Raw genomic sequence first — 144,179 nt, forward strand, 5'->3', positions numbered from 1 at the left:
ATTTTGAGTTTTGCAAACAGCCTGAAATTTTGTGACATACAATAAGAAGGAACACTTTGACTGGGTACAAACACGGATAAGTGAAAGCGTCATGCGTCACGCGTCAGCACAGATACGGTCAGTGTGAGCTGTATCTGCCCTTGTCCCATGTCCTTTACCTCCGATCCTGTTCATTCTCTCCTGATAAATGATAATGCAGAAAAGCATATGTTCTCAATTTGCTATCAGAGGCTATCAGGGCCTGACAACAGTATCTTCTAGGGCCTCGTCAAGGTCAGTCCACAGTTCATCCAAAAACCCTTCAGGCTCACAACTGCTTTTCAGATGGGACTCTGGCGTCTTGGAGTCAGCACGGGACGCAGTCATAACATTTGGGTCGGAGTCTTCCAACAGACGTAATTCAGCACAGCTTTAAAAGCAAAAGCTGATAATATTCAAAACGATCGCTGTCATCATACTGGGAGAGCGAGTGCCGCTGGCTGAGCGCCAGTCAACTCAGTGCTATATTTGGTCATTTCTCCTGGCTTTTAATGACTTCACTGATGCAATTTTGGTTGGGGCCTGTGTGTTGTTTCAGTCTCATTTTCAGTAAACTCTGTGATCACCTTGCCATTGCGTTCCACAGGCCTTTCACTGGCAGCACAAAGAGAGAGAGGAGCATTAGTCCACAAGAAAAGCCCAGCTTTGGCTCCTTAAAGAAAGCAGAGGTTTAGCTCTTTCACTTCCACTGCATTGTTATGCTAAGGCACAGCTTGGGAATAAGAGTGAACCATTAGCATCTGAAGAAGAGCCAACATCTGAGGGAAACATGTCTTTAGGCCCCACAGAAAAGAATCCATGCTGTCTCTCCCTCTCATTTTCTCATTCTCTCACTCACTCACTTGTTCCTCAACTCAACTCTCATCCCTCTCCATTCGAAGGCCCATTCTCTTTTCTTTCAGATTCTCCTGCTGGCTCTTTTGGCGCGAAGAGGGATAGGAGGTGTGTGTGTGTGTGTGTGTGTGTGTGTGTGTGTGTATGGGTGTGTGGGAGGGGGATTAGGAATTCAACTGCTTGATGAAACAATGAATATAACTTTTAAGAGAAACTATATATCTATATCCCACCAGTGATAAATCCATTAAAGGCTGGTACCCATTATTAAAAATACCACCCACCTAACAGTGTCAAGAGAATGTGGGAGTAGATTTGTCATTTGTCATTGTCAGACACAACTCATGGGGTCTATATCATGCATTACACTGACATTACATTCATCTGAACATAGTGGTCACATTCACAGAAGATGTAACACTGATCAGATGTTGCATACATGGTATGTATCCTTCAGATATTATACCCATGCCTATCTGTATAGCAGTGTGTGGCACTTTAACAAGATAAGATGAAACTTGAATAATTCCCATGGGGAATATGGGTTGTTGCAGCAGAAAAAGTAAGAGCATCAAATATAAACAAATTGGGGTTATGTAAATATATGCAACTGACAATTTCAATGCATTAAAATAGACTATAAGTGTGTGGGAAGTACAGGAACAAGTATGGATTATTTACATGTATGGATTTACTTATAGTTATTACTTAGTTACATTTTTCTGAAAAACATAATATATTACTCATTAATCATTTCAAAAGTAATGTCATTACTTTATATATTAATCCCAGGGTGCAATAAGTATTGGTTACACTGCTCGTTGTATTACTTATTTTACTTTCTGTTCTGAAAAATTGACAGTTGTGCAACAACCTCTCTTAACTTCAAAAATAGGGATTACTCAATTGCCCCTGTGCATGATGAGTGAAACCAAATTGTGTTGATGTCTAATGCATTTGTCATCCATTGGCCTGATGAAATCAAAGTATTGGGAATATTCCACCAAGAGAAAGACAACGTCTCTACCATTACTCATCTGAGTTAGCTTGGACATAAAAAGGAGGATCATGGGGGTAGGGGAGATAACAAAAGTATTTTTTTGTAATACTCTTAATGAAATAGTAGTTGTAATTTGCTATACTACTCCTTACTGGGAAGATTACTGAGTAACACATTGTCACCCAACTGTAGTGTAGGACAGTAGTTCTTAAAGTGGGGTGCAGGAACTCCCAGGGGTCCTTGAAAGTCCCCCAGCATAATGAGGAATAGCTTCATTTCCCTAAAATTGTATTCACTTAAACCATTAGATAATGTATAAGGATGGTTAGTCTAATCATAGGTTTCACTCTCACCACTACTATTTTCGCACATACAGTGTCACCACTTAAATACTAAATCAATAACAACTATAATCTCCTGGGGACAAATCTTGTCAAATGGGTTAGATAAATGGGGGTCTGTGGCCCTAATGTATGTCGATCTGGGGTACCTTGACATGAAAATGTTTGAGAAGCCCTGGTCTAGAGTGTATTTCCTCCCTGTCACTGGTATGAGAGTGGCTCTGTTGTAAACAGAGCGGTCTGAACGTTGCTCCTCCAGGGCCGGAGTCAGGGGGGCAGCTGTGGGATGAATCACAGCCTCGACACACACACGTCATCCTGGGTGGGAGCCCACAGACGCTCCCCGGGCCAGAACTGGACGTGGAGCTGCTGGAGCCTTAGAAAGAGAGCGATACTGGAAAGACGCGCACACACACACACACACACTGACACAAACGTGCAGACACACAAGTAAAGACACAGATAAAGACACACTCAGAAATACGGCACATATATAGAAAAACACACACTCATCCCACCTGTACAAAAACCAGTAACAGAAACCTAGAAATGCTGAGTCACTGGTTTCTTCGGTAACTGGGCTGAGATGGCAGGTCATCGCCGTCCCGCTCCCAGCTGTCTGGTGACACCAATGGGAGAGGCGATGGGCCGACTGATAACAACAACACCACCACCACTACCACCACCACCCGACGGCATGTATGTGTGTCTGACAGCGCTCTGTGGTGAAGCCCTATTAGCTGACTAAAGCCTCACGAAAGCACAGAGCCGTTCGGGGAAGAGAGGAATGACTAAGTCCTGCACCTGCCTCTCTGTCAGGATAATACAGCCAGCACACTGAGAGGAGGGAAGGGGGTGAGAGGGCTGCATGAAAAAAAGGAATTTCCAAGGACGGGGAAGATGTTGTGAAATAATATTGCGCATGTGGCCCGCACAGCTGCAGAGGGAGTGAATCGCTCCATGTGTAACAGCATGAGTCACCAGTAGAGTTCCTCAGAACTAGGATCACACTTTAAGCGCGCTCTCTCTCTCTCTCTCTCTCTCTCTCTCCCCCTCCCTCTCTCCCTCCCTGTTTCGCTCTCTTCTGTTTTCCATGCCTCGCCTCCTTTATCACAGGTGCGAGTGGTGAAGTAAGCTGACTAGATTATCCACACATGTAAGTCCCCCCCCCACACCCTCACACACGTGCACACACACACACACACACGCACACACATACAAACACACATTCTGCTGCTATCACAATGAACAATGCCGGATCCATCCAAAGTCTCTTCATCAGCATGAGATCATGTGGCACATATAATACACATCGCTCACACACTTCCTCCTCTCCTCGCCGTCGGCACACACACACACACACACACACACACACACTCTCACAGGTGGCTGACTGCGGCAGCCGGAGCAGCATTCCTGCTCTCTTGTTAAGTGACATCTCCTCTGTAGAAGTGTCCTCATCCTCATCCAGGAAAATGAGATGAGTCACAAGGTTTTTTACCTCAGATCAGTGGAGAAAATATGGCTCTCATTGGGACTTTTATGTCGCTGCCAATGTAACTGGAATCCTTTGGGGGCTGCTCGGAGCCGGTATACCTATGTTGCTATGAATGCATCACGCATAGTAATGAAGGGAAATTGTACTGTGAGTGTCTTGGCTGCTACGGCTCACTAATCGTGACCTTTTATAAAGAACACTCCCTCGAACAGAGTAATGGAATGAGGGCAATGTGCAGCTGATTAGGAACACCCTCGTGAAGCAGAGGGGCTGGCAACGTCTTCATCTGTCATCGGCTTGGGTTCTAATGCTAAATTGACAGCATTAGAATGTGTCTTTAATGCTAATTCGATGGCTAAATCCATCCAGAGGTGGGCCAGCCCAGAGCGCCCCGTAGGGCAGCGGTGTTATCCGGGGTCCCTAAGGACTGTCCAGTGTTGCTCTGTGTGGTCCAGCCCCCCCAGGAGAGGGCCGGGGTGGGGGGTGGGGGGTGGGGGGTTTCTGGGCCAGGGCCCCTCTCTCTGCCTCCCTCTCCTCCTTGTCCTCCTTTGATATCAGGAGTGCTGGAATGGAGGAGTAGCACAGGGAGGGGGTGCAGCGGGAGGGAAGGGAGGGGGGGGGGGCCCGGGTCTCCCTAGTTGCCAAGCGAACGCCATATGGGCAGCTCACTGGTGTTACTGGGGGCCCGGGGCAGTTCCCAGAATTCACATGATAATGAAGCCCGGGGCCATTCAGAGTGCTGGCCTAAAGCTGGGCCTAAGAGCTTTTGATAGCCCCCAGCAGCCTGTAGGCCTGCCCACCCCGGGCCCAGCCAGCTTTCCTGCCAGGCCCAAACCACCTGTTTGATTTTCCCAGGGCCCAGCTATAGTGGAGGGAGAAGAGAGAGGGAGGAGGAGGGAGGGAGGGGAGGAGGGGAGGGGCAGCAAAGGAATGTCTCCCTCTTATTTTGTCACCGAGTGTGTACTTCCCATTCACTTCCTCTTTATAATCCTCCAGCCCTCCCTTCACGTGCACACACACACACACACACACACACACACACACTCTGTTGCATAAACGCAAGCATGCACGCAAAAACACATGCACGCGAGTATAACCTAGATGCACACACACACACACACACACCCCTGCTGACCCACACACAGCCTCTTTCCCCTTTTGTTAACTCCCTGAAACAATCCCAGGGAGAAGAATGAAGTTTAAAAGTAGGGCACCTTCTGCTGCGTCGAAGTTTCACACAGGCAGATTCCTGGAAGTGGGCCCTGGGTGAAAAGCAGGCCGCCGTCTTCGCCGGGCGTCACTCCACTCAACGTGGGAACCAGAGGAGCATCGTCCCCGGGCAGCCGACGGGACCGCGAAGACCGCCGGTACACGGGCCAAGGAGGGGGGGTTGGGGGGGGAGAGATATGGAGAGGGTGAGGAAGATGGGAGGGGGGTGGGGGGAGGTGGATGGATGGAGGGACACCGGGACATGAGAGGAGGGATGGGAGGGAACGGGGAAAGGGAATGAGGCTTGTGGGGCTTGCGGGGGGTCTGTGTTTACAAGAAGGGCACATTCCTCTATCGTGAGAATGGCTGGCCGATGCACAGCCATAACACAGGGACAGACAGGGCAGATGGCCCCTGGCCTCCCGTACTGTAACCACAGCACACAAAACAAACGCTCATTCATTGATTGTCCCTTTACCACGCGGTCAAAGATTTTGTGAAATACAAAATACAAATTCATAATTCCCACCGCGCGTGAATTCCACGAGTTTTAGGCTAGTTGCACAACTTATATTGACATTCATATTCAAAATATTCCACAGATGTCGGTTTTCTTCCCTGACGGAGTAGCGCAGCACCCTGGCTGGGAACACAGGTGTGCAGGTGACGCTGTGTGTTCAGCGGCCACTTCTAGTTCCCGGTGCGAAGGCGGGGCAGCGTTCCTACAGTTTTACCTGAAGTGCTGCGTTGCTGGGGGCTAAACACCTGCACTCCACTCCCAGGGCTAGGGTTAGGGAGAGAGAGAGAGAGAGAGAGAGAGGGAGAGGGAGGAGGGAGGAGGGACGGGTGGAGGTGAAGTGGGGGCTAAAACACAGGAGCTGCCTGCATTTACCCACCACCCTCACCTCACAGTGTCTCTGGTTACTGTAGTCCCCTGGCTGGGGCTGCCCCTTTTAACACATTATTCAGGTCAGGTGTATGCAGGAAGCTCGCATAGAAAACAATACAATAACACTGTACTCGAGGCCTATTGACTGCGACCAGAATACACAACACGCCTACACCTGTTGCACCTGCGCTGCCTTCTGAAGGGCACATGAATAGATACGCAGATTCCCACACCCAAGTAAATTAACTTCCCCCTCGCAGTCGTTCCTCCCATGCAGCTTTGATAAATAGAAACAACAAACAACAGAGGAAACTTGAGCAGGCTCAGATCACAGCACAGCCAGCGGAGAGAGCGTTAAGGTGGAACTTAGTGTCAAGAGCGTCAGGAGGGAGAAACAAAAACTCCCCGAGGCCCAAATAACCTGATTATACCCGCTCCACAATCAAAACAAAAGTGGCGGGCCCAATCTGTTCACTGTCAATGGCGGCTCTCATTTGTCAAGCCCATCCAAGAGGTTGGTTCTCAGGCGACTTGCACAATGCCCAGTGACAAACAGGAGGGCTCTCCTTTTAGCCCTGCCTGCCACCGGGAAGCCCATCTGAAGTATTAATCTTTGGGTGGAAGAGCGGAGGAGAGGGCTCAGCCTGGCCCAGCCATTGTCCCCAGGCCCAGGCCCTCTGAATGGGGCTTTGTCAGTTCCCCAGCTGCCACTGTCCATGCTCCATCTTTAGGCTTTGGCTCCCATGTCCCCTGGCCGTGCTGACTGGACGCCTCTGTGCAGCTGTGGGGATGTGTGTGTGTGTGTGTGTGTGTGTGTGGGATGGAGAGAGAGGTCAGGTGACAGACCATTCGTCTCACACACACACACACACACACACACACACACAAATACGTGGCTTTACACAGGGTCTTACCAGTCATTTCAAAGCAGTGCATTCAGTTGCCATGGAATCTTAATAACACCAGAATAAGTCTTGGATGTTATTCTCCCTTTGCTCATCCGGTGTCATATTAGCATTCCATCAATGGATTATATTCTGATATGGTACAATCACTGTAGTAAAAAAATAAAAAATAGAAATATATTAAAAAACAAAAACACTTTACCTTTCTCCTTAGCTCTTCTTAGCACTCTTCACTCCTCTCTCTCTCTCTCTCTCTCTCTGTCTCTCTCTAGGATCACAGGAATATTTTAGGGCACTTTGCCTCTGACCCTTGACCTCTCTTCTATTGGTTGTTTGTAATGATAGTGACCTAGGAATTTAAGCTTCTTCCACTGTTGCGGTAATTGTAAGTCACTCTAGCTAAGTCAGCTAAATGCCTAAAATATAAAATGTACATCTTTATGCAAATATGTGTGCATAACCCAACATTCTACTGGACGCTCTTCCCCCTGTCCTGTCCAGTAGTTCTGTCCGAGGTGTAAATGAGCGAGCGGCGGACAGGCAGAGTGACGAGTGTACTGGAGCTGACCTGATGGTTTTCCAGGAGCAGCAGCAGTAATTTGTTTGTCCTTTATCTCCCTCCCTGCTGCAGGGGGCAGCTGGCCAGCAGCAGTGAGCCCTGTCCCCCATAGGCATCTTCTGGCCACCAGCTGGGAACAGCTGGTCCCCCCCTACTGCAGCCAGTGGACCTGGGCCCTGCTGGAGGTCCCGGAAAAGGAGAGGGCCATATAGGTCTGGCACACAAGCACCATTCACAGATAGACAGGGCCTGCTAATGAAGAGGCCTCATTAGGCTACATTTACAGTTTCTATAGAGGTGGACCTATTGTTGAGGCCATGAGGGGAGCTATAGCCATAGGGCTCTTCAGGACAATGGAGCACCTCATCAGGTTGTGTTGCCCCAACGGAGCCTCAGAACAGTTTCGGCACGGCCTCAACGCCGGAGTCAGTGTTCACTCGCCTGACCGTCCGCTGCGTGACGTCAGCGCCAATCAGTTGCTGAAGTGAAAGAGGAAGAGAAGGAGGAGAAGAATGAGAGATAGAGGGAGGGAGGGAGGGAGGGGTGAGGTGGGATTGGGAAGGGAGGTGTGTGTTGTGGGGGGGGGTGATGACCAGCGGACGGAAAAGGGACTCGGGCGTTATTAGATTTGCAACAAGCCGTAACACTGTCTCCCATTGTGCGTCCCTCCACCCCTGCCCTCCCCCAAGCCCCTGACCGCAGAGAACACTACCCTGCATCCCCTCCTCTTTCTCACCCCCTCCTCACCCGGCCCCACCCCAACCCCCCAGCTCCCCCAACCCCCCAACTAAAGCTCTCTCTCCAGGCAATTGCCACTGGAGTGGAAAGTATTCCAGAGCACAATGCCTATGCTCTCAATGGGTGCTTTAGCATGCCACCAGTGCGCTGTCACCAGCAGATGGGGAGCTAATTAGAAGCCATTAAAGGGCTTTGATAGTGTGTGTGGGAACCAGGCGGAGGGAGATGGCCATAGGGGTGCAAAGGAGGGGTAGGGTTTGGGTCCGGTGAATGCACACACACACACACACACACATACGCGAGAGAAAGAGATAGAGAGAGACCAAGCTGTCCCTGTGGGTGTGAGGGCCAAGGACACAGAGCAGAGGACACCTGTGGGGCTTCAAGGATCCCAGTGAGGCTCCGGAGCGCACCGGCTATCAGATGGAGATAGTCTTCCTGTAACCTGCCCCTGGCTCTCAGGGGAGGGTGTCCACCCACCAGGGGAAAAACAGCCTCCAGGCGGCGAGGCTCCAGCAGGTCTGAGCCGCTGATGACACATCTCTGAGCCGTCATCCCACAGGATGTGACTCCCCGCGGGACCTCAGTCATTAGAGAGGCCGGGCTGCCCAGGGAGGTGCCAGGCCACGCCGGGGCACACCAGCGACTACAGGAATCCAGGAGGAACCGCTCATAACAACACCCACAGAAGAAGTGACACACGCTTATTACCAACCCTCGCACAGCCACAATCTGGCTCCATTTGTACCTGAGTGTGATCAGTCAGTCATTACAGTGCATGAGACCCAAGTGGGGAAAGACTTCACATTGTCTGCCACAGCTAGCGGGGGTTAAAGTGTTTGTACCTGACACCACACCCCTCCCAGTCCCATATGAGCCTCTCCACACACCTGCACACAGGTGTGATCATTATCAAGCAAACAGGAAGAGCCTGACTGGGAACTGGAAACTAATCCCACAGCTGCGGGGAGATGGCCTGTGTGTGTGTGTGTGTGTGTGTGTGTGTGTGCACGTGCGCGCATGAGTAAAAATTGTTGAAAACCTTCATGTGGTGCACTCCGCTCATAATCAAATTCCTTACTATTGCCTTTCAACAGTGCATCTCAATAATCAAAGTGAAATCCTCTGTCTAAGAATCCATTTATTCTCATCCGTCGTTATTGTGGTTTTAGCTGCTTTCATGTTTCAGGAAGTAGTATGAGTACTACTTATTGTCCCCCCAGTAATAATAACAGCAGCAAAAGTGTGAAGGCATTGTTGGAATGTCCCTTTTCCTCTGAATGAATTCCTGCACCAACTTTTCCCCTTGTGGCTTCCTGTAGTGTGCTTTTGTAGATCTAGTTGCTGTAGCGATAAAGAGGGTGTATTAGCTAATACATTTCCCCTCCAGCAAATGGAACAATTTATACTGAAAAAAGAAAAAAAAACACTAATGGGAAAAAGTTTGTGTGCTGGTACATGTATAGCCAAGATACACAGTATTCTGAAAAAAAGGCAAACATCCTGCATCCATCAAACAGCATTTCTGCTGTTTGATGGATGCAGGATGTTGCTATATCACTGACACAAACAGTAGCCGGCCGTAGGAGTGAAACACCAAGTGGTCTCTACAGCTTCTCACAATTGTAATCAATCTCACATATAGGCTCCACTGGGAAATGAATTCTGTGTCAGCAACATCTACAAATGTCTGGAGAAGAAGAAGGGCTGTTTTGGAGGGGGGTGGGGGGGGCTGGGAGAGGGCACTGCCATTCTGTCAGTTAAAATCAGGAGCTAATATGTTTCACTTTTCTTTCCCCTCCTCTGCCTCTTCCCTCTCTCTTCTCTCTCTCCCCTCGCCTTGATGTGCTGTAAACAGGCTAAAAAGGGCCCAGCTGTGTGGAGTTATTGTTGGTGTCAGTAGGAAGTGCTGATAGCTTTTGCAGCTGAACAAAAGCTGGATGAGGGGAGTGGAGGGGCGCTCCAGACACTGTGGCTCCAGCCTAGATTCTCTCCCACAATCCCTGCACCGCACTCCCATTGTTCTGCCCACCCGGCCCTCCCTCCGCCCTGTCAGCTGCGACCTAGGACAGAGGGCAAAAAAAGAAAAGAAAAAAAGAAAGTTTGAAAGAAAAAAAAAAAGTTTTTACAGGCTACTGCAAAGAGCTAGAAGAAACAGTCCCTGTGGTAGTTAACTTTGTTACAAGAGAGCAATACTGATGTTGTTATTGTATAACATTGTCTGCACCATCTGAAAATAGAGGATGCATAGTCAGTGGCTCTTTAAATAGCAGATTGTATCAAAATCTGAGGGGAACAAGCTATTTTTGAAATTCCTTGAAGACTTTTGAAAAGTTTTTTAAACTTTATAAAACAACATGGACTAATGTGTATTGCATCAGCCTTTGTGCATTATAATTAGAAAAGATTTTATTATGTTATACTACTTTTGGAGAGTAAGAATATTTTAGATAAAATGCATTTTGCATAAAAATACATTTATGAAACAATTAAATAATCAAGCAGTTAAATAAAATAGCCTCATCCTAGCAACATGGTGATAGTGATACTTTCCTGCAATGCTGGAAATGCAAATGTCAGTAATCATCACCAGGCAAACAACAACAAACAAAAACTTATTTGATTTTCAAAATTTGTTTCTTTTGTGTGCTTGTTCTAAATGACTTTTTATTTTTATTTTTATTAAAATAAAGTACCCTTTCTCCACATGAACTAATGAGTTTGATCCTGTACATAGAATTTACATCATAAATTGTCACCTCTAAAAAGTTGGGTAAACTATTCCTGCAGATAAAATGCTGCATAAACTGAGTCTATCTTGCAAAAAAAAAAAAAAAGAAAAGAAATCGATTTCATACTCTACACCAAAGATTTGGTGCTGTTCTGAAATAGCCTCATGGTCACCACAGAGAAAAAGCAGTGAAAGTAGGCTTTGCAAAGGAATGCAACAGTTATTCTGTACGTTTGTGTAAAACGCGGTGGGAACAGGCTCTCCTCCCTCCCTCCCTCCCTTCCTCCCTCTGGTCTTTTGGGTTTAAGGACGCTGTTGAAGTTAGCTGGGTGACAATGGTGGTTGCAGGTGCGCTGGGCGGTAATCTCATCCCAGTGCTTTAAGGTGATAAATGAACGACGAAGCTCCGGAGCCGGTTTGTTCTCAGGGGTTCGCGCGCCACGCAGGTGAATGAGGAGTGCGGAGTGCGAGCTCTCTTGTTTGACGTCTCCATGGAGACCGCCCGCGCGGCGCCAGGCTGACAGGCGTCAAGGCTCGGATGAATGGGTGACGTCACCGCGCTGGCGCCTGCCAGTCTGCTCGGGCTTGTTTGGACAATCTGGGGGGAAGATTCAGAACAGAGCGATGCGATTTCAGTGTGCACACAAGGCTGAGCACACACTGCAGGAACATGTGAAGGAATCCGTGAAGCTGCTCACACTGGGCTTCCTTCACCAGAGCGAGAGAGAGGGGAAAAAGAAACTCTGTGCTCTTAAAAAAGTGCACTTTGGGAGCATAAAGAAAGCTTTGAGTTTAAAAAGCCGAGACCAGAGCAGGGAGCAGCAGTATGGGAATGAGCAGCATATTTTATAAAACAATCTACACATTGCCCCCCATGATTAATGTTATAAACATACTGTATGCTTAAATAAACGGCATTTGGTTCTCCTTTTAAGTGAAGGTATTTTAGTCACAGCATTCCTCACAAAACTGAGTCAATGATGAGGCAAGTTTATTGTAAACAAACTTTCTGTAGCTCCTTCATTTAAAACAAACTGCGTGAGATCCTTTCCCAGAATTGTTTGGCCACTCTAGTAAGTAATCACTTATCTTAGTTTATTGTACCATTGTCATCCACATCTGTAGTGCCATCCATAATGGTGAGAGGCAAATCTAGGGCGCGATGGTAATTATCATTAACCATTCACCCTATTCATCCTGTCCCATCCCACACACATTCTCACAGTACATACCCAGGCATTCACCACCCCTCCACTGTCCCCAGGCAATCTACACCTGCAGAGTCCCCAAGCCATGGACAGCTGGATTCCCACATATTACCCGTAAAAGACACACATTTGTTTCCATTTGTAACGCCATCCCTCAAACAGATTGTAAATCCCGATAACCAGGCAAGCGCAGTCATTGGCTGAGAGAACAGTTGTGGACCGACCCACCAATACAAATGCGGCCATCCCATTGGCTTTTCTGCTCCAAACAGGACGCGCTCGGGAACGCCCTCCAGCTCCGGTCTGCTATAAATCCGAGGAAGTTGGCCCATGTGGATGTTGCAAACTGTCAACATTGCCGTGCCACCATCTCCAAGAGTACGAGAAGCTTCATCACTGTCACCAAAGCTACTCGGCTTTTACGCACGATCTTTTTTTCCCTCGTCATTCTTGGAAACTACATCTCCTGTACCAATCAAGATGAAGGTTGTCGGATCTACCTGCGCCCTGAAGAGCAAGGTCGGCGGCGAGGACGTGGTGCGCTGCCTGTCCGACCAGAGCCTCGCCATCTCCAAGTGCAAGATCCCGCTGCTGGACGAGCAGATGAGCGTCTTCCTGCAGGACATGAACAGCTGCTACAGCAAGCTGAAGGAGCTCGTACCCACCCTGCCCACCAACAAGAAGGCCAGCAAAGTGGAGATCCTGCAGCATGTTATCGATTACATCTGGGACCTGCAGGTCGAGCTGGACGAGCCGGAGAAGAGCCGCCAGCACGCCGCCGGCAGCGTCCCCCGCACGCCGCTGACCACCCTAAACGCAGAGCTCGCCAGCATCGCAGTAGAGGTAAATATCTCTTCACATACGATGCTAAAGCCTCTGTTTATGGCTCACTGACCTACATAACTTCATATACAATTCTGAAAGTCACTTTTGATTGTGAGTAAGCGTGCGTAAAGTTGCCAGTGCCGTGCGTAAAAGGTGGTGTCTCCATTTACGCATCGATATGCTTGTGACTGCCTTGTATCCATGTAATGCCGATGTACTAATCAACTTCTTATTCTCTCCTCCCGCAGAAAGGATGCTCGGATGACAGGATTATGTGCCGTTAGAAGTCATGGAGCATCGGCCCATCATCCCACAGCAAGCACCGTGAAGAACGAACAAGGCTACCTGATGTGACTTTTCGACCACGTCTAAAACCTTGAACTGAGTAGGGACGTTTCAAACTCCCATGCTAGAAAATACATTGTGCGGACATCTGGCGGAGAGAATCTGCCTCTCGAGACTCTCGATTCATCAGAGGGCCTCTGGAGAAGACCGGTGTCCAGATAGACTGGGTTAGCCGGGGGACCACGGCAGTTAGGCTACCAGTGCACCAGCATCGCTGGTTGCCCGTAGAGTTTCTAAAGAAAGCTAATGTTACGTTGTTGTATCTTGTGTAAACCATGTAGAAAATTCAAAATTTTGTAAAAGAAAATTTACATTTCTCAGATTCCTGAGCGACAAACTGTATTGTATATTACAATGTCACATTATGTGAAAGATATTGTTTTCTTACAATGTACCTTATTGGTGTTTTTATTAAAACAAGACAATTATTTTTGAACAAGAATACTTGTGCTGTTCCATTTCTCCCTCTCTCTCTCTCTCTCTCTCTCTCTCTCTCTCTCTCTGTGTCTAAGACAGAGACGGAAATAAAATGCAATACTATCACATAACATCACATCACATACCTGGGAGTTTCCAGCATTGTTTTCTTTGCACGGACTAGACAAGGTCGGGCTTATCAACACACGGGTGGCTAGATCTCTAACATTATAGACCTATTGACGTTGTGATCAATCGGTACACCTATATCTTAATCCATAGTACTGGGTAGTGTAAAGTGGCTGTCACTAAGAGCTATAACCGTAGAATAAGCTGTTAAACCCATTCACTGTTACCTCAGGTAACATAAAACCAAAGCTGGTGGTCTACATAATGACTCATACCCAGTTAAATTGGTAATTTGCCTTTCTATGGCCCATTAACGTATCAAATTACAAGAGGAAGTCTCACTTTAAATCGTCAAGTCTAAAACTCTTGACAAATAGGGCCAATAATTAAAAACAAAATATAACCATTTCAGTCATGACACAAATGTGTTTTAACACGTGAATGTTTACGAGACTTTAAGTCGGTCTAAATTAATTTACTAACAATTCACCACCAATAAACCCATGATGTAAAATAGATTAAAAAAAAAAGTGTGTTGCTGTTAATAAAACACCGATTTAGATTTGGTGTTTGACTGTCGGATGATCTGAATCAGACTTGGCTCTTTCGGCATGTCAGGGGTTAAAATGGCTTCGGAGAGGCGATTCGTTATAAGATTTATTCTGTCTCCCTGGTGCAATGTTTTTCCCATTTCCCTGCGGTGCGATGCGCACAGCTGCAGCCCCGGCGTGGCCAGTGTGTGATTGTGTTTGTGTGATAGCTTTGTGCCAAGGGCAGGGGAGGGCGGCGGGGCCCAGACTGAGCGGCGCCTCGGCACACCTGGGGAAGTTCAGGTTAAATAGCTCCACATTCCTCAACACACAGCTGATTGAAACATTAACAAACAGTAATCCACGGGCCAGGCCGCAGATGGGCCGGGAACCACGCCAGCACACAGAGAGAGAGAGACTCTTGCTCTCTGTTAGAGATTCCCACAGTACAGTAGTTATAAGCCTGCTATTAATATATACACTTTTTATTTTTTATTTTTTTTTAAAAGAAACCTATACACTGCTTGGGTTGTAAGTAAGTGAAGCTATCTCTAAATAGTTTCTTGTTTAACAGAATAGTTTAATATACATAACAGCTTCGTGTTTTCCTTTATACTGCGAAATTATTTATGCATTTTCGTCTTTAAATTCTTAATCATGATTTTTGTTTTCTACAACAAATCTCTCTTACATAATCTGGTTGAGATATGGAGTTTATCACGTGAAGGCCAGGCTGTTGTGGTCTGCATAGCAAAACTAGACTATTATATATTTAATGACTATTACATTCAATTACCACTGGAAATATATTTGTTTCAGTTCTCAACTATCAATATTTAATCCCTCAGTCAGTAAACAGATCTTGATGTGCTTTCCTTTAGCTCGCTCTTGTACTTAGCGCCCCCTTGCGACCATTTAATGAATTGCAGTTTTACTACTGTGGCGCAACGGATACCGTGTCAGTGACATGAGCGGACAAGAGCGCCTCCCTGTGGTCATAGTGCCATTTGAAAAATTTTTTAGACGTTTGTTCAGTAGTTACGGCACTTAACCTCTCTTCGTGACATAATGTTTATTGGTTAATAAATGAAAATCGGCGGGTAAAAGCAGCACCATGGGGCATAAGCCAACTACCCTGTGTCATGATACATGGCTTTTCAAATCAATGCAGTCAAAGACAGGAAAAGGTGTAGAGAAAACTGTTCCTCCAGAACACATCTAGAAAAAAAAAATCCATGTCACAAAAAAATAGCATATTTTATGTAAGGTCTTCTATCAGAGTGGTGATTATTTAAATCAGAATACCAAATAAAGACTAGATTCTTTTAACATGTTGGGCCATCTTTTTTCTGTGTGTACATATGTATGAGTTATAGATGCTTTGATACAATGCTGATACCAGATAAATGCCCGATGATTAGCTAAAATAGGTTATCATATTGGAGAATTTTTTTCTATTAGCCTACAATTTAGAGCACTGTGTAATGTGTCAGAAATCAAAGCCAAGCGGCTTGATTTTATGCTTTTGACACAGACTTTACATCTCGAATTGCTAATGAATTATATCTCAATCATTTATATCCAATGACCTCACACTAGTGGTTTTATGTCTTTTATGTTCAGTGAAATTGATAAATTGTGTGATATTTAATGTTAGATTCAGAGGTGAAGCAGTGACATTGGTGCACCGTGAGTGATAATGAGAAGAAAAGCAGAGTCAAGACTGTTTAAATAGAAATTTGTATTTACATCAATATCAACATCAAGAGAAAAAAAATCTGTAATATACATCCTGTAAAATGACAGCTTATCTTGCCTCCGAATAAAGAAAACAAACTAACCGAGTGATCTCCAGCCTTTCTTTTTGCACTTTACTGAAACTCTACAAAGGTCGTTTTCCTGAAGTAACAAAATCTGGACACAAATGAAGTTATTCCTGAAAAATAGAAGAGATAGTTTGATATGTCTTAAAGTGTATTCCATTCCATTGGTGTTTCTCTTTCACAGCAAAATATGCTTCGTTTTTCTGGTGTAAAGACGGAGGACCTCCTGCTGAAGGGTAAAGAGTTTCCAGTCGTCTTAGCACTGCACTGATAGCTTCCCACTGGCCTCCCCGCAGAACCAATGTGCCCCGTTTCCTTTATTCATACAGTACATAACCATCATATGCTTTTAAAGATTCTTGATATGTACACATTTACCATCGGCATAATATAACACATAAAAAAAAACATACACCAGCGACCTCAGAAACTATACAAAGATGTGGAAAAATATCTTTGGATTGCGCATGTTGAAAAGGTAGATTCAGCGAGTTGAGAATAACAGTCAAAGGAAGAAGGGGGGAGGGGGGTTAAAATACACTCCACAGACAGGTGGTGGGGGAGGGAGAACACTGTGAGGAGCAGGCCTGTTGGTGAAGTGGGGAGGACGTGTTCCCATCTTCACTGTACTGTAGACAGACACAAACACACACACAGCCCACCTTTTACACTCCAGCTCGACACAACACAAACCGACAAAAACAAGACTCGATGTGGAGCAGCTGTCCTGACACAGTTCACTTCCACCACCTCCCAATAAAACGTCTGATAATGTGAAAGCACAAACCTTCAACTCATCAGATACTCGTTACAAGTAAAAGTGCCTCGCTAAAACATGAAATACATGGCTGTTATCTTTTGGAGGGGGGGAAAAAATAGCACTCAGAAAATGACGAACAAGGCAAGGAAAACCCAAACACGCCTGCAATATTTGCAAAGGTTGGAAAAAAAAGAAAAAAAAAGAAAAACTGCAAATCAACCAAAACAGTATTGACCTACAAGACATAAAAATACGACCAAGTCTTATACTCTGTGCAATAAAATGGCCCTATAAAAAGCATGTATATTTTATAGAATATTTACAATTCATATTCACAGAGAGGACATTGTGACATCTAATACTGCAGTACCATTTGCTTGCTTATGACAGGGGATATGATGCTCAGTTACAGTCTAAAGCATAGAGGCAAGAGTTATTGCTCCAATCTACATAAAATAGTAACAAACTGTGCTTATAGCTTCCAAGGACTTCTGTAAGAATGAGGCGCATCCAAAGGATAAGAAAGAAAAAGAAACCCATTGTTGTGAAGGCATTGAATCTCTAGTAAGGCTGTAATGATGAAGAAATATTGCAACAATCCTTTTCCATATAGAAGCCTCCAGGTAAAGTGCAGCCACAGCCAGTTGTACCGTAGTCCCGTTCCGCTTCCCAGCCATGACGCCGAATACTGCGCCACAGCTCCAGGTCGTTCACGCGAACACGCAAACGTGCTCACACACACACACCGAGATTTTGTGTTCATGAAGACAGAGGCGTGAGGCCCCAGTGGGGACGCACCCCAGCCTGCACCACCGTCTCCAAGATGAACGGAGGTGTTGTGTTGTCGCTGTGGTGTGTTCTGAGTCTCCTGGGGGAGGTTTGGGATGGAGGACTGTGTGTGTGTGTGTGTGTGTGTGTATGTGGAGAGGTCTGCTGTGGCCAGCTCATCTCCTGCCCCACACTGCTCTGCCACAGCTGGGAAGGCTCCAGACTCCGCTGCCCTCTTGTTAAGGATTCTTACGGCTGTTGGCCGTGTGTCCTCAGCAATACTTCTGCAAAGGACATAAGAACAGCGGGATGTGTCAGAATAAACCCAACGCACACGCACACGCACACGCACACGCACACGCACACGCCTCACTACATTGGGTTAAAGATCTAATGAGCTGCCTCAATTTTGAAAAGACAAGGCATGCAAGAGGGGAGGGGGGGTGGATAGAGTGGATATATTTCTCTCCAGCTGGGAAGCATTTATTTCTCTCTTCTTCTTCCTGAACCCTGGAGATTTTAATATTAGACTTGTTTTTTTTTTTATATTTCAGAGATGCACCCTTTTGTTCTTTCCCTTCATTTTTCCCTCCTCTTTATCTTTTCATTTGACATCCATTTTTTCCATTTATTTTTATTGTTATTATTATTATAAGCTATCTATAAAGGAAATGTACCGTTTTCCTTGTTATTATGATTGCTGTAGTGAACAGTGGGTGGGAATTGTGAATTTTCTGCAGTGGACTGTCGTCATTTTCTCATTTAAAATAAAAATAAAGTGTACAACACAAAAATAAATAAATAAATGAGCCTAAAAATGTGCATCAATGATGTATCTTCTTGATGGTCCAGGGGCAAAGATGGTTGCTTCATAGTTTTGTGTCAGCAATTTCCCATCCCTAAGTCTCAAACATATGATGCTGCCATCATTATACACCTGGTCCATTTACTTGAATGTCTGTGATATCTCTCAGTAGTGTTTTATAGTGTCAAATCAACCTCAGCTGAGGTCACTACACTCTTTTGTGTCAAAGTGTCATTTACCTGATCGGGTCCCATTGGCATTCGACCCATTCCCATGGAGTTCATGCCCATTTGGCCCTGCATCTGGCCCTGTATCTGCCCCGGCATTTGGCCCATCTGTCCTGCTCCGGCCCCGCTGACCGGCCCAGGGCCGCCCATGGAGCTATTCATCATCATGGGTCCAAACTGGCCCTGGTTGCCCTGTTGGGGGAACTGCTGCTGCGGGTATGAGCTGGGAGACCAGAAAAGAGAAAAAACAGCGAATGTCATTTACCTGCTCCACCTAAAGAAGTATTACACAAGAATAAGCCTCTTGAGTACAGTGCTTTATGATTTTATGATGATGCCAGCACAAAACTGCAAATAATTAACTATTAAACCGGAAACCTATGGGTTGATTTGAGTAATTGCCACATCTATATAAATTTGAGACAGTCATTGCACTGATACCGTCACAGAAGCGCATGCTACATACTTGTTGCGTGGCATGCCGCCCTGTGGCCAGCCCTTCATGTCCCCTGACTGGTACATGGGCCCTGCCTGCGGGTTGCCCTGCATCCCTGGCATCATGGCGTTCTGAGGAGGGCCTCCCATTCGCCCTGGCATCATGTTGCCTGGTGGGCTGCTACCTGGACCCATGAACGATGGGTCCCCCTGCTGGCTCATCGCTGTAAGAACAAGCACAGTGAGAGGACAGTTATGAGCATGAAACTTGAAACAACCAAGTGGAAATTTTCCATACAATGTAGTCATTGTCTGCAGCTGGAATATATTCTAGGAAAAAGGAAAAAGAGTTATATAACTTATATATATATAAGTTATATAGTCTGTTACGTTTCCAGCTGACGACCACCTCTGTCTTAACAACTGCCTCAGTCACACTTTCTTGGCTACACTGATGAGAGGTGTAGAGGGCAAGTCACCATAGTTGCCTCCGTAGTTGAAGGCTTGCTGTCCAGGCTGGTTCATGGGGGGTCCTCCCATGGGGCTGTCCATGCCTCCTGGTGCTGTGACATTAGGAGGGGGGCTGAAGCCTCCTGCTGCCCCCTGCCCCTGCTGCTGCTGCTGCTGCTGCTGCTGCATCAACATAATCATCCGCTGCCTCCTCATCTGCATGGTCATCATCTCCCTGCTGCGCTGAGCCATCATCTGGGCATTCAGGAAACTAGGCTGAGGAGGACCATGAACAGCTTATCAATGACACTAGATATGGTGATCTGCTGGTGAGTTAATCTACACCTGGCTTTATTTAAAGCAGTTTATAAGCTTATGACCCCTTAAAACGAAGTGCCTACTTGTGACCCCCACTGCAGGCTGTATATACAGAGTGGTGGACAATTCACCCATAAAATTATTTTCCCTTTTCAGGTTGTTTCATTTGATTATCAGAAGAGGCCTATAGAGGCTGAAAACTATTCAGTATTTCACAAGAAAAAAGTCATCTTGCGACTCCCAAAAATGATCTTGTGACCCCCAGGTTGAGAACCACTGATTTAAGGTGCCAAGTGAATGCACATTGCATTAGATATGAGGGAGTGGTGACAACATACCTGACCACCCATGCCAGGAGGTTGCATGCCAGGCTGGATGCCAGGTTGCATGCCTGGGCGCATGGCAGGGTTTCCTCCAGGGGCATTCTCCATTTTAATGCCTTGTCGAGTCTGGTTCATAAACTGCAAGATGAGACAAGATACAGACATCACCAATTATGTTTATTGGTTTATTTGGATCCCCATTAGTTGGTTGACCGTATATATGATATTGTATATGTGCAGGTCACTGCTGTAAAGTTGAATATGATCTGTGTGTGTGTTTGTATGGTCACCTGTTGTCCTTGTAGTCTTTGCTGTAGTTGCAGTCGAAGGGGCTTGGTAGCATTCATCATGCGAGGTCTCATCATGTTAGCGCGAGGGTTGCCCATTCCCCCCATGCCCGCCATGCCAGGGAAGCCCCCTGGCTGGCCCATCTGATTCATCATGGGGTTGAAACCTGCAGGAGACTGGCCTTGCATGGGATTGCCACCATAGCCGGCCTGCATGCCCATAGAGGGGGGCCCTGGGGGCCCTGGGGGCCCAGGAGGCCCGGGGTAGCCTTGGCTATACATGGGCTTCTGGTCCATGCCCATGGAGGAGTCTGGCCCTGGGAAGGGCTCTGACGGCGGGCACTGACCCTGGCCTTGACCCTGGCCCTGCGGCTGCCCCTCAGGTCCCTGAGTCTGGGGTAGGGAGAAGTTGCATGTCATGCTATTTTGCCTCATCAACGGACTTTAGTATTGAAAATGGCAATTAAGAGTGAACAAAACTAGTTTTTGATAGTGGTGGTTATGCACTAGCATTTCCTAAATGAACATGCTTCAGTGAAATGTGCCATTATGCTTAATGTGCACAATCATGTAATTGTGAGCAATTGTGTAACACATAATGTACACTGTAGCAGGGGCCGTGTCTTTTACCTGGCCTACGAGGTCGGGGATGCCTAAGGCTCGGTCTATCTCCTCTAGAGCGATAACATCAGTGTTGTTGAGCAGTGAGTCCAGCTGGTCCAGCAGCGCCCGTTCATCACTCTGGCCCTCGCTGGTGGACGGTGGCACCAGCAGCTCATCCAGGGGGTTCCCAAACTGGCCCCTAACACAACCAAAGACACAGGAGATGTTCAGTCTTTTCAATCAGTTCTCTACTTATGAAACAATACCAATGTGATAGTGGAAATCGATGGTCAGGTGAAACCAAAAAACTTGCAAAAACATCTCACTGCAAAAGAAACTAATATAACTAATAACCAATATAAAATAATATAGCCACAAGAGGCCATTAGTGGGTCCAAGAGTTCTATATCTCAAAGATAGAACATTAAAGTCCTGCAACTGCAGGTGAAATGATGGCTGACATATTGCCATTTGAAAAATTGTTAATTTTTGGTAAAGCTATGAAGCTGCAGAACGCAACCCAATGTGGTCTGACACTTTTACACCATCACAAACATTTATATGAAGTTTGGTGGCTCGAACATTTAGGTGTTGAGGAATAATGCATCCCTTCTGGTTAGTGTGTCTTCTTTTGTGTGTCACGGGCAAACGGTTACAAGAATCAGAATTCTGTGATACAAAGATGATGTAGGCAGTTGAAATATGCTGTGTGTAAAACTTTGAAGGAGAAATTAAAAGAATAGGTGCTATTGCAAGGGTGGCCTGATGGTGGCATTTCATTTGTGAACCACAGGCAAATGGTTTGGATTTTGTGGTAGTTTATGAGTGTGAAGGAGAGCAAAAGAGGATGATTCAGACAGAGAGTGTGAATCTGTATGTTATGTTACTGAGGGAAAACAGCTTGGTCCATCAGTTAGTTTAGGTTCTAAGTCTATCTATGAAATTGTTGAAAGATATGAATGTAACTATTCCACAGTCAAGACCCACTATATCTAATGGATAACTGTGAGAAGTCAAAATAAATCTGGAAAAGTGCAGGTCATTACATTGTCTGGTGTGGTTAAGTATGAACTTGTGAATGCAATTTAAAGTCAACTTTCTCTGAATCACTGAAGAAGCAAAGAAGGTTGGCACCAGTGCAAAGTGCTTACCTGTTTGTGTTATTCTGTGGTCTGTCCAAGCCCATGGCAGAGTCTGGCCAGGAGGGGGACTGAGGTGGGGGGCCTTGTCCACCAAAGGGGCTCATACGCATATTGGCTTCATTGGACCCTACAGAGACAGTAATGGATAGCGTATGATTAAAATAAAGAAAACAGAAGCATGAAGACTTTTGCTCCAGTCAAGAAAGTGCATGATGGGATGAAGGTAATCTCTCACTCATTGCAAGTTAAGCATTTGCCTAGGATTTGACTTCAAGGGATGTTTAGATTGATTTACACATCAGGAAATCACACTAAAACACTAAAGGTGGCTTCACTGTGTCGGGCCATTACATAGGTGCTTTTATTCTGTTCTTTTCCTATTCCCTGCATATTATGATTGCACACATAGAACCATCAGCAGGCTACAAATACAGTATTCACCATTTGGGTGTACATGCAACCTTGTAATAATACATCACGCAACGGACACATGTCACATACCCATATCCATGAGTTGCTGCTGCAGCATAGACCTGGTGTTACCAGGCACACTGTTGGAGCGATTCATCATGGGCCCTCCCATCATGCCAGCACGGCCCATACCAGGGTGCCCTGGTCCACCTGCAGGGTTGGCACTGGACCTCGGCATCCCCCAGTCCCCTGGCCCTGCCATGGGAGGGCGCTGTGGCAGTCCCATGCCTCGGCCCATACCTCCTAAACAAACACAGAGAGTTTGCAATTGATAAGCTTAGCTACGTAGTGCACATTAGATCATGAGCCTATGCACTCTACACACCAAGGCTGGGATAATCCTTCAGTTGAATCATCAGAGAATCATTTTGTGCATGTAAAGGTGAAGTAAGATGGTAATTTACTTGTGGCACCGCCCCGTGGTGGACACACACCCATGCCTCCAGGAAAGCCATTTGCCACGGCTCCAGTTCGGATGGGAGCCTCCATGGTCTCCTGTTTGACGAGGGTGGGACAGGGGACGTTCCTCCTCCCAGCTAGCCCCCCTCCCACTCCTCCCTCTCCACTCATGGGCTTGGCATCCAGAGACAGGGCTCTCTGGTAAGGGCCGCGCTGGCCTGGGGCCATGGGGCCTCTCTCCCCATCTGAAACACACATAACCACAGGGTTAGGTTACTTACTACCACCCAGCCAGGCTGTAAGATACACTATTAAACTGGGAACAGTTACTGCCTACAGGGATGCTGAGAAAGAACAACAAAAATCAGTCAAAACCTATTCAAAGTCATTTACATAGATTCTTCCTCATCATGCCTGGTTCATACTTTCTATGTGGCTAGACGCGCATAAGCTCTGTATGATGTGCGTCCATGTACCTTGGCATTCATGCTTCTCATGCTTATGTTACAACCATGCACCTGAAAACACTAGTACTTTAGAGGTGCTGTAGGAAAATTCAGCTCTCCAAATCCCTCAAACAAAAACAAAGCAAAAAAAAAAATGGGCCAGTGGTTCTGGTTCCTCCTCATTCAACCAATCCTGGACAGAGGTGTGTCTGCGTAACTGTGGTGCTGTCCGCGGCAAACTGCGGCCAACAAGCCCAGTCGCTTTGGTGGCAAATGCGTCATCTTGGCCATGCACACTCCGCTGCGTTTGTTTCCATGTGAAGCATGAACCAGGCTTAAGTCTAGTAATGTTTTGTCCATATGATATACTGAAGTAGACAACTTTACCGTGTAAACTGTCGGGCATATTTCCCTGCTTGTTTCCCACTTCTTTCCCTGCTCTGGAGTCTGGTTCAGGGTAAAAGCTAGAGCCGTTCCTGGGGCCTCCCAGAATGGTTTCTAGGGTCTCCAACTGCAAGAACAAGACACATGGATGATTAGGAAACAATGTCCTATGGAGGATTTGAAACTATAATTCTACATATATATACAAGAATAGTTGTCTCTTTATTTTAGGTAAGTGCTCTTACCTCATCAGGGGGCTCCATCTTGACCTTGCCATCCATGGAGTGGGGGTCAGAGCTGGTAACCCCTGCCCCCTGGGCCCCCCTCCCCTCCAGCTCCTCCAGTTTTGGCTTGATATCGCCGCTTTCTCTGTCATCCTTATTGAGGAGGTAGTGGAGGAGGGCGTGCGTCTTCTCCTTCTTAGGGCTGTGCTGCTCCTGCTTCGACTCTGATCCCCTAACCCCTCCAGCGGCTGTAGGCCCAGCCTCCGGCCCACCAGGATCCAGGGTGCTCTTCCCAGTGGCCTCAGCCGTGATGCGGGCCACCTCGTCGGGAGTGTTCCCATTTTGCAGGAGTTTGTGGAGGATCTTGTGCTTCTCCTGCAGGGACTGATTGGTAAAATGTCCTGTCCCACCGGTAGAAGACACTGCTCCCAGACCCTGCTGACCGATCCCGCCTGTGGACGAGGACACACCCGTAGAGGAGGGGCTGGTGACACCGGCTGTTCCCTCCTTGGCCTCAGGGGTGGAGCTGCGGCCGGAGCTAGGTGTGGGATTAGGTGGCACCAGCTCATCTGTAGGGGAGGTGAGGAGCTGGAGGAGCTTCTTGTGGCACTTGGTGTCGGGGACCCGTCGGTTGGGCTCTCCCCCAGCCGGACCCCCCTCTCTGCTGGCCTGGCTATCTGGCTTGTCAGGAGGGCCGTCGGTCGTAGGGGTGTGTGGGTGCTGCTGGGATTGCTGCTCCCCTCCAGCCCCCAGTGAGCTGCCAGGGCTCTTGGAGTCAGAGTGGGCTGGGAGGCCTGGTTTACAGGGCCCTCCCTGAGCCTGGCTCTGGTTGGTGCTGTTGACGTTGGGGGAGCTGTCAGGCTTGTGTGGAGGAGGAGAGGTGAGGGAGGAGGGCATGGGGTTGCCCACTCCCTCACTTATGGCTTGGAGGGCATTCAAGGAGCTGCTAGAGAAGGTGGTCCCTCCTCCTCCACCCCCAGAGTTACCTGGGTGACTGGAGCTCATGGGAGAGTTCATACCTGCAAAAGACACACAACCAGAGGCATATGAGCAATCCATAATTGCATTATAGTGAGATAGGTGTGAAAGAATGTCTGGTTTAAGAAGATTTTCTGCATCAAATCACCCCCCACGATTAATAACTGTTGATACCAGTTCTTGCCACTCTTGAGAAGGTTAGCACTAAGACACATACCTCCAGGTGAGAAGGGGCTGGCACCCATCTTGGGGCTCCCTCGGACTCTAGGTGAGCCCATGACGTTGTGTGGGGGGCCGTTCATCCCTGGACTGGCCTGGGGGGGACTGGTCATTCCCAGCCCGTACCCTCCTCCTCCACCACCGCCTCCATGAAACTGACCCATCTGCTGATGTTGGTGCGGCTGCTGCTGATGCATGCCGTGGTGACCCATCTGATTCATTTGATTCATCTGGTTCATGGGCCCCATTTGGTTTACAGAGTTCATGGCAGAGTTCATTGGATGCATGGAATTCATTTGATTCATCTGATTCATTTGACCCATGTTGTTCATCTGGTGCATGGAATTCATCTGATTCATCTGATGCATGGGATTCATCTGATTCATCTGGTTCATAGGATTCATGCGGTTGCCCCCAGCATACTGGGGCGCTCCTCTTTGTGGCATGTTGCCCTGTTCAGCCAAGCCGTAGCCCCTGTTTATGCCCATGCCCATGCCCCCTGCTGGACCCATGTTCATCTGCGGGTTGGGGTTGTTCACGCCCATGCCTTGAGGCCTCATGCCTCCTCCCTGGTTGCCACGGTAGCCATTCTGCTCCCTAGGTAAGAATATGGGAAATGATAAAGTTTGAATACAATTCCACATGCAACACAGTGAGACGTAAATCATTAAATGTGAGAATCATGATTTGGGGAAATCACACTATGACTAGTCCCAGAGAAGTTAGTGATGGTATAATCACAACTTGAGTGTTGAGGGCATTTTCACCTTTGTAGCAGGTGTGTGGAGAGGAAAGTGGGCGGCTCATTAGAGTTGGGATTCCTGCAGAGTTCGCTCCTGGTCTGGGCTGTGACCGGGGTGCCGTCAGAGAGAGAGAAGCGGTAGAGCGGGGTCTCCGCATGGCCATGAAGGAAAGCTGGGGCAGAGACAGAGAGAAGAAAAACACAATGAAAATGAGCTGACATGGGAGATGCACAGTATCAACAAACAAAAGATGAGAAGAAGATTGTTTCAGAAGATGGTGTTCAGCCATGGTGAAAAGGTAGATTACATGGTAGGGAGGCAAATAACTACATACCGTCGTGGTAGTGGCGTTTGTAGGACCAGGGTTGTCCCTCGCTGCGATGGAGGAACATCTGCATGCAGCGCCTCACCAGGTCCTCCCAGCCTGGACGCATAGTGGTGTGGAGTGAGCTCTGCTGTTCAATCTCAATCAGCTTACCTGGGGATGCACAATTAAGGTTACACAATGGTTAACAGCTGGTGGTTGTAAAATACAAATGGCTGTAATTTAAGTGAGCAGAAAACAGAACTGAGTTATACACCTATTAATTTTAGGTATGATGCATATTTCAACTAGGAGAGACTGATTGGTTAGGCGTCTATTTTGTGTTATCTCTAAATGTCTGGTGAAGAACCATGGCTCTAAAGGTCACTTTGTTGTGTCAATACAGTTAGATCCCCTATGGCAGTATGTAACTGCCATAGGGGATCTAACTGTGTGTGGGGACTTTTTATTGCAATTTGAGTAATGCGAGTATATTTCAAAAAGTCTGTATCACAGAAATCAGGCCATTCATTTCACTAGTTTGGTGTACACAAAATAAATGAACCTAAGGAAAGCACTTATGTGCATAATTATAATATGACAGATGTAGCAAAGTGGAAGCTTACCAGACAGTTCATGTCGAGTGCTGAACCTCTCCGTCCTCTCCACCGCAGTGATGCGTCGCGCCACACAGATCATACATGACTGCAAATCTGAATAAAGACACAGATACAAACATCAGTAGAATGCAAACTCCTCATTTGACTACATTAGAGATGGGAGGTTAGGACATTTGTTTATAAGTATAGTATAATCTGGGGGACTAGAGTAAAAATTGACTAAAATAGAAATAAGCCATTGGCTGCACACTAGGTGTAAGCCTAAGTGCAGATACAGGGTAATGTAGATGAGTTTAATTCTGATCAGTGTTGAGAGTGGATGTCAGGACATGAACCTTCTGGAGGTGTTGTGGCCCTAATTTAACAAAACTTCTGTGATGGGAGGTGCCCACTTGATAACTCAGAAGACAAACCCGCTCTCACCCACCCCCGTTTCCATCCAAACTAGGTTTCAACACCCACATAGCGCAAGGGGTAGTTACATTAGAGCCTTTGAATTGGTAAATGAAAAATGTTAATTATTTATAATTGTTTAACTTCATGTTTGTGCTGTCATTGTGGAGTCAATTTCCTTTCCGAGGCAATGAGAAGAACAATCAAGGTTTTTAAATCTGAAATTGAAAATGTCAAAACTCATAATTATGCCTCCTACCTTCTCCCTCCTCCATCATGGCACGGGGCTGAGTGAGGGCGAAACACTGCATGGTTTCGTAGCGCTGGCCCCCATGCCCCTCCTCTGACGGCCCATGACTCTGGCCATGGATGAACTTCACCAGCATACGACAGTTGAAAGTGTGGCTCTTCTGCCGGGGCGCCTCTCCACCCCACGATGCCCCATTTGGTGCTAGTAAGATATAACCATGAGGGTACAGTGAATTGAGAGAAAAGCTCCTAAAAAGTTGAGTGGATTACAGGTTAACAATTGACCATGACTGGGCCTGTGTGTGTTTATTAGTGTAGTGCCTGTGTGTGTCTGTGTGTGCATGAGCATTCAGGTGTTCAATTATTCATGCACAGGTGAGTGTGTGATCATGTTTGTGAGTGTATTTAGGTGTGCATGCTCTTGAATGTGTTTGCACACACAAGTGTATGAGCCCATGTCTCACCATTGGACTTGGGTAAGTTCTTGTGGAATTCCTCCCTGTCCTCCTCATGGAGGATGTTGTACACACTGGTGTTGATCAGCTCCTCCTGCTTGTACTGCAGGTATTGGGTCACGTTATCTGACACAAATACAATGCTGCCCTCTCGGTTCACCACAAACAGAAAACCATCCAGGGCCTAAGAACAGCAGAAGGAGGGAAATGGAGAGTTGAATGGAGAAGGACTTATCGATGCACATAATTAAATTATATACACCTTACTTGATCACTATATGCCCCCCTCTAGGAGCCATCTGAGACTTCTCTTAACTAGAAGTGAGCAATGTCAGCAAAGCACTAATCCAGCATATGGAAGGGTAGCTAATTGGTCTAGGTCTTTTGCCCCCCAGTGAATGCCCCCCGCCTGACCTGTAGGAGCAGCGGTCCCAGATGGTCCTTGTCAATGACCCCTTGACCAGTAGAGGACACGTCCGCCTTCTGGACATCGTCATCGCTACATGAGCTTTTTCCTGAGGACAGATTACAATCACATTACTTACGATGGGAATTATCATTTAACATCAGCATCTACACATTTGTATTTTGCTCTGGTACTTTACGTATTTCAAAACATTTCCATGGTGTGACCCAGCACAAGAAGTGATATTTCACTCAGAAATCAACAAACACTTTCTGCAGTGACTTTTAATTTAGAGGAGAGGAGCACTGAGCAACTGACAGATGGTAGAGGACAAGTAGGGAAAAGAGAGAGTTTATGTGAAATAAGCCTGACAGGCTCATCTGGTTCAAAACCCTACCTAGCGATGCCTATTTTTAGCAACAAACCACATCCCACTTTGAAGTCAAATTGAATTATTACTTTGAAGGATAATTTGGCAGGGATGCATTTAACAGTCTGGTAACACTAGAAGACCGATTAACAACAACTAATCACAAATCCTCATAGTATCCCTACAATTGTTGCTGAAATATAATTAATTTATCATTCTGAGGAATTATGGTTGATTTGGAGGATTAAAGCTTGCTGAGACTGAGGACTGAAATCCACTCATGTCCTCTGCTAGGCCCCCAGCCCATAGTTTGAAAGGCACTGTTTTACAGTACAGTGTACAGTGCACACAAACAATATTAACAGGTAACACTACGAAGCTTTAAAGTCAACTCAGCAATGTGGTGTATTTTCAATCATCCAGGTTTCTTCTTTGGTGGTCATAATTCACCACATTGCCACTGTGCTATAATTTTCATCTGGCTGTGGGAGCTAGTACCAATGTTGGCCACCAGGTGGCAGCACAATTCATGGGTACATGGTTAGCATGCCTTTCTATTTTTAAAATCACCATGTGTCTGAGGCTTTGTTAGATACCACTCTATATAGCAGGAGGTGGGAATTCTGGGTAATTTGGGGAGAGAGACAAATAATTTGGCATTTCATTTATTGCCATTTCAAACAGCCAAGCTGAACTACCAGACAGAACTGAGCTGGGAAAAAGGGGTAAACATAAAAAAGGAAGAAAGAGAGACACCTGAGAAAAGGATTGGAAAGGTAGAAAGAGGTGTAAATGGTGGTGGTGGTGGGGGTACAACGCACAACAGACGGAAGAGAGGAGAAAGACGAGAGAGGCCCTCCATCATTCCCGTCCTGTAACTATGGCAACCTGGCTGCACAACGCTGGGAGCAGCAGTAGCCAGCTGTGACCCTCTGGGTAGATTCCAATATGATAGCTCTCTTTCTTCCTTCCCCACTTAACCTCACAGATCTCATCTGAGCCTTGCTAAAACAGGTGGAAGCAAATAGCCTCCTTTGCTTATCCAATTGTGTCAGATCTTCAAAATAATAGCAAAAGGGTCTAGGGATAGGAGTGATTTTTTTTTTACAAGGTCTAGAATGGATTCTGAGTCGCCAGTGTCATTAGTCTCCCAGAGAGAGGCAGCGTTTGGCACTAACAGATACACACTGTCACTGACAGCCTTGAGCCATCACCACCACGGATAGGGCTCAATTACTGGTGTTCATTTACCCCCAGTGATACAAACAGCCAAACTGGCTGGCTGTCTGAAGCAGCCTGACCATGAACCAAACACAACACTTCATCACTGGTAATATTCTGTCCTACTGCAGGAGCAGTTTGACAAGATTTAAAAGTATTAATTCTTTACTCCCCAAACACAAATAGAGAAAAAAGAATGACAATATTCCATTCATTTACAAAAACCTATGCCTGTTGATATGTGGTTTTGTTTGTGACTAGGAATACTAGGAATGGGTGTGATTTGCACTGAGGTGGTACCTTGCTCTTTGATTTGTCTGATCTGTCTCACGGTCTCCTTGAGGATGGCACATTTGTCAGGCTTGACGTTGAAGCTGTCGATGTTGGAGAGATTGGCAGAGATGAGCTCGGCCAGCTCCTCGATGTACTTGCTCTCCTGTTCCCTCCGACGCTTGTCACACCTGCCGGGGAACCAGAGAGGTTAGACGTGTTGCCATGACAATCCCACCCCCCCACAGCTATTATGGTCTGCATACGGCCGGGGCTCAGATGCTTCAGATGGTTGCTAGCAGCAGACAGACGTTTGAACTGGGGGTAGGGATGGCGACGTGAGGCCGGGATGAAGGGAACGACCTCACGCACTGGCTGACATGCAGATCAAAAACAGAAGCAGACAAACAGGATAGATAGATGAACGACACACACTGAAGTTCCAGCACTCACCCTAAGCCTGGTGTGTCACAGGTGGACAGTTTGCGTTTGCGGTCGGAGCACAGCGGCTCCAACGAGTTCTCTCCTACCCCGCTCATCTTCAGCGCATATCAGCACCTAGAAGCAAACACACACATCATATATACACACTCATACAAGCAGTGCAACACACACAGTGAGAACGGACTGAGACTGAGTGTGGTTTTATACGCTCACATGTGTGTGGCACAATCTAATGAAAGGATAAGTGTGGATAGGAGACTGCCTTGAATTGTTTATTTTTTGCCAAGTTCACTCAGAAATTATGTCAAATTCAGGTTGACCTTCAAAGCTTAGTGTCAGTGCCTGCAAATTGTGCGAAATCAACAAAATCCCTAAGCTATTGAGGGTATAGTGGAACAGATTTCCAGGGGTAGAGTAGATTGTAGATTTCTACAGATTTATGAGGGCAGACTATCCAGTTAGTAAAGCGGCCTTGGTTCCTGCCTAGTGCTTGATGGGAGTGAAATCTCATCTGTTCCACTGCGAGGAGCGACTGATGATGATGTAGTGATTTGGAGCCTCAGGGGAGATGGGTCATCCTGCGTTCAGCCAGCCTGCCCGCTAGAGTTGCTACTGCATGCCGAATGATACCGCTCCGGCAGCAGCAGAAACACACACACAACGTGCAAACACCGTTCCCAGAGCACTCGCATGCTCAGGCATGTAGTGGCACAGTCAGAGGCTATGAGAGAGACGAGTGCTAGCTACTGTCCCAGCAAGGCAGATATTCACCAGCCTGCTCCTTTGTCTGGCTGCCAGGGACTGTACAAGCAAGAAAAAAAACATACTGCTTGGGTTTTGGAGCCTAGAAACAATTCAGGTGAGACTCGACTATATTCCAGGGGCTAGTAGGAATTCTCTCTTCCGCACTCTTTTTACCCGGCATTCTCCATAGTTGGCTATATCCGATCTTTCTTCCAATAGGTTTTGACTGCCGTTCCCTCATACCATTCTCCAACCACCCCTCCGTTCTCTCCCTCCCTGGGTGTAGTGGTGCTGGGCTGGGGACCCTGCCCTTGTTTTCCTGCTCTGGCCTTGCCCTGTGACTGACCCCCTCAGAGTTCACGTTAGAGGAAACCTCTGTAGCCGGCTTCTAAGGTCACTGCTTTTTCCCATTCCCACCCAGAAACACACACACACACACACAAAGCCGTAGCGTGTGGTTGTATTGTTCTAATACAAGGCTATCCATGAATCCAAGCGTGCTTGCATACACACACATACACATACACACACACACACACACACACACACACATACACACACACATACACACACACACACGCACACACAGACACACTCTCTCTCAAACGAATATGGAATGAGCTCATTCCAGAGTGGAAAAGTGCAGAGCGGATGGGAGTCATTATGCAACTCCAGCTCCGCAGCTCCAGCTCCACAACTGCAGGCCAGGACATGCAGCCCAGTCCCCCACTACTACTACTACTACTACTACTACTACTACTCGACGGGCACCAAGTCTCAGACACGCTCCGCACCATAAATCTGCACTACATGCTCCATGTCTGTCTACCTTTCACCACCCCCTCTCTAAATCTGGCTGCCCTGCTCCGTCTTCGTCTCTCCCCCTCTACCTCTCCCTCTCTCTGCCCTCCCTCCTCTCGTGCCTCCTTCCTGGTTTCTGTCCTAAGGCTCACCTCTGCAGCAGTGGAGAAAGATGACATCAGCCCTCAGTCAGCCTCACATCCTGAAACAGACAAACAGCAGAGCTTGGGGCTGCTTGGAGGCTTTCTGAGAAGAGGGAAATCATAGAAGGGTAGTATGGTTTCTACTCTGGCTATGGGGAAGGAATGCAAAAGACCCAAGTAACTGTAAATAGGTTTCAACACATAAACATATTATTTTCTTGCAAAAAGGCTCGCCTCACGCAAGGTCTGCGGATCTCTGTTACAAACAACCTGGGCAGGGCAACTGTGTTCTCATGGGATTTAGACAATCACTGTGTTATGTATGTTCATATTTGTGAGTGTGTCACTTGTTCACTCCTGTTGAGATCCTGCACTTTTTGAAAAGTTTGACGTCTTTGAAATCTTTCACTGACAACCTGACTTGACAAAACCTCTTGAAGAGGAGAGTGAGAGATTGTGAACAGCGTCCCACTACACCACAGATGAGTCACAACAGGCCTGGCATTATGCCACTGACCCTGAATCAGCTCCTTTTGACAGTGTGAAACTTGCGCAGGGATAAGACAAAATGTGTTGCACAAACCATCAGGTACACACACAGCAACTGCCAAAAATGCATGTAGTATTAAATGTCATAGCTAGCTAAAAATAAGATGGTCTGAACCTATAATGGATTGTCTACCTGGGGTGTGTGTGTGAGTGTGTGTGAGTGTGTGTGTGAGAGAGGGAGTGTGCGTTTTCCACACAAATGCTTACCTTGGCCAGTCCAAGCCCCAGTCAAGCTCCATTCAGGGTCTAGTGCAGCTTCAATGTCTCAACATATCCTGAAAGCAGAGAGTAAATAAAAAGGTCATGAACTGTGCCACCTTTAGCCACCATCAACTGTACATAGCCCTACCAACAGAAAACACTTGGTTTCTTCTGCAAATGATTACAATGCAAAACCTTATCAATTTTGAACAATATGTTTTAACCATCTTGCTAATAGCTGCATAAAAGTCAAATATCATCCAGCAAGATTCCACAACAGTCTCTTTACTAGGCTTTAGTGTATTTTAACATTTTGATACAAGTCAGTACACAGCCACAGTAAGGAGCTCTCTAAATGGTTGGATAACTCAAAGTGGGTCTATAATGACACTCCTCTACTTCCTGTGAAAACAGCATGACTTTTTTATATTTTTGTTGTCACAAAAATTCATGGGAAAAAGTGATTTCTAAAATTGCACAGGAAGCCACAGCAGATAGCATCCTGTTTGCGTCCACCCTCAGCCTGTTCCACTGCGTCATCACTTCCCCTTCCTGGAAATGTGGCCACCCATCCACCATATTTACATATTCTGTTTATCAGGCCTGTTCCCTGTCCTCCTGGCTCCCGCTCACACCTTCTATGGCTTCCGCTGGCCATCAGAAGCTTTCAAATACTTAGGTGTCTTACTCAACCACAAAGAGAATAAGAACACATCTGCAGCTTCAGTCCTCTACAGCAGGTAGAGACCCCATGCCCAGGTCAGAAAATTCAAGTGAATCTAGTGTTCAAACAGTAAAATGGTTGGCCCGGCTATGGCCAAGCTGAAACTATGATTGGTCAAAGACGCGTGGTCTTTCTTTTTTCTCCTATTTCTATTCTAACATATGTATACTACTTTGAGGAACACTTCTCAGACAGTACACATGCGTTGGTAACCGTTGTGCAAAAGCTTTAATACTCTTGAGGACAATCTTTACTGTGATTACGAGTACTTTACCATCGTACCCATAATAACAGTAAAGGAGGCCTCTGGAGAATTATTGCTATATGAAAATTGTGTTTTCTCATTGTACCAAATGGACAAACATTCATCAAAGTGACAAATGAATCCGCTCTTGTGAGCTGGTCATTGACTTCTGCGTACAGGCAGGCTTGACTGTGGCTCCTTTGCCCTCCAAAAGCCGTTGGCAATAGTTTTTCCATTTCAAAATAATTATTACATTCAGATATTATTACTTTTTCATTTGCTTAGGATTTTTCAGCTGACCACATTTTCATATCAAGGGACCACTCGTGGGGTCATGAGCCTACGGTTAGGATGGCCTGGTCAAAAGTCTCTGGGTACAAACTGCTTCCCAAACCCCTGACCAGCACAATCATCCTACCACCACAGATAAGGCTGGGAGATTTTATTTCACTTTTGAATGGTTAATATTTGACAGCATTTATTGCTATTTTTCTGGATGCAAATTAGACACGAGTACACAAGTTCAATGACACCAAATCATTCAGTTCATACTGGGTTCTGGTCCATCCATACTGTTTATTCTTTATACTGCACTTAGCATAAATTCTTCATGATAGATACATAGATAGAAGAAAACAGAATACCATTGATGACGATATTATAAAATGGCATATCTTGGCGTGGAACCACTAATGAGGGTTGTCTTATGAACCACTGACACACACACACACACACACACACACACACACACACACACACACACAGCTGTGTGCCTTCAACATGTCATGCATGTGTGTGATCCTCCTCCACACAGATCACTGATCGCATCAGAGGCCTCATACACTGGGCTGCTACTGAGCTAAAGCTGCAGTTAAATAATTAAACACAGAGAGACAGAGAGGAAAGTGTGTCTTGCCATCAACTGCAGAACCAAGGTTTTCCACTTTGTGACAAATTTGAGGACCACCAAAAACAACAAGACACATGGGAGTGGGGTGAGAGACAGGGATGTGGTCTTTCTGTGTGGTTTTTTGGACCCCAACCTCTCATTCACTTTCAACTTGAGATTACTGTTAAACTGCTGTGTTTTGTGTTTCTGATTACAGACACACACACATACACACACTGAAGTACAGGACAAGAAACTAAAGGAAGTTGAATTCAATGCAGACCAGGAGAAGAACAGGCAATCAAATGGATACGGACTGGGGGAGGTGGAGGAGGAGTCAAGGCAGATCTAGTGGAATAAAAAGAGGAGGAGGAGGAGGAATAGGGAGGGGGAGGGGAAGAGAGAGGAGAGGCGGTGTGCTGGGCTCAAGCCCAGAGCTGCAGCAGTGTCACTCAGTCAGTCAGGACCAGAATAGTGAGGAGGACATTCCAGCATTCAGCCTGAAATAAAGCCTGCAATCTGAGCTCCCTGAGACAACGACCGGCAGTCCCGACAACAAACACTGGCCCACCCAAAACAAAGATCACACATACACAGACGATTATAGCCCCCGAAAAGTCACACAACACACATGTGCCAGACTGTCTTTATTATAACAGTGAGAGGGGTTAGATGACTCAGGGTTGGGGGGGTGTAAAAAAAATATTTTAATATAAAGGGGTATGAGTTTTATTTTTTTTATATTTTTATTTTTTTTTTAAATGGTAGATATAGGCTAATGAAGGCATCTAGGGTCATTATCCCACTCCTAACCCACCCTTGAATTCACACACACACACACACACACACAGGGTAATAAAGCAACAAAAGGTGTCTACTAGAGTTTAGGACATCAAGTGCAAAAAGGAAACAAGAGGACAGAATGACTTCCTGTTTTTCTTCAAAGAGCTGGCCCGCCTCCTCCTGCGCCTACTTCCAACTATACGCCGGGTTTGGTACAATGGGAGCTCACACCAGTCTCAACATTGTCTTCATTTAAGAACCATCACATCCTGTCTCATACTGAAGCCAAGTTCGAGAGGGCAGCTATTGTTGGTGGACGTAGTGCCTAATGGCTGTTTTCTATCCAACATTACATGTGATTTTAATGAAACTCGGGCTAGTGGAACTGAACTGGAGCTGGGAAGGATGATGGCAAGACGGAGAGTGCAGGCGCACAATGGGACTCAGGGAGCGGGGAGGAGGACATATGCCAAGCATGTGTGTATATGTGTGGACTTCTAAAAAGTGAAGCTGTAAAAAGTTTAAGAAAGCCTCCATTACCCTTGCTGAAGTGCACAAATTCCAGAAAGGCCGCAACTCAAGAAGCATAAAGAGACAAGCAAACAAGCAAGCACATGCAAACTCAAGTCTCTTCGTTTCTCTGTAGTGTCTGAAGTGGTGATGGAGCAAGATGTCCCCATTTCTTCATTGCTCTGAATTCGTCTATGTATAGGTCCATCAGTACCACTGGTCCCTGATATGCTGCGATATGATCTAAATTATACTGGGCTAAATTCTAACCTGGTCTAGTTGGTTCAAACCATAGAGTTCCCTGATCTGTGTTGTAGATGAACAATGCAAAAAAAAAGACACATTTTCTTTATTCTATTTTACCCAATTCATTCACATTTCACTTCTCCAAAACTCAAGACATGCCTTTCATGAGAAATGCCTGAGCCTCCGTGAAGAAACCAAACCGTTTACAGTTGCTATTAAATTCACACAGGGGACGGCTCACACTGGAATAAAGCACACCTTTCACAACCATGATGGTGACGCAAAGTGTGAGAGAACAGAGCAGAGAGGAGGAGATGGGAGAGCAGACAGAAAAAACACAACCTCACAGGGTCTTATTGGTGTTAGTGAAGCATTACAGAAATGCATCTGTAAGAAATCGAAGCCTACATCTTTAAGGAATCCAACTTGAAGGTTCAATGCTGGCCTAAGGCCAATTCTATTGCTTCACCAGTCCAACTAGGCCTAAATGCGGCAACAAATGCTGTCATTGTGAAAATGCTTCAAGGGACACAGCTGATATATTTTATACATTTACACATATGACCACACATCACAAAACTGTTAAGTCATGTTTAACTTTTGCAGATGGAAAATAAGCATAGGCCATATTTTCAAAAAACTAAAGACAACTGTTTTATCTCTACCCAGCATTCTCCATAGTAGGCTATATCAGGGAGTCAATTACACTGAGCGTAACAATGACATAGTATTGAGATGAATTATCAGAGAAATGTCCCATAAAAACTCACAAGGGCTCCTAAAAAACATTGGCTATTTAAAAACAGCTTTTTGTTTCCGGTAGCTTTCTCCTTACACACATGTAGCCTACAATGAAGGTGGTAGAGAGAGAGAAGGTAGTTCAAAGCAGAGGAAAACTGCTTTCAGAGCATTGCTTTTTCCCTTGAAAAAACACCCCCACCCTTACCCAATCTACACAACACACACAGAGCTGTGTGCATCTCCCCGTTTTCTCACACAAACTGCAGCATGAAGAAAAACCAGGGAAAATAAATGAAGGTGGAGACAAAGAGATGACAGATTCCACTGTGTGTGTGTGTGTCCTGCATGCATCTTCTACCACTATCCATCATTAATACAGACAAAGAGCAGAGAGGAACAGGACAGGACCCACACGGGCACACACACACAATCACCAACCAGCTACACACATCGCATAGCACCACCGTAATGCCATATCCCCCCAAACAACCCCTTACTTTTCTATAAGATTGCCATCTTGGTTTATGTAGGAGGGTAATAAGAGCGAACACGCAGCATCATCCAGGGAAGACCGAGGCAGTGACCAAACAAATGCAAGCGTCTGTGATCACACAAGGCTAATATTATGGAAATTAGTTCATTAATCAATGGCCAAACAGCCTTTTATCTGGCAAGCCAGAGCGCCAGGCCTGATCGGCCTCCATGCTGCCCAGTCAGATAACTCACAAACACACATCTTTACTTGCAACTGATGCAGCTGCAGGAAAACAAATCTCATCTAGCCTCAGATAATTTGGTGTGAAGAGATGTCAACCATTGTAATTACTTTTGGAGGTATTTTGTGAACAACCTCATCTCAATGCAAAAAAAGAATTGTGCTTAGGTTCAACTCAGCTATCCAGAAGGAGTGTGTGTGTTTGTATGCATGCTTTAACTGTGCCACTCGGTTAAAAAGCAGACATTCATTTTCAGACCACAGCGCAGCTCTGGCGATTTTCCCCTCTCTCTTCCCTCCCTCCCTCCCTCTCGCTCTTGTGTCTTTCTCTCCTCCCTCTCAGTGCCCCCTCCCCCTCCTCCTCTCCCTCCGTCCCTGCTGGATTGGTGGAGTAAACACAGGAAGAGAGCGGGCTCTGTTCCACCACGCCAGAGCTGGGGCTGGGCGTTCCTGCAGAGCTCCTGCGCCGGGGTCAAAAGTTTACTGTGGTTTTCATTTCACCTTTCCTCAGCCAATCACAGCGCCACACTGCAGCGCCTGAACTCTGACCCCTGCAAAGAATTCCACTCAAAAGAGGGTCTGACGCCAGTTTCACAACTACACCCCCTCCCATCTCCCATTTTTCCCCACTACTCCTTTTCCTTTCTTTCAACTGGCTAGTTTCATTTGTTGACAGAGCCTAGGTGAAAAAGATTCCAGAAATGAGGTATGGAGAGCAATGGAGTGTATAAGTACAACTAGAGTTTTTAAAATACAGAGAGCTATGCATTATTAGAATCCAAACATTAACTGCTTTCTTTTTTCCACAGGTCAATGAACATATAACCAAACCAGTGACCTTGATAGAAAAAAGCAGAAAAGAAGGAATAACATTTTTCTCAGAATCTCAGAACAACATGAGGGTCATTATACAGTCAAGACTTGACACATTTGTAGAATCCATATTTGGTTTGTTTGGTTTCAATCCAAGAGCAAGCTAATAAAAACCTACAAATTTATGGATTATAAAGGTCCAACATTATAAAAGTCCAACATAAATCCTAATCCTCCTCCAGTGGATGAGGTCTCCCATTCTCCTTGGTTTTCCTTCTCTCCCTCTCTCCATCCACACTGCTTTGCAGGGCCGGCCATGTATCCTGCCCACCACATGCCGCCAAGATCCAGGTTAACACTATTAAAAGCGTGTTTAAATGACTTATGAGGACAGGCTGGATACAGGGGTCACAAGGACCAAGTGTTGAAAGACAGAGGGAGAAAGCGAATGTGGGTGGAAGGGAGGGAGGTGCTCCGCTAGTCAGGCAGCACAACACTCAGGAATCAGTTTAGGAATCAGAGTCACTCAGTCTGACTGGACACAGACACACATGCACACACACCCTGAGCCATAATCCAACTGTGGGTTTGTTTTTGTCTTGGTGGCGCTGCACTCTGTTCCATCTGCTGGGTGATTAAGCCTGCACAGCTAATCAAGTCCCACTGTAAAGCAGCAGGCAAAGGATGACAGACGCTGGTTTAGGCACCCGGCTTCAAGCTGCCTTCGTAGTTCTCATCCACAAAAAAGTTGCAGGCCAATGTTCCAGCATTCAGACTCACTAAGTATTCATATTGCTGCACAGTGAAGGCCAAGGTCTTAAAAGAAGAAGTTCCAATAATCAACAGAGACTGAACCTTCTCCTCATTTAGCTACATTCAGCTTAATTATTTAACATGTTCATGGGAACAAATGGATGTTCCACAAAAGGCCACTCATCCATAAAACACACTATTGGTGATAAAAGCCATTTGCTTTTGTTTACATGAAAAAATAAATAGGCTACGTTTAAAAAAAAAGGTGCCTTACCTTTGGCCCCAGGTAAAAAGTGACCGCAGATATGGTTTGTGTGTGGTTGGATTATAATCAGTGGGACAGAGTGCTGAAATTTTCATTTGCTTGTGATGCAGGCTGTATGTACAGCTCCAACCTTTAAATCCAGGTGCCAAATCTTGCCTTCATGCTTATTATGCATCGGTGCCTAAACTGATTCTTCAAATTTTTATGGAATTTCTACATTGTATAGCAATACAATGGATTAGACAAGAAGGATGGGAGCAAGAGGATCATATGCAACATCCGTGAGCCAGATCTGAACCCACAATGTTTCAGGTACATGCTAGGTTTGTGAGCTCATTGAGCCTCAACCTGGTAGGTCGTCACTGATGGACATGAGAGGACTCTTGCCGTACAAAATGATCTTACACTTGCCATGAAACCAGGAAACTCTAAGGAAAGTGTCAGCCAATGACTATGTTACTGCTACTACTTGTTGGGTAGCTCATAGTATGTTACATAATAACTGGTATTGTTGGAGAATAAAAACTTAGCTTACTTACCTCTTAGTCAGAGGAACACAGGTCGCTTTAGGATACCTCCACTGCCAAGTTTAAAAGCATGCAAGTACCATGTTACCACTTGTGTGTGGGGCGGTTTGAGGCTTTGAGGCCTATGAACATGATTTCCTTCGCATTAGTAAAATACAGTCAGTTGCACCACATAATTTGGTTACAGTGTATCTGTATGAACAAAATATTTACGCAATCCCATCTACAGGACAAGGCAAGTGCTAATGATAGAAAGTAACAGAATGCACATGCCATTTCACAACTCAATATTCATGCAAATCCTTCATTTACCAAGGAAAAATTCTTATGACAGTCTGAGTTACAATGTGGATCATGCCTGTAAGCAAACTAATGCGCAACTAATGGTAACCATATCTTCGTAATAGCTTTATATGGAAGCTGGTTGGGATATGCCCTTATTATTTGTGAAGCAAACAAATTATGTAGTCAAAGCTACTAGCCTAACTAGTAACAACTAGACCTCTAGTCAAGACTTTACACCATAATTTAAGAATGAGCTTACACATTTCTGGTGAAAACCTAGTCCATGTCTCTTGACATTTAGCACCCTCCAAACTGAATCCTCTTTTACAAGACTGATAGGGATGCCGAAATAACCAATTGTTCCAAGTTTTAAAGCTTTATATCATGACTTTGTTGTGGTAAAACATTGTGCCAACTTATCACATTTAGCTTTAAAAAAAAATGTTAAATACACTATTGACACAATGTGTCACAAAAAGAAACAGAACTAAATGGAACTAGTTTGCTGTAAATGAACACGAGGACCTTTGTGGCATAGTTTTGTGGTCATGGTTAGTGGCTATACTAATAGTTAATGCATTGTGAAGTGAAGACAGCTGATTGCAGTTGAAAAAGTTCAAAAATACAGTTCAAAAATACTGAATATTCAAAACATTGTTTTGAATATTCAGTATATAACCAAAATAAATAACTAACTGAATCATATATGAGTTGAGCTAATACACTCTGGCCTTCTACAGTGACTGTGTTTTTTGGCCCCCACAACAGACAAAGCTCTCCCATCTCTGCTTTAAATTTCATACATAAATAACTTTGAACAATGTTTAGCTTTCATCCAATTACAAGGGTGGACACATGGAAAAGGGCAGTACTTGGCTGTTATGATATTGCTAATTGAACAGGGACATTTACTACTCCCAGGTCATTCAGCCTGCAGTCGTATAGAATAATTTGTTCCAGTGTGACAATACTAATCAGACCATGAGAAACTAGCCAAGTGGAAAAGTGGCAATCACTTGCAAATAGTAGCACCAACCCTGTAACATATTGGATTGGACTGACAGCCAAGTTCTCAATATTTGCTGTGTGTTGTTTGGTAATTAAACTCAGGCATCATCATCAAGCTTGAAATGATATGGCAGCAACTGTCAGCTCAGCTATTATGGGGACAACGGCAAGCTTCAGAGCAGCAACCCTTTGATTGGAGTGTTGCCTTAACAACAAGCCACATAAACAGGAGTGACGTCACTGGGCACAGTGAACAGCAGTAATGGTGAAAAGAACATTTTCCACTTTATCCAGAAGGGGAAAAAAAATCACCCCAATTAAGAAATAAGAGTGTTGGGGAAAAAGAGACATTAGAATAAATTATCTGAAGGGTGCACTGCCAGTGTTGACATGCTGTAGTAAATCTGGAGTCTACTTCTTGGTCAACCCAGAATAGCAGGGTCCTTTTACTTTGGAGTGGAATTCTGTGTCATTCAAGACTCGACTTTCCATCGGACCGAGGCAGGGGTAAACGTAGGGCAGGAAACGGGTGGGCAAAGGGTAGGAAGAAGGGGAGGGTAGAATGAAAGAAAGGTGTCCATGTAGCAGTGGAGTTGATCCAGAAATGACACGCTCTCTCTTTTTCTCTTGCCCTCTTCACCAGCTTCTCTCTGTCTCCCTCTCTTTGGGCTGCCTAACTGACAGAGAGAGCATCTGGTAGCATTTATCTCACAAACCAAACTTTTTTTCACCCTTGCCGTCTCTCCCCCAAAACTTTATAAAAGGGGGCCCTAAACAAAACACAAACAAGGTCTTGCTAACATTTTACAATGGTAACAAAACTAAGACAGGGAGCTACCCTCCCATTGGCTTGTTCAGGTGAACCCGTTTTACGAGCATTCTTCAGCTGAGGGAGAGAAAGTTAAAGGGGGAGTTGAAGTTAAAGAGGAAGGGCAGGGAAGGGAGGGGGGACAAAGCTCTTGGCACCCCCTTCCCTAATAAACTCTTCCCTTCGTCCAATCAACGACGACTACAGAGAGTGAACTGTTCCAAAGCCTTGCTGGTTATAAACTGGAATTGGGTGCAATGATTGCTTCAGGCTGCCCGTTTGGCTTTTAGAAGTGTGTATGGCTCACATATGGCTCAACTAGCCTAGCATTTGGGTATTACCTCAGAGTTGAAGAAGAGGGGAGTGAGGGAATGAATGAGATGTGACTTCAAACAGAGCCAGAGTGCAGACTGCACTGGTTGACTTGGGACCCAGTGAGGTGGCGGGCTGGCTGGCTTCCTCTTAATAGTGAATAACAATCTGGTTTCAGCAGCTCTCATCTCATACTCTCACTCTCACTTGTTTGGGCGATGTAGCCGTAAATATTTTAGCAGTGGAAACACAACTGTCTTGTTGAGCAGAGTTTTCTATATTTAGCTCTTCAGGGTAGGCAGAAAAAGTAAACCTACCTGTTGTGTACTACCAAACACTCTGCTCTATGGAATGTGCATTTTAACAAGCATACATAAAGTTCACTGTGACGGCATGAATGACCTTGAGATTTGATTTGACGTCACGAGAAGTTTCACACGGCTTGAAACGACCATATGAAACTTTTGCATTCTCAAACCTCATGTATGTTGTAAGAGTACAGGACAAAGAGTGTTATGGGGTCCGAAAATTCTGAATAGCTGTTGAATAGGCCAACCTGATTTGGAAAGAGGCTGAGGTGGATACCAGTAACATTAATAAGAGAATGAGAATGAAACTTAAAAAAAAAGCATTTTCCCTAAATGAGAAGTAGTTGGTGAAAGTTACCAATTAGTTTATTAGTTAGTTAACTGAAATAGGCCTCTGGGAATTTCATGTGGCACACAACAGTTAGAGCTCACAACTCTAGTTTTTTCCCTCTACTTCAACCAACCCTGCACCCCCTGTCGTGTCGCCTAACAGAAAGGTACTAAGACCAAGGAGTCACATTACAATTAGGGAAACAATCAGGCTTTCCTTTCAGCTCTGTGTGTCAGCAAGAGTCCTCCCAGAGCCACTGCTCCTCTACACAGCTATTAATCTTAGATTGAACACACATACCACATGACCGATTGGCAGCTAACTCGAAACGAAACTTATTATCTCTCTTTCGCTCTCTCAACACACAGACTCTGACGACACACTAAAAGAATGCCATCTATTCAGACATCAATGGGGCAAAAATGCAGCTTGACAAAGACAGAGTGGAGACAGTTATCAAAAAGTGCCTCCGTCACATGAAGGTGGTGAGCTCTCCACTTATTTTTCCTGTCTACTCAGTGATACCAGCCAGTACTTAGGAGGTAAAACTATACAGGAGCACGTCATTTATCTGAACCCCCTGAGAAGGAAGTCATTTAGCAAAATGAAATGCTTGAAAACGCCTTTTGAAATTCTTTAGCAATGTTTTTAAATTCAAAATATGAAATATGAGCACACATGCATTTTGAAGTGTTCAGTACAGTCCAAGCTTAGGCTATATGATTTTGGTATACGTGCCAAAGAATAAATTCAAACAATTATGTAAAATTCAATAACCCAAGGCATTTTACATTGCCGTATTTTATGTCTGTCATGCCTGCAGTTCAGAGGTATGAAGTCTGGAAAAATAAGGTGTTCTTGTTTGGTAACTTTCCCATGAAATATCCATCCTCAATATTTCTATTTCCTTGTTTATAGAAAGCTAAAATATTCAGCATTAAACTATGGTCTGCAAACAACAGCCCTAATAAGGCCCCTCAAGCTGGGCCTTATTTTCCTAGTTGTTGCCATCCTGACGATTGTGTTTAAAATTTTGTCACTTACTTCACTGTAGAGCTTTTAATTGACCTGCCTACATCCAATTTTCCAATTATCTATTGCCTGAAACTTGCGTATATTGCAGTATTAAATATGTTACTTTAACTAGTGTGAGCTAATTGGCAATTAGAAAGTTCAAGTATGCTGCACTATATTGGATGCTCTGTATACAAACTACTGACCAGGAAAAGCTGGGAAAAGTTAAACCCACCTGCTAGTGGTAATTATGTAGGATATGTGGCATTTTTTTGAAGGCTCCTTTATCTCCCACCTGGCATCACAAATTGCATCCACCAATGTCGGCAGTCCAAGGTATTAAAAATTATCAGTAATATTCACACAAATACAATCAACCATACCACAAGACACGTAAAGAATACTTTCAAGCTGAAGCAACAAAAGCCCATTCTCCCGCTTCTTCCAATATGACTGGAACGCAGCAGAAACCAGCAGCCAGCAAGTAAACAAGGAAGTGTATCAGCAATGCTACAAAAGTATCAAATTAACTATTATAACTGAAATGTTGTGATAATTGTTCGATCACAGTTATTTAAAGACGTGTAACTGTAGTGCAAGCGCTATTATGTTTAACAGATGTTTTAATTGCTTTGGTTTCAAATGTGGGGCTTGCTTTGGCCCTTTCAGTGAGTTTTGGAGAGCAGTGCTCCTAATGAAGGTAGAGGTATGAAAAGTTCTACAGTGAAGAAATTGACTCAATTTTGAACACAATCAATCATCATAATGGCAAAAAAATAGAAAATAAGGCCAGGGTTGAAAATAACCAGAATTATCCTTTAAATCAATGCACAGATACGTATCAATCAGGTCATCTGATCTGGCCCCAGAATCTGCCACCGCAGAGAGACTTCTCCCAGTCCCATGAGAAAAAGTGATAAGTTAATGAATTATTGAGAGCATAGGGGCCAGCAGACAAAGAGCGAAAGCCATGCATCCAAGTCACTTCTTCACCCCATCTGCAGTCAAAGAATCCCCCCAAAGATTGATTCATTGTTAACGCAGCCTGACACCCTGTGTGAGGGAGAAAGAAAGGGGTAGATAAAGGGACAGAGAATGGGGGACAGGGGGCTCCATTTGCCAAGAATATGAGCAGAAGCAGTTCATTGGATAGGTTCCCACAGTGGTCATTCTACCACTTACAAAAATACCACATACACAGGCTTGAGTAATGGCATTCCATCAGACTCAAAATAAAGAAAAATTAGCTCATCTGAGGAACGAGGGCTGCCAGTAGCATCATTCTCACTCATTAGTTTCCCAACTACACAGCAGACAAATGTCCATGTTATTGAGATATCACAGGCTATTTTATGACAGGCCTTCATGAACTTAAATTACCAATATGGCCACATTCATCAGTAAGTGACAACAACCTACCAGCTTGACCATAGAAATAGCACAGCTCTAGATAATACCATGTCAGAGACTGTCACGTAGAAAGAAGTACTGTGCTGTAAATGCCTGCAAGTATTGGCAAGATTGGCCCCAGGCGAAGAGAGCGACAGCACACCTAGACCTCAACCGTTTCACTGCTATGACTAACCTACCTCTTTATTGTCTGCCTATACATGAGCAAGCTCTCAAAGAATGTTCTCTTACTGCCTCAGAAAGTGGTGCTCAGCATACGTGTTGTCTACTAGCCAGGGGAAAGCAAGTGTGGATTGTACCTGAACCCCTTCCTGCACCGCTGCTGTGTTCATTCTCACATGCACTTCAATACATCCATCTCTCTCTGCCCGTCTGTCTCTCTCTGACACACAGACACACACCTAAATATGATTTATCAGCAGTCAAAACATGAACATTTATCATAGTGTGATGGGCCATTATGCCCACCATTACAATCACAGATACATAATCTTAGTACAGCCAAGCAAATAAATAACAGATGTCGATTCTCCAGAGCAACCATGCTCAGCTAGTCGGTTCAAGTTTGGTTGTCAACGGCGGGGATCAGTGATGCACTGGTAACTACAAAGGTGGGTTAAATAACTACGACCTGCAGTCGATGATCATTATGAATCAGACGACCAGCAATATACACAAATATCAATTATTATTATGTTATGTTTTTTTTCCCCTTAGGGACCCTATTTTTTACATAACTTACATTAGTTTGATAGTATTTGGCATTAGGTAGCCTATACTATGATAGGCTATGTGTCAGAGAAAAGAGTAAGAAAACTACAACAACAACAAAAAAACCCCTGGGTAAACTGAGTTTAGGTGGCTTTACCCTCCACTACATCCCTGGTGGAGACTAGTCAACCATAACATACGAGCAATAAACAATGTATTTTGTTTTACTCAGGAAACTTGACTAACACAGCTGTTACGGTGTAGCTCTGAACACATCGACAATTCTTGCAACCCTGGTTGTGGCGACACTGTAAGACAAGTCTGACTGGCTGGTCAAAAATATCTGTAGGAACAGTAGCCAAAGCAATACTTGGGGAAATTTAACACAAGCGAGTAGCTCTAAAAGTTACAATATCATTATTTGCATACAAACGACTTCACTCATTAGCGGTGTGAGTATTCGCCCATAGCAGCCCAAGGAATCATAAACCCTAGCTATATATCTCGTAAACTTTGTTGTGAATATTGAAAACACCAACAACCAACACCATCACCGATAAGAATGGCACTTTATCAAATCAGAAGTGACCGAAATAATCATCTTATTTATGGTTAACAAGCCAATAATATTATGACAAACATTCCATAACAAATAGGCACTGGTTAGGTGGCTCGTTGTATCACGGTAGAAACCACAGCCTGCTCGGCAACGGAGCAACACCAACTGTTTCTTTGACAAATTTGCTCGTTAAAACAAATGCTAGCACCAGTGTTCAAAACTTGGGTATAACCGAATCATAATTCAATCTCAGAAAACTCACCGGCTTCGACGCTTTCATTGAGTGGAGCAGTTTCTTTTTCGCCTCTATAAACTCTCCGCCATCTTCGGCAGGACCGTGTTTGTTTAAATGGGAAACACTCCCAGAGCGCAGGGAGCCAGCTTGTAGCGGAGCGGTAGGCCTTCTGGGTAATGTAGTTGTTTCCCCCTGCGATCCGCATGAAACGGAATGACACGTTCCGCAAATGGACTACACGTACACCAATAGGCCTACCCATAGGTGATATGAGTAGCAGTCAAAGATATTATTAGGGGAGAGAAATGACAAAAAAAACAAAAAAAACATGGATTTATTTATAGTATAGTAGGAGTCTATGCAAATGCCTTATCATAGTGCTAGAGTGCAGTGTTATTAGGCTATTGAGTGAAAATGCATGCATAAAATAGGCTAGCATGTAGGCCAATCACAGAAAGTATCATATCTTGCAAGGAATTAAACAAGGTTGGGCCTTCACACCAGGAAAGGATTTTGGAATCAATTTAGGCTAAATATGTTGCTTGAGAGCTGATTCTTTCTTGCTGCAACTTTTAATGAAGTATGTTATTAGTCTGGAAGTTTTCCTCCTATTGTTTCACTATGAAATTCCAAACGTCCATTCCATTTTACAGTATCCATGTATGAATTCACAATCATGATTTACTCCCTATCGTTTCACAGAGTATAACACACATAACACATCCATTTCTTTTTTATTATTATGTCAGCTATAAAACATGCATGCCACCGATTCACACATGCATGTAGGCTGACATGTAGCCTTACGCTACCTCCCAGGTATAAATCTGGGTCTTTGGGTCTAAGTTCCATTATCTATAACTAAGAAGATCTAGGATGGAAGGAGGATGGAAGAAACTGTCTCCATGGTGACCTCTCCGGCACACTAGTGTTGAATTTCAACTGCTGGGGAGGGAGTGAGGTCCAAAGATGGAGGGAGAACAGGAGGATAGGGGGGGGATGGGAGAGTGATTGGGGGGGTCGGTGTAAAATACTAGGTAATTAGCTCCTTACTTGCTCTTTCCTGTTTGGACATTATTCTATCACAATCAGCATAGAATCTCTGAGGCTGAAAAATAAATTAAAAGTGGGATGGAAAAAATGGCACTACTGAGGTGGAAACATTTTTTTTTTTTACTTAAAATCTCTCAAGTGTTGTCTTCAAAGGAGTGCTGTTGAGAAAGACTGTGAAGTTCATTACCCCTGTCATGCCATTTTCTTGTAGGCTCCACAGTCACAAAATCTGCTCAAACTTCTGTGGATTGGCAAGGCAGAGGTTATTCCCTTAACTGTTAAGTTATGGTAAATGTGGATCAGGCATTCATCCAGTTATTCACAATTAAGACTTATGGGTCACTTGAGGCACACAGGGCTTAGTACAGATCAATACAGTTGTTTGTAGATCCTTTCTTAGTATTTGGGGATTTTTAAAGGTCGCATGGAATCTTCAACAGATATCACAATAACCATAAATGCTTGTGCATTTTTGTTGTGTGTGATTTTGTGTGTGTGCATGGGTGAGAGAGCCTCAATTACATTCCACAGAGACCTAAGGGGGGCCCATGGCCCTCTGTTTGTGCCCCTTCCCCCACCAAACATGGAAAACTGACCTCCCCCTCTGTCCATGAGTGAGACACTTCATCCCCTCCCCCCTCCCCACTCAGCCTCTCTACTTTGAAAGGACAGGAGATAACAGTTTGAAAGGACAGGAGATAGCCCCATAATCATTAATGTATTCAGATTGCTTTACCTGCAAACAACTAACGGCATGCCTTTCTTTGCTGCAACCCCCCCCCCCCTCCCACACACACACACTCGATGCCACATCGATCCAAGAAGAGATATAACACAACCACGTTCAACTTCAACATTCAAGTTATAACAAAACATAATGAACAACAAAAAGGGAAGGAGGAACAATTTTTGAGAGCTAACTTCTGAGGAGCTTGTACGAAAATCACACAGGTATCACTTGTAGGTCAACAAACTGTGTGTCTTAGTATTCAGATTTACAGGGTGAGAGTTTATCATGGGCTTTTCTTTAAGAAGAGTTTAAAGATGGGGAAATCAATGATTTACACACCAAGTCACACCAACAAAAGACATTTGTTTATTTATTGTTGAGAAGATGACTTGAGTTCACTGTTTTGTTATTGAGCATAGGGTTGCCACTTTCAGCACTGAGAAATAAGCTCTCCTTTCCCTCTTGAGTTTGTGCTTTGATCCAGTTCATTTTGTTGTTGCTGGTAACCTGATATGCCCGTCTACAGATTTCAACATGAATATTTAGGCTTACACCAAGGACTCTTTTCCATATAACAGGCCTGCCTGCTGCATTTTCTAGCACTGACATTTTTCAAAGTCAAATCAAGTGAGTAAACTACCTTAAAACACAATAAGATAGAACTATACATATTCTATGATGCTCACTTTTGAGACTAATATTTGATATACATTTGTATCGTTAGTGACATGGTCTGATTCTGGTGCATTACACACTGATAGTTAGTTTGACCGTGGAAATGAAAAACAAGCTGTTCTGAAAAGAAACATAACATAACATAACATAACATAACATTTCTCTTCAACAATTCCTTATTATAAAAGAACTAGCTGAGAGATATTAATCAGTCTGAAATTGTTTATCATTCAGATGACAGGGTTACCTCGAAAACCACAAGTGTAGTAAAGCATGCTTCTGAAACCACAAAGTAAAGCAGGTCTAAATAATTAATTATGTAAAAGAGATCAGTGGTCTCATGTGATTGATCACAAAAAGCACACTTATCAGGAAAAGCCACACAAGACGGACTTCACTGAAAAAATAAGATCGGAAAAAAAAATAGCAGTAGGCCTATCAAACTATAGGAGCCTGTCTGTGTACTCTGATAATCTGCCTGTAGGGGAGATTTACCTCTAGAAATGTAGTGCACTGAGAAAAAAACTAAACCCCTAAGCCCTCTGAAAATGTATGTAACATTCAAACGCAACATTTGACCGTAACCAAGATCTTTCAATGCCTTGAATTTAGATAACTTACTTTAAAACATTTTCAAGACTTTTCAACGACCTGCAGACATCCAGTCTGCTGCCCGGAACAGACGGACAGAGAAAGCCTGGCTAGGGCGCCATCTTGGGGACTGCTGCCCCCGGTACCGGCCGGCCTCCTGTGAAGCTGGAGAGGCTGTCTGAAACTTGGGACACAAAACAGTATAGAACATTGGTAAGCGGCATAATATATGTGTTACACCGTTTTTGCAAAAATAGGCTTATCACAACAATACAATGTAACGTTAATATAGCTATCTGGCAAAACGGACCGCTTAAGTATTTCCACCTGTCCAAGCGCACGGTAGCTAGCTAAGTGTCACCTAGCTACTTTATGTGAAAATGGACCTGTGTTGGAGAGCTTCCCAAACCTGTTGAGGTCAAGCCCCCTCAAACTCAGATATAAATTAGGCCACGTACCCCTAGTTGATAAGATTTTGTCTGAGGGATCCCGATCTGAGAAGATCTTTACTGTTAGATACGACTCGGTAACGTACAGAAATACACACTCAGTTATAGCTGTAGCGATAATCTGCGGTAGATGGGGTGATAACAGAGGGGGGTGGGGTGTGTGAAACCTGTGATGAATACAGTCATCCGTGTACACATCTGTCATTCTGCTAACGTCTTGTAGTGTGTGAAATGATTCAATCATTTTGCTGAGGACCCACCATGCAAAAGTCAGAATTGTAGCTTAACATTTCTGAGAGCTTGACAGTGTACGCTAGCGCCAATACACCATCTTTCTTTATGTTTAATACAACGTGTCAGCATCTGTGACCATCTAATATGTAGGAAAACGGTGCATTGGTGTCCAAACTCTGGTTCATTGACCTCCAGGGGTCCCCAGCCAAATGAAGAACTGTTTGTTTCAGTATTATTATACTCCTAGAAGCTAGCCCAGTGATAAAATACATTTTACCACAAGAGGTCGCTGCTGTCCTTCTTCGAGTAGCACGAGAGGCTGCAGTCACCTGGACAGTGCAGGCAGCTGCTTTCCAGGTAGCCCAGCCCAGGCCAGATAACAAATTAGAGCTAAATCTAATACAGTAGAAGCACATTTATCACCTACAACCAGAGATATAGTGGTAAATGAAAAGGTTGGCTCCAGTTGGTGATCATCATGACCAGTTTAATGCTACCTACTACAGTGTATGCTATGAATATACTGTACATCATAAAGATTTAGGCTACGTCACCCTAAAACGGTGGCTAGACTCTATTCTGCAAATAAAAGGTAAGCTGACTTTAAATGGGTTTACCCTCCACTACATCCCTGATTACAACTTACTGGTGATCAGTACTGAGCTTATCAATGCATAAACATTCACTGTAGAGGTGAGGGTACAATCCTCCCAACAGAAATACGGTAACACTTTATTTGGATAGTCCAATGTTGCTAATCAGGTGACAAAAAGTAGCCTAGATGTTCAATAAAGTGTCACTTGTTGATTGGATACATTTCCACAAACTATGTAACCCTAACCCTGACTTTAGCCTAACCTTAACCCTAATACTAACATTAACCCCAACCCTAAGATTAACCCTAGCCCAGACATTGAATATCTATGGACTACTTTTCAAATAATTCTGAGTATCACTTGAAACTCAGTTGACTTTTTAGTGAAACATTGGACTATCCAAATAAAGTATGACCAAAAATACATGTCATGACTAATGCTATAAGTTGTGTGAAATATGAAAGGGACCTGTGGCTAATATGCCCACAGCTGAATATTATATGTGTTGCCAACCAGATTTCATTGTTAACCAACTTTAATTTATTATTCCAACTAGTTTCCAACTGTTTTGATATTTTTTCACAAATATATGAATTAGCAATTGTAAATTAAACATTTGATACTTTATGAATTCTAAAGTTATGGTATGTTCACTTTGGCGGTGGTTCAATTCCTGAGACATCCAGAATTCATTTCTGTCAAAGGGTCCCTTAAGCAAGACACTAGTCTGCTGCTAGCTGCCTCTGTGCTCTTACCTCTCTGATGACATACAAATGTGTGTGAGAGCTACATGTGTGTCTGAGTGGATTTCCAAAGCGACAAATTCCTTATGATGCTGTGAAATATGGAAATACATAGAAATGAGGTGCCGTCAGCCAAAAATAAGACAACAACACTGATGTTTAAAATAGCTCAACAAAAAATGCTTAGTTGCAACAAGTGAAAACAAAAAAAGATAAGGGTAGAAACACAAGAAAAAACCTAAAAGCTGTATTGATATTGCACAGTTACAATGTTGTAGCACATTGCCTATTGGGGTGGGATTCTGTTTTGGTCTGACACACGACACTTGTCACATAGCAATGATAAAAGTTGGCCGAGACTGAGACATAAATGAATGAATCAAGATGGGTTTTTTTTGGTCAGCTGAAGAGTCCATATAAAAACCTTTCCACACAATAAGACAAACGCATAGGCTGGATTCCCAACACCTTGTTAAGGAAAAAAAAAATCAGTGTAGGATCGATTTTATGTATAACTTTTGCCTAAAACCTAAAACGCTTTATATTCTTCAGAAAAGTTTTTACTTTCTCAGATAAGTTTTCAAGGAGCAGGCAAGGTAAAACAGTCATTTACTGAATCGAAGTCGTTGTGTTGCGACCCACACAGGCCTTCTTCAACCTCAGCCCTAACCCTGAGTTTGTACTTGTTTTTGCCGGGCCCATGGGACTGGCCTAGAACTCTGAAAGTAGCTAGTAGTAGTGACTGACTGACTACCCATTGTTGAAAGCGAGAAGTGGCGTCAATACCTACACAGTTATGGTGGTATACATGATATTGCGTTGTTTGCACTTAAAATTGCCACAAAGTGCCACTTATATAGTATATCACTACAATGCAGAGGGCAGAGACATCAATGGCCCGGCTTCCACTAGGTCAACCTAGTCTTGTTCACATATACCCATGCTCCTTTCTAAGTCATTCTTTGAAGCAAAGTTTTAAGTTTTGTTTGTATGGTTAAATAGATATAAATTAGGCCACGTACCCCCAGTTGATAAGATTTTGTCTGAGGGACCCCCATCTGAGAAGAGCTTTACAGTTGTTCACATTTATACCCATGCTCCTTCCTAAGTCATTCTTTGAAGCAAAGTTTTAAGTTTTGTTTGTATGGTTTCATAACTTTAAGATAACCTCACACTTGTCTTAAGATCTAAGTTAAAAATGCAAGGCGAATAAGTCATTCATTAAAATATTTCTTTTATTGCAGTATTATTTGTGATGGAATATTAATTCAAAGTTATTCAGTAATTGACCAAAGAATTTTAATAATGGAAAATAAAGCTGAAGACTAATAGGTAATGATAGCTACTAGTCCATTAATCCTTCAATAAAAAACAGAAACAAAAGTAGTTTTTGCACTCATAATGTCTTGAGAACTGCCATACTTTTTTGCGTGCAAATCATTGTCAATCTTATGAAAATATTGTTTAATCTGGTCCAAATCTTCATGTTTCTTTAACAGAATAGTCTTGGCCTATCTGTGACCGTATTATAACACCCCATCACAACAGTTCAAAGGGCAATATTGGGCATATCACATGACAGTATCTTAGCCTACATTTTTAGCATTGTCTATAAACGTATATATGTGACAGAAACCTAGCAGATAAATCTCACTTAGTGTCTGCTTGCCGTTAGCTTGTATTTGTATAACAGGTTTTTTTCCTTCCCCACGATGGATAGTTTAACTTGAGGGTGGGAGCTAGTGAGACAAAGGCCTCCTTAGGAATACAGGCCTCAGGCCTGTCCTTTATGCAACCATCTGCTGACTTTCCTTGAAAATTCAAACACATGCTGTAGAGCAAGTTTAGGAATCCACAACAGCTCTGTGCAATGTTCTTGGCAGCTTCTAGGTGCGCAATGGCTGATTATTTTGATGTAGGCCTATCTCCGCTCCCTCTCTAAGCACAGCGCTTCAGCCTGCCTGTGCTAAACAAAAGACAAGCAGCCAGGAAATGCACCGGCCAATCAGCAGCTGCCTTACATCTCGGCAGCACGCGTGGCCACTCTCAGTGTGCCTTGTATCAGAGCAGTGAATCGGACAGCTTGGAGAGCCGTGGCTGTGCTCTGAGCAGGGTGAGGGCTGACAGGGCTGTCCTCCATGTTTTAATAAGCATTGACATATCACACTGAGTTTTTAGCCATGCATCCACAGAGGTAAGCTTGATTTTCATTCTTTCACATATACTACTCTATTTATAAGGCACCAGCCACTGTGTGAGATCTGTGCCTGAGTAATACAGGTTTGTCTGACAGACTGGGGGGAGGGAGAGTCTGTTTGTCACCCCACAGCATAGGAGTGGAGCCTGGAAGGAGAGCAGAGCATAGTACAGCACAGCAGACAACAGACTGCCTCTCCTAACTGGGTGACTCTCTGGACACATGGTGGGTTGAGGGAGCTCAGAAGGGGTGTAATGGTCATATTATATTGACTGAGGAGAGCTGCTTTCTTTTGTCAGGACCTAGAGAGGATTGAGTTTTTATGGGAAGCAGGAGTTCGAAGCTGGCTGCCACTGGCCTGTGCTGTCAAGATGGCAGGCCTGCTGAGGGAACAAGGCAGGATGGGAGAGAGAGAGGGAGCACTGAACAGGGGAGCCCCCACATGAATTAACAGATGGTGAACTGACAGCACAGCAAGAATAATTTAGGCCTCAGACTGGCACCAGGGCAGGGGAGGAGGGCACTGCTGTTAGGCTAATCGTATGCCAGACCAAAGTGACAATGAAGAAAGGACTAATAGTTGTCTTGTCTTGTTTTTCTGCACCCCACCCAAAACCCAGTTCACCTCACCTTAATGCCCTTTTTATATGGTGAATAATAAAACATGTTTTGATCAGACTTTAATCCTGTAAGCTGCTCTCCAGTTTTCTAAAATACCAGTTCTCTAAGGACTATATATGTCACAGAAGCTTATTTATCACAGAGTTGGAGGGGTTGCCTGGGCCCAATGGTGTGCTCTGCTTCACAGTGTTGTTCTCTGCTCCGTGTGGCAGCCATTTTAGAGAGCTTCCCCTTTCTGTCCCTCTGCTCCAAGCACTCTGGGTATTTGTATGTGACAGAGAAGGAAGGAAGAAGGAAAGGACATCTCTTAAAAGGCACTGCATAGAAAACTCATCTCCTCAAACAGGCTAGAATACCTGTTTGAACTCGACCAGGTTTGAATGCATGCTATTCATACATAATGCTGTTTGCTGGTTTCCTGTATGTATGAGTCACTTCACCCTATCATGGTCCTTAGGTTCAGGTAAACATTCTAACTCTGATTAATGATTTTATCCATTTCTTCCAGTTTATCAGGAATGTCATTTTATTCTTGGACATGTGATATGTTCCAGATGGAATGTGTGGTAGTTTTTTAATTCTTCATTATTAGTGGATTGCCTATTGACAAAGAAGCTGTCTTAAAAATGACCAGGGGAACTATGGCCCAGATATAATGGCACACATGTAGTGTTGCTCGACCAGGGTTCAGCTGCACTCTGCATTGATTGAAAGAGCAAATCTTTTCACCCCCTGGCTTTTTGTGAATGGTGTTTGGTAATGCCTCTAATCCCTTCATTCCACTCTGGTGTGAGGGTGGATGTTGGTGGACTTAAATCTGCATTGCAACGACACAGCCTATTTTGTGGGGCAATACTAAAAAAATCCTTTTCACGGCTGGTCCTCGTCTTTAAATTATTCACCAAACCCTTGCTGTCTGACCTCTCCAAATGACCTCCTTGGCCCCCACATTTGTTTTCCTTTAGTGTGGTTTATGGTTATTGTATGTGTACCAGTTGGTTTGGTTGTGTTGCATTGTTCCTGTTCATGCTTTCATGCTCTATGCCAATGAAATAAGAAATCCAAATAATGAGAAGGTCTATCTGAAATTGATTCCATAGAAAGAATGACACTGATGGCTTTGCTTTCACAGTTGGATCTGTATATATTATTTCAGCTTACTGTAGCCCAGGCTCAAAAAGCCCAAGCAGATATTGATTTTGAGAAGGTATACTAATGGCAGCTGAAAAGGCATCGGAGAAGGAGAAAGATTGTTGGCAGTAGCCGGTGTATTTTATAAACCACAGCCGTCCATTTTGACTGGGAGGCCTGTGACATTTTCAATCCTGTCTTTGTGTTCAGTGTTAAGGCCCTTGCTGCATTCCAGCATACTGGTTCACTGGTAAGCTGTATGCTCCTTATAGCAGAGTCGACTGGAGCCGTGTGTATGTGCTGTGTGTGCAGTGCGCACAGCAGTCAGGGAGAGAGTGTCTTCAAAATGGACGCCATACGCACACACTGGCTGAGAGCACAGCGAGGGAGGGAATCTGATCTGCAGCCCGTCAAGCCTGTGGAACTATATCTTCCATGTTTGATAAAAGGCACACTGCCAGTGTGGTCTGTATGGTTTTTAGGGGAGTGAGGGACTTGGTTTTCAGGAGGTTTTTAGCAATAGTGAGGAGCAATCCTCTCTGCATTGCAGCACTGTGGCTGAGGAGAGTGGGGAGAAGAGAGCCTGTGTGGCACACTGAGCTCGGCACCCAATCAGGCACCTCCGTGTGGCACTCGAACCAATCGGCAGCCCGCAGCCGAGGTTAAAGATTGACAATTGCTGGAGAGAGCAGCAGGGAGAGAAGGCCCTTCTGGGAAACCTGGACCCATCTTTTCCCTCATCCCCCAACGCCCTCAATAATTGAAAAAGATTAAAGAATAGGCTGAAGAATCTGTGTGTGAGTAAAGAAAAAAGGTATGCTGTTGATTTCCTACATTGAGGCATGGGTGTTATGTCATTGGTGGGTGTGGAAAGGGATGTATCAGTAGGCTACAATAGGCTACATTGTATGCTCTGTGGTCTTTAATTTAAGATGTGTATTTTGTCAGAATGGGCAGCAATGATTTTCCTCCTTGTCTCTGTCTCTCTCTTTTTGTGTGTTGCTGTATTCCTGGCCTGGACAGGAGAGGACGTTGCTGAGGTAGATTGTCTGAGGCTATTCAGACAGGTTAGATGAGGAGGCCAGTAAAGCCATTTCTCTGCACTCCTGTCCGTCTCTGCAGATGTGCTCTGCTCCTGCCTGTCATTTTCTTTCCCTTGTGATGGAGGAGGAGGGGGGTGAGAATGAACGAGATATTGAAATGGAAAAGGCAGTCCTTTTGTGTTGAGTGAGCAGCTATCTTTGTTTTTCATACACACCACTCTTATGGTGCTCTCCTCTGGAGTGAAATGTGGCAAAACTGAAGCCATCTGAGCGGTGAGGTGGGTGCATCTGCTGTGGCGTCAGAGAAAATGGCAACAATAATAGGACCGACACCAGAGCGCCTGAAAGCCAAGACGTTTCATGTTGAGCTGATACTGGGCAAAACCTGTTGGACAGTTTTCTGTAAACGAAGTGGCTCTCTCACAAGAATGTGGTTTTCATTTGAAGGAAATGTTGCTGTTTGCAAACAGGACTGGGGTTGTGGTTGTGCAATACAGAATGCTGTCTGTTGGGCCAGTTGATCAGTGAATCTCACTACGAGGTGTTTTAAAACTGAAGGAAAATCCATTTGAATGCTTTTCCCATATATTTATGTCAGAATGTTCAGACATTGCGGACTCTGTTGTTCTCAGTTATCCAGTGTTTTCATGTTAACTATTTAAACACCTGTGGCCAGTGGAAGAAGACGGATGCTTTAGTAGAATAGAGTAAAGAATGGCACCACATTTTGGGCCATTGTTGTATTGGTTTATTTATGTTTTTATTGAACAGAAGACATTTTCTTCACCAAGCTATCAGTACATGGCCTGTCAGTATATAATGGTTAAACATTAGTTTTAAATGAGTCCTGAAGCTGTAAATGGTTTGTCTGCATGATATACTGCATAATATAACACCTACCCTTCACAAATCAGTCTGCATACCCACATCCTAGATAATAGGCCTTCCTTTTAAAAATCCAGATAAGAGCTTTTGCACACTAGGCAGATTTCAAATACCCCATTTGCTTCGTTGAAATGTAGCTCTAGGTAAATTAATTTATTTCTGGACCATTTTGATGTGCTGATGGAAACCAGTTGAGCTTTGACAGGGTAGAAAACTCTTCTTTCCATCAGTCAGATATAATGGCTGGTGCACCTCAGAATTTGCAAGCCATTTTCAGTATTTCCCTAGCCAAAACAATAGAAATGGTCCTAAAAATAATGAGTAGTTACCTGCCAGAGTGGAGAAACTTAACACTCAAAAACAAACACACAACATTTAGCAGCCTTTGGCTGCTGGCTGGTGACAGTTTCCCTCCCTGACCTTTGACCTTATCATTCATATCCCACTGATCCTCTGGGACTAGTGTTTTTAGCACACTGCTTTTCTAGACATAATGGTTTGGAGGATTAAGCCTGTCCTAAACTTTGCACAGTATGAGCTGGACACTTGCTTGCCACAGCAAGATTTATGATACTCTTGTTCTTAAGTGAACAGCTCAAGTCTCATCAGAATTCTCTTGGTGTCAACAGTTTGCCTGTTGGCCTAATGGACTTTCATGGCTAGAATAACCCCATTCCAGTAGGATGAGGGGAATGTCTAAGAAGTAGGTGAGACCGTTTTAAAATAAACATCGGAGGCACATATTACAGTCTTATGTTTGAAAATGCCACCACTGGTATACAGACTAATATAGCTAACAACTGAGTCAGTAATAAGTAGGCTGTTTTGATCTGATTGAAGCACTCCCTTTCTGAATCAAGCAGTAGTGTTTGTTAGTGTTGTTAAGCTATGATATTGCCTCAGATGGGGAAACTTGAAACTATTTGTGACTGTTTTCATCTCAATTGTTCACTGACCATGTAGTCATGAAGCTCAAGCTTTGAGCAGGATATGACTGGGCAACATGATGGATCAAATTCTTACCTCCTTCACTTTGCTTTAAAGGACAGTTTACCTTGCTAGGCTACTTAGATAGAACTGTGATGGTATTGGATACAGTAAGAGCTCACTCTTATTTGTAATAGCTGTTTTCAACTTAAATGATGAAGGCAACAAATAACAAAGAGGTTATATCCCAGAGGTTGCCAAAGCTTTGACGATGCCTCTCTCTTTTCTGCGTCAGTGTGGCTGAGGAGGAGGGGAAGACTGAGACAGATGCAATAGAAGGAATGGAGATCTCAACACGATCCAAAGGTAAGAAGATACTGCGCACGGCTGTTTATAGAAAGCTCAGAAAAGCTATTTTTATACCTATGAGATTACACGGTAATGTTGAAAGTGTTTTGGTTTTGCTTCACGGATGTGTGTACATGTCTGACTGTGGTTTGTGTGTGTGTGTGTGTGTTGCAGAAGAAACAAGATGGAGGATTAGCTTCCATACTGCTTTTTACATTGCATGTCACCATGGTTACTGGCTGCAGCCTACTGTATGAGCACAGTCAACCTCCTGTGCTTCACATCCGATGTTTGCACGTCCTTTTAGGAGGCCATCAATCTGCACTCCCTGGTTTGTATGACCTTTGACTTCTGTCTGCAGTTTCAGACCCGGGGTCAGCAGAGCGGGTGACCCAGAAACGTAAGATGCCGAGCCCCTCTCACTCATCCAATGGTCACTCATCTGCTGAAACTTCCCCCAGCCCAATGAAAAAGAAGAAGAAACCAGGTGCTGTCAGCAGTAGCAAAGACCAGGTACAGCCTCTATCCTTGACTCATCTCCTCTTGTTGTGAATGAGCTTGTGTGTCATTAAAAAAACTTAAATTGAATTACTTAAATTCAAATTTTCAAATATTTTGTTGAATTGTTCACATTTTTTCTGAGGCTTTAAAATGTTCTTTTCAGTGATTAAATTTTTAAAAAAATAATTGACCATTGTTGGTTGTTTCATTTGAATTACGTTTAGCTTGACTTTTTAAAAATCTTGACCCCAGACGAATGTTGCACCAAGTGAACATTCAGTATCATGAGCTACAAACATATATTCAGAATGAACACTGGTTTTAAGTTTTCCTGTATATTTTTGTTTTTTTTTTGTTTGTGAAATTGCCCTTGAATGTTATGCCAACCTATATATAAAAAAATATACACGGTATTTTCACTTTTTAGCATATAACAAACATATCTTCATGTCAGTTCATGAACAGTCAACATCCAACATTATCTGCCCCGGGATCCATCTTCAGTACAAGCTTTCAGGGTGTTTTTCCCAGGCTCTCATTAATGATAATACAAACAGGCAAAACGAAAAGTGTAATGATGACCATGGTAAAAAAAAAAAACAGTAGAAAACAGATCACAGAAAAAAAAAGCCTGTTGTAGTGCTTTTGTTATTGTTAGAGGTATCATTTTTAAATAGGTCTTCAAAATGAAGGTAGTGATGGTAAATACCCAGGAGAACCAATATTTATGGTTGACTGTGATGACTGCTGATGATGTCAGTAGCTGATTTATGTAAAAATGTTAGTGTACAATCAGAGTGGATTACAATATCCCACAATAAATTTTATGTTGCTCGAATGTGGAGACACAAGATGGTGCTCAACTGAACTGTGTTGCATGTTCTTTATGACATTTTACATACACACACACACCTGAATATTTTTTAAGTGCTGAAAAAGAAAAGTCCAGTTGTATTGTAATCCATATCACTGCAATATTCAGCAGTAAAATCACAGTATGATAAGTTGCCACATGGAGTCCTACTTAAAGTCAAGAAATCTTAATGAATGCTTTTTTAGCTGTTGCTATTTAATGCAGTGCTTTGCAATCTAAGACAATCATGTGATTACTTTTAGCTCAACCTTTAACTCACATTTTTTTATTCACATGCTTTGCTTGCTTCTGCTTAAAGCAGTTGATTAATGTGTCATAGGTAGACAATTGCCAGTGGGCTCACACAGAGCACTTTAGATTGAGTTTGTAAAAGATTAGCAGTCAGTGTAACTACCTGAGCTTTTATGGGTTTAATCAAGGCTTTTCACACGGTTTGATTGGTGATAGGTGTGTACCAAAACACAGACTGAGATCAGAGAACTGAGTGAGTCACAGGACTCTGGATAATTTGTCAGACCTATTATCTTTTTTAGGTCATTTTCATCACAGTAAATTTTGACAAATTTTCATGGTGATGTTTCAACCAACAGTCAATATGTAACACTTGTACTTATCAGGGCTCACAGCAGTCTGTGTTTTGCCTGTGATTTCAGTATGTGTACCTTATGTTGATTCTGTGCATGCTCTGCTTCTGTAATCTCTGGCCTGATTTTGACCCTCCCCAACTCTGTGTTTCTTTTGCCTACATTCCAGTCAGAACTAAGACATGGTCCCTTTTACTATGTGAAGCAGCCAGCACTCACCACAGACCCTGTTGATGTTGTACCGCAGGACGGCAGGAATGACTTCTACTGCTGGCTGTGCCACCGCGAGGGCCAGGTGCTCTGCTGTGAGCTCTGCCCCAGGGTGTACCACGCCAAGTGCCTCAAACTACCAGCCGAGCCCGAGGGCGACTGGTTCTGTCCAGAGTGTGAGGTACTCACCCAGGAATGTGTATATGGGTGATGGAAACCAAATTTTAAAGCCTATAGTTTCAACCCACTGTAATGTGTCTTTGATTCTGGAAGACCTTTCAGGAGGGTTGGACTAAGGCCATAAGCGACAAAAACATTTTAATCCTACATACAGTGCATGCTATAATGGGGAATTGCACAAATTGTTAACTGCAAAGTTTACAACTCTTTTCCTCTTGATGTCTTTTAGAAAATAACGGTTGCTGAGTGTATAGAGACTCAGAGCAAAGCCATGATGATGCTAACTATAGACCAGCTGTCTTACCTGCTAAAGTTTGCCCTTCAGAAGATGAAACAGCCAGGTGTAAGTACTACGATCCATCTTGACAGGGGAGTCACACTACCAAAGTGATTAGTTACGTTTGGGGCAGCCAGGCTTATTACAGACAGGGTACTCTCTGTTTATTCTCATTTTCATTTCTGCTTTTTCTAATTGTACATTGAGATGTATCACTATTGGATATTCGCATGTGTTTTTGTTGGCCAGTCTTGTGATTATAAGAATGCTTATGCAGCCAAACACCATGCCCGTTTTCCAGTCATGCTTCTCCTATTCCCATCAGTAGTGCCTGATGTCAGTATCTGCACCCTGAAATATTAACTGTCCACATATCTGTCCAGCGTGATGTAATATTGATTTGCATGTGTAAATGATCTCTAATAACACCACTAACAATCACAGTCAGTGTACTATAATTGGCCTGTCATGGCTGGAAACCATGAAACTAAAGAGTGCTAGCTGGTGGTGAGGATACAGCTGCCCCTCTCGCTCTCTTTCAGGACCATCCCCGCTCGTCATCTCACTCCCCCCATGCAGCTTCCACGCAGAGAAAGACTTTTAATTGGGTAATCAATCACACCACTAACAAGACCCCATCATGATTTCTTCCTCCACTGGTTTTCCTCTTTTTGTTTGAAGTGGCTTTTAGAGCTTTTAAGTAGTAGCATGGTGATAGCATGTTCATGTGCAGTGATGGTGGAGGTTCTGCAGTGAGTTTGGCCTGAGATTACAAAAACGAGGGTTTGTTTACCTTCTCCCTCTTTTCTATCTACTGGTTTGTACAGACTGAACCCTTCCAGAAACCTGTTTCTCTGGAACAGCATCCAGATTATGCGGAATATATTTTTCACCCTATGGATCTTTGCACACTCGAGAAGGTAAAATACAGGGTGTCACACATTTCTTAGAATTAAATGTACAAATGTGGACCAATTTGTCAGTTTGGCACTGACATTTTCTTTTTGTGCTGCAGAATATCAAAAAGAAAATGTATGGCTGCACAGAGGCCTTCTTGGCAGATGCAAAATGGATTTTACACAACTGTATAATATACAATGGAGGTATGTTTCATAGCTTTGACACCACCTGTGAGAATAACCCAGTCTGTTAATAAATTGTGTAACGCAGATGTATGTCCTTGTTTTAGGCAATCACAAACTCACGGCTACAGCTAGAGTGATAGTAAAAATCTGTGAACATGAGGTGAGTATATGGGTTGGGGGCAGAAAAGATTTTTAGTTTGGAGCTGAAACTCGAGTGCATATGTCTTTGATTCTTGTTTTACAGATGAACGAGATTGAAGTTTGTCCAGAGTGTTACCTGTCAGCCTGCCAAAAGAGAGACAACTGGTTCTGTGAGCCATGTGTAAGCTCAGTAACCTCAAGTTTATGATGATGATTCTACCAGATTATTAACCCATTCCAACACACATCACTGGATTACAACCATTTAGTCAGTGTTTTGTGTCTGCAGAGTAACCCCCACCCTCTAGTCTGGGCCAAACTGAAAGGATTCCCATTCTGGCCGGCTAAAGCTCTGCGGGACAAAGATGGACAGGTGGATGCTCGCTTCTTTGGCCAGCATGACAGGTATCAGCCCTTTGCGCTTCAGTCACTTGGGCTTGGAGGTACATTTCAAGCTTTGCTGTAACAGGGCACATGATGATGTGAATCTTTATCCTCCAGGGCATGGGTCCCTTTAAACAATTGCTACCTCATGTCCAAAGAGATTCCTTTCTCTGTGAAGAAGACCAAGAGCATCTTCAACAGTGCCATGCAAGAGATGGAAGTCTACGTGGAAAACATGAGGAAGAGGTTTGGAGTGTTTAACTACGCCCCCTTCAGGACACCCTACACCCCTGACAACAACTTCCAGATGCTGCTGGACCCCTCCAATCCCCTATCCACCTCCATAAAACCTGAGAAGCAGGAGAAGATCAAGCTGAGCTTTGATATGACCGCATCGCCCAAGATGCCTCTGGCCAGGAGCATGGTGTCTGGGGCTGGGCTGGGAGGGAGCACGGCAGGCCGGCGGATCCCCCTCAGTGACATGCCTCGTTCCCCCATGAGCACCAACTCCTCTGCCCATACAGGTTCAGACGGGGAACAGGAGACACCAGACAAGTCCCAGACAAAAGCCCCAAACAGCCAGTACAGCACAGGGGAGGAGTCCATGGATTGTACAGGTATGCAACAAGATGCATTGTACTCTCGCAGCACTCTGTTAGAATATATACTTTTGTCAAAGCATGTGTCTATTGGGGCGAGACTGTCCCTCCTCCTCTGGTATTGTTTAACACTAAATCTCTCTGTACAGCATCACCTGCTTATACCCGACCTGGTACTGCAGGCAGTTCCTTGGACAGCCCCAAACCATTCCACTCTCAAGCTCCAGGCCTACCCCTCATTCCTAAGCAGGAGAAGACACCGCCAACAGGAAGCATTCTGAACCTCAACCTAGGTGAATCCCTCATGCTGACTATCTAATATTCATGGAAGTCCTTAAATTATGTCCATTCTCTATGAGTAAATACAGATCACTTGTGGACCAAATTATGCCAGAAATGTGATCTACATGTTCTAGTGTTGATGTTGATGTTGCTGTTGTGCGTTTGTTGTGTCCTGCCAGATCGGAGTAAAGCAGAGATGGACCTGAAGGAACTTAGTGAGACAGTTCAACAGAAACAAGGAGCGACACCAGTCCTCACCTCTACCAAGAGACAGATCAAGAGCCGTTTCCAGCTCAACTTGGACAAAACCATTGAGAGTTGCAAGGCACAACTGGGTTTGTGCAGCATACTTGGAAAAAAATGCAATTTCTGAAGCATTTCTACTCTGAGTTGTTCAGTTGATAGTTGGTAATATCCATGGCTAGATGGTAAAGTAACTGAATGAAACATATTTTGGGGATGTGACTTTGAATACCATGCGCAATTGAACCTTTTTAATTCAATTGGAGTACTTGCACAGTACTAGCTGAATCCTCTAACTTATTGGATGGAGGTTGGATATTCACCTCCTTCTTTCTCCTTGCGTTGCAGGTATAGATGAGATCTCTGAGGATGTGTATAAGGGTGTGGAACACAGCGACTCGGAGGACTCGGACAAATCTGACTCCAGTGACAGTGAGTACGCCAGCGATGAGGAGCAAAAGCCCAAGGATGGCCAGGATGCAGCACCCAATGTCAAAGGCCAGAAGGAGCCTTCCAAAACTGGAGTCAAAGACCAACCTTCCCCCAGTCAAGATAAGGAGGGCAAACCAGACGTGCCTGTGGCATCAAAATCTGCTGCCAGTGACACTGTTGCAACAGTATCAGATCCCCTCTCTAAAGAGAGAGTGAGCACAGATTCGGACAAAGAGAGCCCAGATAAGACCAAAGCAGCTCCAGCATTGCCTGTTCCCAGAGAGAAGGCTCAGGTGAAAGAGGAGGTGAGTCAGCCCATGCCAGTGGAGGACTCTGATTCAGAGAGGGAGCTGGTTATTGACCTTGGAGAGGAACAGGGAGGCAAGGAGAGGAAGAGGAGCAGAAGAGACACCACCACTGTTAAGGAGCCAGCTGCTGGTAAGCCTGAAGGTGAACGTTCTACTTCTCTCTACTTATCCCACTAGAAATACTTGAAAACGCAAAAATTGAAAAATGGTTTGTCCATTTTGTTGCATTTGTATCATCTTAACTTTGCTCTATCTGGAAACATCAGCAAATTTGTGCTGCTGAAACTAGTAATTAATGCGTGCGTCACTTCTTGTAGGTAAAGCCCCGACCCTGTCGACTGCCCCGTCTCAAAACAGCACGACCCCTTCCTCAGCCTCCAGTGTCTCCTCCCAGTCCCCCGTGGCCATTCCTGTTACCATGGTCTCCTTCACTACTGCCTCTCCTGCAGCCATAAGCCCTGCCACCTTATCTAGTGCCACTCCAACACCAACCCCGACCCCTGCCTCCTCCTCAGCCTCCACCACACCGGCTTTGAAGAAACAGCGCCCTCTGCTGCCCAGAGAGACGGTGCCAGTGGTGCAGAGAGCTGTGGTGTGGAATCCCACCGCCAAGTTTCAGACCTCCTCTCAGAAGTGGCACATGCAGAAGGTGCAGCGTCAGCAACAGAACCAGCAACCTGTGGCGACCACACAACTGCAGGCTCCATCGCCAGGGCAAGGCCAGGCCCAGACAGTGGCCCAGACACAGGCCACTGGAACCAGCTCAACATCAGTGTCCTCGTCTCTGGCACAGCAGCCTTCACAAAGCACGCGCTATCAGACCAGGCAGGCTGTCAAAGGTAGATGCCAAGGTTTAGTTCACAAGTTTGATCATTTGTAAGTATGGGTGTACGCCATGGTGTAGGCCGGTATACCCTGAAATGTACATATTATTCCATAATGGATTGTCAATGAGTGGAACTTTTGTTTATTACCTTGATTTTGCAAGTTACTATATCCAAATGGAAGTGAAAATGTCTGATTTAATGGGTTTCATTTCAGGCCTCAAGGTAATAATAATTAGAAAATTTGAAAGGTGTGTAGACTTTTGATATCCACTGTTTATGTGTGCTGAATAAATTGGCGGTTTGAGAAATCTAGCAATTTACATTCCAAGTAAATATTTGACCCTCAGTTTTGTCCGTGTTTATAGTGCTGATCAGGAGTATTTTTTTTATCCTAGCTGTTCAACAAAAAGACACTCCACTCAGCACGTCCACGTCGGCTGTCACCCTGGTATCCAGTAGCCCCGCTTCTGTGGCAATGATGGCAGCATCAAGTTTAGGCACAGCTTCTTCATCTTCCCCAATGGCAGTAGACTTGCAGATCCCCACTGGCTCAGCAGACGTTGCTGCAGACATTGCCAAGTACACTAATAAAGTGAGTATCTTTCAAATGTGTAGCTATAGTACTTAGTTTAGTTCATAAGTGTTTAGGATAGTGTTGCCTCTGCTGGACACTTGTTTGGACGTGTTGTCCTTAACTTTGTTGTTACTACAGTACCGACTGATCATTTACTGGCTAAATGACTTAATTGCACACAAGTTCTGTGACTGATTAGCTGTATTTCTCTGAAAGATTTAAAAACACATTCTGAAAGTGCTCTAGTGTGGTAAAGGCACATTCTGTCATGATGGGATTTTCACAGTGGAGTATTATTCATCCCTCTCGATTAATGTTAACATTTTAGAGATATCAGTGCTTGAAATATTACAAACTACATCTTTGGTGATTTTGTGTCCACAATGGATGGGACTTATAAATGATAAGGCAAAAAACAAAATTTGCATTGCTATTTCAAATATTAATCTCATCCTTCCATAAAATCATTTTTTCTTGACTGAGACATCTGAATATTATGGTCTACTGTTCTTTCAGATAATGGATGCAATCAAAGGAACAATGACTGAAATCTACAATGACCTTTCTAAAACTACTTCAGGGAATACAATAGCAGAGGTAGGTGTTTGATCTCAGCCCTCAGAGACTGAATACTATTCTGATCATAAAACTGTCATGGAATATTAAATGAGTGTTGTCTTTCCCACAGATAAGACGACTGAGAATTGAAATAGAAAAATTACAGTGGTTACATCAACAGGAGTTGTCGGAAATGAAGCACAATCTCGGTGAGAACTTTTGTCTTGAATCAGCAAAGTACTGCACATTGATATTTTTTTTGTGAAACAATGTACTGAAATATAGCACGTGTGTAGAGTTGACGATGGCAGAGATGAGGCAGAGTCTGGAGCAGGAGAGGGAGAGGTTGGTGGCTGAGATGAAGAAGCAGATGGAGCTGGAGAAGCAGCAGGCAGTGGATGAGACGAAGAAGAAACAGTGGTGCGCCAACTGCAGGAAAGAGGCCATCTTCTACTGCTGCTGGAACACCAGCTACTGTGATTACCCCTGCCAGCAAGCCCACTGGCCAGAACACATGAAGTCCTGCACCCAGTCAGGTAACAGCACATGCCAGCATGCACGTTACAAATAACATTCAAGCAAGCAAGAACCATCGTTCTCTCTTAAGGCAACTCTTAACCCAGTCTCAAACTCTCAGTCCTATGCTCGATCAGTCCTATGCTCGATCATTGCCAGCATGATCAACAGCCAGACTACCAATCAGGCTAATTTGAAAGCACACCAGTCTATTCTCCAAATGATAGTAATTCCCCATGCAAGTAAATTATACATGGAAGGGTACATTTTCATACATGTAATGATGTGTATTGTCACTTTTGTCCTATTTCTAGCAACAGCCCCACAGCAAGAACCTGAGGCTGAGTCCACAGCAGAGCCTCCAAACAAAGGTTTAGGACAGTCCGGCAGTGGCCCAGTCCCTCTCAGAGACACTGCAGTCTCTGCACCATCAGACAAAGACTGTGACATGGAGAAGAGCACTGACAATGTTGCTGTCAGTCTGTCATAACCCGTCTTACCATACTTGAAAATGTAAATCTATATAGATTTTTTTTTCACTACAAGAATATGTCTATGTAACATTTTCTCTGTCAAGCTGCTGCTAAAGGAGCAATCCAAATGTGTTTTATTTATATATCTCCTCTTTCCCTTTCTGGCCCGACATACTACATCCAGAGCACTGTTGTCTTTCCCCATTTCAATGTGGCAACAAGGAGATTGACAGCAAAAAGCTTTTAACCACTAGAGGGGGGCAGTTTCAAGTAAATGCCTCTAAAGCACTTAAATACTGCTTATCTGTGCACTCTTTTGCAGTCTCTTTAGAACTGCCAATATAAGGTGTTCATGAACATATACCAGTGCTTCATTGGAAAACATAATAACTTCAGAGTGTGAAGGGAAACAATTGGCCGATTTGATTTTAGAGGATTTGATTGCTAAAACTTAACCCCTTTTAATGGACCACCTCACTTTTAGATTAGGGGACTGTTGACAGAAATGTCTGTAAGTTACTTCTTTTGTATTGTATGTTAATTTATTTCAGTTATTCTGATGTTGCCTGCTGTATAGTGCAAAGAAAATAACAAATACAAACATTTTAAATAGGCTGTTTCTATTTGATAGATACTGCTCAATGAACAGCAGTGAATTAAGGAACACATGGAAGTCAATAACATGTTTTTTTTTTTTTTTTTTTTTTAATTATAATGTTTCATCTTTCTACTCTTCACGTATTATTCAGCGCTGTATCCAACATCCGCTTCATCCCGCACCAGTCTTACTGCAAAATAAATGACAAATCATTTTGTGAATTACACATAGACCTGCCTGCACCAAAGGGACAAGCAAATCTGAAAGTCAAGTGAAATGTAGACCGTGATATCAATGCCTGTCAGAATAACATCACACTGGTATCTTATTAGTTAATCAGCAGTCAAATCAGCAGCTTTTCTGTTATTGTCACAAGTAGGTTTTGAACACAGAGAACATAATTTACCATGTTTCAGATGACACTGTACATTCTTGTCGGTCACAAAAAAATTATTTTATATTTGTCTTGGAGGAACTCATTTCATTTGTTGTATGGATGCATAGGTAGGGTTCATAAAACTATATTTTGTCAGCGGGACACTGTCACTGCTGTTGTTTACATTCTGTACAGTAAAATTGACGTTTCAAAAATATGAGATATTTGACCCTGATTTTATTATTTTTTTGACAGCTACGCATGGTTTTAACATTTAACCTCTCAGTAGTCACACATGTTAACTAATCAAAAATATATTTTACCTTCTCAAAATGTAATTGACTAGTCAGAATGATAAAATATCTACGAAACAGGTTTGAATAATCAGAATAGATTTACAGATCTCTGTACCAAGGAGGTTCTCTGTACAAGCAAAGCACTCGGCATTTCCTGCTTTGTCAGCCGCCTCAAAACTAAAAGAAGCAGCATTCCCTGCTGCACTTCTCCGCCTGGCCAATGGGAGCGCTGTGTGTATTCAGTCTGTCCAGTGAACAGTCAGCCATCTGCCGCAGTCAGTTAGCTCCAGTAGCCAGCGGGAATGGAAAATGGAGGATTGACTGACCAAATAGCGAGGACATATCATCGGTAGTTCTGGCTTGTAGGTGGGTGAAATACAGCAATCGAAAAATTCAGTAGTGTAATGTTGAATTTACTAGTTCCTCAGTTTTCCCCTCGCAGGGGCAGAACAAAATAATAGTCTAACTGCCCGAGACAAGGTTGAACGTGATGCTAACGTTAGCTACAAGCTAGCGTAACCTTGTTTACAGCTTAACTGCGCTAGCTAATTCACTTGACTCTAGCCAGCCACACTGCCTAGAGTCGTGCTACAACATAAAGGTGTGGTATTAACTCCTTTCTGGGTCGGCTTTCGGCAGAGTTTATTTATTTTTAATTTTAGTACGTAATGGCTAGTAACTCTAGCTAGGGTTTGCTGTCAGGCTGAGTTGCATTCTCTTGCTCACGGCGGCTAATAGCGTTAGCCAGGTTTGGCCGACGTGCACGTTCTGTAACCCTCGGTGCTTCGTTGTTAGAAGACGATTAGAGAAATGTGGAAAGGCTTACTTAACGATACACACAGATTCGTCAAACATGCACCGCTCATTGCTAATACTAATCTCAAACAATCTGTTTCAGCATAATTTTTGGTTTAGCTAGTTGTCAGGTGAGAGCTAGCCGTTAGTGGCATAGCGTTAGCTATGCGGCCATCATTGGCTGTGTCGGATGTGCGGGAGCTGAGGTTACAGAAGTCTCTGGTCATAGTATTGTTGTGCCATCTTCTCAATAGAGTCCAGCTGTATGATATAAATCTTTGCAGATAACTTCAGTTAACATAGCTGTGTTAGCTATGCATGGCGGTAATACGGAATACTGAGTTTTTAGACCATGCGCAGCAAGGCCGCTGGCCGCGTGCAGCCTCCTTCGCAGAGTAACGGCTGCCAGTAGGCTAACTGATTGCGCCTCAGTTCGTCTGTGCTAATAACCGCACCATCAATATACAAAAGTCTCCCACAGTCTTCATGCCGTTAAGCTTTGATTTCATCGTTTGGTTAAATATACCAACATGCTTCACCGGTCTTATATTTGAGCCTCATCCATCGGGCCCCTCCCACACTTCCTTGGCAACAATTTATTCACGTGGCAGGGTGTCGTGACCACAGGCACGTCATTGGAGAAATACCTTTTAGTCACTGTTTCTTTGTTTTTGTCTCTGGTTGGATGCTTTTTCTTTTTTTTTTTTTTTACATGTCGTTGACGCTGCAGTGTGCAAGACTTGTGCATGCCTCCATTCAAAAACATATTTGAATGATTGATGATGCAGTGAAATGTTAGGGACATCGATGGTATACAAACGCACTGACATGGTTTAAATTATTCAGCAAGCCAAATTATGTTTGTGTGTCTTATTTTGATCCGTGTGAAAATTATTTGGGTCACAGACAATTCCCTCATGGTCTGTCTGGTCAAAGCGATCAATGTCACTGCTCATGTCTGGATTGGATTTTGCTGCTTTACATAATAATAATGCAGCCATTGCTGCAGTTGATGACAGTCACCAAGGTTGATTTTTTTTAGTGATTGAAGTTTACTTTATTTCACCTCTAAATCCTTAATGTATGGTGTTTTGGTGGTTTGTGTGTTTTTTCATCATGTTAAGTTCAAACTTTCGTACTATGGATGGGGAATTGATAAAGTTTCCAGTCAATACATATACCTATATCTTTAATATGCATGAGTAAAATAAATTTGTACATAATCTGATTTGCTTCAAAATTTAGACTAAGTCAATATTTTTTGTCTTGCTGTGAATTATTGAATACATGCTGTAGTTGCATCTTGTCCTGTCTGCAGATTACATGCTTTGGTCCTAACCTTTATTTTCTTCCATCCAGCAGATCCAGTGACCTTGTACTAAGACTGATGATTACTGCCGCGAAGCCTTTGTTTTGTTTGAAGAAGCACTCGGTTATCCATCACTACTGAACTGCAGGTACGGACACAGGCGATTTTGATTGTTTGATATTAAAGAACAGCTTTTGGCCCTGGAAAATCCCAACCAATTGCAGGACATCTGCCAATACTTTTGCATAATAGACTGTTGAGCTGCAATTAAAAAATACTGACATGTGAATGAGTTAGACTTGATGAGATTTTAATCTGTAGCCTTAGTGTTGCATGTGTTAAGGGTGTTCTGTTTACCCAGATTTCTTTCTCCCAAGTAACGGCTTCAGCTTCTGAGGTGACTGTAAAGAAAAAATATTTATGGTCGAGTGAGAATGAAGGAGAAACGACACAATGTTTGAAATGTGAAGACATGCAGCAATGTCTTCCTAGCACTGCTCCATCTGTAGAAGCCTGGGAACCACCATAGTTGTAATTAAATGATATGGACTGAAAAGAATGACTCATAGCTGGTCTCTTGTGCTCTTCTCTTAACTGTAGACATTCATTTTGAAAGTAGTGATTGACTCCATCATCTATGGAGGAGAATGTGAGCCCTGAGCTCTCTCTAGCTCCTGAGCCAGAGCAGAGCCAGGACCCTATGGATAGCTGCTCTCAAGGTACCTTGAACGAGCTTCTTTTCCCTTATCGGTAAGGGGTGGGATGTTGTAGTGATACTGGGCACAGCTACGGTGTCAGGTCCTATGCTTTTCAATGATTTTGAAATTGGGTGAAGGGTCAGGGTAAGTGAGATGTCATGATTGCATGTTTGATTGCAGAATTATTTGCCCTTGACCATCTGTGATTCTGTCAACAGCTGTTGCAGAAGAGGATAAAGAGGGGAAGGAACCGTTTCAACCACAAGATGAGAATGCTGCTGAAGAGAAGCTAGAGGTGTCAGATAAATCTCCCAAAGCCAGAAGTGAAGTGAAGAAGACTTGGGGATTCCGTCAGACCACCATCGCAAAGAGAGAGATGCCAGGAGAAACAACCACTGACAGCCAAGAAAACCGCTGTCCTGTACGCCGTAGCGGCAGGCAGTCCAAGCGCACTGACAAACTGGAGGAGTTCCTCTCCACCACAAAGAGAGGGTCAAGAAAGAGCGCCCCTCCCAGCTTGGAGAGTGGAGACCCCCCTTCCCAAACCCCGACTGACGCAGAGACTGCCTCAGAGGCCAGCTTCGATGGTAACACGGACACAAAGGCTGTAGACGACAAGGCAGAGTCCCCCGAGAGGAGGACAAGGAGCGGTACCAGGAAGCAGACCTTTGGGAAGACGCGAGGTGGCAGACAGACCCGAGGAGGTGGAGGGATGCTCAAAGATGATGGAAGTTCCGAGAACGAGGAGGATGGCAGTGAAGATGCTGCCAAGAAGCCGCTGTCACAGGACAACGATGAGGAGAAAAAAGATGACGAGAAGGACACCAGTCCAGAAGAAGTAGGGTGCGGGAATTCAGCGCAGCCCCAGCCAGAGCAGGACTTTGAGAACAAAGAGGTTTTGGAGGAGGAGAAGAAAGAGCAAGAAGATGAAAAGGACAAAGTGGAGCCAAAAAAAGAGACTGATGACGAGAACGAGGAGGAGAGCAAAGAGAAGCCTCCAGCGACTTTTGTAAAGCGTGGACCAATAAGAACATATGCCAATAAAAAGAAGGCGGCCAATAAGAACACTACCCCTATTAATAAAGTCCCTACTCCTGCCAGTAAGGTCGCCATTCCTGTCAAGAGGGAAATCAAGCCTAAAATAATCCAAGCTGCAGCAAAGACCCGTAAGTCCCACACAGAAGAGGAAGATGAAGACGAAGACGAGAATGACTCTTCGACTTCTACGTCCTCCTCATCCATTGAGTCTGATGATGGAGGATATGACCCTAATGCACTGTACTGCATCTGTCGCCAGAAACACAACAAACGGTATGTTTTAAGTTGTTTCTTCATTCTATTTTGTAATCATTAGGATCAGAATTACCCTCATTGTGTACTTGAAAGGTGTAAATGATGGTTGAGCCTGACAGACTAACTTGACATTTGCTCTTCATTGAACATCAAACATTTTAAGTTTCATCTTATGACTCCTTGTTGTCAAGCTGATAGCACATAAGTATACAGAAGTCTACCACTGTCTGATTCCACTTTGTCTTGTGAACTCTTAAGTTTGAAAGTATGAGGTTAGCCACACAGAAAGTTTTTGCTGAGCTTTGGTTGGAGGGTGCCACTACAACTGTCCTGTGCTCTCCAGGTTCATGATATGCTGTGACCGCTGTGAAGAGTGGTTCCACGGAGACTGTGTAGGCATCACTGAGGCCCGAGGGCGCCTAATGGAGAGAAACGGGGAAGACTACATCTGTCCCAACTGCACCGCCAAGAAAAACCAGGTGGTCAGGCCTGCCACAACTGCCCTGATTGCAGGCGCAGAGATCGGGAAGCCCAGAGCCGATGCTACAGCTGTTGCTTTTGCTGCTGCTGTTCCTGCTGCCGCTGCTTCTGCTGCTGCCATGATAACTGACCCCAGAGGAGCAGACCCCAGTCCTTCAGCCAGTCAGTCTGTGGCAGCCCCCTCACCCTTGACATCCACCGGAACAGAAGAGAAGGGAGGAGATGATCTGGGCATCAAAGGCAGGATAGAGAAAGCCACTAATCCAACCGGGAAGAAGAAGATAAAGATCTTTCAGCCGGTAGGTCCTTGTGACTGATCACAACTTGAATGCTTTGACTAATTCAGTTTTCAATGAGCCAGGCTATTAAATCACCATCTGATGAATTGTAGTGCATAGTGCTCTGTGGTCAAATATTTCTATGTTGCAAAATTGTATTGCACATCGTTGGATTTTAACTTTCTTGTGTACTGACTTTGAGCAGGCACTACAGCAGACAGCGGAACAGAAAGCAGGTCAGAAGGCAACACCAACCGTGGAACAGAAGATGGCATCCAAAGTGCAGCAGAACGCAGCACCAAACGCAGAGCAGAAAATGGCATCCAACGTGGAGCTGAAAACGACGCCAACAGTGGAGCAGAAGGTGGTTCCCAAGGTGCAGGAGAAGACGGTGCAGAAAGCTGTGGAGTCTTCCCTTCCCAAATGCATCGGGCCTGGCTGTGAGAACAACGCCCAGCCAGACTCTGTCTACTGTGGCAACGACTGTATCCTGAGGCATGCTGCCGCGGCCATGAAGTCCATCACTGATGTCAAAGAGCCCAAGCAGAAGGACAAGGAGAAGGCCAAGGCTCAGAAGGCCAAGTCTACACCCAAGGTAACACGGGGCAGATGACACGATGCCTTTGCCTGTCTTTGTAGCAAAGATGGTCATACCTTTCATTTAATTAGGAAAGCTGTGCAGTGTAGTACACTAGATTGTAATAAGATATAATAATCGTCAGTAATTGCATTGGAAAACGACTTAATAGAATTATGTGTGTGTATATGATTGCCAAACAACCTGTGTTACAGTATTGTAAATAGTATTGTAAATGTTGGACCTATGATCTAATTTCTCAACCATATTGGGAAACATATGTCTCAGATTTTTGTTGTTCTTTGTCTGCTGAATTTGTGTTCATTGCCAGCTTGACTAGACAGCAGTTGCATAGAAGCCTCTGGCGTGGAGTTTCTCTGGAAGACAAGTTCCTTACCATCCTTTCTGAATGACCTAAATCTTAACACAATCATTTATGTAAAATAGATGTTCAGTAGGCAGCACAGGAGTTTAGATATGACTTGCATGTTGGATGGAATTTTTGTTTAGCTGTTGACCAACATTAGAACTGTACTTTTTCTTTTGTCTTTTTAAGTCAGTCATTGGCTAAAATTATGAAATTCATTCATCTAAATATTACGACACCTGGGATTTTAAGAAACCAATTGTATAGATCCCATTCTTTATCCAGGTTTTATTGAACACCAGGTTATGATGTCACACCTGTCACAGGAATATATCAAAGTATACACCACAGCATTCATTATTTTGTGTTGTCCCCCACTTCCCATCCCCACCCCATACTGGGAGCAAACAAAGTAAAACATCATCAAGGATGCATATAAAGAGGGTGTGTGTATAACCGGTCTAGTCTTGACAGCAGGTAATACAGTATGAGTTGTAAGAATGGTACATTCAGGAGTCTCCAGAAGACAACTCAACCATATTCTTAACAATAGTGTTTTCAGGAGTTCAAAGAAAGGCTTTCAAGTCGTATCAAATTCTGTTGATTTGTTGCTCATCCTAAATCTAATCCAAGTTCAGTTTGTTTGCTATCTCAGTCACCCATGTTTGTCTTACAAAATGACAAGAGCAGTTTCTTGGCAGTACAGAACAGAATGATATGCTGATCCATTTTAGCTTCCCTTAGTAGCTCTTCTGAGTGTCCCAAAATGATAAGAAGTGGATCTGGTTCAAGCTGACTGTTGATTGGAGTCAAAAACCACCTCAGTGATCTCTGAACAATAGTTCTGAACTTTGGGACATGACTCATAATGATGACACAAGGTGTGCTCCTCCGTCTGACATTTATCACAGATTGGGGATATGCTAGGAAACATACAGTTTAGACTTGCTAATATGTAAACCGTGTAAGACTTTAAACTGGGTATGTATGTCTTGTGTTAATTGAACATTTAGATATGTGTTGTAGGCAGTGGCTCCAGAGCTCATCTGAGAGACCTAGATCTGTCTTTCATGTCATCTTAATATTATGTGACGAGATAGTCACACTCACAAAGAGCACCAGAGGAGGGAAATTAGGCCTAATCCATAAGGTGATCGCATGAGGAATTTAATATGAAATGTGCATATTCCTCAAAACCCGGGTTGTTTTTCCTAATATAGTCACAAATTTTAAGATACCTGAAGTGTGATCTAGATAATTAAGAGTTTTTCAAATTGTGCAATGTGACCATCAATATATACATCTCTTACTGATGCAATGCCAGAAGCTCCCCACAGCTTAAATGTGTTATCCATAATGGAGAGGGGAGGTCCCCTTTTTTCATTGGTTAGCATATTACAGTTATTACATTGCTGTAATAGTTAAGTTTGGGTAGGTTGGTGGGTGACAAGAGAACAGCCCCACTATGATGGGGATAGATCCCACTCTGAGATTCCTCTCAGTGCAACCAGTTATTTTCAGTGTTTTAGTTTTTAAGAAATTGGCTGCACCCCCAGCCTGTTAGTAATAATGCACATGTGACAAGAACTCAAACCCTAACTCTAATAAAATAATGGGTCAGAAGAATTTGCACTTATTTAAAAACAAAAATACTTGTGCTCCACTTGTACTTGAAGTTGCATTGCTTAACAAATGGTAACTGGCTGCTGCCATTGTCTCATGTCAAAACTTGTGGATGTGCTATAGGCAGTTTCTGACTTTTTGGCTCAATGACACATTACTGTGTGTGTGTGTAGCAGTGTTTGATACAGGGCCATTGTTTTGATTTGATTGAGTGATACTCCACATTAAATTGTGGATACCTTCCTGAGTGCTGTTATTGAACTGACTGAATGTGTGTGTCTCTGTCCATCCACCCAGAGGAGCGCCGGTGGTGGGAAGAAGACAAGTAAGAAGTCCATGGAGGAGGATGAGTCGGACAGTGAGGAAGATGACGATCCTGATCTGGACGACGATGACGAAGATGAGCACGCCGTGGAACATCCGCCGCCACCAGCCGCTGCGTCCTGGTCCAGCGACCATAATTACAATGCAGTAACGCCAGAAAAGACTACACCCATATCACCAACAGTGTTAAACAAAAAGTGTATGTATCTCTTTGAAGGTCTTGATAAGTCAGTCCTAACCATTACCTATCTCTTCACACTAGGGGGTTGTCAAGCGAGCACGGCAAATCAGTTATGCATTGGGCTGTTGTTGAAACCACATTGTCGCTTTCCATTATAAATGTGGTTCTTGTCATGCTAACATAATACTTTAGAGATTATCCAAATATATGGGGAAGAACAAGAATGCTCTGGAGATGAACACATTCTGACATCAGATTTTAATGATTTGCAAAGTGTTGTGAGTTTGATAATGTAAAAGTTATTTGTTACTCAATGAAATATGCACAGCTGTGGAACAGGTAAGTATTAAATGTGGGTTTAGGTAAGTATTCAATAATCCAGAATAGATTTATTTTAAATCTCATGCTTAAAACTGAGGGCCTTGGTTGAAAACCTATAAAGGAACATGTGCACAGATAAATGGAGGGCAATTATCTTTTCAGATTACAGCTCTCTGTTTATTATATTGCCTTGGCATAAAATGTATGGATGCAATGAATGTAGCAGTGCTCCTGTTCATGTGTGTGTGAGTGTGTGTGTGGGGGTCAAATTACCTGCCTTATTTGCGTGTGTGAGTCTCAACATCCTGGTTTCATCACCTCTGCTGTCGGTCTCAAAAAAGGTCCGTCTCTCCTCCTCTCCAGCAGGTAGGTCTCAGACTTTTTCCCTCTAGGGTTACAGGAACCTATAAAGTGATTATAGCTCACGTTGAGCTGATAACTGCAGTCATAAACCTGTTAAGCACAACCCTGTGTTCTACCCTTAATTTTGTGGGTAACAGGCTGACCTTTTTAATATTTTTTGCTTCTTATTGAATGTGATGCATCACTGCCCGTGGAATACTGGCTTTAAAATAAAAGGTGATACGACAGATTTTTGGATGCCTCGATTGATTATGTGAGCAGTGTCGGCTTGCTGTAGGATGTCCTGACCAGTTCAAGTCAAACAAGCATATACCATTGATCCACACACACACCAAGGAGATGTGACGCTCCAGAGGCCCCAGACGGTGAACAGCCGGGATAGGAGAGAAATTACTTCTGCCACAGAGACCAGACCAGACCACACCACCTGGAGATACTGCAGTGAAGTTCAGAAAGACTGCCGCAGAAGATGGAAGTTGAAGACCAGGGCAATGCACACAAATCTAGAAGAGGGAGACCCATGCTTGAAGTTGTTTTGCACACATTTTACACTTGATGAGATTTGCTTGATATATGCTGAGAGGAAAGTGTGTTGTTAAGAAATGAGGAATTTTTCAGTTCTTAGTTTCTTTTCCTTGTCATAAGAGTTTATTGAGGGCATTGTTAAGCAATGCATTGATAAGACAGCAAGTTTTGATCCACAGGAAATTCATCCTGTCAGTTCAGCAGATTACTGTTCACCATGATAGATGTGTGTGATATTTTCAGCAGTTAGAGGAAATATGGCTCACTGATTTGCTCTTTCATAGCCCTATATTTTGCTTACATTGTGATTGAAATTTTGAAGGGTGATCTATGACGTTAAGAAAATGCATGTTTGGCTGCTTTTGGGTCTTAATACAGTGCTGCTCTACTCAAAATGATTCTGCTGTTTTCATATTGGAGAGGTGTGATTTTTTTTTAAGTGCAGGTTTAAGTGTGGTTTATGCTTACACAGCAATTTTGAACCTGGACATAACTATTAGTATTAACATCTGCAGATTACAAGTTGAGAGATACTGACAAAAAGCTATGGATTAATTAATATTTGTTTATTTTGGTATTAGAAATATGGTTCTGTATTTTTGCCTTAATGGTTTTGAAGCAACATACTTCCTGCATAATTGCATAAGGTATGCAAATGGGTGGCTCCATGGTGAGACTCAGGTCTAATCTCTTTTGTGGTCAGAGCTCATTATTTAACAGGGTCAGCAGTGATTAGCATTTGTAGCTGAAGTGGAGATGGTCATGAAGGAATGTTGATGTTTAGATTTATGCAGTAGTTTCAGACTGGGTAAGCTGTGTCATCAGTAAGTAACACCAACTCATTTATATTTCTCAAATGTCTTTTTGCCTATACTTTGATACACACAGAATTTAGGCTTTCATAGCCAATATGGCTGCTTGTCTGTCAAGTCCAAGTGAGTGAACTTGCTAATGCTGCATCTTAGGAAGGAACTGATTGTGTTTGTGTAGCCTGACAATTAGCTGTGCAGTTTGTACTTGAGGTGGGGTTTACAGGAGACACTTGTGGATCAACGCCCCCCACCCTCCTCCCCCCTCCTGCACAGACCTATGGGTATTGAGAATCAAGCTGCCATGTGGGGCATTCCTTTTGTGGATAGCCTACATTTGTCCTCTGTGTGAGGATGATTGCCACCATTTGATGCGGGGGACGGGAGGGGAGGGGAGGGGAGGGGAGGGGAGGCGGGGGTCAAGCTGCACCAACAGCACAATGTATCTGCCATCCACTGCTACAAATAAACAGGGACTGTGCACCTGCCCAGTTGTCAACTTTGTTTTTATTTTAAAATGTTTGTTACACTGGGTTGTATGTGTGCACATAAAAATAAGTTTGTGAATGTCTATAATATATTGATTCCTGGATGTAGTGAAGGAGGTCCTCAGAATTGGTATATTTTACTCCTTTGTTTACATTTGTTATGATCACCGGCTGTTTTATCAGCTATGAACCTGAAAATGGTTGTCATGTTTTCAAAAATCTGTTGTGCTGTTTAGTCATAATATTTTACTATCTGATTCATACATCATACATCCATAGTGTTACTCCATCCTTATAGTTACTGCTATGTCCTCATACTATGTAATGTCAGATCTACTGATAAACTGCAAATGACTGGCATGCTTATTTTTTTTTTTTTTAAATGTTTGATCTTCTTGTTGATTTTCAGCCCCTCCCAAAGAGGAGAAGCAGAGTGAGAAGGAGCAGAAGGAGAAGGAACCAGCCCCTGCAGCTGAGAAGGCCTCCCCAGCCTCCACAACGCCAGTCAAAGGAAACAAGAAGTCCCCAGGCGCTAAAGGAGCCAAGGCTACCCCAAAGGGCAAGAAGCCTTCCCCTCAAGCCTCCAGCTCGAAGTTGTCCAGGAAACCTGCAATACCCCCCAGTAAAACGGCAGTGAAGCCCAAGAAACCAGGCCCGTCGCCTAGCCCTGCCCCGTCTCCCTTCCCTCCAGGTCCTGTCCACATCACAGGAGCACTGAGAGTCACCAAGTCCAACTTCACCATTCCTAAGAAGCAGCAGCAGCAAAAGGACACTCCATCCCACAGTCAGTCCTCCTCGTCCTCCAGAGTCCCGTCTTCTCCAGTTTCCTCCACTCCCTCCAACCAGTCTTCCTCCTCCAGACCTCCCCAGCCGGCAGCTTCGGCTCCCCCCATGTCCCCCATGCCTCCACCCAACAACCAGATGAGACAGAACATCCGCCGCTCGCTCACCGACATCCTCTACAAGAGGTCAGTGTCCCTGAAAATATATTGTCGTATACGATCCTTTGTATGCATTGGTGGTGTTTCAGTTGTTTTTAGAATAATATAACTTGAGTTAGTGTTAAAACACCTTTGAAAAACAAGCTCTGCTATATGTGTTTTTACCACCAGGGTGAGTGACAGTGATGATCTGAACATGACAGAGAGTGAGGTGGGAAGGCTGGCTGTTGCCATTGAGAAGGAGATGTTCAACCTGTGCCTTAACACTGACAGCAAGTACAAGAACAAATACAGGTCCCTCATGTTCAACCTGAAGGATCCTAAAAACAAAGTGAGTCAATGTAAACTTGAAAAAAATTGTGTAGTTATTGGTGTGATACTGTTGTACTTATGTGTGCAAAAGGTAATTCTCAATTAAGTACAAATCTAGTTTTTGTGTTTATGAATTTGTGTTTTGTGTATGTCAGGGTGATGATGAGTGCAGCTTGTTCTAGTGATGATGAGCTTTAGTTGATGTTACGTGATGTACCTCATCCTGTGATGGCGAATGACTGTGTGCTATGTTTGTCTCAGGGCTTGTTCTACAGGGTGGTGGGGGGCGAGGTTAGTCCCTTCAGACTGGTGAGACTAAGTGCTGAAGAGCTGCTTTCCAAAGAAATCTCTGAGTGGAGGAAACCTGACCCTACTGAGGTAAATGTTGCTCCTCTTCAATTCAACACAAGTATGAACCAAGCGCTTAGTAAAATTATACAGAACAGTGTGACTTCTTTTCCAGACAGTTGGATAAATGATAAGCTCAAGATTTTATTTGTCCCAAATGGCCAACTTTCGTGGAGCAAAACACAAAAAGCACATACTTACAACACAAAAATACACAGAAACATATGATGCATTAAATAAACACATTTAAACAACTAAGGAATCAGAGACACAGGTTGGAGTAAAGTAACCATGTTCTACAGAATGTACAAGGTTGCAATGGATATCATGGTTGTTGTCTTCCCTATGCCCAGACTCCCAGTGCCAGAGCCCATTCAGGACAGTCCAAATTGGGAAACAGGCGTGAGTCTGGCCCCCATAACACAGATGTGGAGGATGCTCCACCAACATCTGACGCAGATGTATGTATTTCTGCCACTTCTCCATCTACTCGCATGGCTTCTGCTGCAGTAAGTGGTGGCATGCTCTTCTTTCTTTGGCATTCATGTTTCCTTTTCACTTTGCACGGGGTACTCAATGCACAAAATCCAAAATCACTGGCTATTTAGAGTGAAAACAGTAGTTGGGGATTGTACAGATTCGTTACTTGCCTGCTGTCCTATTCTTCAACACAGTGTCCTCTTTTCTGCAGCTTACCACTATCTTCCTCATTAATAGGCACTAATCCCACTTACACCCACTTGGCACAAAATACAGTGGTGCAGTTCATAATGCCTGTGGAATTTTACACTTTGTTGTTGTCTTTTGCAAGTTCATCTAAGTCAGTTAGATTTGACTATGAGACCCTCCTTCTCCAATGTCCACAGGACCAAGATGAGTCTAGTTCCACTCCTTCAGTCTCAGCTCAGGCCTCCGCTGTAGAGGGGAACAGTGGCAGCAGCATGCCAGACATTTTCAACACCATGCTCAAAGACACCACTGCTGAACACAGGACTCATCTCTTTGACCTCAACTGCAAAATCTGTGCAGGTAAATGCGAGGCTGCCATGAAGTGTGAGGACGATTTCATCTCTAACAAAAATGATTTGTGTTACAACAAATGACCTTACCAATGTCTTCTCCCAACCTTTCCCTCCAGGTCAGAAGACAGAAGATGAGCCAGCAGCTAAGAAAGCTAAGCTGACCAAGAAGCCGGAGACTAAGCCGCCCAGACAAGAGCTGCGTTCATCCAGATCTTCGTCAGGCGATGCCCCTCCTGTCTACCAGCCACAGGTCCCCACAGCCTACCAGCAGCAGGTGCCCCAAGTCTATCAACACCAAGACCCCCTGGTTTACCAGCACCAGATCCCACCAGCCTACCAGCCCAGCATGGAGGTGCCTGTCCCAGAGTCCCAGCCTCAGCTCTATCAGGAGGACCCGAGCAGTCTGGCGCCCCCAGCCCAGGTCCCTGTACCCGTCCCCATCCCCACTGTCTCCTCTGTCAGCATCACCCGCAGAGACCCTCGTATGGCCAGGCACAGCTCTGTAGTGACCGTCACCCACGCTGTCCCAGAAACGCCCACAGTGATGCCCATCTCAGCAGAACCACCCTCTGCCCCAGTTGCTGCTCCAGTGGAGGTCGGACCCAAGGGACCCCTACCGATGCCACCAGCTCCTCCACCTTCAATGACCGTGTCTAAACCAGCAAAAACTAGGTGTTCAATCTTGTCAGTATTCTTGAAATGTCATTAATTCATATGATAACCTAGATATGTACATCTGATGGGGGCATGAGACTTGGCTTTTGATATAAAGCTAGCTTAGTTCAGCACATTGGCTTGAAAAGTTTATATACTTATATGCGTGCAAACCTGTGTTAAACAATGCTGCTTTTGTTTTTACAGTACATCAGAGCCTCCTCCTGAGGGTGAGACAGCAATCTTCCTCCATGGTCAGGAGAAGATTTGGAAAGGATTTATCAACATGCAGTCTGTGGCTAAGTTTGTTACTAAGGCTTACCTGGTCTCAGGATCCTTTGAACATCTGAAGGAGGTTAGTAATTTTGTCTGTGAACATACACTTTGTGGTCATAGTTGACATTTAAAAACAAATTTAGTTTGCTAATCAGAGGAATGAAACTTAAAATTTTAGGCTGACAGTTTGTTTCCAATTATCTCGTATTGTGTATTCATACTTGAATACAAAATTTTGGGGAACGCAGGCATGACAATATTGTTGATCTGTGCAGGATCTGCCAGACACCATTCATGTTGGAGGACGGATATCTCCAAGCACAGTGTGGGACTATGTTGGGAAGCTGAAAACCTCGCTCTCCAAGGTTTGTTTAGACCAAGCTTAGTTTGAAGGAATGTTTTAAGTACTTTTTACTATGTTAAAGTAAGTCCTTGGATCACCCCTTCACACTCTCCCTTTCTCGCTCTCTCACTCTCCTCTGTGTCCACAGGAGCTGTGTTTGATTCGTTTCCACCCAGCCACAGAGGAAGAGGAGGTGGCATATGTCTCTCTCTTCTCTTACTTCAGCAGCAGGAAACGGTTTGGCGTGGTGGCTAACAACAACCGTCGCATCAAAGACCTCTATCTCATCCCACTGAGCGCCAAGGACCCACTGCCCTCCAAACTCTTACCCTTTGATGGGCCAGGTAAGCATTCACAGGGATACAGCAATATACCATGTCTGTCTTTGAGTCCTCTGTGGTGATTTGTTTGTAATTGTACAAATGTTACTGTTTTTCTATTAAAATAATTTTAATTTGCCTTTGTACAAGCGGTGAGTATTTAGGGTCATCTTTGTTTTTGGACTGAGGGTGAAATGAGAGCTTGTTTGATTCATGGGTTTGTACTATAGGGGGCTCTCACACACTCCTTGTGTTGATTCTCCTTTGTAATGCACCTCTGTACATGTAACACCAGCTATGTACTCTGCTGTGTATCTGACTTTGTATCACACGTTTCTAATAAAAGAAGTTGTGCATCGCAGGTTGGTGCTGTTTTAGAGTCCAGTCTCAGCCTGTTGTTTCTTAAGACTTGGCTCATACCTAATCAGAACTAAATACTTCAATCAATATATTGCTGTGAGCTAACTTGCCAGCCACTTTATACCTCCATGCTGTTTTCATATAACTTGCACCATGCTGGATCAAACCAACAGCTTCATATACATGTCTTCCTGACACAAAAATCAACAGTTGACCTAAACCTTGTAAACCGTGATCCTACACTATTAACAATACATGCCAGGGCAGTTTTGGTAAGTATTCAAAGGAGTCCCTTTTGGAGAGTCTCAAACAACAATGGATCCACTCTTGAATGTTGTGGCTCAGAAAACTAATATTGGACACTGACGTTTTTGATGGGCTAATGCCGTGGCTTGAAAACAATGAAATTATACAACTTGAATTTGTCAAATATCTCTATGAACAGGATGGTAATAACCACATTAAATTAGAATTACAATAGAAACTGATATTCAGAGACTGATGTGGAGCAACCATAACAATAGTTTATTATAGATGGTTTACTTGATTGTGGCAGTTATTCTTGAAGTTGAATTTTGCCACGTCATGTGCGCAGTCAAATGATGACATTTAAGCATTTAGAGAGACACAACACTTCACTCAGCGGTGTAGGCATACTGGTATAAATCTTGCTCTGTATATTGTGTCATTTATTAATGTCAGTATGGTTTATACCTTTAGTTTTAAGGTTTGGTTTGGTTGAAATTTACCAACAGAGTTGATGATTACTGATGCATTGTTAATATAGAGAAGACAGCTTACACAATCATATCATTGTGATCCTTTGTCATATGGCAGGAAATTCTTTTGAGAAAGGGCAGGACTTTGGCTCCATGTCTAATAAAACCTTATATGCTACTGGCTGTTACTGTGTGCAACTTTAGGATATTTAAATAAGCTCTCATTTCACCTTGTTCCTTTGTGTGCTTATTACACTGCCCTGGGTCACAACTATTTCTTGAATTCAGCTTGAACATTTTATAGAAAGTGTGACAATCACATGAGTGAAATTGTATTACTTATGAGATTGTTACACTTGATAACTGAATATTAAGTCAGGCACCCCACATCCCAAGTGTTATCTAAGATTTTCGTCTCCTTGTCCATCTTATAGGTCTTGAACCAGCCCGTCCCAACCTCCTACTGGGGCTGCTGATCTGCCAGAAGGACAGAAAGCGGGCCGGTGCGCCATTGGAAGTTGAAGAGAAACGGGCTAAGAGCCAAACCAAAGACGCTGATGACACTGGCCTTCCAAAGCCATCTGCCTCAGTCAAAGCAGACAAAAGCATACGACAGAGCCTGGAAATTCCCTTCAGCACAACACCTCCAGGGTCACCTCCTCCCCTTAGCTCCTCTGAGACCTCAAGCAGCTCTGTGACCGCCTCCTCAGTCCTTTCCTTTTTGTCTTCTGTCAAAGCACCTGTCACATCTACCACCACTGGCAAAGATTCGCCATCCTCAACCGGGTCTGTTGCTTCCTCGGCAGCGACTGCCACTCCTCTTCAGACCATCCTTAACACCCTTTTTGGGAAGAAGAAGCATGACTCTGAGGCTTCCAACTCTCCCTCCGATCAGGGTGGGGATGCCTCAGTCCCACCAGCCACAATGCTAGATCCGATTGTCCAGCAGTTTGGACAGATTTCTAAAGAAAAGCAGGTGGATGAGGATGAGGATGACCGACCATATGACCCAGAAGAAGAGTATGACCCCAGCAGGGGCTACAGTGTTCCTAAGAAGCCTGTTGACATAGTCAATGAACCTGAGGTCTCCAAGCAGCCTGAAGAGATGGCTAATGAGGTCGATGATGTGGCATATGACCCAGAGGATGATTCAATTTTTGAAGAGGTCAAACCCATAGTCCCAGGTCAGGCCAAGGCTACAGCTGAATGTATTACTGAACCACAAAAAATTCTGGAGAACCTCAACAAACAGATTGAGGATCAGAAATGGCAGAAACGGGGAGAACAAGTTCACCAGCAGATGCCATCCACAGCGACACCTGCTACCTCCTTCTCACTTACAGACACAGTATTAACACAACCTACTAAATCCCTTCTGGTCAGTAGTCAGCTACTGCAGCTTGGCAAAAAGGTTGAAGAACTGGTGAAGTCTTCATCAGTTGCTCCTTTGATCAACCAGAGAAGAGACCCCCGACAGAGCAGGGATCCTCGCCAGGCTGCAGCCAGCAGGAAGCAGACCGATGAACCTGAGGAGAAAGAGGAGACGGCTGTTCCACTGGCAGACACTACTCCTCCCTCACAGCCTTTTCAAGAACCAGAGTTGCCCGAAGTAGCTGAAGCTGAACACACAGACTCCTTGCGAGAACCAGAGACATCACTGCCTCAAGAGGAAGTGAAAAGCGAGACGCTTCCCTTCATGGATTCAGACAAGGCGGAGGTGTCAATTCCCTTGTTAGGAGAGCAGATGGAACCTGATATGGAGGTCAACTACATGGAGGAGCAAGAAGTTAACAACACTGAGGAAGATGAGCCAACCAAGGCTGAAACTGACATGGACAAGTACAGTATTTGGCCAAATGCCGCCAGTATTTTAAAAGCTGGTGAGGACTCTATGTATGAGCAGAACAGCCAAGATTCAGTCTCTTCTAGCTTTTTCAATGCCTCTACAAACACTTCCACAGTAACATCCACAATCCCGGTACTTACTCAAAGCACAACGATGGGTGACACTCATTCCCATCACATGCCACATATGTCAACATCAGGCTTTCAGAATGAGTACAGACCTCCAGCTGACATTCCCCCACCATCTAGCTTCCCCCCACCTCATCCAATGCAGGGACCAAACCTGATTATTAGGCCACCGCCAATGCCTATGCCACCACCCATGCAAGGTCCTCCTCCACTGTCAGGTCCCCCACCTATGCAGGGACCCCCTCCACCCATCCATGTTCCTCCTCCTATACGTGGTCCTCCCCCCATGCAAGCCGACAGCAGCCAGCAGTATGGTCCACCTCCAGGTTCCTACCCTCCCTATCAGAACCAGTGGGGAGGCTCCCAGCAGCAGCAGCCGCCTCCTGGACCTCCTCCCCAGAATATAATGCCTCCAAGAGGACCACCACCACCACCGTTCCCTCCAATGGGCCAGAGAGGTCCTCTTCCTCCTCAAATGTTTGATCCCTCCATGCCCCCTCAACACATCGGACAGCAAGGTCCCCCTCCAGGCCTGCCCCCTCCTCCTGCTTTTGATGGACAGAACGGCTTGCCTCCACCAAGATTCAGTGGTCCCCCACCACCACCATTCAGTTTCCCTGGATCCAGAGGTCCACCTCCACCTTTCACTGGGCCACCCCCTGGTCACTTTGATACCAGGCTCCCTCCACCGTCCCAGTTCCCGGGGCCCAGGGGTCCCCCGCCATCTCAGTATGGTGACCATGGGTCCCAACCTCCGATGGTAGACCCACCTCGAGGCCCTGTAGATCAGTATAATAAAGACAGTGCTAACTCTTTCAAACAGGGCATGGACCAACATCAGAGCCAAACTCCCTCCCACATGTATAAAGATAACCAGGGCCCTCTTCCGGGTCCTGCATATAGAGGACCTCTGGCTAACCAGTATGAGGACAGAAGAGGCCCACCTCCCAGTGGGGAGATGAGCGGACAACACTTCCATCCACATAACCAGTATGGGGGCTCCAGATTGCACTCTTCACCACCACATCGGGGATCTTTTGATGAGCATCGCGGTCCTCCCTCCCAGGATAACAGGCCCCCCCCACCTCAGCATTTTGGAGGGTCAGAGCGGTACCGCCTCGACAGGCACTCAGATGAGGTTAGACCTGTTCGCCACAGTGGGCCACTACTGCCAACCCCTCCCGAGGGCCCCATAGCTCCGCCAGGTCGCATTGGAGGCCACAGTCCAGACTTACACAGGGAAGATCACTGGCGCCGCCACTCTCCTGATATGAGAAGGAGGAGCAGCTCCACCCGAGAGGGGTCAGAGCCTCGTGGTGGAGACCGCCTTAGTCGCTTTGAAGGAGGGCACCGAGAACCGCCTCCTGGCCCCTCACATCTCTCCGAAGAGAGGCCGAGAGAGATGTCTGACGATCGGCGGAGGGACCGAGAGCGTGAAGGCCCCCACCCCAGCAGGCCATCTTGGGACAGGAGCCAGGGCAAGCACTGGAGCCGAGAACGAGAGTGGGATAGAGGCAGAGAAAGGGACAGGGAGCGTAGCCGAGAGAGAGACCGCAGCAGAGGCAGAGAGGGAGAGAGACACAGGGAGCCAGAGGGAGAGCGACACAGAGATGTAGAGCCAGACAAGAGGAGAGACCGGGAGAGAGACAGAGAAAGGGACAGGGGCAGGGACAGAGATCCTGACAGGCCTGACAGGAGAGACTACGATCGAGACAGAGGAAGAATCCGTGACCGTGACAGAGAGCGGGAACGTGACCGAGAGCGAGACAGGAGACGGGACAGATCCCGAAGCAGAGACCGAGACCGTGGGAAAGACAGAGCCAGGGACAGAGACAGAGAGAGGGACAGAGACAGGGACAAAGACAGGGACAAAGACAGAGATCGTCGGGAAAGGAGCAGAAGCAGAGACAAGAGAGAGGAGAGAAAGGAGAGTAAACATGATGTCTCCAAGGAGAGTGATAAAGCTGCAGAGATGGAGAATGATAAAAACATGTCCTAGTCTCTGTTTCCTGGACAATAGAGTACTGTTATGAAAAACCCTTGACCCTCCACCAGTATGCATCATCACTGTAAATTTCAACAGTATTCCTCCTAGACAAAATGTTTGACTATTTGTATTCTTTTTGCCACTTAAAAGTTTATAAATTTATTTTATCATGTTTAAAAAAAACTGAAGGCCATCTAAGTTGTACAGGATGTAAAACCGAGTCCTACTACATGTACCTTTGTCCTGTCAAAGCTCTTTTTAAAATAACCACATAGAAAGTAACTGATTAACTCATCATCTGCATTTTGTAAATATGAATGTATTTGTGTATATACTGATGTTTTTAATCATACTTTTCTAAGTAGAGAAAATATAAGCCATATATCTGGGATGGATTGTGTGAAAGCTAAGGCAACACTGCTTAGATCTGCTGCCATTGCACAATACAACTGTATGTGTATATGTCCAGCAGCTTTCAACTGAAATGCTCTATCTACAGTATACATTGATGGTTGTTATTGAAACGTCTTGATTTTGTTTCAACTCAAACTTGACCAATTAAACCTGTTTGACAACATCTCTGTTGGGCACTGTTGTAATGGTCTAACATAATTTAAATTGGTTGTGTATTAAGACGTTTTCCTGTCATTAACACTCAGTCAACATCTTAACAATCTTTCTGTCCTGGTCAGTTGCTTCAGAGTGCTTTCACATCAGAAGAGAATTGTATTTTTTGTCATGTAATAGATAGCTCTGTGGCCTAAGACTAATCAGTGGCCCAGGTGAAATTAGCTAGCTTTCATGCTCTGGTTCATAGGTGTGCAAGCAGCAGAAAATTTAGCAGCCCCTATGAGTCTGGGTGATGGGAGGCAAATCATCTAGAAATGACAACCAATTTGGTCAGTGCCAAAGAATAAAGGTGTCTTGGGCTGCTAGAATACTTCCCTCCATTTTTTTTTAAATACTTTGAGGCCTCAGTGGCACTCCTACATGCAATGAGGTTTAAAAATCCACATTTATTTATGCAGGCACAGCAGAGGTCTTAGAACAAGTCAAATAATTTTCTGAAATGCCTTAAAATGCCAACCTGAGAGTTTATGCTGTAACCATGGTGGATATATGGAGCTTTACAGTGGCAGGCACAGACTCGATGACGAGGGAAAATCTGACAAAGGGCTATAAAAAGCCCAGTGACCCCGGGCAGTAAAAGGTGGGCGTTTAGGTATCTTAGGCAGAAAGGCCTGGGGCAATTGCAGGGTTCATATCTTCCTCTTTGATAACCCTCCCTCACTAGTTCTTAGTCCTAACAGAAACAGTCAAAAACCTGCTTCAGTGTTGACAGCACCATCTGTATGATTGCAATGGAATATGCTGTGCCAGGTACACTCCAAAACTTCTAGGTTCAATACCTGATTATTGAGAAGTCCTTGACAAAATATCTCCCAACTTCATAAACCATTCGGGTTACTACTGTTGCATTGCGCATAATAATAGCACACTTCCCCAAGTGAAACATGGGATGGAAGTCATAATAAAATTGAATCTGCCTTCTCTCCAAGGGATGATCAGACCTAATTCTTGTGCAAATCCACCAGTACACAACTACCATTTTACAGTATTTTGGCCATAGCCTGTACTACAATGTTATGCAAATTGAACAATAATCATAATAACATTTACTATAATTTGAATTTGATTGCAGTTAGGAATCCAAGGGGCAGAGCTATTTAAGAGCATGTAAGGCAATTAGGCATAATACAGGATATGTCTTAACATTTTTTATTCATTTTTAAATCACACAAGAAAGTGAGAGAATTACAATACAGAATAAATGTTTTTGAAAATGACAATTGTTTTAGGTTTATAAATCACAGTCCAAACTGATAAATGATTCTTAAAATCCAGAGCCCTTATCCTATCAATAAAAAAAAAAAACACTTTTGTAAGAATTGCAATCAGAAGTAAAGTATTGATTTAAGGGTAATCAAATTAAAATGTCTTTCTTTACAGTAAGGCAATACAGGGTCATAAGTATAAAACAGATATCTGTTCAAATCAGAATACTGCACATTTTTGTTCCATTAAAGTCTGAGTGTAAGAATAAAAAGAGCTGATCCCAACCTAAACGTCCGGATCCAGAAATCTAATCCAGAAATCTTAATCATGGCTATCTATAACAAACAAAAGAATCTGCATATATAATTGTATGATGCTTCATTCAGTGTGTAAGGCATTTACTGTATATCTATAATACACAATTGCATGTGGGAGGAATTTCAAGCTTGTCTGTACCTGGAGTTTTCTGTGAACATCCATTTACAGCCTCTGATCTGACTCTGCATCAGTGGATGATTCATCATCACTGCCCCCTTCTTTGCTGCTTTGACCCTCTTCGCCGATCTCTTTAGCGCTGGATACTTCATTTGCATTAATTTGGTCATGGCAGACTTCTGTGGGCTCTTCATCACTGTTAGGATTGTCTGCTGTGTGATCACCTCCTCCACCAGTTGGTGATAAAGACAACTCTGGCTTAGCTGCTCCTCCATGGCTGCTGTCATCACTCATCTGGTTTTCAGGGCCGGGTGAGGAGTAACCCAGACTACTGCCGGATGTGGGGCGCAGGTTCTGCTTTTGATTAGGTTTGCCATCTTCACTTGACTCATCCCGGTCTTGTTTTGCTGGTTTGTCTTTTCTGATCGGCAGACTGTCCTCAGCGGATGGCTTGTTTGAGGACTTCACATTAGTCTTGACATTTCTTTGTGAATGTTCTTGGGATGGGGGACACTCGACTTGTTTGTCATACTTCTGATCAATATCTGTTTCCTCACTAGAATGAGCAGAAGTACTTTGCTGATTGAAATCAATGATAATATCAGAGGGCTGAACTTGTGCAGAAGCAAACACACGTCTGTCTGTCTGGCTAGTGCTCTTTTTGTGCTGAGGGAAGCTGATTGATGCAGTGGATTTAAAGTCCAGATTACTATTAGGGACTCTTCTAGTCATTTCTGTAGTTGTCGCAACAGGAAGGTGATCCATGGAAGGCCTTGGGTCATGGACATTAGTATCTCTTTTGCCATACTGGGTCTTTATTTCCATTTTGTTCGCTGACCATATCATCTGTATCTGCTTTGGGCACCACACAAATTCATCTTTACGGTCATAATTCATGTAGGCAAACTTGATCAGATTCCTGCGTTTTGTCTTATTAAGCACAGCAAACACAAAGTAGTTGAGTACGCTCTCTTTGACATTTGGAAGTTCTCCATGGACAAGAGTCTCCTTCAGGAAGAAGCGGACCAGAGGGGCTTGGTAGTGAGCGAACCCCAGGGTTCCCAGGCACTTCAGGATGCGGGTGATGCGCAGGTTGTTGTGAGTGTTACTGTCATGGACAAACAGACAAAAATTAAATAGGCAAATAAATAAAGAAACAGGGCTTTGTTACTGTTAATGAGCAATATTTGTTTTGATTTGTTTTATAAAATTGGGAGATAGTTAACTTGTTAAGGTTGTAGAATTGTTCTCTCCAATTCGACGCTCTCCGGACCTCTCCTGTCTCCACATTGTACAACTCGATACCATAGAAGTCCAACATGAGCTTGTAAGACTTCAACAGGTTTTCTTTTGCCTGTTCACTTGCAAGAAAAGCCTGAAGGGTACAACTTTAGTCAGAATATGTGATGAACTTTCTGTAGAAATTATGATTGTCAGTAACTTTTGGCATGTTACCTCAATTTCCTCTTTTGTCAGTTCGCTGGCTTGATAGTTGACTCCTGGCTCTTGAAGTGGGAACAACCTTTGAGAAAAAAATAATTACAAACTGCATATAACTCAACAATATTTTAACTTTCTTCTTCCTAATATTCCTAAATAACAAATCAGGTCTAATTACGTTCAGTGCTCCTTTGATCATAGAATAACTTACCATTGAATAAAGGTATGTACACGCTCCAGTTTGTCATAGTTTCCATACCATTCAGAACTGTGAAACTCATGTATGGAGATGCCTAAAAACAATAGAAATGCAGTATGTCAAACACTTAAAGTAAATCAGCATGAAAGATGTGAGGCACAGATATGGGTTATTCCTAATCCTAGACTAAAACCATTGTCCTTCTGTAGATTTACATTGAAAAAGAAATCACAGTCTACAGCTTCATACTGTGTGCTACTGTACTTACTGTCAGGAGAAGAGGGCCTGTGTCCAAGGTAGAAATCCAGATTAGGCATGTCATGCTGCTCAAGTAGATGAGATAGGAAATTAATATGATTATTGCACATAGACAATTTTAATTAAGCAATAGCTGAATCTTATAAAAAAAACATCCATCCAAAACTATCGGCATGTGTAAAGTGTACTTACTGCCTGGTTCCAGCGTTGTCTCCTGCTTTTGAGCTGCTGTGGAAATACAATAACAGATGCTATAATGAATAAAAGAGCAACATATATGCATAAAGCCTAGATTTAAACATGGGGCAGTGTGTGTGTGTGTGTGTGTGTGGGGGGGGGGGGGGAACAACAACTTACAGGGTAATCACATCTGTAGTTCTGCATGTCTCTTGCTGCATTTTTGAATCTGCCAAACTTGTGCTGGGACACAATAAATGAACATGTGTGAATATTACAAGTAGCCAACATATTCCAAAATCAAGACATTCAGTTTCACCAAGCCTTTGCATGGTTGCATGTGGGACATTAAGGCCCAAGGCACACCTTCACTCTTTAATAATGCATAAGTGAACACACTAGAATAACTTGCAGGGCAAGCAGTTACTAATAAAGCTGGCAAATGAGCCTTGTGGAAAAACAACTATGGCGATTCTGTAATACATTTTACAAGGGTTGTATACAGATATTAGTCTAGAGCAAATCTTAACTCCTCATAGAAGATTAAAAAATACCATGTACCACAGTATTATAAGGCCACTACAAACACTAATGAGTAGCCTACCACAGGCACACCAGAGTATATAGGAGAATTACAGGAATATTATGGCTGCAATGCAGGCGTCAAAATGAAACCATGTGACAGTAGCTGTCTAGTAAATGCAACAGGCCTTTACTCACATAGCTGAATACTCTCGGGCGATCAACCCACAGAGCTTTGCTTGTGGGCGAGCTCTCCCAAGTCGAGTCATACTCGCAGTACAACTCGTCCGTGTTTTCCACGCGATATTCCCTGCCGTCAAACTCCTCATCATCCTCTTCCTCGGTCGTCCTTGGCCTTTTGCAAGACTCGGCGGCGGGGCCCGGGGCGCAGGAGTCTGCGGCCCTCCCACCTGTCACAACAGAATCCCCAGTGTGTTCCACACGGGGCTCCTCACCATCCTCTTCCGCAGTCTTTGGCCTTTTGCGGGACTCGGCGGCGGGGCCCGGGGCGCGGGAGTCTGCGGCCCTCCCACCTGTCACAGCGAGACCCCTAATGTGTTCCACACGGGACTCCTCGCTGGCCTCCTCCGCAGTCCTTGGCCTGTTGCGGGACTCGGTGGCGGGGCCCAGGGCGCGGGAGTCTGCAGCCCTCCCACCTGTCACAGCGGGACCCCCAATGGGAACCACACATGACTCCTCTTCGGCCTCTTCTGGGGCCTTTTTCTCTGAATCTCTGTCGTTGTCGCTTATTTCTGGATCCCCGCGTCTGCCACGATCCCTTGGCCTTTTGAACCGTAACGCTAACAAGCCTATGACGCCAAATACTGCTGCTGCGAATAACGTGAAGGGACGCCGTAGGAACCTGGGGCAGAGAGACCCGAGCACTGTGCCCGTCCTCTCCACGAGCCTGAAGGGTCGATAGAGAAAACTTAACATCGTTCCCATGTACTGACGTGAAACGTTTCTACAGACGGAATGCGTTTGTGCAGCTCTCCTGTGTGGCTGCTCAGGTGCCGAGCTCGACTTTCCGTTCTTTCGCTTTCGTTTCGGCCTAGACCGACTCATGAGTTCAGGTTCTCTTCACAGGAAGCCGCGTCCCACGACAGAGACTTTCACAAAACGCACAGCAGAGGTTCCCCAAGTTGTTCACGTCAAGCACCCCGAAACAGATCCGCGTTAGACTGCACCACGGATCCGCATTTTGATGGCTTTCTATGAAGAAAGCAGATTTATGTTGCTGGATGTGACTTCCCTGTCTGCTGTAGGCGGCGTAATAACAGCGGCGAAAATGAAACTTATGGTCAAGATGCTGCTCCTCCTCATTCTGTCTCTCACTGTCATAACTTCAAATGAGTAAAAAAAAAAAAGTAAAATAGCCTACTTATTTTGCTGGGACGCCTGGTGGTCCCTGGCCTTAACTGTAGACGGCATGTTATTGTGCAAGTGAACCAACAAATATATAATATTACCTCTCCAGTAACCTGCATTCAACACAACAGTACAGGTGAAAAGTAGGCTAACTACTTATAATGACTCTAGTTACTGTCACCTGAGGATTTTTTTTTTTTTTTTAAATAACCGTAGGCTACCTTTCAAAGAGGTTCAAATACTCTTGCCTATTTTTACTCACTCTGCGTGTTTAGAAGCATAGTTTAGTTAGTTTAACTTTGTGGTTGGCTTTGATCACACACCCCTTTAAATACAGAGCCCTTCTCCTAGTTGTTTGAAACTTTTAATGTATAAATTGAAAGGCAACAAAAACTGCCATGTTTCATGTTTTAATTAATAGTGTTTTCCCTTCAGATCAGGGTTTAGCAATGTCTCACTATATTTCCCATTGACCAAAACTTACTCTCTCTCATACCTGCAGACTTCTCATGGAAATCTCTATCTTTATCTTGTGGGAGTTGTATTTAGGCTGCTGGTATGTCAGAGTGCTTTGCTGCTCAGAGTTGCTAGATTTTTTATTAAAGAAATCCATTCAATTTGAATTATTTTCTGGGTAAATATTTTTTTGTCCAACTTCTTTTGCCACCCTGAAATGGGGAGAACATAGCCGATTCACCACGGACATTCAAAAGATGAAATTACACAGAGTGCCAAAAAAATGACATATTTTGAGGTTTTGACTGTGATCTTGTATGGAAAATGACACAATGGCTATAATTTTAAAATACAAAGACTGCAGTCAGCTATAATTTACTGTAATTTGAGAAAACAATGATCCATATGACGAAAAAATACAGCTCCTTTTCTATAGTTGCAGCCATCCCCAGCCAGCCAGAATGAGGCACCTTTCCCTAAAGGTGGTGTCGCTGAGGAATTAAAAGACCACGTCCCTGCCCTTTTAGTTAATAAGGCTCAAAGGACTGTTCACATTAGCTGCAAAGTTCAACCCTGTTTCCCTCTGTGACACTCATGTCTTGTCCCCAAAAAGACTTCTGCTTATGCCAGCTAATATAATGGATTTGTTTTTATTAAATAGGCTTTAAACAGAGGCGGCTTTTATCTTTTTATTAGAAAAAAGCACAAAATACAGTTGTAGTTTCACTGTTACATTTTCTCACATGCTATGTCTAAATTACGGGAAGAAGCATATATGATAATCATAACAACCATCTTTATCTCCATTGCCATCAGCCTCTCTTATCAGTGTAAAGACAGCATGATGTTTGCAGTATAATTCTCCACCTCATTTTTTATGGGGACGTGGACAGATGACTGTCTAGGCTCCAGTCAATGGACATCCTGGTCTTAATGTTTTCCTGTGGGAGATAGAGGGTTGCATGACTCTGGCAAAGCCATCCTGTAGATATGAGATCAGTACATCAGATAGTAAACCGTCATTACTTCATGGATGGCGTTGTTAGAGGGCGAGTCATTAAAACCGCAGGGCCCTTATAATAAATCACCTGTCTTTCTGAAGGATTACAAAGTCCACACAGTGCCGGACTGATGAGTCTTTCATGTGACTTTCTCATATTTTCTGTGGGTTTATTATTTGTTTTCAACATTATAAGGGTGAGCTTTGCGTAATGAACTGATATTGAATGATAATGATGCATGTAAGCAGTGTACGGTCTCATTGAGTGGACTTGGCAAGGCTATTAGCTTATCTTTCAGGGACTTGCTCCTTTCCAAGAGGGATAATTGCTCTTGGGCTACTGTCCGCACAGAAAACCAGGACTTGTCTGTACTGTTATCATCTGGGTGGCAATAGATTTTATTTGTGCTCAATAAAGCTGAATGAGGTACTGAGGTACTGTACTATAGCCATATGCCCTAAATGGAATGGGGGCAATAAATGTGGATTTTAATGACAGATCTCTGACTCTTTATGGTCTGGTTAAGTGCATGAATAACCCACATGAATTGGAATGCCCTCCTGAAATAGATGTGAACTTCATGCAGGATATGAAACTGAATTAGCCAAGACTGGTACAGCATGGAGCTCCACCGCTCAGCCCATTTGCTGGTTACTCTGCTGTGAACTCAAGATTAGCATACTGCTGAACAAAAAGGCAGTGGATGCCAGTGAAAACCTGACAGTCAGTAACGCTGCACAAACCAGGCCTCCACTTCACACCCATGTGACATGTTCAAGTTTACATCATGTCTCCAACCTTATGCACCTGAGAATTTAAGTGCAGTGCATGACATTTAACACTTTGAGCTCATTACACACACATGCACACACACACACACATGCACAACTGCACACACATGCGCAACCGATCTCTGCTATCTCTCGCTTTGTCTCTCTCGCTCAGTCAGTGTGTTGGACTTAGTTAATGATGAAGGCTCAGTTGATCGCCCAGCGACTAAGTGTGCTTGATAAAGGTCAATGCTGCCACCAGCCAATGCTTCATCGCTCAGAGTAATACTTTAGCCGAGCGTATTGTGAATACTCCGCACATGAACGCTTCACAGGGCAAAATAATCAGGAGAGTAGACTATGGAAAGGCCAGCTGTTTCTGCTGTGCTTTTCTATGTCTGTGACACACACACACACACACACACACACACACACACTTTGAAGTGCCCTGGAAATTAAATGAATTTCATTTTTTAGCCTTAGGATAGATAACACACAGCAAGATTTTGACCAGAGTTTGGCCAAATTAGACCATGCCATGAAGATCTGATTGGAAATTCAATGTCATATTTTTTCCTTTAGGGATTCATAACACCCTCATTTTGGATTGACCAAGATCCCTTCAGCTGTTATGGAGGACTATTCGGCCGCTCTGCCTCCCTCCTTACACTACTCTTTCCTGGCACTCTTGATAGTGCCATAGGCCAGGAATTGCATCACCATTTATTCATATTTGGTTTTGTGTGTGTGTGTGTGTGGCGCTGCAGCATAACTGTAGCTGCACAAAATGTGATGACATTTCACAACCTGAGGGACAGACAATGATGAGAACTAAGAAACTAAAATAGGAAGACTTATTGTCCTGACATCACAACTTTATCTAATGCTGCATATGCATCTTACTTGTTATTAATTATTGCATTGTCTTGTTCCAACACCATTTTTGCTTTGGCAGCGTTACAGTCAAGATAAAGAATTGAATTGATAGGACAACAGGAGTAATTTTGAGTGTTGTATTGATTTATTCTTCCTATATCCAGCCTGCGCTGCATCATTCATTTTTGCATTCCATGATTCATCATTTGAATATTTCTGCTTGACATACAATTTGTAAAGAAACACTCTTGCTCCATTAATACAGTCACTGTGCACTGAATACACAGCAGATCTTTCATTCACAATGTTGTGCAGCACACACACACACACACACACACACACACACACACACACACACACACACACAGTCATAAAAGCAGAGCAGAGATAGTCATTGTTAATAGAACTATAGTTGTGTATAATTCTTATTTTTTTCAGTCAATCAATCAATCAACCAATTGTAACTATTTCGGTGCTTTGGCAGTTCGGTGTATTTAGCATTCATGCCATTAACGCATATTGAATTGAACTGTGTGTGTGAGAGAGAGGGGTGGGGGCAGAGAGAGAGAGAGAGAGACCACGTGTGAAAATCACAGTGTATTTTTCAGTCTGAGGCCGTGTGAGGATCTTTAAGTAGAGTAACTAACATCCTGTGGAAAGCCAAGGTGCCGCCAGCTGGGCTCAGGTAACCCGTGCAGACACTTCACCTGCTCACATGGGACGGTGTATCTTGATAAATAGGACAGCGCGAGGCGAGCTACAATTTCAACAGACAACCTGTGGGCTTAAGCTGTAACCCTAGGAGGCCAAAGGCGCCTCTCGTGTCAATCACATCAACTCACTGAACATGAATGGAGCAGATCGAGGAGGTGCCTGAGTCGCCTTGACCTGATGTGTTTGTTTGCGTCTTCTCTCTCGGAGCGGCAGCACCCTCCCTCTGCTCAGCACCCGCTCCAGTCCGGTCGGAGTTGAGGATGAAGACGCAGAACATCAGGACCCTCGCCCTCATCCTCTCCATGGTCTCTTACCTGCTCATAGGAGCCGCGGTCTTCGATGCGCTCGAGTCGGAGAGTGAGACTTCAAGGAAAAAGATCCTGGAGCAGAAGCTCAACGAGCTCAAGAAGAAGTACAGCTTCACGGAGGATGACTACCGGGAGATTGAGAGAGTGGTCCTTCAGTCGGAGCCACATCGCGCCGGGAGACAGTGGAAATTCGCCGGCTCTTTTTACTTTGCCATCACTGTTATCACGACGATTGGCAAGTAATTTTTTTTTACACTTACCAGCCAGCGGCTTTATCTGAAAAGCGCAGGACAATCAGCAGTCACTAGTTGTGAGTGAAGGTGTGGGTTTCTGCGTGTGTGTATTGGTGTGCAGGGGCGCCACTAGTCGGTGGAAAAGGGGGAGTACTGTCATGGGACCCCAAGCTGGAGGGGGGCCTTTGAAGAGGAGGGGTGACACTGTGCTACATTACATTGCATTGGGGTGGGGTGGAGTGGAGTCTGTGTGTGTCTGTGTTTCCATTCATGTTTTACTGACCTTAAGGCAGGGACGGTGACTCAAATTTGTGAACAAACACAACAGCAGTATGGCATTAGATACAGTGCCTTTTGTGATAATAATCCAATAAAAGGATTGCAATTTAATAAAGGATGCCATATCAGTGACGTCAAACTTTATCAGACACCTTTAAAAAGCTGGACTTTGATTGTTATTTTTTCCTATTGCAGGGTAGTATAATGCATTAACTGATTATGTACACTTGTGGTTCCTATCTACAGTTTCATTTAGGTTATATTATCATTGTATTTAACTAGTACCTGATTTATGACTAGGTAAATAAGATACAATGTAATCAGCCGGCTGTAAATTTCTTATAAATAACTATGTTATGGTTTAAGCAGGCCATCTGGGACTCGACAGACTCATGACTAAAGACTTGAGACTTGACTTGGGCTTGAGCTCAAAGACTTGAGACTTGACTTGGGCTTGAGCTCAAAGACTTGAGACTTGACTTGGACTTGCTTTAGTGACTTGTGAGCATCTCTGCCTTAAAGTGTGTAAAGTAGTAGTACTGTACCTGTGTTATGTGACCTGTAGTCTACTGTGACTTTGTAGGTTATGGCCACGCTGCTCCACGCACAGATGCTGGCAAGGCCTTCTGTATGTTTTACGCTGTCTTGGGCATTCCTCTGACACTGGTCATGTTCCAGAGCCTGGGCGAGAGGATCAACACTTTTGTCCGATACCTCCTGCGCAGGGCCAAGCAGGGCATGGGCTTACAGAAGACCGAGGTGTCCATGGGGAACATGGTGCTGGTGGGTCTCCTGTCTTGCATGAGCACCCTGTGCCTGGGAGCCGCAGCCTTCTCCCACTTTGAGGGCTGGACCTTCTTCCATGCCTACTACTATTGCTTCATCACCCTCACCACCATCGGCTTTGGAGACTTTGTGGCCCTGCAGAAGAAAGACGCTCTCCAGAGGCGAACACCCTACGTAGCCTTCAGCTTCATGTACATCCTGGTGGGGCTGACGGTCATCGGAGCTTTCCTCAACCTGGTGGTCCTGCGGTTCCTCACTGTCAGCACTGGGGAGCCTGACATGAGGCCCGAGGTGGAGGGAGAGGAGCAGGGAGCGCAGACTAAGATCTCAGACTGCGGGGAGGGGGAGGAAACGCAGGGGGACAGGGAGGCGTTGGAAGCCGATGCAGAAGCTCCCGATATGGAGCGTAATGATGGCGAAGACGGGCACAGCAGCCGATGCAACCTGACCCTGCCCATGGAGGGGGGCACCAGTCGTACCAATCTCCTCCCCTCTCCAGCAGAGGAGCGCAGAGCGGGCATGTCGGGGACTAGAGGGCATGCTAAGCTCGCTGAGGCCAGCAGGCTCAGTGCCTTGCTTTCTCGCATGTGCTGTGGCCTGGACATTTACGACAGGCCCTCTCCATCTCACTGTGAACAGTCCGGCTGCCACACCAACCCTGTCTTTTACAACTCTATCTCCTATAGGGTGGACCAGGCCTCCTCCAGCTCCCGGGGCACGTTGACCCCGGCCTCCCCTGGCAGTGCAGCTCCCTGCCTGGGCAATAGCATTCCTCACATGAGGAGGAAGTCATTCTAGCTCTGTGAACTTTTGACTTACAAGTCTAAGTGGCCTTTGTTTTGGACTTGGACGTTTTGTATGCACCACAGAACAGATAAAACCCTCTAATTTTTCTGCTTGGTGGAACAAATTGACCTGTACTTTCCTAGTCATGAATGTAGCATTTTCCAGATAAAATATAGCATAATGTACAATTTCTAATATCATTTTTCTACTTTGTAGGTTTATTGATTAACTAAATAAGTGTAAAAAAAAAATGAATTAAAGTATGTGAGATCTGCAAACCCATGTTTTCCACAGTTACTGATACCATAGGAAGTGTATGGTTAACTTGTGTAAACTGCAAAACATGCGACTGAGCAGGATGGGGTATATTTGCGTGAATATGTTAGGTGTCAGACATTCAGCAATGTTGTCACCTGTGACCTGCAGTTTATTTCCAGTCAGTAATCATTGGTTTCTTCTAATAGGAACGTACACTCCGTCGCTCTGGCTGGTTCCCTAGGTAACGTTTCCATCCCCGGCGCTTAGTGCAGTGGAAAACTGGAGTCGGACACGTACAGTACAGTGACAGGTGACTGTGCAGCATCTAGTCAAAACTGTGATTTCCAGATCATGTCCACTGTGATGAGTGTTACCTTGAGTGGAGTCAACAAAGAATGAAATATGAGTAATTGCAGTAAAATGGTGTCATTCAGATCTCCTGCCTCATTACTGTGTTTTTCTTTCTTTACACTTTGTGGATTGTTTATATAGGTAGAGTGACCCTCACTGGTCTTACTTTATTATCACTCCTTAGGCATCTTCTGTGGCCACTGAGAGGTTTGAATGTTTGATTGTTAACATAGATCTGGTCCTACAGTTTGAGTGTGTTTGTTTACAATCACCTGATTGGTGTTTGAATCTCACATTGCATTCATTTAAACAAACCACTGAGACCAGGAAAAATGGCTTTTGTTTCCTGTTTTATTTATTTATTTGAATGAAAAAAAAAGTTATTTTGTATGAATTATTGTGACCTCAACACTACTTTAATATGGGAAATGAGACCAAAGATGATCTTAAACCTCTGATTTCACCATAGTGCTTTTGCTTATCAGTGGTTTTACTGCAACATAACAGTACATTTTCCTGGGGAAATAAAAAGAGGAGTACATGGGTCATAACTTGTATCTGAGATAGACACTTTTTTGAACGGGTCCTGTAATCTCCCTTCTGTAGTGTCACATTCCTCCCTTCTATCTTCGGGCAGCAGGGTGGCATAGTGTTAGAGAGCCGTATTCGAGCATGGCAAGCATCCATCCTGCTGAAGGTCCCTTGAGCAAGACACTGAAGCCACACCAGCTGTAGGAGCGCTGCTCTGTGGCTGATTTTGGACTGCTGCTTGAGTTGGTTTTCTTTCAAATTGCAATTCTCAGAAATCCATTTTGGTTCCACTTTACTGTTAATATTTCAGTAATCATTCTGTAGCTGACGCAGCGCTCTGACCTCCCTGTGGAAGAGGGCAAGCAAAAAGACAATTTCCCTACGGGGATCAATCCAGTATTGCATTACACTTTATTATTAACAGGGACCTCTAGTGGTAACCATATGTAGATTTCATGCAATTTCTTCTTGTTCCTATTTCTTACACTAGAGGGCAGCATTGCTCTATTTAAAAATCCAGCTGACTTCGATGAGGCACCTTTTGCATCCAACAATATAGGCAATCATGGGCAAGAAGGAAAAGCTTTTTCGATTTTGAACCTCTGGAACATCATGTAGCTTGAGAACTACACTTGGCACTAATGTAAATATAAGTTATACACTCAAATCCAGTGTTTGTGTGTGTGTGTGTGTGTGTGTGTGTGTGTGTGTGTGTGTGTGTTAGAACTGTACAGAGGTAGAGAGAAAGGGAGACCATTTCACTTTGCCCATAGAAGACTTCACTCCTGTATGGCATCGCTGCTGTATGTGGAATTAAAACATCACAGTGTAAATTTGTTTTCAGCTGACAACAATAGGAATTATTTAATTCATGAAAAGGCCACAGCTTATTGCCATGGAAATAGATACCCAGGGACTTGATAAGTGAGCTCAAGCTAAAGATTTTCTTCTCAGTCAAGCGCACAGACACGGCTCTGAAAGTGTTCGCTTCCAGTATTATTTATTCAACACTGATTTAGAGAGATATTTGTGAACCAAAAGAATGGAGAGGGCTAAACAATGAGCCTCATGTCTGTGTGGCATAACAAGAGCATTATTTTGTGAGTGATGAAAGCTATTATCTCATTTGCATAATTACTCCATTAATATTGCAGATCGCGCTTTGCTTTATTCTGTTCTGATGCCTCAGATGCCTCCGCATATCCATGACTGCCACGGCTCCAACAGTGTGAGCCCAAAAGTGATGAAAAATATCTACACAGACCACTGAGCAAATGCCACAGCACTACAAAAGCCTAATGGTAATATAAAATGAGCTGGTCATGCGGAATGAGTATAGCTTTACTTCACTTGTACACAAAGACCTTTGCAGTAGGATTTGGTGCTGGTCTTATCTCATGCGGCTCCCCTGCTTTCACCTGTATTTTTTTCTAAGCTCCATAAGAAGGCTAAATGTTTTTTATGAGCTTATAAGGGGTGTTATTACAGATATTTAGCTGCAGGTGGTGGTAGTGATCTTCTTAGAATCTTCATTTTCAGAACAGAAAATTGTTCAGGTGAGTCCAGTTACTTACCAAACTTACACTTAAACATGCTCACTCACATTCACACCTATTGACATAGTTAAATATGGAATTCTGTGTGAAGTTGACTCGTATTTGTATTTGTATCTGTATCAACAAGTGTTATGTTTCATATTGAGTCCTTCACACAGATCCTTCAATAACCTGTGATGAGGTTCCACTATTATACACTCAGTGGAACTCAGGTAGTTTATAACAATGTAATTCATAAACATAACATGCACAAAAAAACAAACACTGAAGTTCCTTTTAGAAAATCCTGGTGCACACCCTTTTCTATGATTACACTCTTGCATATCACCATCAACGCAATGTACACATGCTTGTTCTTGTAACAGTGTAGTTATGGGTAGTTGTGAAGGGCTGAGAGAGTGGATGAATAATTGATTAGATGGTTAGAGTTCTCTTCATGAACGCAGAGGAACCCTGTTAAGTTGTTACTGCCCCGTGTTGAAGGGGCCTTTCATGTGCAATAGAATGGTAGGTCATACCAGATGAAATGGGAAACATCGGTTCAGCTAGAGTGCAACTTGGTTCTTTCTAAAGGATATGTAGTGTATGATAGCAGAAATATGGGAGGAAGAGGTGGGGGTGTGTAATAGAAGCTAAATGCAATTAAACTATAAGAAGAACCTTTATTTGGTCATCAGCACATCCACAGACAACACATGCACACATGCAGTGGAGCGGCGACACCTTACACACACACACACACACATGCAGGAATGGCGGCCGACGAAATTTGTTCTCTGCGTTTAGCCCATCCGTGGGTGACCTTCCTCCAGGGGGCAGCCAGGAGCAGTGGGCGGCCATTATTTGCAGCGCCCGGGGACCAGTTCCAGATGTCCATATCTTTGGTCAGGATTATACAAACAAATTGAACCAATAATGGCTGCCATGTTGTGTTCATGGAGATATACTGTATATCTGCGTACTCTGTTTTCACACACCCAGCCGTTCGCAGGAGCTTGAGGATTACGAGTTATTTTCACATCAGTGTGAAAAAGCTCATTCCATTTGGCTCAGAGTACTTAAAACACTGAAGACAATGAAAGATTAAGGAACCAAAAACAAGTGTCATATTTATTCAGATTGATTAAATGAGTAGAAATTAGGATTCAGTTGGAGAGCTTTGAGAAAACAGACATTAATAGAAGTTCATTGGTGGGGTAATTGCTCATTAGTTTTAATTTCCAGCCAATTTGCAGCTTGTGTTGAACAGTGTGAAGAGGCTGTTTTTACTAGGTGGATGTCTCCTCCAATCAGACACAGTGTTTTTAAGCGCCGGGTGTCAAAGAGCTCACCCTGCTTGACTAATTGCAGAGTTTCAATTAAGTCCTTAAAGGAGAGTTTGAATTACCCCGCAAATCAAGGTGCAATAGGTGGCCTACACCTCTGTAATAATGAAAAAGAAATGTAATGATAGAAATCACAAACTGACACTTGGGTAGCAGGAAGAGCGTTCTCTCTCTCAGTGTGTTTGCTCTTGGTCAAACAAGGCACTGTCAAGCATTCACTTTTTCACTTTTATGCAAAATGACAGATTAGATTTCTGTGCTGCTGCAATGCCAGCCAAAGGTGTTCATTTCCAGAGGTATTCTGAGTGTTGTCAAATTTTATTTATTTATTTTCTCAAATAAGGAGGAATATGAGCTTTGGGGTAAACAGTAAAACTGCACAGGGCAGGACGCAGCTACTGATAAAGCAGGATGAGAAGAGTAGCCTTTCAGGCAAATCAATCCTAATGCATCATCCTCTTGTCTCAGGCAGAGAAGGCAGAATTATCAGGGTTGGCTGTTATCCATCCTCTCCTCAGTTGCACCACTCTACAATAAAACAGCGTCTCGGAGCACACATAGGCTTCCTGTCCAAGTGGTGGAGTGAGGGGAGGGAGAGAGGAAGGGAGGGAGGACAGAGAGAAAGAGAGAGACAGAGAGAAAGCGAGAAAGGTGGTAGTGGAGTTCTTAGGGAAACTTGGGGCATATTTTTGTGGCCATGAAGTCTGTGGCCTGTGGCAGATTAACGTCTGTGTTAAAGTGTTGTCTTCATTGAGTCTGAGTGCGGCTCTGTTAGAGGACAGGTTGTTAGGACTGTAGACGCCATTATAGGAACTGAGGTGGGACCAAGTCAGGAGCTTCTCGTGAACTGTGAAGTTATGATAATGCCACACAGGACAGGGGAATTAACACGAGGGCCTAAATAATGTGGAACAACCTAGAAATGAGTTTAGTAAATTGAGGAGATATGTCATTGTGAGATGCCAGATGGCAGCCATGACTGATGTGACAGCAGCACATGGACTATTCCACGAAACCCACCGCTGATAACCTGTTAATGTCTCACAGGTCACACTTATCTCCTGTCCAGCAGTTCCGTATTTCTCTCATTATGTGGAGCGCTATATATAGGACTTGTACAAACTGTGTTCTCTATGTAAGACTGTTTCAAATGTTGCTGCCAGGGCAGAATTTGAATGAGTGAGATAAGGCCAGCAGAGACTGATACAATACAATGGCTCTCAGTCCCATGGATGACAAATGCATCTCCCTCTTTTTTTATTTTTAGAAGAACCACGCAGGGAAGGGAGTAAGAGGGGACCCACATAAAGAATAGGTCCCGTTGGAGATATGAAAACCAAATTATTCATAGTTCTTTAGCTCAGAGAAAACTGTAAAAAGATTGACACCAGAGTGATTTGTCGCGTCTGTTAATCTTCCTAAATGAGCGAGTCGTCAGATCTTTGCTGGGCCCCCTGCACTAAATAATTCAGCATACTGCACTTCAGTTTTATTCCATTTATCTTTTTCTCACTGTCAACTGTCAGGATCCCAAGTCATTGCCACTGGATTACGTGGCACTGCTATAGAGCCATTCTCATTAGCAACAGCCCTCTGGGAATAGGTGGCAACAACAAAGAGGGAAAAGAACACTTTTGATGTCCCAGCGTCATTTTACGCTCATTTAAGCCACTGTCCACATGGCGACATAAAAGTGCTGTATTTTACTGTGATAGATTTACCACAATATGCAATTTTCCTCTGTTCTGTCCTTACTGAGTCTCACAACCAATCAAAGTAATCATCTATTTCTGTGGCAGAATACAGTCAGAGCAGCTAAGCTTCCCTGTCCACCATGAATACAGTCATTTCACCGGCACTGAGAACATCAATGTTGACCGTAGCGACTGTGGCACCAGAGAAATTCCAGATGGGTAAAATGCTTCCTTTTGAACAATCACCGCTGTTTATCACAGCACCAACACTTCATTTTTTGCATTCTCAGATATAATGATTTTAATATTCCATTGACTGCGTCTTTGCTGGTCTGCTGAGCAGGAAGCAGACGTTTCCATCAGCAGAGCTGTGCCTGGCATTCATCATCAAAGGTCTGCCCAGGAAACAGACAGCTCTACGCTCATCTGCATCTGCTTGGTATGCCAACTGGGTGAACATCCACATCATCCTACCCACACTGTTATTTCTGATTAGCATATAATGCATCAATTACTTCACTTTCACTAAACAAAAAAGCTACCACAAGTTTTGTTTCCAAGGCAACTATGAAGACTGCTGGTGCCAAGAGTAAATTAGTTTGGCAGTGAGAGTTGGATGGGGATGGCAAGAGCCCAATACGGAGCAGCAATTGTTGTCCGTCACTTCCACTTCCAACATATGGGATGTGATAGCGGAGTGTAGGGAGAACTAAGTGGCTTAACTAAAAAAACAAAGCACATGCACAGTGTGTCTACACTGTACGCTCGTTGTCAACACGCTTGCATTAGCCAGGGCTATATGGTCGTCCAAGGTAACATCTAGACAATTAACTAGCAGTTTATATTGATTATTGTGCCATACAGCATATCCATCCCATTTTGACAGTGTAACATCAGGTGTGACCCGCAGCTTATTTCCATTCAGTAATCCTTGGCAGGTGTCTTCTAACAGGAATGGATACTCCACTGGGCTGGCTGCATCCCAGTGTAAAGTAGCCAGAAACAAAGAAAGGGTTTCTGCCAACCCCTAAACTGCGACACTGTGTCATACAGATGTTCGGCTTCATAAAGAATGAGTTGTAAAGGATGGAAGAGGTGACTGTAACAGCCTCCTATGGATCAAGATACCGCTTTCTGGTGTGAAGCATGTCAGTATACTATAATATGAAGTTCATTTGGATGTAAATGTTCTGAAATGAGTCCACAAAGTCACCCCTCCATTCAGAGTCAACCGAGTGAGTCCAGGCTGCACATCTGAACAGGTATTACGAGAACGGGTGTCATAGAAAATTCCAACTTTCCCAGGCCTGTTTACCACTTTATTGGGTTGTTCATGCTCAGCTTGTACTTAAAATAATAATGACATTTTCAACAACAATGTGCATCCATCTTTCCTGGGAAAAATCTTCTGGCGCACAGGGGATGACGTTTGTGCTTTGTTTGGAATAAATAGAAGAAGAACTGGGTATTTATCATGACCAGACAAAGAGAAAAGCGCCACCTACAGAAACTCAAACTGCATCAACAGAAAATCCAAGGAAAAAGACGTAACAGTACTGGACACACTGTTTGATTGACAGGTGATCTCTGGGAAGTGCAGTGCAGAGCGCTTAGCACCAAAGATTCGGCACATTATAAAAAACAAATGAGGATCTTACCGATTATCACTTTAATTATGATGTGATTTCGCAAACTAATTGACTTGATGAGCAGCCAGGACATGGATGAGGAAATGCTAATTAAAGAAATCCAGAAACGGCCTGTACAGAAAATATATTACCCATTGCAGTCGTTAAATGCAAACGGCAGCACTGTGGTGTTGATGCTTCAAATCTCCCGGCTGCAGCGCACCATAGAAATGTTAGAAATTGCATAAAAAATTGTGTAGAGTGCATTTGGGCCTTTACTCACATTACCACTGATTGGAATGTCCAAAGTCATAGTATCTGCAAAAGTTGACTATGCCTTGGTTAATTGCATTTTTTGACAATGCTTGAATCCATTTTCTTTTTTTTACAATGCTTTTTTAAGTGAATAGTCATTTTTGATGTGCGAGGAAGCGGAAAAAATCGAGATTTTGTAGGACATTGCCAATATGTGATTTCCAAAACTGAGGAATCAAATCTAATGAATATCAGACTAGTCCTTATGCTCTGATTTCTCTTTCTAATATGATTCCTTTTCCTCTGATTCTCTGAGGTGTGCAGTCTCCAGGGGATCATGGGAACCACTGTACTATGGTACAATTAATTGGAGCACCTAGTGGTCTTAACTCCATTCCTTGCACATTCCTCTGGTCTCTGAGGGCTGTAATTGATTTGACTATTTAAATCTGGGCAGCTGGACGGCCTCCACCATTCAACCTGAGGACCCGACTTCAAGCCCCCATGCTGCAAGATGCAAGTATCCACCCTGCTGAAGTGTCCGTGAGCAAGGCACTGAATCCAGTCCTACTGTTCAAATGTGGGTCATGGGTGTTTGTAAGGGCTTGTCTTTCTGGATGAGTGTTGAATGTCAACACACACACACACACACATTCAGCAGGAGAATAATTTCATATTATTCATTTTACTGTATTCAGTGGATATTTGGGCAAATTTACATTTCCCTATTAAAAGCTTCCACATCCACCTAACCAATGATTTTGGGTTAGAACAAACTTAAAACTGACTTAGTTTCCCTTCAAACTCTCAAATCTTTGTTTCGATTGCAGTTTATTGTTAATATTTCAGCGATCATTCAGTAGAACAAAATACATCAAAAGACAACATGTGAGGCGATTTATGAATAAAACAACAAAACCAGACAACCCCGTTGACAGATATGGCATGACATATGAACTGCAAATCTTCCACTTGTTTTCTTGCGTGGAGCCCCGGCTGTGTGACTCACACTGGCTGTGTAGGGCCGTGCATGCCTCCCACTTGAGCATCAATCTTGTATCTTAAGTCTCTTGTTTTCTCTCCACCGCAGAACCACGAGACGTCTGAATCAAAGACGGGGCCCAAGAGACACCATCACTCATCATCCTAGAACAGCCTCCCCACCTGCGGAGACTCTCTGGATCTAGTCGCTCCCTCTAACGAGACGACAGACGAGCTGCTATAGCAAACACAGGAAAGTAGAGCTCCTCTAAACTAGGCTGATACGCTGCCTTTGTGTGTCTGCGTGTGTGAGAAAGAGCTCTAATTTTCTGTGCGATTTCGCGGGGTGAAAATGTCGCCTGAGTAAAAAAGGTAGAAATGTGGTCTGTTGGGAAGATTGTTTTTTGGTTCTTATTAGGGAAAGTCTTATTTGTTGGGTTAGGGGCTAGAGGCCAGGGTTAGAATAAGAAGGTCATCTAGGACAAGGGACTGTCCTAGTAACAGCACAAGTAGGTGTGTGTGTGTGTGTGTGTGTGTGTGTGTGTGTGTGGGGGGGGGGGGGGTATGACTTAAGTCACTTTCAGGGACACACACCAGACTTAAGACCAGTTGATTGGGGACGGCTTGTACAATTGGGGACAAAAGCTGTGTCCCCAATTGGTAAAAAGCTGATTTTTCAGTCAGTGGTTAAGGTTAGGGTAAGGGTTAGGTTTAGGCAAGTAGTGGTTATGGTTATGGTTAGGGTAAGTCTCCAGGAAATGAATGTAAGTCTATGTAAATACCCCAAAAGTGACATAAGTAAGACTGTGTGTGTGTGTGTCTGTGTGAATGGGTGCATGTGATTGTGTTTGTATGTCCAGGGATGACAACAAAGAGACCTTGATTGTGATGGGTAAATCATAGTTCCTTTGATACGGCACATAATTGCTATTCAAAGCACCGGCATACCAGCCATTCACCAGGTGGCAAGTCATTATGGGATAAAACACCTTACACTATCAACCAACAAAGAAATGACTAGGTAAATGCAAGCAGACCTTGGTTTTAGTTTTGTTCCTTTGTTGGGAAGCACTCTGTACCACTATGTCAAATATAATAGACAGCTTTGGTTGATAGAGATTAAACCATCTTTTATCCTCTGAATGAAAATACATCTGGGACTTCATGTGCCATTAGGAATCCTAAAGGAGGACAATGCTGAATTGTGATAAAAATAATAAAAATGCATAAGAAATTACTGATTGACAGACATTTGTGTGCTCTACTGTATTTTTTTTTTGCTGATAAAGGTTATTAATAATGGTGTTGTCTATTTCTATCAAGGTCCTTGTTGGAATTCATAAGATTTATGAATGGATGGCCAATGCTGCTAAAGTCCCAATTATGTAAATGAAAAATGACTTTTTCACCTTGTTAGCTAATTCTCCATATCATACCTTACACCTATTTAACAATAATACCCACATTTTTAATTTTCTCGTATTTTTATATCAAAGATCCATTATTTTGCTTCCTGGAAAACAGCATGTTTTTAGTGGTTGGTGTACCACTAGGCGACATAAAAATTCTACCCAATAAAACCATCATAGATATTTTAACAAGCCCCCCTTCCCCCATCCCATCAGATAAAACCTGCAACTTCACAACTTTTAAATTGACACACGTGGTGATATGTCACAAGCAAATGACATTTCGATCATGTCTTGCTTCCATAATTAGGCGTATTTCCAGTTGATGTCGGGGTGAGACCTAACAAGGTGAAAAAATCATTTTTCATGTTCTGTTCCCTATAATCAGTAATAAAATAAAAACTGGCATCCAACTCTCCTATTATGTTTGGGTCAAAATTTGTTTCTGGCTTAAACAGTAGTGAAAACATCACATTATAATTTTTCAGCATGAAAAATTATAATAATAATAATAATAATTTTTCAGCATGAAAAATTAAGTGGCCAGCCCATTAGAAAAAGTCAAACATTGCCCAAATAGATATTTTCATAAAGTTTCAACACCATTTGAGTCCAAAGATTATGCTACGAGTCAAATTAGACCCGTGAATCATTGTCCAGATGGATCAAACACACACACACACACACACACGCACACACACACACACACACGCACACACACAAACACACACACACAACGGACACAAACTCAGACAAAAGAAATATTTTCTCATGTGAACACTCAGACAAAACAAAAACTTTCTCAGGTGAACACATTGCTTAGATTGTACACACACACACACACACACACACACACAGAACCACTTCTCACGCACAACCTCAAAATATCTTGTGAGAAAACATAGGTGGGGGAGGGGTCATACTGTGATCAAGGTGCTGTACCTGCCAGCAGCCTCATCTCTCTGCACCTTGATATGTGGATGCTCTGATGCGCAGTACTCTACCCCAGCGGTCACTGACCTAATGTTCACCAAAGACAATGTCCAGGAGGAACAACATAACACAAAATTGATTTTTTTTCAGAAGAAATGCAAATGTTTCCTCTGGTTTAATTTGTGGGTCAATTTTGACCTGCAGCATAAATGTTGTGTATGTGTTGCTTATGTCAAGTGATCAAGACAAACAAAATATCTGTAAAGTGCACACGTAGTAGACAGAGATAGTCAAATAAAAAATAAGCATCCTACATCTATCTCAGCCAATATAATCATGCTGCTAAATGTGTGTTTTATAATGAAAACAAGAGGTGTATCATAAAGGAAATATGGTCTGTATGGACTATGTGACAACTGTCATTAACTGTCATTGGCTCTGTTGCAGAGGGCTGGCAGGGAGTGATAGGAGGAGTCATCAGTGCTCATGAGTACACCTGAGTAGGTCTCAGCTCCAGGGTATAAAGCTTTTGGCATTTAAAGTTATGCGTGGTCTCCCATAAAATACAAAAAATGTAATTAATATCATAATCTCATCTTTTTCAGAACCTGCAGGCACATTCAAGTGATGCATTTTTTTCATGTGCTAGCTAGTTTAGTCGTTGAGAAAAACAGCTAGCAGGTATAGCAACGCTAGGTAGCCTGTAGGTAATATTACCTTTGAATGAGTCTCTGATGTGCTTTACCTTTTTGCATGAGCCTATAATCTTTATGGTGGCATATGGTTTTATAAATAATACTAAATAGGAAAAACACAGTGTATAATTAATCAGATATCCAATGAAATATTGACATGCCATTCTCCCGCCTTTATGTTTATTTGTTATGATTTCATAGAGATGTCATGTTGAATTAAGCTGACAATTTTCATTCACTGAGCGAATGCAAGTATTGGGCTAGTTGTAGTTGTTACATGTGCATTTCTTCTTACAATACCAACCAGACAGCTGAGACAATGTGTGTGTTCCTTTCTGTGTGTTTACACCACAAGCAACATGACAAATCAGTTGCCAAAAGTCCATTCATTTCCTACGACCAGAGAAACATTTTGGCCACAGTCGCCTTGTTTTCTCATTTGTCAGCGCAGAAAGCTGACAGCAACTGTGCTACAATTGCTCTATATCCTGCTTATTGCGGCAACATTTTAGAGCCTCAAGCTAGCAATCAACTACTGTTGCTCAAATTGGCCATCGGACAAAAGCAAGGCAAGGCAGTGGTGTGAATATGACTGAATTAGGGGCATTAAGTAATTTGTGACTTTTATTGACCTCTATCAACAACCAAGGAATTGCCTGCCACTACGGTGGCCTGTAATGGACAGACATATAAAGTCACAATTTCAGAAAAGAACGAGCAAAGTAGCTAATTAGAGAGAGGAGGAAATAAATCACAAATGCACAATTATACTGCTTTGTCCTTGTCATCATCCTCCATTGTTGAGCAGCTGAACATGTGAATAGTGGGTGTTTTTTTTTCCAGAGGTTCCAACATATTACGGAATAAAAAATGAGTTTTGAAAGCCAGAAATTTCAGCACCTGGTGAAGTAATCATCCTTAGTATTGCATATATATTATGATAATTTTGTGTAAAGAACAGTACAGATCTTACTTACAGTAATGCACCATTACATCTAGGTTATTCCTCCATCAGACAAACAGCCATACAAGCAGAATACCTACAATAGCTCCAGCATGTGGCGTGGCCAAATCAATGATATAAAGGCCTTGTACTGCTGAAGTTGCACAGGGTCTTGCAGGTCTTTTGTGATGGCTCTGACCATAAACCTCTTACACCAGGCCTTGTTTGTGTGTGTGTGTGTGTGTGTGTGTGTGTGTGTGTGTGTGTGTGTGTGTGTGTGTGTTTGATCCATCTAAAACCAACGGGTCAAATTTGACTCGTAGCATAATCTTTGGACTCAAATGGTGTAGAAACTTTATGAAAATATCTATTTGGGCAATGTTTGCCTTTGAAAGTGTCATGCCTGCAGCTAACCTGGCTCAGTGGAGCTGCAGATCCCTTGGAGAGGTGACTGAACAAAAAGCTGAGAGCCAGAGGTGTTTCTCTCCCTGCTGGAGACCAACAGGATGCTTCACTGTTCTGCCCCACACCAAGCTCACTTCCCATTGACTGGCTCTCTCGCTAGATTAAAATAACATGTTTAGGACCTTCAGTATGGAACAGCAGTGAAATGATATGGGTCTGATGTTGATAAGAGGTGTGCTCATGTGTTGACAGGACCATTTTAGATCATGGGTCCTTTCCCTTTAATCACGCTAAGATTAGATCAGAGTTTCCCCAATTCTTTTTCTGTCTGTGCTTTTGAGAGGCGCAATCCCATGTAAAGTAGGGTGATGCAGAGTGCATGTGTTTTCTTTCTTTGCAGAACAGCTGTCAGATGCTCCCTCTTCTAAGTAATTGAACTTCAAATTTGATGCAATCAAATCTGAAGCTAGTGAAATGAAATGCAATATGAAATAAAACAATTTTCAGTGAAAAAAAACACATCATAAAACCAAAAGTGTTGTCTGTGTGTCTCATCTCTGCAAGATTGTTTGTCAATTAAATTGAATTTTGAAATATATAAAACCTGCTCATTTGGGTAGGGAGTGTGAGTGTTTTTCATTTAACAGCAAGTGAGAAAAAAAATCTGATTTGAATTACGTTATGGTTATGCAAAATAGCTGGCAAATGATACTGATTGGTTCAAAATTACCCTTTAATCCTGAAGTTATATAATTCTACCAATAACAACTGCATCAAGAAAGTGAAAATGCATTTGGCATGTTTGAGGTTTAAAGAATATCCTATATTCTAGCCAAAATAATATGAAAATTAAACAAGTCAAATAAATTTTCAATTTAAGCTTCAAATTGTTTTTACAGGCGAGTTCTGATGGCTTGCCACTGGATGCAACATGGCAGCGCTCCACTGTGGCCGCTCTTTCATCTCACAGATAGAGTTTTTACTGCACATCAGATAAAAGAAGGAGACAGTTTTCTTATGAGCTTTTTGTAGAGGGAGGCTGAAAACCGCCTATGCCCTCTAATCAAATGCTTACTGCTCACCAATGCCAGCTCAAGGAGAGGCAAGGCGTGTGCGAACTCTTTATTAATAATGCCCAGTGGCTCTGCTGTGGGCCATGTGCAGCCCTTTACACAACAGCTCAGCGCCTGCTATCCTACATGTTTACACCTGGTGGTAAGCCTATGCATTCTACAAATCATATTACACATGTTTGTGAATGTGTATTACAATGCATTTGATGGGAGGTATTGATAATGTATTATGGCGGAGGTAGGGCAATTGTTCCATTTGGATAAAAGCCAGGCTCTGTGTGTTTGTTTGTTCATTCCTGTGTTCCTTTTATCATTCTGGAATTGGAATACATTCAAAGGGCAATACCAGCTTTATTGCGTTTTTTGCCTGTCTCTAGTGGCCTGCAATGTCTTTCCATCCACTCACAACAACTGTAGTTCCATACATCCAATAGGCAGAATATAAATTGACTTATCTCATGGCTCCCAGTGCCTCCAAAGTGCATCGGAAACACTCACCCGACACTTCATTTTTCATCTATATAAGTATTGTGACAATGATGTTGTGTTGAATACCCACTTGGTAATGGTTTCAGGCATCACAGTTCAGATATGCCTCAAAAAATGCTGAGGTCAGTTTTGCTCTTTACACATTGGTAATGCTTGCCAGTAAAAGCCGACCCCATGTCTGCCGTAAATTAACTGCTAACAATCTGCTTCCTCCCTATGCAAACTACTTCCTCTCTACACTGGCAGCCAAGGTTTTGCAATGATGAAATACCGCACACACACACACACACACACACACACACACACACAGACTGAAGACTTGACAGGGTTGGATTTTAGATGCACTTTTTAAATATACTGCAGAAAATGGGAGCTGCAAGATAAGCACAGCCTCATCCTGGTACACTAACAAATAAACCGGCTGAAACGGTAAACAGCAGGTGTTTAGGGAAGCAAAGATGTGAAAGTGATGAGACGAGGAAAACCTTTATGTGGCCAGTACGCTCCTCTTGGACATCATTCAGCACATCATTCAGAATATCGCCAGGCCCTTATGAAATATAACTAGGATATCAGCTGTGTCTTTGCTAACAACATGGTTGTTGAAGCTGTAGCCATCGTACAAGCCATCGTACAAGTCCCACTTTTTACATGGATGATGCATTGCTGCTGCACTGTTCTCCACCCCCAAGAGGAACTGCTGAGGACAATCTTTTAGCACTAATGCAGGATAGATGCAAGGTGGTGGTATTTCTATAATGGCTACCATTGCCGATCAGTGAGAGCTCTTGTTTCCGGTGTATTTCAGATTTGACGGCCCTTAGTGGAAGAGAATGCGAAGTGTGGCACTGTGAGATTGCAGATTGCGTTTCTCCATGTAACCCCATTGTGACCGGCAGGCATGGGGACTTTGCAGCTCCCCGCTGGCAGTGCAGCAGATGATGAATGATGCCATGCTGAACTAGTTTAAGGGGAGCATCACACAATCGCTCATTTCAAAAGGCACTGCTTCGCACAGACGGCCTGGGGAACGGCATGGAAAGTAATATCCATCAACAGCCATCCAAGCGATAGCGCTATCAGCAAACACAATTTAGACCTCAGGAACATTATTGTTTTTCTCCCTCTCCTCTGTTCGTCTCAGCACAACGATGAACTGGCTGAGTGATGCTCGTTTGATGAATATGATACTGCTGTCATGACGTTATGAACTTGCTCATTATGGGAGGAATTGAGTTTGGACGAGGAGACATTCCGCAAAAAGAGAAAAAACTCCTTTTTTCATCAGTCTGCTCTGCGTGTAAAACTCGCAAAGCATATTTTGTGCGCCTTGTATTTTGGATGAAATTTCAAGTGCAACCATCTGCAAATTTTCATATTCATGCTTAACATACCTGAAGTTCAACAGACACGCTCATGCACACACAAATTCACTCAGAGGTTCTACATCAATGGTGGTAACGTATTCATAAACAGTTTTTCCTATCTGTCTCATTTAGATGGTGCAGATGTCTCTGAAAACATAATTTCACAGCTGATGGAGTTTTAGTTGCGTGCTGCACTTGTGTTACCTCGTTTGTCATGCTTCTCACTGATTTCATTTATCAAAATGACATCAAAAGAGTATTTTTTGCTCTGTTCTGATAATCAGTTCTTTAGTTGTTTGCATTGTTCTATACAGTCAGTGAAATGTGCATGTGATTGCGATGATGTGCATGTATACTGGCAGCAGCATATTGTTCATTTTCAGATCAGAAAATTGGCCCTACAGTTCAAAGAATTGCTTTATTATTGGCTTTTGTATCTGAGTTGCAGACAGTTACAAAGTTTAAAGACTTTGTGTGCTTGTGTTTCAAACAGAGCAATGATGGGGAGGGCGGGGGAGAGAGGGAGAGAGAGAAAGAGGGTGAGACAGAGCCAGAGGGTGGGAGATAGAGTGAGACAAGGAGGAGAGAATGAACGGCTGTACTGTAATCCTTGTCGTCTTGGTGGGGAAGTGCAGTGTTTGAACAGAGAGTGACGAGGCGGGGGAGAAACCTCCAGGATGGATCTCTGAGATTAAAGTGCCCCGATCGCTGCTCTCACATCACATCCCCGACCATCAGGGGGGAATTCATTTACTCACACAGAAAGACGGGGCAACTGAGAGCGTGGGGGAGAACTGACAGAAAATGGAAAGCAAAAGCCTGTCTGGAGGCTTTGTACGAATTGAAAGCAGTTGAACTCTCTGAGGGCCTGTGGTAGGGTGTAGAGACGATATACCGAGGGGCCTGAGGGAGGCACACAAGAGTGAATATATATTGAATTGTATGAATCTGTTTTCCTTCCTCTTTACACGAAAAGACACAGCAACAACCCGAATCCTGTTAGCACAAATGAAATGAACAAATGAGCCCTCCTTCGGTGCACAAAGGCGGAGCTTCCTCTAGGTATCACTCCCCTGCGCTGTCACAAACTTGGAGACCGCTGGCGAACGTCGCAGGTGGTTGACAGATACAATCCAGACAACCGCCGCGCAGGTTCTCGCCTTTCAAGCGAGCCTGGAACACTCAGCACCGATGTGGAAATCCTGTTGCAGCGTCCTTTCTTGAAGACACAAAGACTGCAGGACGCCAGAACGCTCCCTTTCATACTGCAACCTCCTGCAATCTGCTGACCTTTCATCACAAGCCTCTCCCAGTTGTGCTACAGAAGCGGCCCGGCGCACTGCAGCAGCTCCCTGAGTGAGCTCCCTTTGGGCCAATTACTGAGCCAGGCCAAACAAAAGGGAGGAACCGCACACATGCTTGCTTCACACGGACATCGATTTGAATCTCTACAATGCCAAAGCACACAATAGAGGGACGCACATGTGCAAAATTAACATCTATGGGGGCAGTGCTAGGATGCAGAATTTATCAAATTTCGCCCAATTTTCTGATTTAGACAGCACTACGCTGCAAAAAATCTCCATCTCAACAAGTCATTTAGTCTACTATTGAGTCCTAAAATCATAATTTTCTTAAAACAAGTGAAGAAATCTGCCAGTGGGGTTAGATAATTTCACTTGTTTCCAATGCAAATCAACTTGTAGAATCAAGTGTCATTTTCTTGATAGTAGTACAGTGATCTGCCTTATTCTGACTTATTGACTTGCAGATACTGACACTTATTTCTAGTAAAATGAAACAATGAAACTGCATAGGAAACAAGTGGAGTTATCTCTCCTCACTGGCAGAATTGTTCTCATTTTAAGAAAAAATAAGATATTAAGGTTGAATATGAGACTAAATGACTTGACCGATATGCTTTTTCAGAGCAAAATCCCATTTCGTTACAAGTTCTAGTGATTATTGACAAAAGGGCTCCGGTGTTACAAATCATAAGACTCCATTGTGTACCACTGTTAACATCATAAACGGTCTGTGTTGTGTACAGCATGCTTCAAATGCAATGCATGAAATACTGCTGAAATCAAGTGAGATCAGGTGAGCGAGAAGCTACTGAATGACTCCATGAGTCCTCCCTGCATGCCAGCCACAGCGACCTGAAAGGCATCACCCAGCCTGCATCATTTTCCCCTGAGCAGAGATAAGAGAGTGAATCCCCCTGAGCTCCCTGAATCAGCGCCTGTGTCTGCGGTTCGCCAGCGCAGCCCCGAGCACTGTCACAAACTTTTACATCCAAACTTCACATTTCTTGCACACAAGTTGGCCTCTTTTCCTAACCTATGGCAGACGGAGCTTGTTAACCTTGCTGATCTATTGTGACACACGCACGAAACACAGACTGTGTAAACATTACCGCAGCAAGCACTTAACCCCCGATCAACTCATGCACTGTACGTCACAACTACTTTCTCATTTAATTAGCTGCGTTGAGGTCAGCGTAGAAGATTCACTGAAAAAAGAGCACACCAACACGTATCTTATGAATTGCTTCTGCGAACGGCTTATATTTAATCAAGTCAGGCGTTTTATTTGTTAATTTGTACAGTCTTGCTTTGCAGCTGTTTCATTGCCAGCTGTTTCTTATTGTCAAATATCCCTGGCATAAGTCTCTGTTCTCCTTAACCAAGGCAGATAAATCATGGGGTTACTGCCTGGGGGGTGCTGCCTGTTAATGATACAGTCTCTTAATTAGATAAAGTAACTTCTCCCAATTTGCCATCTGCTTAAGCGTTGGATGAAGCGCACACTCGGAGAGGCAGAGCTGGAGCGGAGACGGAGTAGGTACAGTCAGTGTCCAGGCAGTTTCTGTCCTGATCTGTCCTGATCTCTGGTGCTCAGTAGTCGACACAGCGGACAGTTTCCAGGTCTATTCATTTTCTAGTTTTAGCATCACATCAGATGCAGCATTTTGTTTTGACCAAGAGAGTAGTAGTGTGCAATAGTTGAGGATAAAAATGCAATAATGAGTAGTAGTTGCGTGTAAAACTGACTATTTTTTGTTTTTGCGTTGAGTCTCTTACCACCAAAAACTCCACATACAAGCACACATACACACACACACTGAGTTGCTCCACGCACTTACAATCATGTTTCCCCCAAAGGCCTCTAAAAAGACTGACTGCTGTGGCACTACTCTATTGCATTGACTGCAGCATATGGAGAATGGTGATATGACCTGGGATAGTGCTGAAAGGCCCATTTCTGCCTGCTTAATCAATCTCTTGTACATTTTCTTTTGAACTTAATTGACGTTTTTTCCCTGGACAGGCAATTCTGGGAGGGTGAAATGGGGGCCGTTTCACACTGCTGTTCATGGGTCACCATGAATCCCAATCTATTGATCATACTGCTGCATGGGGAAACCAAATCTGTGCCAGTTGCCTTGTCAGCGGTTTCTCTGTTGGAAGGAGAAACAGTGTGGGAATGCAACCAAGAAACAAAGAGAAGTATTAAGGGTATTTTTCTCTCAAAACGGTCAATTTAGCACAGTGTGTATGGTATGCAGAGTGCATTAAGAAGTACAGGAATAGGAACTTCAAGGGGCATTTCATCACCGGATCGTAGACTTCAGAGAAGTTCCGAGTGTACGTTCATTTATCCTGTGAGGTGATTAATTGATCAGTGTTTATCAAGCAATGGCTTGTGGTGTTGCCACGTCTGTAAAAGTGAATAGTCAGCATTCTGCAGGTGTGTGGCCTCTGATAACATGTTTCCTGATGAATGATGCAATCGAAGGCTCACTTTATGGCACACACTGAAATGTCACCAGAGCGATTTAACAAACATAGGGCAATTATTCATGATGACTGTAGTATTTCAACTGTAAGTTTCATTTCACTGGATATGTGATTTAATCGAATGGACGAGAAAGTCCCACAAAACTGTCAAAGCAAGAATTGTGTGAGAATTTTGCGAGGAAAGGGGAAAAACACTTGCATCATTTCAGTCATTAATTTTGCTGAGATGTCTGCTCATAAGAAGTTGTTTTTATGCTTGAGTGATGAGGTTGGAGCGGCTGTGGCAGTAGCAGTAAATACACTGTCAATATACATAAAAAGATTGACAATGTAAAAGCTGTTTGATAAAAAAATCCATTGTGTGTGTGTGTGTGTGTGTGTGTGTGTGTGTGTGTGTCGGGTCCTCATGGGTGCATGCAGTGATGACAGTAACATTTTTCTCAATTAAAGTCATTCATCTCAGGAGATATTGTCTCAAATGCAGAGTGCAGTCTTCCTCAATTGAAGATTAATGACGATGATTTATTAAGATAACAACAGAAACCCATGTAAAAGGATTTCCAACTTAAATGTTTAATGTGTCATTATTAAAATGTTATGTGATGCAATGCATAAATTAGAAAGATCTCCTTAGACGGGGAGGTAGTTCAGCCTCCTACTTCATGCCGTATAAAGTATTGAGACAGGAATATGAGGCTGATCTATTCCACATTTTCACAGAAGACTCACTCTCCACATTGTCACTGATGCCCTCAAAGAAAAATGACACTCTAATTCTGTCCTTGTGAGGGATCTGTCATGAAATTGAAGCAGGCGCTTATAGTGGTTCAGTATGGAAAAATACTGTTTTGTTAGTCAAAGTACATTTGTGTGTCAAAAACACTAGTTCAACTTTTCATTTCTGGAGAAATAGTGAACAATAGCTCTCTTTCCAACCCATTCTTGCTGTTGGGAGACAGTCCTAACCACTGAGCCACCGTGCCTCCCTCTTCCAGCTCTACTCACTGTGATACCTGTCTCAACCTTACTGTCATTACTCACCTGTATGTCACAGGTTTGACAGTCCTATTCTCTGTCAATGCTGCAGGTGGGTTGGCCTATGTGAGTTTATATTAAGGCATGTTGAGATCCATCAGCTGAGATAATCCTCTTAGTATTGATCCTGGCCATGTGAAGGGGCTGAGTATGAGCGCTGCCCTGATTAATGACTAATTGATTGTGCGTCACAGGTTGCTGTGAGTCATCTCTCGTTGAGCCTATACTTGTTTATTCTACACTTACTGGATGAGCTGCAGTGTCTCCTTCTGAATATGCATGGTAAACAAGAACAGACAACATCAAATCTTGGTTAATTTCCCATGGAGTGGAAGTTGGCTCTTGCTCATTTAGTATCTTAAAAATGTTATTCCCTATACTCCTTTGTGTGTGAGAGAAAATGCCAGCTGAATTGGCAACATGGTCATGGGATTTTTAATTCACGTACAACAGGATGTTTCACCTGTTTATCATGACATTCACAGCCGTGTTTTCCTTTGTTCCAGAGCCCATTTCAGTTTTGTATGCAAGTTGTCTGACAGTCGCTTTCCTCCGCCCGGCACAAAGAAACAAACCTGCAACCCTGTCAGTTTGACAGCAGCCTATGTCAGAGAATGGCGAAGTGAAAGGTCTGTCAGGGCCAGTCAAATTATTTCCCCTGTCCTGATGCACTTTCTGACAGATAAGCTGTCCTTACATATATCCCCTCCCCACCTCACCTCCGTCCTCCCTGGTCTCCCTGGAAACACTCAGAGAACGGTGATTGATAGAAAAGTGCAGGTGGAAGAGTAATGTCAACACTTCTTGCCTGGCGGAGGTCTCCATCAGTGGCACAGTTAACACAGGTCCTCCATCCATCCCAGGAAGACTCCAGCCATCACGCAGGTCTCCAAACAAATGTCACAGGTGTCAGTCTTCCTTGTATTTCCATTGTACGTGGCGTTATGGAGTTCAGCCAAGTGCTGACAGACAACGGGTGGGGGGGTCGGGGGTGGGTTGGGTGGTGGAATACAGAGGAGTTAAGCCTCCACGGTGACATTTTGAAAATGCTTGGTTTGTTGTTGGCCCACGCTGCTCAATTGTGGCTCATCCAGCCCTTAAGACCTGTGTCCTGTGTCTGCTGAGATGTCAACACTGACAACAATCTGTCAAGCTTACAGGGCTGCAATTAAAGAAACCCATCCAGCTTCATTAGATACGTGGAGTGGGAATAAAAATGGGGAAGATTAGTAAGCAAGTCAACAGGACTGATATCTAGCACTCTCCCATCAAAGAGGGCCGTAAATGTAATCAGTGTTTACAGTTTTGTGGTGAAACGGCTCCTTCAGGATCCATTTGCCCTGAGTGAAGTTAGCATAGCGCTGGTACTTTAAAGTCATAATTCATGTTTACTAGAGCTGAGGGAAGAAGACTCATTTGTCATTTATTTATCATATGGCATAAGTGTAAATGGATTACTTAGCAGGGCTTTAGAGCCTGGTTCATTCTCTGCTCACTCGCCACTCCTCAAACGCCATCCATCCATCCCTCCACCTCTATCCCTCTACTCCTCCATCCCTCCATCCCTCTATCCTTCCATCCCTCCATCTCTCCATCCCTCACTCCCACCCTCTCTCCTCCTGTCGCCAGAGCTGTGCTCATATCCATTACACGGCTCCACTCCTGTGATAAATCTGTCTGTCAGCAAGACATCATAATCAAATTGTTCCAGAGGTCATTTAACATTGCAGAGGAGGGACTTCACTTTAGCCCTTGGAAGATCCGGCTCAAATACAATTTATGTGTCAGAGATGAATTGCGGAATGAAACATTTACGGAGAAAATGAACTGTCTTGCTGACTGAAATAGCCTTGTTATGGCCAACGGTGTCACTCTATCTGCTAACTTCCATCATTGGTATTTAGTTGCAATTCCCCCTTCCTCCCTGCCTGTGACTTGCATAAAAAAGACATCATGCTTAGGTGCTGACAAGACTGAGCTGGAGTTTACCTTTAAGACTAAGTTCCTTTTCCCTTCATAGTAATACTGCTAATGTGTAATTGTAATAACGTAATTGTTAAATAGAGAAATGCTGTACGTCTTTTACCACAAAGTCAGGGAGTGTGACAATTCATTCAGTGGGTATTCTGCCTATTCTATCTATCAAACACTAACTTTAATCTCCTTGTAGTCGTGTTCAATTCAACCAGCATGAATCCAACATAAAATTCTCTACATACTGTTATTCCCTCTTGAATAACTGGTCGTTACGGCTGTCAGCTGCTGATACTAGCCTAATTGTGGGCCTCCGCCACAAAATCCCTGTACATTTAGCATGAAAACCCATATCACACTAATCAGGATGCTGTACAGCACCAAGAACACCTAAAAGACATTTGTGCTCACAAACTGCAGCCACCATCAGGACTTTCCACCCCATTTTCTACAACAGATATTATTTGTTTGTGTTTCTCTCCAGACCATCAGGACCTCAGCAGGAGCTTGTATGCTTGTCAGATGCTGGTCCGCAATTAATTAGCACAATGGTTCCACGGCTAATTTCAAAACATCAGTGGTGATTGTTATGTTTAGCTATTAGAATTAAAAATTAGAGAGTTTTGAACTTAATTAGTTAAATGGTTTTATTAATTAAATCCATTCTATCAATTCAGTGAACTTAATGGATCCCTCTGTCCCTGATTAAGTGTTAAGTGAATGCTCTTATCCAGCATGCTGTTTCTTGTTGCCCTGTGTTTGTAAGCAATCATATCATATTCTCTGTCTGGCTTAGAGACCTGTTAGTGTTTCCTTAAATAGCTCAACTGAATTCTAAACCACAGGTAGAAAGAAACACTCATTAATGTCATTATTGACCTTTTGATTTGAGCTGAACAATGTCAGACTGACTTTCTGAAATCAATGAAATCATGGTGGCAGACTGTATGGATTTGTTGATGATCCCTATTTATTTAATGCATATCATCGTTACTTCTGTAAAACTTCAAAATATAGAGAAGTACAAACTTCCTATGAGGGGTTTGTGTGTGGGTTACTGCGGGAACATTTTTCCAACATCAAGGCCTATGTCATACTTGTTTTTGAAATGAAATAAACATTTACAAATGAATAATTGATTTTATCTGTATTATTAGGGGGAAGGGATAGGAAAATATGCATGTTTGGGGTTCTTCAAAGAGAGGCTGGCATACCTAATGCATAAGTAATGCTTTGCACTTTCAAGTGTAAAGTCCCACTTTTGCCTCAGGTATTTTATTCCTGTGTGTTTGTATCTCTCCCTTCATTCTCCGCAAACACATGAAATCAGAATAAAATGAGGAGAGGAAAGAAATGGAAATGCACATCAAAGACGAGATCATGTGACACCAAGAATAAAGAATCAAATGCAAGTGAGGCACTCCTTCTCCTTCTTATAACATTGCATGCGCATTTCTGGCAGCTCCTCTGCGCAGCCATCAGTCAAAACAGCAACATTTTCACCGATATCCTCCTGTACTCCTCTCAGGCCGTGTACAGTCTTTCCACTGCATTGGCAACATGTGACTACGCAAAGCTGCCAGCTCCCTCGTGGGCTGAGAGCAGGTGAGCAGGTATGGGGCCGCGATGACGGAGATGTAATTCTGTTGAGGAGATTAGATTCAGGCTGCTCGACCCTGCGGCAAAGCTTAGCTCACGGTGTGACACATCTGTTTGGACATTAATTGGCTCCAGCGGTTCAGGAAAAGTCTTTTTCTCAGAGCAAAGGAGGGCTGAGGAAAATAAAAGAATAATAATAAATCGAGCGTGGTCTTTTCCTAATCGATGTTGCGCTCAAGGCCAAACTAAGTGGGAACAGGAAGCAATCAAGGAAACAAAGGCAGGTACAAGAGCGGTGTGGCGGGACAGCAGCTTCGTCAGGTGGGAGCGGGGCTGTTAGGGAGAGGAGAGGTGCCATCTGCTGTCCTGCTGGCTCTGGACATGCATAGATACAAAATATGTAGGCCTACATATAGAAGCACGCTTGTGTGCATTTATTTGGTCATTTTCACAAAACAATTTTGAGGAGAAGAAGGATAAGCCAGGTTCTAACAACTTGAAAAGAACACTAGCTTAACTCAAATATCAAGGTATCAAATGCGACTAATACTACAACTTAAATCACACTTCTTAAACAGGCTGACTGTCAGGCTGTGTGTGTGTGTGTGTGTGTGTGTGTGTGTGTGTGTGTGTGTGTGTGTGTGTGTGGTAGACCTCACTTTGTGTTAAAAAGGACTATTGGAGGAATGCTGTTGATTAGACAGTGCATGCCAACCCTGAGCACCTGCATTGACTGCTGTCACGTCAGGATAGGGTTCAGTCCTCTGGGAGTGTGTCAAGATCCACTCGGTCGATTATTTAGCTTACCCAACGAATTGCACATCTTGTCAACATGGGTGCTTGAGCGGAATTCGTATGAGCCGCATTTCTGCGTAAAAGAAGAAAAATCCTCATTCGCTAAAGCAAACATGAACACGTGGATGAGAAACCAAATGCCAGAGCTGTGTCGCATATTTGAGTTAGCACTGAGTGCCAAATATCAGCACCAAAAATATCATGTGAAACCATGAGTAGAAGTCTCAGCGTTAGGATGTATCAGCTTGACATCTCACTGTCTGCTGTGAGAAGGCTACATCAAAATGAGAGGTGTGTCAGATTTATTCATTTATGTTTTTTTCACTAGGGGAGATTTAATTAGGACGCTCCATGAAACTGTAGACCCAGGCAGCCGGCCAACAGAGTCAAGAGCACCTACTGTACGGCCTGACTTGATTTGTTATGAAGCAGACAGCTGAAGTAGCTGGAACTCAGCTGAACACTGAAGACTGAAGAGATGGCCGCAGTAGTACTAGTGCGCTCAGGCCTGCGTCCGCTCAGGGCCATGGACAGATCCTGGATACTGAGCACTCACTGCTGGTCAGATGACACACACACACACACACACACACACACACACACACACACACACACATTTCCATTGGTCCATGGGGATCTATGCCTGTCATAGGAGTTTATCCATCTCATTAAAAGGCCAAGTGGGAGCGGTACTAACGCTCATCCTATCATAATGTCAAGTAATGGGTTTCACACAGCAGCCCCATGGGTCATCTCTAACCTCTCATCATACTGCAGGTACCTTATTAGGGTGCATTATAATTCTGAGGATGTATTCATGCGGTCCCTTTTAACATTACTGCCAATTAAAGAGTAGGTGTGAATATTCTACTTCTGATATGGTCAAAGGCTCCAGCCCTCGTCCGGGCTTTAGGGAAATGCAGTCTGTGTGTCTATGCAGAGAACCCTGCCATTACATGCAGGGGAGGAATTCCTGCTTTATTTCAATAATCAAGCTCATTTTGATGTAGAATTGTTACACCAATTAAATGAATTGGCTTTTGTCACAAGACACAATCTCCAGATCAGTTTTTTTGAATGGCTGCCATTTGCTCAAGGAGCGGGCACTTGAGGAAAATGATTGTTTCCTGAAAATCATAACAAACAATGTTCACGCCGGCTCTGAAGCTGGTTCAATTGTTGCTTACTTTGGGTCCAGAAATCAAAAAGAAAGTAGAATGTACAGAACAGTCTCCTTGTCTCTGACCTGTAGCACAGCAGCGAGCTACTCGGTCTTTATTTAAATGATCAATAGGACAGTGACAATACTCTAGATAAATGTTTACATGGGCAAAATTGAAAGTGATTGAGAGTGACACAGGAGTAGGCAGAGGATGGTGTGGCATACTGAGTGCACTACAGTGAAGCCAGCGAACCACCAGCGGTACAATAGACAGGCAGACCTGCTTGTCATTGCTCATGGACACTGTGCGTGCGTCTCTGTGGCTCAGATCAATGGCTGCAGGACTCTCCAGAGTACGAGGCGTGACAGAAAATAGTTAGAAAACAGTGGCAACGTTACACAATACACTTTTAACGAAATGCACTGTCCAGCACACAACAACTTCTCAAGTACAGTGGGAGAAATATGCCATATTGACAGTAATGAGGAGCAGACGGTAACACACATCATGGAGTTCATCATCCAGTCCATTTAATTTGTATGCTGTTGGTTGGAGAACAAAGGTTTCCTGGTAGCTGAGAGACAATGTGAAAGCAGTAGAGTCAGTGAGCGGTGCAAGAAGTACAGTAAGAGGTGATGACCTCCGACGAGTATTCCACCCATAGGCCTAATGAGGCCTGGTTCACTGGTGTCTCATCCTTATTATATTTGGTTATAATGAGGGCCAGGCTGTTAGGCCATTCAGCTCTGATCAACCTTATTAGGGACTAAGAGAGAGAGAGAGGGAAAGAGGCAGAGAGAGAGGTTTGTGGACAGAGAGAGAGAGATCTAAGATTTAATTCTACCCCTTGGTCTTGGTCATATTTATGTCTGGGAAATACAGTATACCCTGAATGCATTTTGTGGATTCTGTTTGATTCTGTTTTGCAGCAGCAATTACAGTGGGAAGCAACTGATGTATGAGAAACCTCTAATAATTGCAGTTGGTTTCACATGCATATGCACACACACACACACACACACACACACACACACACAAACATACACACATGCGCACACATGCATGCACACAAATGTCTTCTTTCTAATTTCACCACGGCTTTCTTATACCCTGGCCTCAGATTGAGATGGGCGAAAATAAGAAAGAGAAAAAATCAATGAAGAGACAAGCTATGCTATTAAAAGGTCCCTTGTGGCTGAGACATGAAAAACACATACAGAGTAATTAAATTACTATGCTTACGACCAAGCCCTAGACTTGCCTCCCTACTCCACTGCATATGTTGTTGAGGTCATTAGGACTTAATTAGACCAAATTACCAATGAGACAAGTATTAAAGCATCTCACAGAGATGGAGGATGTTTAAAGCCAAATAGAGGTTGAAGGAACATAGCAGTATTTCCTTCATCGGACCTCTACACTTAGCCACATGTCATGTCCAGTTACACAAGCTTTTTGTTATGATTTGGGGAGGGTCACTTTAATCGATGGGTGAATAACTGATGACATCATAAGTCAGCACCAACTACAAACCATCAGTGACTTAGGCCCAAGTTCAGTGGTGTTACTAATGTAAAGACAATATTAGGAATACAAATTTGGAGCTAAGGTAGAGTATATTGTTTTTGCATTGATTCAAACACTGCTAATTTGGCAACGCAATATTGCTGAAACAAACAACCAAGTTGTTTTCAATAATATGGGCACAATTTATTTTACAATGTTGGATCATGGCATCAGATTGATGAGAATATTTGCCACAAGGTTGTTATGGATGGATTTTCAAACCAAATAGATTCCTATTAAGACATGCTTGTGATGAAGCGCTATAGAAATAAATGAACATGAACCTAAATTTTAACCATTCCATATTTCTAAGCATGCAAGCCAATCATTGAAGTCTGAATTAGTTGGTGAGGTGAGCAAACAAAAGCCTCAGTTGAATATGTCTATGTTTATATCCAATGAACAAGATAAAGTGTTGGCCATCAAGATATGATCCCCTTCATGGCCAACTTTCAAAGGACCTTTATTGCATTAGTTTGGCACAGGTATATGAGTGCACTGCATTCAAACATCTCAATGCACATTAGTACTGCATCAATTCAGGCTTTCCATCTATCCTCTATCCTCTATCCTTGGTCCTCTAATCCCCCCCATCTCCAAACATGCCCAGCTTCTCTGAAAGGGAATCCTGGGAAGGTTAAGGTGGCAGCAGTGGAGAGGGACTTTGTGGTTTTTGGGCAGAGAGGAAGGGGTTAAAGGGCAGGCCACATCCCACCCACTGAACTCGCACCAACTGAACTCCCCAATGTACACCTATGGCATTGTGTCATATGTTAGGTTGAGTGGACTACAAAAAGAAATGAAATAGAATTTAGAAATAACACACAATGTAGATAATCTCAAGGAAATGTAATCACAGTAACGGTGTCCTTTACGTGAAACAGTACAACATTGCTTCAAATGGGGGCCACACATGGATCAAGGAGGGAGAATGTGCAGTAATGACAGGTGATGCAGGAGAGGATGGAGGAGAGAAAGTGCCGGTGCCACTTCACATTCAAATTACGAAAGCCCTGTAAGTACACAAAGCAGCACAAAATCTAATTGGCATTTCGACTGGAGAGTAATTCTCAGTTGTTTCCATTTGAGAGGAAAGGCAAAGGCATATGTGTAAGCAGCTGGCTGCCTTCACAAACATGTGGAGGTGGCGGGGTGCAGAGGGTGACAGGGTGAATTTAGGAAGGACCGCTCCGCTGCTATGTCTTCACTGAGTAATGACGCGGTAATTACACCCCTAACTGCAACACATAAACACCAAAATGTCTAGTAAACTACTGAGCCATGCTGCCTCTGCCTTCTTTGAGCCTATTTTACACACTGACTTGTATTCCAACAGTATGCAAGATCATTCCGTCTTGCAAAACATTAAAGGTGTTGTGTGTAACATTTTTACACATCAATATATCATTGTCAAATAAAGTGTGATACCTTGGTGTAATTACAGCAAACAAATGAGACTAGGGTTGAGACAGTTTGTAGCCTCCATCTCACACCAGTGGTTTTGTTAGTGCTAGTGTTTTCTGTGTTGCTTTCTGTCACAAAGAGAATATTGCTACTTGTCCCGTCTTATATTTGGTCAAAGTTTTCCCTTTTGCTTTACTGAAGAGGATAAAACATTTGGAAGTGATTTTTCAATGGCTTTTCACTCCTTCCACCATCTGCAGTTGCAAGAATCTCTGAAAGATTTAGCTCCTTTTGCACAAAAACAGCGCCCTCCTCCTGTTCTGTGCTGTAAAGCAATCCAGCAGATGTCCTGGAAAATAAGACCCAATGGCACACAGTGTATAATGTAGTGCAGACGCCAGGTGAGGCTGCCAATCTTCTCAGTGATGATCTCTTGTCTTTGTTTTTTATACAAATTTCTCAAAATTAATGTGGTCATGATTTTAAAATGCTACACATTTAAAATAAATGACATCCACCATTTCCACTCTGAACGGCATCGAAAGCAAACCCAAACAATTAAAAAAAACAATGCTATTTAGGAATAGCGATTGTCTTCTCTTATTATTCTGTGACCTGTGGGCTGCCTTATTGATTGGGATTTCATTAGTGGCCCATGACTCATAGGTGTTTTTGAGTGAGGAAAAGGGCTTTATTTATTCAAATAAATCTGGGGATTTCAGAGCTGCCATCTCTTCTCTGCTGCGGAGAGGCAGACAAGCTTATGTTTAATGTTGACTAACAGAGAAATGGAGAGGGCGAGAGACAGAGGGAGAAAGAAAGACAGAGAAACAGAGAGCGGGAGAAAGAAGAGTCTGGGAAGAGAGTGAATCATGGAAGTAGAACGGAGGTAGCAGCCTGAGGCCAGCGCATCCTGGTGTCTCCTCTTTAAAGCAGGGAAATGAAATGGGAGAGGTGATGGAGGGGAGATGCCACTCGTCAGGCCTGGCCCTGCCGTCGTCTTATCACCAGCAGCAGCCTGTGGCTGGAGGGGCCCGCACAGATGAGAACTGCGGTGGTGCCGAGACCACAGGGTATCCACCGAGCACGCTCAGGGTATGAATGATGTATGACAAGACTGAGCTAACTCAATTCAAAACAGACTCAAACTCCTGCAAGTCAAGGTCCTGTAAGTTTTATGAGTCCGAGCTAGCGTATGGCTAGTGTCTCAGCGAGGTTAAAGGTTAATTGCCTTTCCAGCGGTCTCTGGGGTGGCCTGTTTTGCTGCAACTGAATTGTATTTCATGAAGACTACAGTAGTTCTGTCTCTCTCTCTCTCTCTCTCTCTCTCTCTCTCTCTCACTCTCTGCATTGCAGGCTATATCACTGTGGGAGGATATTACCACTGGCATTTCAATGGTGAGCTGACCAATTTCAAAACACATCTGTTCAATTATACCTGAGAACCTTGAGATAATTACCTCTCTTCCCCCCGGCTTCTGCTGAATTACTATTGATTCCAACAACTTAGGAGCCAGCCTAAGCTCCTCTCTACAGAATTGTGTATGCAGAGAGATTATACTTTCATAAACTCATCGTTTGCCTTTTTTTTTTCAGCTTTACCATCCACAGAACTGAAAGCTTGTTGAAAGCTTGACGTGTGGGTAAAACAACTTAATGGTACACTTTGTGGAGGTATCCATTCCCCCTATGACCATCTGTTTATGGCTAGTCACAGATCAGACATTACATGGTAGTAGTTTGTTTTTACCCATCATTCATTTGTTCATATCGGACCTTTAATCAGGGACGGTGGAGTTGAATGGGATGGGTGGGAGGGAGGAGAAAGGACATTTTTGAGGACATCTCTCTGAATTTTGCACTAGGATCTTTTCATAATGCTCTGTATATACAGTACATGGGAATAAATAAAGAAATATAGATAGATAGATAGATAGATAGATAGATAGATAGATAGATAGATAAATAGATAAATAGATAGATAGATAGATAGATAGATAGATAGATAGATAGACAGATAGAAGCTTGTATGCTTCTAATTTCCGAGCCTTTACATTTTATGAGATCAACCATATGTTTAGTAACCATGGCAACCAACTACAGAAACTCTTGCAGTTAAAATAGCAAAGACATTTCTGATCATAGGCATTTACAGCCAAACAAAGAAATGGCATGTTGTGCGGACGGCAAAGTAGCGTGAAAGTGATTCCCTTTGTGATGTGAGGAGTGCACTGCCAGTGGACTAGTTGCCATAGCAGCCTTCCTTCAGTGGTTCTGATGATGGGTGATAAGTTGGAAATGGACTGATGATGGTGTGGGAATGCATTCTCATACTGTTGAGTGAGGTGAAATTAACAGAATACTGGCTCCACCATGAATGGGGTGCATGGTGGCATTTCCCAACCCTTGTTGAGAACATGAAACGCGTTCCTTTGAAAACGTCTCGCCAAGGAGACTTTATTATTCAACTCTAAAAATCATAGAATCCTGCAGTTATTCAGCTGAATATGCTTTTAGACATTATTGTGGAGCCTTTTCACTGAAGATTCGATTTGGTCACATTGATCTGTTCCCTCCAGCTACTGTAGAGGCACATTCTTAAAGGTAACTATAAAAAAACAAATGTCCTTTACATAATAGAGGATAGGGTATTCATACTGACACTTTTATTCTGCATTAATGCAGGGCCTTTGCTAGGCTGGAGCCAAGCTTGCTAGTAAAATAAATGCTGAGTCATTGCTTCTAAATGTAATGACAGTTTCCAAACTTTGTAACTTGCAGTGAAACTCAGGAAGGACCCACTTCTGGTTGCTGCTTGACTACATGTCAGTCACATTGTGATGTTAGCTTGATGCAGAGAAAAAGCACACTTATTACATTCATTTTCTTTCAAGGCTTAACATTTCTGCCATTCCCTAATGTAAGCTGCCTGAGAGAGACAAACTCAGATAGTGGGTTTCATCACTGGAGTGTCTTCATGCTGCACAACTGCTCTCCATATCCAGCTTTACAGAAAATCAATTTGCACCCTTCAGAATGAACTGTGTCCAATTCCCACGGATATGTTTATTTCATTCACTCCAAATGAGATTATGGACCAACAGAATGACCCTGAAAATATCCATAGCAAATCCATTTCTTGATGCATGACAGAGTCTGTGTATTGCTCATAAGTTGGACCATAATAGCGGTCTATATTTTTCACTGTAAGGGACAAATATGTCTCAATTATTCAATGATTTATAGTACTTGCAGGATTACAGGATTAATATTTTGTCAAATAATGAACATAATCCCCTATTTGCATGATTTTTCCTCTGTTGTATTTTATCCAGTGTTTGCAAAGCATAAAAAAAACGTATGATGTGAGTTTTATCATCTGGCTGGCAGCATTGCTTCATGGGATGTCACGTGACCGCTTTCAAAATAAGGTTCTACAAAGACTGTATTGCCTACCTGTTATCAATACCCTATTGAAACCCAATACGTCCACCTTGTTTATTTAAACTGGCTGGCTTTAGCATCGGTTATCCATACTGGTGCTTTAGGTGCTTTTAAAAAAAATAATTAACTAGTTTGCAAAATTGCAAAATTGCACAGAATAATGCACAGTTGTCACAACTGTATTTAACAATATATTCCAGCCTACTGTAATACCTGGACCGATCATGCATGATACCACCCTTAAGTTCACTTTATTCTTACTGTTATATGTTTAATAGGCCTGGCAAACTTCCTTTTTGTACAGCATGAATGAGGAAGCACCCTATCTAAAACTGTATAGAATAGCTGAAAGTAATGACTGGCAATTTTATTTTTAGAGGAGACAGTCTCTCTGCCAAAGCTGCTCATTTAATGACTGGCAGGCAGAGTGAGAGTGACTATGCCTCTGGCTATTCAGAGAGTGAAAAACACTCCCACCATACTACAGCAGCAGTGCAAACCAAAGCCCCAATGATACCGCTGCTACTTGAAGTGCCAAGAGCACGGAGCCAAGACCTCGGGCGTCTTCACAAATTGTTTTACACGGTGATCATGCAGGTATATATTTTGTTTCAATTAAAATGAACCCTCGCAACTAAAACCCAACATGCTGAAAAAGGCCTGGGCTTTGATTTCGATTGGGTAAAAAACTCTTAGGATCCTTAATCCTTCTGACGGTCAACTATGGTTAAAAACAGATTTTCTGTAATTCGCTCCATAAACTTTCAAAATCCAATAAAAGAAATAATCACTCCAGGATAAACACCTCTTGAGTTTATTTATTTGGATCCCCATTTGGATCCTTATTAGTTGTTACCAAGGCAACAACCGCTCTTCCTGGGGTCCACCTAAAAACATATATATACATAATGCTAATGCTTACACATACATACATACATACATACATACATACATACAAATACACTAAATACATTGACAGCAATATCTCCCCCAACACAATTAAAACAGTATGAACGTTACAGAAAACATAGTACAATTACTACAGAACCCTCCATTAAAAAACGTATGATCATTACAGAACACAAGATGTGAATCAGCTAATAAGACAATCAATAATAAGGTGCATTATGTAAATCCATGCCTCAATCCATCCATCATGATGTACTATTGTAACCTTTTGTAACAATGAGAGAGAAAGTTACAGATTAGTTGCTTTTTTTTTTTTTAAAGCTTTCTTAATTGGTTGCTTGAGTTATAAAGTATGGTAAACTATTCCAATGAAATTTGAAATCAACACACCACAGAAGCCTTATTTTATGTACATTTTCTCACCCAGCATATGGACTTTCTTAGTCACAGACTATTCCAATGAGAAATGTCTCTATCCATAACTGTTTTCAGTGTTCTAGCTTGAGGAATTGTAACATGACCCCATCCACCCGTCTTGTTTCATGGTCATATCTACTCTCAGGAAATCTTATTTTTGAGTACAGGCAGCAGGGTTATTTTAAAACACATACATTTCTAAACCACATTAGAAGACTGCATATTAATCTGTCCTCCACTTTCAGCCAGGCAAGATCAGCATGCATTTTGTCTATACTTAACTCTCATTGAACACTGGAGTGCAAGAGTGCTGCTCCATTCTGCACTTACTGAAGCTTATACAGCTCTTTACCTGCCGCACTTGGCCAGATTGCTGGGTCGAGATGAGACAATACCAAGGCTTGTATAACCTTCAAGGTGGTGCTTGAAGAAAGGAAGGAGGAGCGTCTTCTTAGAATAGATACTCCTCTCCCCATTTTTGCATCTATTTTGTTTATGTGATCACCTTGCAATCAAGGGTGATCCCTAGAAGTTCAGCCAGAGAGGGAAATGCTTTCCTCTGAGCAATGCAGTTGAATTCCTTTCCAATCATAAAATGACCTCAACTGTATGCAACTTAATAGATACCACAAAGCCATCTAGGCTAAAGCTTATGAAGATTGGAGTCCAAACTGCCTTAGAAAATCAGAACGGGGCCAAGGATCAATTCCCACTTTATTGGAGACCAATTTAAAGTCAGTCAGAGTGATTCACTTGGCTGCAGGGCCAGGTGCAGAGGCCCTGGTAATGAAGTCCATGCTGCTTCTCCTTATCTTAAGCCAGCACTGACATCCTGGCTACATTTATCCTCCAAACTCACTTACACATCTTGTTTGCAGTTGCATTGCTACCTGAAAGCATTTGCCATGCCAGTGTTTTTTCACAATGGAAAGTACAGTTACACATAAGAATTTTTAGCAAATATGTATTCTGTCAACAGTCTCTATAAAGAAGAATGTGAGGTAAACATGCTATCTTTTATTCTAAAGGAGAGTAAGTGGTCCATTCTCATTAGATTTGTTTTAAGCTGAGATAGACACAGGATAGGGGAGAAATAGGAGAGAAGGTCCTGGTGGGATTTGATCGTGGGCCAGCAGGGACACAAATGTTTCTAGAGGCAGGAGTCCTAGTCTCCATGTCTTCACACGTCAACATGATATCTCCATTACTGAATGACTTCCAAAGGACACAGTGTGTTTAACTATATAGCAATCACCAGTAATTGACTCAAAGTTGTGAAGGTGACTAGATCCCGGTCCTGGTCTCTCATATGTTGCAGTTGCACGGTGTCTGTGGGCAACACACAGATTTGGAAAACATCACCTCAAGAATCTTTAGAGTGTTGTCTAGTTGCTTGTGTGTGCGAGTGTGTATGTGTGTGTGTGTGCATGTGCGTGTGCGTGTGTGTGTGTGTGATTACTGAGACCTGCTGAGAGCGCCCCAGTGCACCCGAGGGGTGGCAGGGGACAGATGGCAGGGAGGGACGGGAGTGGAAGCTGCCAAGCAGCATTAGTCACACCCATTACTCACACACTCTCTGCTGGCAGACAACAAGTGACTGTGCCACTGACGTCTACATAGCAGGAAATTCTCATTAACAATTTGCACAGGAAGGAACAATGGGGGAGCAATTAGAAAAGAGCAAAGAATCATTACAGAGAGAAGGGATGAGGAGTGAGATCCCCTTTCTGCTATCATATGGATGCATCATCGTCATCGTCATCATCATCATCATCATCATCATCATCATCATCATCATCATCATCATCATCATCATTCCTCAGTATAATTAGAAACACAGCCACCAGTATGGGTCCCCTTGGTTCTCCCTGCCAAAAAAATAACAAAAAGCAACTCTGCTATGGAATAATCTGCTGCCACGCTACGCTCATGGAGTTCAGAAATGCCACTGATCTATTTGGCTGGAGAATATCAGTGATTTCAGGCTGTGGTGAAATGTGCTTCAAGGTTGCCCTCTTTCACATTCCTCGGCCTCTCCTGTCAATCCCTCACAGCTGAGGACAAACACATCCTTTGCGATGTTGATCCCTGCACACAGAGGTGTGATCCGGGCCAGGCATTCATTTTCCCCTTTTAGAAGCCCGCTAATGAAGTCACAAACAGGCTGACCCCGTGGGACGTGCCCAGCCTCCGTGCAAAGATGGAGGGAGACTTGAGGACTAATTGGCAGCACCCTTGTTTCCAGTGTAATTGCACTTATCTAGCGAGTCACCTTCGAGGGTCATTAAGAGGCTCTGGATTAATTGAGCAGAGCGTTGCGGTGCAGAAGAGAGAGAGGGAGAGAGAGAGAGAGAGAGAGAGAGAGAGAGAGCGAGAGAGAGAGAGAGAGAGAGGAGGAGCCAAGCAGAGCAGATATTTGGCCCATTACTCTGATCGCAAACTTTCTCGGAGTCTGACACGTCTGCTCATGTGGGACACTTTCGATCAGTCTGCTTAATCGCTCCTCCACTTTGACTAACAAATGCATGCCACAGTTTTCTTTTTATAGAATACTTTGTGATCATTAGTTCACAGCCCGACTCCCACCAGCCCAATCTAATGGGTCAGATACGCTCCTTTAAGAGCATGATGGGGCAATGACGGTGCTTTTAGCCTGTTTATGTGCGGGGACTCTTTGAAAGACAAGCTGCAGACAAAATGTTTCAAGGAGGATGTCAATTATCAGTATGTCTGTGTGCCTGAGAGAGCTACTACTGCAGGATATGATGCTATTATGCTATATGCCCTGCATGAACATTCACATTTCTCATCACATCAAGGACACATTATACATTTCCTGCCAAAATAGAACTGAGGTAACCAAAGTGTAATGAAAGCCAGGGCTTGGGGAAATGACTCCTGTATGTATTTTGGCTCGCTTTAATGATGTAGGAAAGGCTGAAATTCATTTTCAAGGTCACTTTTCATGTCGGAATGTGTTTGTATTGGCAAAACTCCGGCCCTGCGCTTTAGCGGGCTTCCTCTGCGGTGCGGTGTCTCCCGGGTTGATCAGTCCGGTCTAAGGCTCGGACCTGGCTTCATGAGTCAATGTCAAGGGTTTGGTGGGATCAGCTCTTCACTTGTGATGGCTCAGCAGCTCAGGGGGCGCTTCCAGGCTGCAGGTTCACTGGGTCACCGCTACAAAGCTTGCAGCAGCGGTCTGCATGGCGCCCATTCAAAGTCGGTGCAACCCTCCCACTCTGGCGGGATCCATAGTAATGTGAATGATAATAACATTTTTCCTATGTGGTGTTCATTTGCATGCATTTTCGCTGGGAGTTCATAACCGGAAGCCGAGGGCCCACTGAACAAACCGAGGGGCTTAACCTTCTTTAATGCGTTCAGATTGATGCATCTACCAGAGTTCTCCCCTCCTTGTGTCTTTGTTGTTTGCTACAGCTGGATCAGACTGGTGTCTCTGCTGTTTGAGGGGGAGATGGATGTTGATGGGCCTGACCTTTCATTTGCGTGCTCCGCCATGCATGGCGCACCAGTAGAGAGAGTGCACTGTGTCTGACGTGTGCCGACAGCCGGTGTGTGCGCGCAATATGTTTGTGTGCATGCAGTAATCTCTTACTAAAACATCCCTAGCTTTCTCATTGAAAAAGAAGCAGAAGACAGACGAAAAGGGCATATTTGTGTTCTGCCTCATTGTGTAGCAGAAAAAACTCTGAAGGACAGAGCTTTGAACAACTGCATGTTGTGTATGTGAGAGAGAGAGAGAGAGAGAGAGAGAGAGAGAGAGAGAGAGACAGTGAGAGAGTGAGAAAGAGAGAGCATTGGCTGTAGCCAAATGTCAACATGATAAATCCAACCTTTACAAGCAGTCTCTGCTCTAAGCGAGCTCGTGTCCCAGAATTAATAATCAGATATATCAAATTGTTTTGGAATAATTAATTCAACACGGGCTGTCATATATCCCCACTGTGGGGTCTATAAATCCTGCCTTTAAAAAGAAGTTATGGCTAATATATACGCTGAGCGCTGCCCTGTGCGATGCCTTAGGGGGGGAAAAGGTGCTTTTTATTGGCGGAGAGGATGGCGCTTGTTAAACAAGCTTCGCCAGAGCTCGGCGGGTGTCAGGCCCACGTGAAAGAGAGATCAATCTCTCCGACCTGTGTCAAGCCTCTGATAGATGAAGAGGGAGAGGGGGAGGAGCTGTCATTGTTTCAAATGGTTTTACCTCAGAGACCGACTCCGCCAGCCACCGCTGTGCACTAGCTATGCCGAAACACCGCCTGACTGGATGCAGGAAACAAACCTCAGGAGAACTGTCAGACATCCGCATCCATCTGTGCTCCCAATCCATCCTAGAGTGGCCCTGATCCCTGGGGGATTTGGGAACAGCTGGATTGGGTTTTCTTAACCCCTACATCAAAATAAACCCACCGATGGCCCCATAATTTACCTGTGGAGGTTACAGGTCATGGTGGAGCAACCATTTGATATTTTTCCGATAACCTGGAACTAAATCAAACGAATGGTCTTGTGTGATTTGTTTCTGCAGTGGCTCAAATATACGGCTTTAAGGTCACTTGGCTTTTGATCATGTGAAATTGTTTCATGTTGATTTGATTAGTTTATTAAAGTGTCATACACAAGGTGCCCAGCCCACATGGGCTTACATGACACTACCAAGTAGTTACATGGGTGTTCAACATCATGAAAAAGAAACGATTCAGCAAATACAAACAAAAATATCCTGCCTTTTTCCCCCCATGCTTTACAAATGAATGAGCAATATGGAGACTACTCTTTCTCTCTTTATGTAGCCAAAAGAAATTCATAAAGACAGAAGTAATTACAAGTAAACACATTTCTTAGATCAACATATGCCAAAAGAACATAAAATTAATCACATTGTCAGTTTCTCCCAAATCATAAAGTAGACATTTTGTTTCATCTTCAGGGGTATTACTAAACCTGTTTCAATGGCTAGTGGTAATGTACTTGACCTTAACTGTGCACAAAGACATCTATGACTTCTAGGTAAGTTTAACATAACATGAGGTTCTGTGATATGAGTGTTCTTGATTTGAAAGTATGTCCTTAATTTAGATTTAAACAAGATATCAGTCGACCATGTCACGTGTGAGGTGGGGGGCTGGACCCAAATGCAAGACCGGCTCAACAGGGATTATGAAAAAGGCTTTAATGAAAAACTAAGGCAGAGTCCAGAACAGGAAAACCAAAAAGCAAAACTCAAACTGGCCGACAGTCAAAAGGGAAAAAGAATCCAAACCTGGCATGAACAGCCATAGAAGACTTAAACAGGAATAAACACAGGTAGCTCAGGAAACGGCACAGGAACAAAGCAGGTAACTCCACACGAAACAAGACACATAACAAAACACAACGAACTAGCAAGGACTACAAAGAACCAAGACAAGATATACACACTGACTGATTACACAAATAGGGGGCCGGTGGCTGGCAGGGGAGAGTCCGGGAGGTGATTGGCTCGTGACAGGTAGGAGAAAGCAGAACAAGGACACAAGGCTAATGGGCTGATGACAGGTGTGGTGGAAGCAGGAGGGGGGAACAGGTGATGAGGGGAAGTCCGAGGACATCTGGTGGACAGGTGGAGAATGGCAGGACTGGGGAGTGAAAGGAGCAGGAGAAGCAGCCAATGGAACAACCGTTCCCATGACAGACCACTTTTCTTTATACATAAGACTTTACTTCACTGGCTCATGGATAATTATTAGAGATTTCACACAGATTGCACATAAATATTATTCTGGTAAGCCTATGTTCAGGTAAATTTACAAGTCTGTTCGATAAACAAATCACTGCACATTTGTGTCTGACCCCACTTGGTTCCCACCCCATATCACCACAAACAGCCAGATGTATTGGGAAGCCCCTGTAAACCTTAGCATTGCACATACAGTGTATCACACAACAAACATCTGCATACACTTTGCTTCATGGTTTAATAAAAAGAAAATGAACTAGAATAGAGCGTTTCATTTCACTGGATCTACACCTACTCTGCCAATATTTTTGTCCTCTAAGTAAAAATTTCATTTTTGCAGTGTTTAGCTTAGGTTTATCTTAACCTTTGGTTATAAAACAGCTTGCAGATGCAATTATCTACATTTTTTAACGATTAATGAACATTTGGTAATTTTCGAAATGTTTTTCCAATGTGTTTCCAAACAGCCTATGTCGTGCTTTGTAGTGTGAGGTTCAGAGCAGCAGATAGACATAGCATACAGTACATGGCCATGTGTGTGAGAGCAAGATCTATAGCAGTGTAATGAGTGTTCACACCACGGCACAGCAGGGGGGCTTTATTGATGGCTTTCATTGAGATAAAGGTAATCTTATTACATGGCCATTAATAAAACATCATTCATTAAGTGGAGTAATAAAGTCCCCATCAGTGTTGTTGGCTACGACTGACACCCAATCAATACATGTGGAAATGCAAACTTCAGGGGAATTCATTGTTAATTTTCTTCCTTTGCTAATAATGTTTAATTATAGTTTTTTAGCTGTACCCTGCTGAGTGTTCCCACTCATGCCTGGAGATTTAACTATATATTTATATATATATATAGAGAGAGTATATGTATATATATACTGTATATTTCAGGGGATGTGGCTTCAGAGAGTACTTACACAGGAGGAGCATGTCTGTAGATATTGTTTCATAGAGAAACCCTTGGCACTGACTTCTCAATGTTTTATTCTGAGAACATGAGCTTAGTTTGGCGGTTACGGAGAAGAAGTAGCTCAATTCTGTCTCTCGAGGCAGGCTCTCTGGAGCTCTCTGGAACATTTCCTGCACCAGATGAAGTGGTAAACGCAGCTTACCTAACTGTTAGAGAGTTTGTGGGAGTGATGGAAGTTACCTTGAGTCAAGAGAGAATAGATCAGGAAAACATCACAGGTGAATAAAAAGATAGTTTAAGAGATTACCTATGTTACTGTACACACTCCTCAGGCTTCAAAATAAAAAAAAAAAAGTGGAAATAAAATATTGCTCTATCACTGAAATGTGTTTGCACTAGATGGAATGGAATTTCCAACTAGCTGAAGTGAATTTGAATTGAAGGTAATTTTATGGTTGACATAGCAATTTCTGGCCAGCCAGTGTCTGGTCTGAAGGTGACAGCGCCTCGGAGACAGAGAGCGAGGCCCACAAGGGCTGGACCTGGTCATCCATGGATGTGTGTGTGTGCACGTGTGTGTGTGCACGTGTGTGTGTGTGTTAGTGTGTGTGTTTGTATTGGAGTGAGAGAGAGCGAGAGAGACAGATAGATAGAGAAACGAGACGGCGAGAGAGAGAGTGCATGGTAAACGCAACAAGGGGAGAGCTTTAGTGAGAGAAAGATAGACAAGTGTGTGTGTGTGCACGTGTGTGTGCATGTACTTTGACAAATATGCAGGGAACTGAAGAGTGCTGAGCTGAGAATATTTCTTTATTTCTATGACCATTGCAGAAAAGTCAATATTTCAGCTAGTGTTTCATATTGTTCTATGTACAATAGGAACATGCACAGAAATCGCAAGCATGGGTAAATGTAGCGGCCGTTACACATGCTCCTTACAGCGATCGTTACTGTGTCAAAAGCCCTTTAAATTACAGAGAAAATTCCTGATCACACCTAATTTCGCCATAATGAGCCTCTTTGTGTCCGACTCATACCAGATGCTGTAGTTCCATTGTCTGTATTGAGCAGATGACCAGATAAAGCCAATGAATGAAAGCTACAGGAAGTGATGTCACAAGCGATAAGCAACAACAAGGACGCCATCACACACCGAGCCACATAATTTGTGTCCCCGTCTTTAGAAATGACTTTCTTCCTCTTTGTCCCTGCTCTCTTTCCATAGCGTCCCTTATCTTACAGCAATAATTAAACCCACGAGGGAGTATTTTATGATGGACATATAAACCTATTTAAAATGGAATTAAAGATGTTATCACACTGGCTGGAATAATGAAATGCTTTGGGGAATTGCAATCACTGGGCTCCTCTCTCCAGCTGTCTCCGCCCGAGTTAAAGGGACACAAGCCTTCCTCGCCGAAGATTATACAGGTCATTTGACTTGTTGCTCTCTGGAACTTTGGCGTCCATGGCCATGAAAGATGAA

General features: G+C 43.6%; 6 protein-coding genes across 16 annotated transcripts; 4 read left to right on the forward strand and 2 right to left on the reverse strand.

Moving 5' to 3' along the window:
* Nucleotides 1-12,300: 12,300 nt before the first annotated feature.
* On the forward strand, nucleotides 12,301-13,563 carry id1 (inhibitor of DNA binding 1, HLH protein). Its single transcript, XM_071521250.1, has 2 exons — nucleotides 12,301-12,794; nucleotides 13,025-13,563. The coding sequence occupies exons 1-2, from the start codon at nucleotides 12,432-12,434 to the stop codon at nucleotides 13,058-13,060; spliced, it is 399 nt and encodes a 132-aa protein (XP_071377351.1). The 5' UTR covers nucleotides 12,301-12,431; the 3' UTR covers nucleotides 13,061-13,563.
* Nucleotides 13,564-15,929: 2,366 nt separating this feature from the next.
* Nucleotides 15,930-47,466, reverse strand: ncoa3 (nuclear receptor coactivator 3). Its single transcript, XM_071521247.1, has 23 exons — nucleotides 47,391-47,466; nucleotides 33,179-33,246; nucleotides 30,744-30,848; nucleotides 30,321-30,481; nucleotides 28,438-28,538; nucleotides 28,033-28,207; nucleotides 27,579-27,770; nucleotides 26,933-27,019; nucleotides 26,337-26,480; nucleotides 26,027-26,174; nucleotides 25,258-25,856; nucleotides 24,084-25,081; nucleotides 23,842-23,965; nucleotides 23,014-23,253; nucleotides 22,640-22,852; nucleotides 22,148-22,265; nucleotides 21,024-21,195; nucleotides 20,397-20,786; nucleotides 20,122-20,244; nucleotides 19,495-19,741; nucleotides 19,047-19,239; nucleotides 18,593-18,803; nucleotides 15,930-17,832 (listed from the first exon to the last, which is right to left on the reverse strand). Exons 3-23 carry the CDS (start codon nucleotides 30,827-30,829, stop codon nucleotides 17,821-17,823), a joined length of 4,734 nt encoding a protein of 1,577 aa, XP_071377348.1. The 5' UTR covers nucleotides 30,830-30,848; nucleotides 33,179-33,246; nucleotides 47,391-47,466; the 3' UTR covers nucleotides 15,930-17,820.
* A 7,055-nt stretch (nucleotides 47,467-54,521) lies between these two features.
* zmynd8 (zinc finger, MYND-type containing 8) lies at nucleotides 54,522-69,808 on the forward strand. 10 transcript variants are annotated; one of them, XM_071521240.1, is made up of 22 exons: nucleotides 54,522-54,628; nucleotides 59,534-59,604; nucleotides 59,954-60,099; nucleotides 61,715-61,936; nucleotides 62,165-62,278; nucleotides 63,040-63,132; nucleotides 63,228-63,315; nucleotides 63,402-63,457; nucleotides 63,542-63,619; nucleotides 63,728-63,843; nucleotides 63,940-64,433; nucleotides 64,522-64,539; nucleotides 64,571-64,714; nucleotides 64,883-65,038; nucleotides 65,295-65,828; nucleotides 66,061-66,386; nucleotides 66,480-66,525; nucleotides 66,909-67,105; nucleotides 67,604-67,684; nucleotides 67,776-67,854; nucleotides 67,942-68,181; nucleotides 68,476-69,808. In XM_071521240.1, exons 1-22 carry the CDS (start codon nucleotides 54,615-54,617, stop codon nucleotides 68,649-68,651), a joined length of 3,489 nt encoding a protein of 1,162 aa, XP_071377341.1. In that variant the 5' UTR covers nucleotides 54,522-54,614; the 3' UTR covers nucleotides 68,652-69,808. The 10 variants fall into 10 exon arrangements, with proteins under 10 accessions (XP_071377341.1, XP_071377343.1, XP_071377335.1 ...); XM_071521242.1 differs by having other exon boundaries at nucleotides 61,793-61,936; XM_071521234.1 differs by lacking the exon at nucleotides 64,522-64,539 and adding an exon at nucleotides 62,755-62,820 and having other exon boundaries at nucleotides 59,948-60,099; nucleotides 63,940-64,439; nucleotides 66,004-66,525.
* A 394-nt stretch (nucleotides 69,809-70,202) lies between these two features.
* On the forward strand, nucleotides 70,203-90,161 carry dido1 (death inducer-obliterator 1). Its single transcript, XM_071521233.1, has 17 exons — nucleotides 70,203-70,270; nucleotides 72,059-72,156; nucleotides 72,609-72,727; nucleotides 72,925-74,017; nucleotides 74,343-74,778; nucleotides 74,963-75,352; nucleotides 77,622-77,847; nucleotides 80,745-81,303; nucleotides 81,448-81,607; nucleotides 81,850-81,966; nucleotides 82,290-82,397; nucleotides 82,803-82,965; nucleotides 83,075-83,630; nucleotides 83,820-83,967; nucleotides 84,164-84,253; nucleotides 84,380-84,575; nucleotides 86,065-90,161. The coding sequence occupies exons 3-17, from the start codon at nucleotides 72,646-72,648 to the stop codon at nucleotides 89,601-89,603; spliced, it is 7,863 nt and encodes a 2,620-aa protein (XP_071377334.1). The 5' UTR covers nucleotides 70,203-70,270; nucleotides 72,059-72,156; nucleotides 72,609-72,645; the 3' UTR covers nucleotides 89,604-90,161.
* A 1,242-nt stretch (nucleotides 90,162-91,403) lies between these two features.
* On the reverse strand, nucleotides 91,404-95,713 carry LOC139645517 (opioid growth factor receptor-like protein 1). Of its 2 annotated transcripts, XM_071521249.1 has the most exons (9): nucleotides 94,657-95,713; nucleotides 94,117-94,179; nucleotides 93,952-93,987; nucleotides 93,770-93,824; nucleotides 93,514-93,595; nucleotides 93,318-93,384; nucleotides 93,089-93,237; nucleotides 92,709-92,970; nucleotides 91,404-92,258 (listed from the first exon to the last, which is right to left on the reverse strand). In XM_071521249.1, the coding sequence occupies exons 1-9, from the start codon at nucleotides 95,521-95,523 to the stop codon at nucleotides 91,908-91,910; spliced, it is 1,932 nt and encodes a 643-aa protein (XP_071377350.1). In that variant the 5' UTR covers nucleotides 95,524-95,713; the 3' UTR covers nucleotides 91,404-91,907. The 2 variants fall into 2 exon arrangements, with proteins under 2 accessions (XP_071377350.1, XP_071377349.1); XM_071521248.1 differs by having other exon boundaries at nucleotides 91,404-92,970.
* A 4,190-nt stretch (nucleotides 95,714-99,903) lies between these two features.
* Nucleotides 99,904-102,047, forward strand: LOC139645511 (potassium channel subfamily K member 15-like). Its single transcript, XM_071521231.1, has 2 exons — nucleotides 99,904-100,186; nucleotides 101,047-102,047. Exons 1-2 carry the CDS (start codon nucleotides 99,904-99,906, stop codon nucleotides 102,045-102,047), a joined length of 1,284 nt encoding a protein of 427 aa, XP_071377332.1.
* The last annotated feature ends 42,132 nt before the right edge of the window (nucleotides 102,048-144,179 follow it).

Source organism: Centroberyx affinis, unplaced genomic scaffold, assembly GCF_046629955.1.
Source record: "Centroberyx affinis isolate AG114_WGS23_722 - 3 ecotype Tasmania unplaced genomic scaffold, CSIRO-AGI_Caff_v1 ptg000877l_1, whole genome shotgun sequence".
In the NCBI taxonomy this organism is placed as follows: domain Eukaryota; kingdom Metazoa; phylum Chordata; class Actinopteri; order Beryciformes; family Berycidae; genus Centroberyx; species Centroberyx affinis.

Coding starts and splice junctions, on each gene's coding strand:
- dido1 (XM_071521233.1), top strand. CDS start 72,646: ATGGAGGAGAATGTGAGCCCTGAGCTCTCTCTAGCTCCTGAGCCAGAG. Junction 82,398..82,802: donor CACCAACATCTGACGCAGAT/GTATGTATTTCT, acceptor CAATGTCCACAG/GACCAAGATGAGTCTAGTTC. Junction 82,966..83,074: donor CAACTGCAAAATCTGTGCAG/GTAAATGCGAGG, acceptor CTTTCCCTCCAG/GTCAGAAGACAGAAGATGAG.
- LOC139645511 (XM_071521231.1), top strand. CDS start 99,904: ATGAAGACGCAGAACATCAGGACCCTCGCCCTCATCCTCTCCATGGTC. Junction 100,187..101,046: donor CACTGTTATCACGACGATTG/GCAAGTAATTTT, acceptor GTGACTTTGTAG/GTTATGGCCACGCTGCTCCA.
- zmynd8 (XM_071521234.1), top strand. Junction 64,440..64,570: donor GGAGTCCATGGATTGTACAG/GTATGCAACAAG, acceptor CTCTCTGTACAG/CATCACCTGCTTATACCCGA. Junction 67,685..67,775: donor CAGGGAATACAATAGCAGAG/GTAGGTGTTTGA, acceptor TCTTTCCCACAG/ATAAGACGACTGAGAATTGA.
- ncoa3 (XM_071521247.1), bottom strand. CDS start 30,829: ATGAGCGGGGTAGGAGAGAACTCGTTGGAGCCGCTGTGCTCCGACCGC. Junction 20,787..21,023: donor TCCCCGACCTCGTAGGCCAG/GTAAAAGACACG, acceptor TCCCTACCCCAG/ACTCAGGGACCTGAGGGGCA. Junction 19,742..20,121: donor CTCCTGGCATGGGTGGTCAG/GTATGTTGTCAC, acceptor GGTCCTCCTCAG/CCTAGTTTCCTGAATGCCCA.
- LOC139645517 (XM_071521248.1), bottom strand. CDS start 95,523: ATGAGTCGGTCTAGGCCGAAACGAAAGCGAAAGAACGGAAAGTCGAGC. Junction 93,825..93,951: donor GACAACGCTGGAACCAGGCA/GTAAGTACACTT, acceptor CTACTTGAGCAG/CATGACATGCCTAATCTGGA. Junction 92,971..93,088: donor CAATTCTACAACCTTAACAA/GTTAACTATCTC, acceptor TGTCCATGACAG/TAACACTCACAACAACCTGC.
- id1 (XM_071521250.1), top strand. CDS start 12,432: ATGAAGGTTGTCGGATCTACCTGCGCCCTGAAGAGCAAGGTCGGCGGC. Junction 12,795..13,024: donor TCGCCAGCATCGCAGTAGAG/GTAAATATCTCT, acceptor CTCCTCCCGCAG/AAAGGATGCTCGGATGACAG.